The sequence below is a fragment of the Dama dama genome, chromosome 19, assembly GCF_033118175.1.
Source record: "Dama dama isolate Ldn47 chromosome 19, ASM3311817v1, whole genome shotgun sequence".
Lineage (NCBI taxonomy): Eukaryota > Metazoa > Chordata > Mammalia > Artiodactyla > Cervidae > Dama > Dama dama.
In genome coordinates, this window is record NC_083699.1 from 73,791,679 (window position 1) to 73,916,286 (window position 124,608).

The 124,608-nt window shown below is 48.2% G+C and overlaps 3 protein-coding genes across 4 annotated transcripts in view; 1 reads left to right on the forward strand and 2 right to left on the reverse strand.

The window, feature by feature from the left end:
* PWP2 (PWP2 small subunit processome component) overlaps positions 1-13,145 on the reverse strand; it is a 13,689-nt gene extending 544 nt beyond the window's left edge. Inside the window, exons 1-21 of the mRNA XM_061167473.1 lie at positions 13,085-13,145; positions 11,703-11,815; positions 10,679-10,773; positions 10,317-10,416; positions 9,543-9,686; positions 8,523-8,658; positions 8,128-8,348; positions 7,782-7,925; positions 6,555-6,625; positions 6,093-6,229; positions 5,623-5,771; positions 5,329-5,476; positions 4,902-5,052; positions 4,132-4,312; positions 3,088-3,235; positions 2,451-2,559; positions 1,914-1,979; positions 1,218-1,436; positions 920-1,070; positions 703-777; positions 1-553 (exon numbers count right to left, since the gene is read on the reverse strand). The exon at positions 1-553 is cut by the window's left edge and continues 544 nt beyond it. Of these exons, the coding sequence (XP_061023456.1) occupies positions 376-553; positions 703-777; positions 920-1,070; positions 1,218-1,436; positions 1,914-1,979; positions 2,451-2,559; positions 3,088-3,235; positions 4,132-4,312; positions 4,902-5,052; positions 5,329-5,476; positions 5,623-5,771; positions 6,093-6,229; positions 6,555-6,625; positions 7,782-7,925; positions 8,128-8,348; positions 8,523-8,658; positions 9,543-9,686; positions 10,317-10,416; positions 10,679-10,773; positions 11,703-11,815; positions 13,085-13,102 (2,754 nt within the window). The 5' untranslated portion in view covers positions 13,103-13,145 and the 3' untranslated portion in view covers positions 1-375. The remainder of the gene's footprint in view (positions 554-702; positions 778-919; positions 1,071-1,217; positions 1,437-1,913; positions 1,980-2,450; positions 2,560-3,087; positions 3,236-4,131; positions 4,313-4,901; positions 5,053-5,328; positions 5,477-5,622; positions 5,772-6,092; positions 6,230-6,554; positions 6,626-7,781; positions 7,926-8,127; positions 8,349-8,522; positions 8,659-9,542; positions 9,687-10,316; positions 10,417-10,678; positions 10,774-11,702; positions 11,816-13,084) is intronic.
* A 1,269-nt stretch (positions 13,146-14,414) lies between these two features.
* On the reverse strand, positions 14,415-98,669 carry TRAPPC10 (trafficking protein particle complex subunit 10). Of its 2 annotated transcripts, none has more exons than XM_061167476.1 (23): positions 98,522-98,669; positions 71,429-71,510; positions 67,558-67,693; positions 58,749-58,945; positions 56,301-56,496; positions 54,396-54,507; positions 51,707-51,954; positions 44,860-45,006; positions 44,176-44,290; positions 43,270-43,346; positions 42,432-42,523; positions 40,293-40,433; positions 39,876-39,988; positions 36,811-37,325; positions 35,862-36,003; positions 34,004-34,162; positions 32,957-33,186; positions 25,484-25,584; positions 23,883-24,009; positions 22,711-22,881; positions 20,366-20,543; positions 17,925-18,119; positions 14,415-17,613 (listed from the first exon to the last, which is right to left on the reverse strand). In XM_061167476.1, exons 1-23 carry the CDS (start codon positions 98,586-98,588, stop codon positions 17,375-17,377), a joined length of 3,780 nt encoding a protein of 1,259 aa, XP_061023459.1. In that variant the 5' UTR covers positions 98,589-98,669; the 3' UTR covers positions 14,415-17,374. The 2 variants fall into 2 exon arrangements, with proteins under 2 accessions (XP_061023459.1, XP_061023460.1); XM_061167477.1 differs by lacking the exon at positions 98,522-98,669 and adding an exon at positions 98,019-98,037.
* Positions 77,537-85,312, forward strand: LOC133073662 (endogenous retrovirus group K member 6 Env polyprotein-like). The gene is made up of 2 exons (XM_061167474.1): positions 77,537-78,152; positions 83,361-85,312. Exon 2 carries the CDS (start codon positions 83,362-83,364, stop codon positions 85,198-85,200), a length of 1,839 nt encoding a protein of 612 aa, XP_061023457.1. The 5' UTR covers positions 77,537-78,152; position 83,361; the 3' UTR covers positions 85,201-85,312.
* Positions 98,670-124,608: the final 25,939 nt, after the last annotated feature.

A 124,608-nucleotide genomic window follows, 5' to 3' on the forward strand; every position in this document is an offset into this window, starting at 1 on the left:
AAACACTTCAAATTCCGAGATCAGCCTTAATACCTAGCCTTAATACCTATGTTTTAGAAATACATGTCTTTTTCATCCCTAAAATTATCAAAACTTTATATTAAAAATATAAAAATCCTCATACAAAGTTTGCATCTACACACGTTGGCCCATTAGCCTCTTTGCAAGGTGTTTGAATGGCAGATGCTCCTGGGCCCTGAGTGCTGAGCCATGCCTGCCGGGAACCTATCAGCTAGAGCGCTGACCCCAAGGTGGTGTTTGGTGCCTGCCGAGGAGTGAGCCCCAGTGCTGGGGCTCCGGCTCTCCGGGCAGCTGCCCCCTGCGGTGGCGGTCCCTCCTTGCCCAGCGTCTTAACCAGAGCCGTGGGGTGTGGCCCTAGGCCAGCGGCCCGTCCGCCTGCCCAGGCCCTCCCCCAAGCAGGTGCAGACTGTCATCGTCGTCCTCAGATGCGTCTGCCTCCTCCTCGCTGCCTGGCAGCTCTAAGGGCCGCTTCAGGCCCCGCTGCTTCGAGACGGCCAGCGCGTACTGCAGGTTGTAGCGGTTCCAGTCACAGCTGTGAGGACACATGGGACTCAGATGTCAGTGAGACCAATACGGGGGCCCTTTGTGCCCAGGTCTGACAACATGGGGAGCAGCCCTGGCTGGACCAGCCATTGACAGTGAAAGCCCCTCTGCCCCCACCCCCCGGGAGACATCACATACAGTTTGGAGACATCGTCCAAGTGGCGCTGGATGCTCTTCTGAAGGAACTGGACCGCCGGCAGCAGCGTCCCCACTCTGGAAAGAGAAGATCCTCAGTGCGGGCCGCTGCCCAAGGCCCCTGGGACCCGCTCCACGCTGTCCCCCGGTAAAGGCTGCCACCCCCACCCCAACCAGCGGACCCAGTGACCAGACTCCACGGTGAGCAGGCAGGGTGTACCTGGACTTCAGCTTCTGTCCGTGCACCATGAGCAGTTTCTGAGCCCATATGAGGTAGAATTCTAGATGGCGAGACACTTCAAAGGACGAAGCTAAAAATTCCAGCACCTTCTCCACGTACAAGTCAGGCAGGGAGGAGCTTATGATCTCGACTGTGAAGGAAGGACAGCCGTACTCAGACTGCAAAGACCCCGTCAGGAGAGACGCTCTCACAGCTCGTGGCCTCTGCACATGTAGAACCGGCCAGCACGTGTGAACGCAGCCCCCCGCCCCACCCTGCTCCTCCAGCCCAGGCTCACTCTCGTCCCAGGGCACCGCCTCCAGGGTCTCCTGCAGCAGCTTCCTCTCGTTGAGCCGGAAGGCCAGGAGGATGGCCCTGGTGAAGTCCCGCTGGCGCAGTGCCGCCCGGATCCGCGCAGGGGTGACGCTGGTGTCCAGCTCGAACGGGTCGAAGAGCATCTGGGCATCCAAGGAGTAAATGAGGAGCCCCTCAGTGGTAGTGGCCGCCCAGCAGCGCCCTGGAACAATAAGCAGACTTGAGAAAGGCTTCCTGAACATTTATTTCCACTTTCCCCCTTTTTTTGAAGAACAGGTCCTGAACACATCTGGGACCCCAAATGCAAGTGTGGAGGGAGCCTGGGGATGCTGGACCCTCAGGAAGGGGTGCCTGGGCCTCTGTTATGGCCTCTGCGAACCCCAGCCACTGAGACCCTGTCCTGTACCGCCCCCGCCGGACACTCCAGGGGTTGGGGCGGGCAGGAGGCGAGGCCCGAGAGGGATACCACCTTGGGGGGTAGGGGAGCCGCCTGCCTCCGTGCCCCCACGCCAGGCACGTCTGCAGCCACAGCTGCCCTCCAGCAAGGACACAGATGACATCTGACCTCAGGGGGACTGCGGTGCCCAGAGCCAGCCCCGGGAGCAGGGTGACAGGCCCAGAAGCCCTTCGGGACCAAGCCCACCTCTCCCACCCTGAGGACCCGAAGCCCAGGGCTCACCGGTGGGGGAGAAGCGGAGTGAAGTCACCCTGATCTCAGGTTTGAAGTGCCGGGAGCTCATGTCACCTGGGAACAGAGATCCCCCTACTGACAGTGCTGCACACACCTCACCACCCCCCACAAAGGGAGGCCCACGCTGAGAGCCTCAGGTACTGCTTCATGGGTTGCCGGCAGCCTCCACAGGCAAGCCCTCAGTGTGGACACTCCCGTGGGCTCGGACCCAGCCTAGAGCAGCCCCCCTGCTCCTAGGGAAAGCCCTGGCCAGCCCAGGGCTGCCAGGCAGGTGGTTTCAGGCCCCGCACTCCTGACACAAGGCTTCCCCTCTGGCCACCTGGGGGCAGGCACTAGGAGCAAGGCACAGGGCTGGGCACCAGCCAGACGTCCAGCTGCTCACAGGGGCCACCCAGGCCAGGCTCCTGGACGTCAATCGCTAAAGTCTCGACAAGAGAGCAACACGGCTGTCAGCCAGGAAAGCGGCCGGGGAGAGGACAGCCCGCCGTGGCTTGACCGTGGGACACGAGAGAACCCCCTGCTCACCTTTCTTCACGCCCGGCAGTGGGATGGCGACCCCGCCCTCCTCCGCAGCGTCTTGGTCAATGAGTGCCAGGTTGCCGAACTCTGTCATTTTCCTTCGGTTCAAAAATTCCTGAAGGGTGAAACCCAGACGTCCCACTGTGGGAGGTGGGGAGCGGGCACTCATGTGCCCCACCTCCCCCTGCGCCACCAACACGGGGCCCAGTCCTGCCTGGAACCCACACGGGACACAGGGAGCCCGAGACAAGACAGCCTGGGGCCCACAGTCAGGCCTGTGGAAGGCGGGTTCTCGTAACTCAGTGGCTGAACAGAGAGTGCACATGAGCCTGCAAGGGAGATGCACATGGGGAGCCTCTGCCACCACCGGCCTCGGCGTGTCCTGGGGACATGATGAGGACACCCCAGCCCCGACACCTTGGAGGGGTGGGCTGCGGCCGCACGGAGAAGCCCCTCACCTGGCACAAGGGCCAGGACGCGTGAACCCAGGCAAGCACACCTTTCTGGAGGGTCCCCAGGTTGCCTGTGGGGCCAGGGTGTGAGGAGACCTCCAGGTGAAGCCGGACATCTCTGGGGACCACGGAGCCGGAGGATCCCACCCGGGGATCCCTGGGGCCCTGCAGCACCCCTGGAGCTCACTCACCTCCATGGCGTCCAGAGATAGGTTGCAGGAAATCTCGAACTTCTTCCTGAGAATCTGCTCCCTGACGTGATAGATGCACACGAACTTGGACATCCCTCCCGCCAAGATGCTCTGGCCGTCCGCGGAGTAGCACAGAGTGGTGAAGGCCCTGGGCAGAGGGCGTGCAGGCTTAGTCACTACCCAGAGGGCAAATGGCCCCCACCCCCTCCAGGGCTCCTGCCCAAACCCTGCGGCCCCATCACCCGGCTCCCTGTGGGCAGCATGACCCCTGGAGGATGTCAAGGACCACAGGGCTGCATCAGGGCGCTTCCACCTGAAGTCAGCACGGAGACGGGTCAGTCCGCCCACCACCCCCATAGCAACTATGTACAGGACCAGAGCTCAGGCCTGCGCTGCCCTGGCTGGCTCCCAGGACTTGAGACGGCAACCTGGGGTTTGGCCAAGGATTCTCAGATATGACACAAAGAGCTCAAGTGACCAAAAAAAAAAAAAACCAAGTGGGCCTTCGTCACAATTAAAATCGTTTATGCTTCACATTAACGTTCAGGAGAGAAAGTGGAGAGAAGCCACAAGGGGAGGAGGTATCTGCAGATCGTGTATTTGATGAGGCCTTGTATCTCAAGTCTGCAAACAGCCCACACACGGATGGCCCGTCAGCCGACAAGCAGATGCCCAGAAAGACCAGTGCGCAGGGGACGCCAAGCCCCAGGCATGGCTACACCGCCCCGCCCCAGCCCCCGCCCACCCCTCAGCGCAGCTGTGACTGTAAAACAGAGTGAAGAGCACTGCTCATGATGTGGGGAAACCGGAATCCCCTGCCCTGGGTGGGTGTAAACAGTGCAGGCTCTTTGAAAAATGGCCTGCAAGGCAGTAGACTGCCAGGGATGCACCCCTGAACCTGATAACAGGACCCACAAACACTCATCCTCAGGGTGTGAGGACATGGACACCAGTCAACCCACATGGACCCCAGGACAACCCACTCCCTCTGGGGTCCCAGCCAGGGAGCCCCCAGGCTCTGGGACACACCCGCCGGGCACTCACTTCCCCTTGGCTGAGTGCTTGGCGGTGATCTTGTCCAGCTCCTTCCTGCCTGTCTTGAGGTCGTGCCTGCCCTCGATGGAGCCCGTCTGCACTGCGTTCTCAGGGTCCCAGAAGGTGATCTGTGAGTTCAGTGTGGCCACAGCCAGCTCGGCACCGTCAGGGCGAAAGGTCACGGCCAGAGCTAAGAAGAGACGTGCAATCAGGGCCGGGGAAAACCCTGGGCTCCAGCCCTTGGGCCACTCTGCCCTGCGCTTAGCCTGGCACCCTGAGGGTCTGGGGGCCGCAGGACCCACATAAGCATGACCGAGCCGGGCAGCCTGGTGACGGAGTCCGGGCAGGAGGCGCCACGTGGAGGCCATGGGCAGGCTAGAAACAGACTAGCTGGAGGCAGGCTCAGTACAGGGGCCCCGGGAAGATGCAGGGCCCAACGGCTAACAGCCTGAATGAGAGCCGTGTGGGGTAGCAGGAAGCCTAGACCACCGCAGACTGAGGGCCCCGGGGCCGACGACTGGGTTCTGTGAAGGCTGGGCATGGGCAGGCGGTGGGGTCAGGCCTCGCTCCCGGGAATGGGAGGGAAGCCTGCTGCAGCAGGGCCCTCGCTAGCTCGCTCACTCTGCTGGGGCGCCTGACGCCAAGCCACACGACTGGGCTGCCAACCCCAACAGCCCATGAAACTCTGGGGCCACCAGTCCTGACAGCCCATGCGCTCGGGACCCTGGGTTTATCCAAGCACGTGACTGAGAATGGGCCTTCCCCCAGGTGCCACTCACCGTCAGAGGTGAGGGCCAGAGTCTCTGTGGTCCTCCAGCTGTCCGCCATGTCCCACAGACGCACCGTCCTGTCCCAGGAGGCGCTGGCCAGGACTGACTTCGTGGGGTTAAAACACAGTCCGCTGATGGGCCCCTCGTGGCCGGACAAAACCTGTGGCCCATCAGAAGAGAGCTCTGAGGACCTGAGACCCTCCGGGGCCCTCCACCCTGGCGCCGGACCCGCCTCCTGGATGCTGGTGTGCAGAGGCCGCGGCCCCTGGGCTGGGGGTGAGGGAACCCCACCTTGGAAGGGCCAGGGAGTGGAGCTTGCCAGGAAATGCATGTAAACGGTGCCACCCGTGCCGGGCGTGACCCTGTCCCCCACCTGTCTCGCGTCAGCAAGGCCCCCTCCCCACACCCTGGCCCCTCCCAGACTTGGGGCCCTTACATCAAGGAGCCGGCCCGTCTGCATAGACCAGATGAAGACCTCGAAAGAGTCCTGTGCCCCAGCAGAGACGATCTCCCCGCTCGAGTCCACAGCCACGCAGGAGAACTGGGTGGGGCGCGGGGATGTGAAGGTGCGGAAGTTCCGGTACCTGTGGGAGGACGGCCCAGTTGGGGCAGTTCCGGGGCTGCAGGCCCTCACCCGTGTCTTCCTGACAAGCTCCGACCCCTTGACCTTGCTCTCACAGCCCAGAGCTCAGGGGGAGCCTACAGAGCCAAGGTCCCCATAGGAAGTCACCTGTGAAGATCGAAGGCGCGCACAGTCCCGTCCATGGAGGAGGTCACGATGACGTAGCCGGTGGTGGTGAAGGTCACGCCGGTGACTCCACTTGAGTGTTCCGTGAAAGTGACAAAGCAGAAGCCGCTGAGGGTGTTCCACACCTTGACCTGTGCAGGGAGGCCACGGCTCAGGACAGCCCACGTGGGTGCCCCGGTGAGTGAGGACTAGGGGATGCAGGGGGGCCTCCCGCGTCAGAGCAGCTGCTGGCAGCACAGACCCAAGCGTGTACAGAAAATCAAGTCAGGAAGGGAAACAGACGCTGTAAGGCTCTTCATTCTGACCCCAGAGAGCCTGTGAATGGCTTCTCAGGAGCGCAGGTGGGGCCCTGCTATCGGGGCCAGGCCATCAGTGCGGCACCCCCTCAGCCAATCAGCAGAAGAGAGACAGGAAGGGGACCCCCCCACCCAGACGGGATGCAGCCAGCGCACCTTGCCATCGTCCCCGCCGGTCACAATGTACTGCCCATCAGGGGAGTAGGCCAGGGACACCATGCTGTTGAAGTGACCCTGCTGCTTGAGCACGTAGGACTCGCTCTGCCACTCCCACACCAGCAGCTGGCCCAAGCCTGTGGGGCACACAGGACTGCTCGTGACCCCCGTTTCCCATCTGGGCCTGGACACGGGGACCCAGAGCGGACCCAGAGCCAGCCTCCCACATCGCCTCCAGAGGCCGGGGCCACAGGCTAAGAGTTCCAGGCGGCAACGGGACTCAGGACTCAGAGAAGCCTTTGTTCTCAAGGTTTCATCGGCTGCTTCTTCACAGTGAGCCAGCAGCCTGCCAGCCTGGCCCCGGAGCCTCAGGAGCGGGGTGGGGCAGGGCAGGAGAGGCAGCTCCTGCCTCTCCCGGGGAGGAGGAGCTCCACTTGGGACCTCACACACCCAGGCACCAACCTGAGCACCCGAAGGCGATCCAGTCCCCAGAGCTGTTGATGGCGACAGACGCAACCCTCTGATCTGAGATGCTGGGGAGACACACAGGACCCGGTCAGCACAGCGAGGCCTCCGCCCCACCCCAGGGTGGCTGCTCGAGCCAGGACGGGGCCAGGTCTCCTGGCTGGCGGCACCCACCTCTTCCCCAGCCGGGTACTGTGTTTATTTCACTCAGAACAGAAAACCCAGAGCTTCTGCACCCCATGTTCAAACACTCAGAGCTTTGTGGCTTCGTGAAACCAACACTAAGGTTTCCTCCCCATTCCAAAGATACAGGAGGGAAAATGAAAACAAGATAAGAACATGACCCGCACACACCACCCCGTGACTCAGGGTGGGAGCGGCACGTCTGAGATGGAGGGTGGCAGAGCACCCCAAACCCCTCCAACCCAGGATGGAGTGGGGGATGGGTGTCCTGGGAAGCCAACTATGCAGCTGGTCAGGCCTCCCAGTCCTTCCACAGCCCTCGGTCCTGGCAGGCATGGTGTGGCTTCCACCCATCCTGCCCGCCTGGCAGATGGAGAGCACATGTGTACACACGACCACACACACAAGTATATGACTACACACACAGGTACACGACTGTACACACATGTGTACACAACAGCACACACAGGTACACGACCGCACACACAGGTACACGATCGCATACACACACAGGTAGACGACCGCGCACACACGTGTACACAACTGCACACACACACACACAGGTACATGACCACACACACACAGGTTGACCACACACACAGGTACACAATCGCATATACACACAGGTACACAACCGCACACACACAGGTACACAACCGCACACACACGTGTACACAACTGCACACACACACACACAGGTACATGACCGCATACACAGGTACACAATTGCATATATACACAGGTCCACGACTGCACACACGCAGGTACACAACCACCCACACAGAGGTACACAACCACACAAACACAGGTAGATGACCGCACACACATGTGTACACAACTGCATGCACACACAGGTACACGACCGCACACACACGTGTACACAACTGCATGCACACACAGGTACACAACTGCACACACGCAGGTACACGACCGCACACACGCAGGTACACGACCACCCACACAGAAGTACACAACCACACACAGGTACACGACTGCACACACACGTGTACACAACTGCGCACACACAGCAGAGGCGCTGACCTCAGCGAGTGGATGAGGTTGAACTCTGGGAGCTCATGAAGGTGGAAGATTCCAGAAGCAAAACCAGTGACCAAGAGGTGGACCTTCTTGTGATATGTAGCAGCCGTCAGATTGTTAAAATCTCCTTCTTTGTTGAAAAAGTACCTAAACAGATAGGGACACAAGAACTGTGGGAGAAAGACCAGAGAGCCCGGCTGGTCCCACACACTCACCCCAGCCTCCACCCCGGACCCCCAGGGCAGGCGGAGACCCCAGCTCCCCAGGGCAGGCGGAGGACAGCAGGTTGGTGCTGCCCTGCAGTGCCCCCGGTCCTCACCCCCCGCCCCGGTGCGGGACGGGCACCTACTTGGCCAGCCGTGAGTACTTCACTTTCCCCTGCTGCTCCTCCGCGGCCGGTGTGGCCTTCCCACGGATGGTGGTCTCCCTCTCTGCCTCCTCCTCCTCCTCCTCCTCCTCCCTCTGCAGCAGGTCTGCCTTCCAGCCTGTGGGGGCCTTCAGCCTCAGGTCTTCAGGAAGGGTGTCGCACTGCCACACGCACAGGGCGCCATCCTGGCTGAGCGTGTACAGCTGCAGAGGAAGACGTGTGAGCCCGGGTGGGTTCCCCAGCCCCCAGCCCACACCGGCCCAGGCCACGGGGACAAGAACGTGGCCCCGTGCTGCTGAAGCTCGTCTGACTGCCATGGCCCCCCACGTCCCAGGGGAGGGCCCAGCGCCCCGCTCGAGGCTGCAATGGGGACGTACGTCCAGGCTGCTGGCCTCGAAGAAGCAGGCCACGATGGCATCCTTGTGTCCCCCCAGCGCGTAGTAGATGAGGTTGTCCCAGCGCTCGGCCCCAAACACCCATGTGGACATGTCTCTGCTCCCGACTGCAAAGCACCTGGGGGACAGGGGGTCACAGCTCGGCCTGGGTTCACAGGTGTCCACCTTCCACAGTGTCCCCGGGGCACAGGGGTGACGCCTGAGGTTGGCTCGGGTCTGCATCCCCCCTGGGTGGAGGCTGGGTCCACCCATGCTTCTCCCAGGGCCAGGAGCCTCACTGCACCTGTGTCGCTGCCCCTCATTGCAAAAGTCTCTCATAGGGATGGCCCAGGGGAGCCCAAGGACCAACCACTGAGCCCAGCGGAGGGCTGCCTGAGGGACCCTGTGCCTCCCATCTCCCTGACCCCAATCGGAACCAACTGTGCTCGTGGCAGGAGGAGAGCCAGAAGTGGGCCCACGCCATGCAGAAGGGCATGACCTCTTGGCTGTGACAGCCCACAGCCCCCCAGCGTCTCCCACAGACACAGTGTTAGCCTGGGGCTGTGTTTCTGCACTGAAGCCCAGAGAACATGGGAATAGTTGGCCTGGCCTACAAAGTGGCAGCCACCTCCAGCCATGCCCTCCGTTCCCTCCCCCCCACTGGACACAGGGCAGCAGACACAGCCCCTGGGACACCTTTGGGGACAGCTTGGGGAGGGCACTGCCCGGGCAGCCGACTGGGAGATGCTGCCAGCACTCCCGCCGCCCACGGCTGCTCTGGAAGCTGCGCATGCTGGCTCAGGTGGCCCTCACTCTGGGCCATGCTTCGCTCTGCTCTCCAGTGACCAGGGCCAGGCAGACCTGACTCAGACTCAAGAGCCAGGCCTGCGTCCAACCCACCCGTGAGGCTTGTAAGAGGCCATGTGAAAGAGAGCCGGGGACGTGACAAGTCACCCCACATGATGAGACACTGTTCACAGGTGCCCCCTCCAGCCCCTCCTATGTCCAGCACCCCTGCCTCACCGGGAATCGTCTGTCCAGTCAATGCACGTGGTCTCGTCATAAGGCCCAAAGTAGGTTTTGTCCAGGACAAATGCGTTGAATTCCCGCTTCCTCCCAGGCGCATGGTACATCTGAGCAAGGTTGCCTTTCGTGATGACGAATTTCCTGCCGTGGAAACGGGTGTCGTCAACATCCGACACCAGGGCAGGTCCTGAGCCCAGTTCAGAGCTCCGGAGACGGCATGTCTCCTGCCGCGAGGCCAGCTTCCCACGGGAGGCAAACCTGGGGCCCTAACCCTCACCCTGCCTCTCACCGGCCCTGAGTCCCCTCTCCTCTGGGTGGACACTCGGAGAAGAAGTGGACAGACTCTAGGTCACACCACACTTCTGCCCTGGAGCAGACGCCCCTTCAGGCCCTCCCACCAGCCTGGGAGGTGGTCGCCAAGGTCAGGACAAACTCGGACGGCCCCGGCCCAGGACGCCCTCTACTGGGTTTCAGGGTGTGGACACGGAGCCGGGGCTCACAGCTGACCACTGGAGCACCTCCTGCCCAACATGGCCAGGTTGGCCCAGGTGTGAGCAGCCTGAGATCGAGCCCCCTTTCCTGCAGTCCAAGAACAGGCCAGGTCTGGCCACATCATCCTCATGGTGGACGTCAGGGCAAGGGGCCAGTGCCACCCAACATCATGGCTCCTTCATGGCTCAGGGGCCGTCTGCGGCTGGGATGGTGGGCAATCCGAGCCCACCACATGAGTAATGCAGCTCCACGGCTCCCACCCCGCCCGCAGACGCGTACCTGCCATCGGGGGAGAAGGAGACGCTGTGCACGGCACCCTTGAAGTGGAAGTGGTGCAGCACAGACCGGCACACCAGGCTGACCAGCAGCGCATTGCCCCCTGAGGGAAGGGAGAGCAGAGTGAGGCTCCGCACATGGCACGCACGCACCAGGCCTTGAAGGCAGGCCCTGGGCCCTGCGGTGTGGGCAGCACACCGCCAGGGAGGATGCCCCACACGCCTAACCCGAGGCCCACCCAGGCCCAGACACAGAAGCCGCTGAGGCAGTGGAGGGACTATGTGGGCCTCAACCCCCAAGGGTCTCAGTGGTGGCCTCTAGTCATCTGGACACCCCCACACCTGCCCCCCAGTCAAGGCAGTTACCTTCATCAACAATGATGGCCAGGCGGCCGTCCGGGGACAGCCCCACACACTTGATGTTGTAGCGAGTGGCCAGGGGCAGGGTGTTGGACTTGTTGCTAGGAGACAAAAACCAGAGCTGAGCCGCTATGCTCGTGACATCGGGCGAGGGACAGGAGGCGGGGGCAGGCCAGCCTGGACCAGCAGCCCTCACCCCTGCACAAAACACATAAAAACCTTAAAAATGGGTTTTGAGCATGTCAGTTCTGCTTCTAGGGCCTCATCCCAAAATGACTGTATGCAAATATACAGTCAGGAAACTGGAAACGACCAAGCTGCCCAATAAGAGGGTAAGCCCAGGGACAGCACACCCAGTAAGGCCTTCTGCAGGAATGTAAAAATGTGGTCATGGAAAACTAAGTAAAGATAAATAACCACTGGATCACACTCTAATTCTGTCCTTTATCGTATCACTTTCCAGTTCTTCTTCAGCAGCCATGAGGCCTCGACCTTGGAGTGCCCCTGCCCCATGTCACTTAAACAGCTGACACCAGCAATGACCTGCGAGGAACTGGCCCTGCACTTTAGGAAACAACTCACAAGCAAGTACTATGGCCCCATTTTATAGATGCAAAAACTGAGGCATGCAGAGATCCAGGCAGCCTCTGCAACAGGAGGGTCTCACCCCGGCCACACACGTCTGAGAAGACAGGAACAGAGTCACGTGCGTGCTCAGTGGAGACAGAGTGAACCTGAGCGTGCTGGCCAGGCAGCAGTCCAGGGCTGGTCCCATGCCCAGGCATCCTCTACCAGATATTTCAGCCAAGTGATGCAACCTCAATACACAGGGTCCAGCAGAGAGGTTAGAAGGGAGGAACCAGGACCCCTACAGCCAGTCCCACTGCTGAACCATCGGCACTACGTGAATCTGCAGGCCCCTCTTGGGCTGTCTCAAGTAAAAGGTGTGCTTTAGACAGGTGAGGAAAACACTGTTTTTACCTGCAAACCACAAGGATCACTATTGCTAAGATCATTTTAGCATACTTACTTTTTCAAGTCGAACACAGTAACTCTGTTTCCCACAGGGCTGATAACTGAATTCCCATCACAGGTAAAATTTAAGTTTCCACACCGATAGACTGTCCCCAGCAAATTTGAAAACTGAAAAGAAAACAAAACTGTCTTTATTATGTAAAGAAAATACAACTCTTGGAAACGACAAAGCGAGGCTTCTGGTCAAGGAGATGGTGCAGACTCTCCAGGCTCCCTCATTATTCCCGGGGTCCCTCGAGCCACCCCCCTCCTCCCAGGACAGTTCCTGGGCACCTCTCAATCCAGCCCTGAGCAGGAGAGAATACATAAGCCCAGTCCCCAGGGTCTCCGAGCTTCTGCTGGGGTGGACAAAGGGCAGGGTCCGCGCAGGGATGCCTCCAGATAGGAGGTGTCTGCTGGAGGGCGGGGAGGACAGGACCCGTGCTGCAGGAAGAGAACTGCGGACGGAACAGACGGAACAGCCTTCTGACTGCATGTGGGGTTCAAGGCTTCCTGACAGCTGGCAGAAAGCTTCCTAGCCTGCTGGCAGCCCATCCGTTCAATCATTCATTCAACCATCAACCACCTGCAGGACCCACGACCTGTGTGTGGACCACTGAGACAGGAGGACTCTCCAAGGAGCATCTGGAGCTGCAGGCGGGCAGGGCCCTGGGAACCCCAGGAGGCTACGGGGACTGGAGAGCTGGGGATGGAAGCCACCCCGAGAGGAGCTGGATGGGGGAGGTTGGGGTCACAGTGGGGGAGCATTCTAAGCAGGAAGACCAGATGGGGTAGGGGCAGCGTATGTGTGAGGTGGACCTGAGGAAGCTCCCGCCGAGGCTAGGGCCAAGCCAAGCCTGGGACGTGAGGAGCTGGGACCTGACAGAGAGAGAAAGGCTGGAAACGACAAACCTGCGGAGGAACAGCCTTCAGGGCAGTGGCAGCAGCGGGCAGGGCCACGCAAACGCTCACGGCTCCAAACACACAGGTGGCCCGCTGTGCCAAGGGGCCCGAGACGCGGGGAAGATACAGAAGCGCGTCCGGTGAGCTCGGCACCCGGCTCCCGCCCTCTGCCCCCGCGTCCTCCCCACGGCGCGAGCTGCGGAGCCTAGGAACCAGGACTTCCGTCCGGGCTGGCTTCCGCTGCCCCGCTCGGATCTCGGCGTGACCCTCCCTCAGCGCTCCGCTCTTTTCGTCTGCGCGCGCCGCTCCGTCCCAGTCCGGGGCTGGGCGGCCCCAGGCCGGGCCTCTCTCAGGCTGCCGGGTAAGGAGCAGGTCGGTGGTGCCTGACCCAGTCAACCCAGGCCCAGCTCCCTGGCCCTGAGGGAGCAGTCTCGAGGAGCGACTCTATCCGGACCCCGAGTTAAGAACCCCTCACCACCCCTGGCCCGCGCTCACCCTGTATGCGAACTTCATCCCGGCAGCCACACGTGTGTTGCTTGCAGTCTCTGCGCCCCACCCCTCGGCCCGCAGCAAGCACTTCCGGGATGGGAGCGCGGTCACACGCCACAGCGCCCCCTCAAGGCCTGGAGGAGCGGCGCCGCCCGAGCTTGGGTCCCAGCCAGCCGGCCCCGCCCCTAGAGTGGCTTCCTGGCTGCAGGTCCAGCCCCGGAGGTGAAGCCCCACCCACCGACCCCGCCCCCAAGCGCGGGTTCTTTGCAGCCAGCACGGTCCCAAGGCGGCTCCGCACCCCGCAGGTCAGGCTCAGGTCCTCTTGGGCTTGGGGTGGGTTGCCCGGCTGCTTTGACAAATCATTCCAGCACCATAGAGGGCGAGATCCGATCCGATCGTCCGATCCTACGCTTATTTATTTAAAAGCTCTAAGTCATTAAGTAGGGGCCAAAACAGCAAGACTAAGGAAACGGAAAACCTTTTCCGAAGAAAAGAAATCGTATTAGTGAAGCCTCCAAATATGACAGAGGCAGTTACCTTGTCAGACTGTTGTTAAGGGGCCAAGTCGTGTCCAAATGCGACTCAATGGACTGTAGCCCACTAGGCTCCTCTGTCCTCCACCATCTCCCAGAAATAGCTCAAATTCATGTCCACTTAGTTGGTGATGCTATCTAACCGTCTCTTCCTCCGCCACGCCTTCTCCTCCTGCCCTCAACCTTTCCCAGCATCAGGGTCTTTTCCATGAGTCAGCTCTTCGCAAAAGGAGGCCAAAACACTGGAGCTTCAGCTTCAGCATCAGTCCTTCCAATGAATATTCAGGGTTGTTTTCCTTTAGGATTGACTGCATTGATGTCCTTGCAGTCTAAGAAGTCAAACTGTAGGATGGCAAATATGTCTACAAAAAACCTCAAAAACTCTCTAGACCCAGATGTCTTACTTCTAGTGTGCTATTGGGCAGTAAGGGGCTTCCCTGGTGGCTCAGCAGTAAAGACTCTACCTGCCACTGCAGGAGACACAGCTTCCATCCCTGAGTCGGGAAGATCTCCTAGAGGAGGAAATGGTAACCTACCCCAGTATTCCTGCCTGAAAAATCCCATGGACAGAGGCGACTGTCAGGTTATCCAGTCCATGGGGTCGCAAGAGTCAGAAACGACCTAGCAACCAAACAACAATTGGGCAGTAAGTTGTGAGAAAGGGCCCCTAATGCTACCCCCAAAATAATTAATGTTTAGTAGTCAGGAACAAGGATTAGGGAAAGAAGACAAGAATATTCTCTTTTTTTAACACACTCAATTTTCACACGCCACAGGATAAGAATGAAGTCCAAAACAGCAGGTTTCTTCTTAAAATGTGTATTTTCAGAATTATAATGCTTACATTTTAAACAGTCTTAATACAATGGCTTTAGTCTAACAATATATTACAGAATAATGTGAAAAATGACTCTCATAGTAAACTATGAAAATGGAGTTAATACCTGCAGTATCAAAGTCACCAACTTGTCACCTTTTCCAGCCGCTGAACGCCAGCAAACCATCTTGACCACACTCTCAGGTCTTACAGCCTGGTGCACAGGGTGAATACATTTAGAGAAAGGGGCATTTTCATGAAAAATCAAATTTTAAAATCAAATAGGATTTATTTTAAAGATTACAGTTGACAATAAAACATTTAGATCAGGTTAGTTTGTTGTTTTATAAAAAGTAGTACAAGTTTTCATTTCATATACACACCTGGAGTGTTTAACTTCATTTTGTAACTCAGTTTTATTTTAAACACTACAGAATTGACTAGAAGCCTGTGTGTCTTTTCTCTGCCAACTCTGGGATACCCAGCCCCATCACCTAAGACCAGTATGGGAACCCAGCCCACGAGAGGCTGAGCTGATGATGGAGTTGCAGGTAGAAATCATTTTCAGATTAAATACAAGAATTTCCACATTAAAACAAGAGTTATAATTTTTCCAGTCATAGGAGACCCTATGAAATTCACCAAAATTATAACTTATTTTCTTTTCCACTTGCTAATATTTACATCTTCCACAGATATCTGTAAAATGGCTGCATACTGTTTCTTAGGATGCATATTCGATACCTGGCTTTACATTTTTACCTACAAAACAGCTTGTCTCAAACACATAAACCTTATTTTAAACACAACAAAAATTCAGTTACAGCCTTTTAGACTAAAAAAAAAGTTTTAGGTGACATTCTTCATTTATGTTAAAAAAATAACAACAGAGGTACCCATGTAACTTAGACTGCAAAAGATCTTCTGGGTAATCAATGAGGAAAAATATAAACCTGTGATAAATTTCATGTCATTCAATTTTCAGACATAAGAAACCACCATGAATATTTTGTACTTCCACTTCATTTTTTCCCTTCTGAATATGTATGTAATTAGAGAATTTCACAGTGGAATCAGAACCTAGCACAAAAGTCAACTGGGTATCGGGAAGCACAGACCCACATCCCCCTCCGGAAGGTCACTCATGGAGGAGGGTGCCGTCCTGGACTCTTGAGGCTCACCATGCAGCTGGGTGAGAAGCTTTTCCGACACAATAAAATCTCAAAGATCTCTTCATTCACTGGGCTTGGCAGATCTGTAGGGCAATCATCGATTTTTACAATAAAACAAACTCATGTTAGAAACTGTAAACTACCATTAGATTCTGAACTTCTAATTTGCTTAGTTTATTAGCTTTAAACTGCACATACGGAAGGTAAATTTCTGAAAAATTTAATTAAATGTACAGGTATTTATCTTCTTTGTACATTTCTCCAGTTTCTATAAATGAAAACCAGGGGAGCAAGGATCACCACCTTCATTTGTTAAACAAGCCGGAAGACCATATACTAAAGAGACTGTGATGCTCTGCTCTCTGTTCATTTTGCCCTGTGCCTTCTAGCCCCCAGGCCACCAGGAGGTGACAGCCAGGGACAGTGGTGGCTGCAGAAGCCTCCTTTTTCTCTAAGGCTCACACCTTTGAGGTTATTCATGAGGTCCCACCCTCTGCTGGACCGACTACACTCACTTGCATTAATCTGGTCAGGTTCAATTCCAAGCACACTTTCCCAATGAATTAAGAGTTCTCTATTTCATATGTACAAAAATACATCGCTTTGGAGAGCTGGAAAAGGTTTAATACATACAACACTTATTTACAAGCTGTGACTTTCACACCAATAAAAACAAACACACATTTATTTTGTCCTTGATTTTTGGTGCAACTTATACATAAACATCAGTTAGTATGTATTTTTAAAAATAATAAATCAACCATATGTACAATTAAATGTACAACCTAAAGCAAATTAACCCATTTGTATGGTATGACTGCCATGTAGTAGGCAGCAGAGAGGAATAGTCCAAGACTCTTGCCCTCATACAACCAGACTAGAAACACGCTGAGAAGACCCCTCTAATCATCATTTAAATGGAACCTCTTAATTTCTGAGACTTAAGGTGCAAAAGAAAAATACTGATTATACAGTAACAATTACATGTAAAGACTTGAAAGGTGAGAGAAAAACACAACATATTAACCCCCACATATAAAATGATAATTAAAATAAATATATATTTAATTCCAAGTGCCTATGATACCTAATCCACATGGGGGGAAAGGGTTCCAGAAACGTTTATTCCTAAATTATTTCAGTGCCGAGTTGTTTCTTATGCCCTGGTCTAGTCTTTAAGTACCTTTAAAATGGCTCCAGCTGTCAGATGCTCCAGGCCCTCCCAGTCTGACGTCCCAAGGCACAGAAGGGGTTTTATTCCCTCCTCACCCCCAACCCCCCTGCCTAGAAAGGGAGTTATTCTAGGAAAGCACAACCAGATAATCTGGGGTAAAGGGCTGTGCTTTCCCCCTGAGGAGACATACAAGCCCACCTGGTCCAAAAACTGAGCAGCCAGAAAGGCATACGTGTCACTGACAAGCCCACAGGGCCTGTGTGTGTCCATCTGAAAGACACCTGGGCTTCAGGTGAGGAACTGGCAGATGACAGGCTGCTCAGGCGAGTGGGCTCTACAAAGCTCTTCAGGGAGCAGGGAGGAGGAGGGAGGGGGCAGGGCTCTGGGCAAACCTGGAGGACAACACGGGGCAGGGGTGAGAAAGTCAACGGCCTCTGACACCCCGGGTGACAGGAAACCACCAGCTGAGCACGGGACTTCTCTGACACTCCCACGGCCAGGCAGAGTCACACAAGGCAGGTAGAGCAAGAAGGCCACCATCGAGTCAGGGTCCTTCCGGCGCACACACACCCGGCCCGGGGACTGTGTGAGCCCTGTGCGTCATGTGACGCTGACTTCGAGAACGTGGTCGTCTTTGCTGGGGATGACCAGGACCTGCGTGCCCGCGCTCGAGTTGAAGGCCTGGCCGGGGGGCAGTGCTCGGAGCCGAGGCATGGGCAGGCCTTTGTGCTCGCTGCTGGCAGCCGAGTGCACACTGCCCCTGCTCTTGACACTGCCGCTGTCCAGCTGGTCGTCCACGTGCTTGTCCACCGACAGGCTGTCATTTTCTATCCAGCTATCTGCAAAACGAACAGTAAGTGAGACAGAGGCTGCTCTGCAGTGGCCTCTCCCCACCCTGGGGAGCTACCCGCCTCCCAAGCTGCCCTTCAAGGCACCAGGATGTCAAAAGCCGCCATGCCTTTGGTGAGATCCCAGTACACAGGTCCCAGGTGGATCACCCTCAGGAGCAGGGGCCCAGGACGAGTGACCCTGACCAAGTATTTGGCATTAGAGCACCCGGGTTCCGAGTGTGGGGCTGTTGAACAGCATGGAGCTGCCACACATCCTGCACCGAGGGCGTGTTGCATCCGTTACCAAACAGGGTCCCTACCCGCATCCAGCTGTGAGGACTGTGCAGAGTGGTGGGGGAGGTACTTGAATAGCCTGACGTCGGGGAGCGGCAGGTAGCCCGCAAAGAGCGGCATCACCTCCATGTGGACACGGTGCGTGGCCTGAGCCGTCACGGGCATGGAGATGACTCCAGAGCTCTTCCCGCACACTGCCCAGTTGCTGCTGTTGTCTACAACTGAAACAAAGAGGGAAAGCAGCGTGTTTATCCGGAAAGGGCCTCCAGGGTTCACACCAAAGGAAGAGGCAGCCAGTCCACGCTCCAGAGTGAAGTCCAGAAGTGGGGGTCTGTCCCATAGCTTGGTGCCCTGGAACTGCATCTCAAAGAACACCTCTGAGAAAGGAAGGTACAGGCTGGCTACACGGGGGAAGATGGCTTCTTTCTCCTCACATTTGCGAGTGAGCAGTTAATGCTGCCTTGAAACCCCCTTGAAAATGCAGTGTAACCTCCCACCAGCACCGTAGAGGCGGCATCAGGAGTGAGGATGGGGTTGGGCGCTGGCTCCTCCGTCACACACAGTACTGACCAGCGCATCTGATCCCAGCGCTGCCGCTCACACCAGCCCCCAATGGCTGGGGAAGAAAAGGTACATGTGAAGCACGGAGCTCCTCTTCGGGAACCACGGGGAGGCTGCACACACAGCAGGCGCTGCTAGGGTCACTGTGAGACCGCGACTGTGATGTAACTCAGTGCGAGTCAAACGCTAGATGAGCAGTCACCCACGGGCACGTAGGGCAGGATCCTCATCAGCTCAGCAAAGGCCGACGAGGAAGGAGGGGCAGCAGGGCGAGCTTCCTGCAGCTGAGGCTGTGGGAGCTTTGAGGACGTGCAGAGGCCAAAGCGGCATCCGGGAGGGACACACTGGAGCAGGGGCTCTCGGAGCTGGTCCTCAGGGCACCCATGAGGGCACGTGTCCTGTCCTCACTGTGCTGGCATGCCCTCTGGCGGGAAACCCACAGGCCTGAGTGTTAGCCGGGGCCCTACTGGCGCTCGGAGCAGAGGCCCCGTGTTCTTCACCACTACAAACTCAAGGGGAAAAAACTGCTGCTTCCAGTAAGGATGTTCTTCACGGAACAGTCAAAATCTAATTCATTCAACCATTTCGTACATGTCTTTTTTTTAAACATTAATTCTGAGATGATCACACACTCATAAGAAGCTGCAAAACAGTAGTGAGAGGTCCATGCACCCACCACCCCGCCTCCTGTGCCAGGGGACAGAGGCCCAGGCCCAGCACAGGTCACCGGGCACTCGGCTGGCAGCCCTCGGCAGCGAGCTCCTCAGTCTCAGGCATTTGGCAGAGGCCTTCTTAAAAATCAACAGCACAAGCCTGGTGCGTGGAAGAGGCTGCCTGTGGTACAGTTCGAAATTGACCGAAACTCAGCATCCTGGGAAACGTGCATTTGCCACTGTGAGCGTGGGAGTGTCCCAACTCAGAGTGCCGTGATGAGCCCAGAACCAGCGTGAACGCGCGACTGTCAACAGCAAGAAGGGCCGACGTGCAGTGGATCCGCACAACTCAGCAATCATGTTTCACAAATGCCCGAGGTGTGAGGAGAGGAACAATGCCCGGCTGATAGCCTTTCCACGTGCAGGACGGGGGAAAGCACCAGGTGAGCTGCTCACACGTCTCAGAGTCCAGCCGCAGCTGGCCTGTGAGAAACCGGCCCGTGGCAAGCATCAGCGGAAGGTCAGAGGAGTGGCCCAGTCCTCTGAAGGCTGTAACAAGAGTCCTCCCTTACCAACTACGAATCTACTCGGGACAGGAGGCTCCCATGACCTCCACCAGACTGAACGCAGTACATGGGAAAAACTCAGGCACCTTCCGGGAGGCAGACACTGAAGAGATGTGAAGACAGCAAAACATCGTTCTTCTTGCCGCGTTTATTGTTTTGGAAAAAAGTTCTCAGGAGTACTATCATGTAATGGCTCTCCTAATATCTTAAAGAAAGTAAATGAAGACTTGCCTCCCTAACCATTTTTAGAGCATAAAGGGCCTGACACCAAAACCTGAGAATCCTACAGCAGCAGCCCAGGCCACCAAGGAGGAGGGCTGTAGAGGGGCGTCTGGGAGGCGGGGAGGAGTAAAAGGGGTGAAAGGAGGCTGGAGGGAGAGGGCGGGAGATGAGCACAGGACGCCCGGCCTGCTGAGCGAGGGGGCCCTGCCTCACGGGCAGAGGACAGGGCAGCTCCAGGCACCGCTGCTCGCTCAGCCCCGAGCCCACAGCTGCTCCAACACCTCTCAGAGGAACAGCTCTGCAGGAACCAGGTTCCACACCCTGGGAGCCCAGGGCCACATTGTACACTGGGACATTCAAACTTGCCCTTTCAATTCTAGAATGTCTCCCTTCAGATGAGGAGCACTGCACGTTGTGAACGACAGGGCTGAACACAAGTCAAGGGAAAGAAGCCTCCGGACCCACCTTCATACATCAGCTTTGTTGAAAAATACTCGTCAGATTCCGTCAGGGCTTCATCCTTATCCACCTCTAGGAGGTCCGAAAGCCGCGTAATGGACACGTCCAGGGAGCAGAGTGAGCCCGTCCTACAGTGCTCCGTGCCCGGAGGCGGGGATATCTCCGCTCTCACGTTGTACAAGGTCTAGCCCAGAAAGGAAAGAGGGCAAAGGAGACAGTCAACAATCTGAATGACGGCTCTCTGAGGCTGTCACGGTGCTGCCTGCAGACTTGAAATTTAGAGAAGCAGCTGTGCATTCGCTCCCTCTGATTGACTGAGTCCCTGTGGAGACCTGTCCTCAGGAAGTCCTACCCCAAGAGCCTTAAAATCTTCCTAATGTGAACATGGTCAAGCCTCTCAGGAGGAGGGAGGCTGGCCCGGTGACTCCGCACAGGCCTGTCACCAGGTCCCGGGCCAGCGTGGTGCTTCATGAGCCTCCTCTCCCCACCAAAACACACTGACGTATCTGCCGGGGCTACTGTAAAGCAGGTTCCAGACCTGCCACGTCACCCTCGACACTTCAGATGTGTCACTAGAAGACACAACGCCATTACCACAACCAGCAAAATGAACAGAGTTCCTTGGAACTACCCCATATTAAGTCCATCCTGAACCTTCTCCACGATGTTCCCTTCTCTGTGCCCTTCCTACCTGACAGTCACACCTGCTCACACTTGCCCACCACCCAGGACAAAGGCCCCAAACCTGCAGAGGGTACGAGAGCCTGCCCTCCACGTGCTGGCAGCCCCACTGCCACAGGAGAGAACGGCCACACCAGCGGGGCGGAGGGAAGAGGCCCTGCCTGGGAAGCCCGTGGCTGGAGCCCAGCCGTAACCAAGGAAGGGGTCCTGACACACTCTCCAAAATGAACGAGCACTGGAAACATCATGTCATGTGAAAACAGTCAGTCTCGAGAAGATCACATTGAATGTGACTGTCCTTGCACAGGCGAGGCTCAGGCACCCTGCTCTAGAGAGGGGTAGCTCAGGGCTGAGAAGAGGAGGAAGGGGGCGTGTGAATGGGCAGAGACTTTCTTCTCGGAAGAATGAATACGATCCGTGGTGCTGGTGGCCCAGCTCTTTCAAGATACTAACTTCAGTGACGTGAACACCCCAAATGGTCAACTTCATGGTGAAAGTGAAAGTGCTAGTCACTCAGTCAGGTCTGACTCTTTGTGACTTCACGGACTGTAGCCTGCCAGGCTTCTCCATCCACGGTATGGCCCAGGCAAGAACACTAGAGTGGGTTGCCATTTCCTTCTCCAGAGGGTCTTCCTGACCCAGGGATCAAACCCAGGTCTCCCACATTGCAGGCAGACTGTTTACCATCTGTACCACCAGGGAACTTCATGGTACAGAAATGAAACTTTAAAAAAAAAAATAATTCTGTATTTCTGATTCTCAGAATACCAGTTTTGAAGACAGCAATCCACCAGGTATTTTTCTCTGGCTTTTTTACTAAGCTTGTACAGTTCTAAGGGAAAATTTTTCCTATGCTCAATTTGAAAAGGAAGCAAAAAAGGCAAAAAAGTACCGGTGGAATCTGCTAATGAGTTCCTCATCACTGGCAGTAAGCAAACCACATTAAGTTTCTGCAGACTCTTCACCATGTGAATAATCTAACGTTCAACAGCTATCACATCAAAGGGGCATCTGCTAGTCCAACAAAATGATGAACTACGCTAGTGGCTATGTTTAATTCTAAGGCCAATACGGAACACTCAAGAAAACAGGTGGGTTTAGATAGTCTTTTGGTCAGAAGGAGGTATTAAAAAAACTGCTAATATCAAGAGCTATGCGCACAAACACCTTCTCAAATAAAGTGCTGCTTGACAATCTCCGTCCTTAAGAGAAGAAAACACCACAAAGTTGGGTGTGTAACCACATTCTGGTTACCTAACGCGAAACCCAATCATCTCACTAAACAAACATCACACCACGGCCCTGACTCACCTAACTCCAGGCTGCTTTTAGCGCCACACCTAACATGCAGGTTAAAGAAAACCTGCTTTCTTTTAAAAAACTAAGGGAGACAGCAGGGAGGAGAGGCCGGAGTCCTTTCTCTGGGGATGGTCACGCTCAGCGGGGGCCGCGCAGGAGGGCCCCAGGGGCAGACACGCTGCCTGAGAGGATCAGGGCCCTAACACAGCTGGCCGCTGCCCCCATGCCCCGAGTGCAGGCTCTTTTCCATGACAGGTTGCTTCATTATATTGGAAGATTTTGTCTGTCTGATTTTTAGAAGGTAAAGAATATGACATCACCTTCCATGTTTCCACCCCAGAACCCCACCAAAAAAATTAGGCAATACGTACAAAAAAATTTTCCACTTGAAATTCGTAGGTATAGGGCTTTAAGGAGATAGACAGCTGTTCTTCGGAAGCTGGGGAGAATCCGATGGAGAAGCGGCAGTGCAGAGACGGGGGAGGCTCCTGTGTCCACTTCAGCTCCCAGACAAAGAACACGGCCTGCCTGCTGTGGATGCACTGCAAGAGAGTCGGCCGTCACCATGCGCATGCACACGCAGGTACACACACTCCGCAGATGCTCAGGGCAAGCGTGTGTGTGCCCCCACCAGGCCAGGGAGAGGGAGTTGGGAGGCTGTCCCCAGGCCCGCTTCCTGACACACCTGGTGTGCTGCCGCAGCCCTGCCTCCCAGCACCTCCCGAGGCCCTGCCCGCAGACTGTCCAGCACTGGTCAAAGGGTTTGATTTCTTATGATTCCATAAGCTTGACAGCACAGGGGTAAAGAATATTTCTTGGTACACAGTATCCCATACGTTTCCAAAGTGGGAAACATCATCAAACAATTACAGGGACACCTTTACACCATGACAATCGCTATGATCTAAACTAAGTGAAGTGGGGAAAAGAACTGGCACCACCTCTGGCATCAAGTCCACATCTATAAGTGTGGACAGACTCAGGAAGCACTCAAGTGGGCCAAATGTGGGGAAAAGCCCTTTGAAAATGCTAGACATCAGATAAGAAAACCTTAAGAAAACCTTTGATCTTCTAAACACTCAGCGCTGACTGTCTAAAAACATACACAACAAATGAACAGAAAGGCGGGGCCAGGATTCAGCCAAGCAGCATGAACACGAACATGACTCCTTTACGAAGCTACCCTGACACCCAAGAGCCCATCACTGGGCAAGGCAGCCTGTAACTGTGGGCAGGATGCAGCAGCCACTGCTGCTGGGGTGATGGCGTCCACGCATCACCATGAGACTCAAGGAAGAGCTCAGAGTAAATCTGTGCGTGGAGTCTGGCAAGCGGAAGATTTAATTTTTCTAAAAACACAGTCTGTTTCCTACTCTGTGCGCTGTGCCCCTTGGCCCACAGAGAACCCTGAGCGTGCATGTCAGGGTGCTCCTCCTGGGCGTGCGCGTCCCACTACCACCTGCGTGGCTCTTCTCTGCACATGGTCAGCTCCATCAACGCCAGCACACTCTTATTCTCACTCTGCATTCTGCTGAGAGCTTACCTGTTCAGATTCCGTGTTTAGCAGTATTAGTCGCAGGTCAGTACTATCATGGGTGTCTACAAGACGACTATCTGACAGTTGAAAGTCAAGTTCTGACAAATTCTGGACACATACTTGAACGTATTTCCTAAAGAAGAAAGAAAGATCCTGATGTTTGAGAACTTTATTTTTTTTTCCTTTATTTATTTTAATCGGAGGCTGATTACTTTACAATATTGTAGTGGTTTTGCCATACACTGACATGAATCAGCCTGAGAACTTTATTAAATGCACTTTACCTGTGTTAAGAAGACACTGGGGCACTTTCCTGGTGGTCCAGTGGTTAAGACTCCACCTTCTAATGCTGGGGGCGGGGGAGGGCGGGGGGAGGGGAAGGCTACGATCCCACATGCCTTATGCCAAGAAACCAAAGCATAAAACAGAAGCATAACTGTAACAAACTCAACTAGGTAAGTAGAGTTAACTTGAATTTCTGTTACATGTAAGAGAAATATTGAAAAATCAGTCTCAAACGCCAACAACTCAGATTCTCTGTAGAGTCATTGGTGTTTTTAACCATTAATATCTACAGAATTGTTGAATCATTAATAGCTGTAGAACTGTTGGTGTTTTTTTGTTTGTTTTTCCCTAATTAATTTTTGGCTGCACTGGGTCTTCAGTGCTTTGTTCAGGCTTTCTCGAGTTGTGGAGAGCAGGGGCCACTCTCTCCAGCTGCGCTGCACGGGCTTCTCTTGTCGCAGAGCACGGGCTTTAGGGCACGTGCGCTCAGCAGTTGTGGTTCCCCGGCTCCAGAGCACGGGCTCAGTGCTAGTGGTGCACAGGCTGAGCTGCTTCATGGCATGTGGGTTCTTCCCAGACCACGATGAAGCCTGTGTCCCCTACACTGGCACCACCTGAAAAGTCCACTGCTGGTGTTTCCAAGCACCAGACGCTGCGTCTCCCGATGCTCAGACAAACGAAGTGCGGGACGACACCTGCAGACTTCCTTGTTCAGACACTGAATCTGAACCTGGTCAAGCCTCCAAAGCAGCACCTCTTAACCAGGGGCAATGTCTGGAGACATCTGTGGTTCTCACACTGGGGGTGGGGAGGGTGAGGAGTGCCCCTGGCAAAAACTGGGGGAGCCAGGGGTGCTGCCAAACACCCACCACGTGGGGTTACCTAAGGGAGCATGAGAAGAGCTGAAGTTGAAAACCCCACCTTTGAGGTAAGAGACGGCAGCTGACAGGGAACTAGTTACACAAACCCATGATGATGTGATCAGTGGAATCCAGGATGGCAGCTGACCCAGGTCTGTCGATGGGCCAGTGTCTTGAAAACAGGGAAGGAGGGATAAAAAGGGATCTCAGAAACAGAGGGGACTTGGTCGGTCTGGATCCCACATCCTACAAACCAGCTGTGCAAACTCATTCCTGAGACAGCTGGGGAAACCTGAATAGGGCCTGGGCACTTAGGATCCAGGGAATGACTGTGAATCTGACAGGTGGACCGCAGCATTATGGCTGTGATAAAACATGGTCAGTGTCACCAAAGTCAAGCTCTGAGCAACAGGGCCTGCGTGTGGGGGAGACTGGGAAAGGAGCAGGGCCGCGGTCCTTTACCGTGTCCCGGCTGACAGCAGGGAGTGCGTGGTCCTGAAGGGCACGCTGAACGTGAGTGCGATGACGGTGGAGTAGATGGACCATGGGCAATCGATGGACACCTGAGGAGAAACAGGGAACAGGTCTTCAGACCACCTGTCACAGGGACAGCCACTGCCACCCCTAGCCATCCAGATCTGTGGTGGCTGCCAATTTCCTACACATTTAATGTGCTTACCATTACTTATTCAGAAAGAGAAACCCCACTGAACATACCACAAAGGAAGGAGAGAAAAGTGAGTCACCGGCAGTTTCAATGGCTTCCAAGCAGACACCGCAACTGAAAGTGCAGATACCATCCCCCCAAACATACACACACTATTCTCACATACACGTGGCCACAACACTAAATGCGTTAACATGCAGGAGGTTATGACAAAGTGCTTTTAGTCACACATGTGCAGATGATGCTAATCAATCATTAACTATTATAAAATTAAACGAATTGTCCGAACTCTTAATCCACTTGACACTGACCACATAACTGAAAACCAATCAATCTGAGGACATTGTGGAGACCAAGCTACTAACGTTCTTAAGGGCAGAAACCAGGTCTCAAACTTCTATTTATTTCCCTCATGGAACAAATGCACATACTGAGTAAAGAGCGTGCACATACTGATACATATGTCTCGTCTCTGCTTCCTGAACTCTGTATCAGGTAAGGAGGGAAGAAATTCCAAGGACTGAAAATTAAAACATTACTCTTCAGGTGCTGCCTTGTCTGATATTTGATGCCATAATCCTTTTGAAATGACTGCATTTATTAGCCTTTTATCTTACTGCTTTTGTGTATATCCTTCTTTTTGCACAAGTAACAAAAAACAAAAACAAGTAACAAAAAAAATTCACCCCTTTTTCTCAATCCCTTCTCCATACCTCATGCAGCCACCAACCTATTCTCCATCTATGAGCTTGTCTTTATTTTTATTTTCCAGATTCCACATATAAGTTAGATCATGTAGTGTATGTCTTTCTCTGACTTATTTCACTCAGCAGAATGCCCTAGATCCATCCTCCACCCATGCTGTCACAAATGGTGAGACTTCATTCTTCTTTATGGCTGAATAATATTCCTGTGTGTGTATGTTCATCTTTAATTCATTCATTGGTGGGCACTTTAGTTGGCTTCCATATCTTGGCTACTATTAGCAATGCTGCAATGAATATGGGGGTGTAGATATCTTTTTGAGTTAGTGTTTCTGTTGTCTTCAGAAAAATACCAAGGAGTAGAATTGCGAGACTGTATGGCAGATCAATTTTGAATTTTTTGAGGAATTTCCACAGTTTTCTACAGTGGTTGTACCACTTTACATCCCCCACCAATAATACAGGAGGGGTACCTTTCCGCCAACACTTGCTATCTGTTGTCTTCCTGAGAACAGCCCTTCCGACAGGTGTAAGACGTGATCTCATTGTGGCTTTGATTAAACTTTCCTGATGATCAGAGATGTTGAGCATTTCTTTCATGAATTTGTTGGCCTTCTGTATGTCTTCTTTGGAAAAATGTCTGTTCAGATCTTCTGCCCATTTTAAAATTGGGATTGTTGGTTTTTTTTTTTTTGCTATTAAGTTGTATGAGTTCTTTATATACAGACACATCACATACGTGATCTAGGAATACTGTCCTCCACTCAGCAGGCTGCCTTTTCACCTCACTGACAGTTACTTTGCTGGGTAGAGGCGTCTTAAGTTTGATGGAGCCCCATTTGTTTAGTTTTGCTTTTACTGCTTTTGGTGTCAGATTGAAAAAATCATCACTGAGGCCTATGTCAAGAACCTACTACCTGTGCTTTCTTCCAGGAGTTTTATTGTTTCAGGCCTTACTTTCAAGTCTTTAATTCATTCTGAGTTCATTTTTGTGTACAGTGTAAACTCCAGTTTCATTCCTTTGCATGTGGCTCTCCAGTTTTACCAACATCTTTTACTGAATGTCCTTTCTCCAACATATATTCTTGTATCCTGTATTATAAATTAATTGACCATATATGCAAAGATTTATTAAAAGGCTCTCTATTCTGTTCCACTGATCTATGTGTCTATTTTCATGCCAGTATCATAAACACTGTTTGAATTACTATACCTTGGTAATGTAATTTGAAATCAGAGAGCATGTTATTCCCAGCTTTGTACCTCTTTCTCAAGACTGCTTTTGCTATTTGGGGACTTTTGTGGTTCTGCACAAACTTTAGGATTATTTCTTCTATTTCTGTGAAAAAATTGCCATTGGAATTTTGAGAAAGGCTGCACTGAATCTGTATATCGTCTTGGGTAGTATGGACACTTAAACAGTAGTAATTTTTCTAACACATAAGCATGCAATATCTTTATATTTATTTGTGTCTTCTTCCATTTCTTTCATTAATGTCTTTTCAGTTTCAATACACAAGTCTCTTACCTTCTTTGTCAAATTTATTCCTAGGTGTTTTCTTCTTTGATGCAACTGAAAACAGGATTTTCTTAATGTCTCTGACAGCTCTTTATTAGTGTAAAGAAATGCAACAGATTTCTGCACATTGATTTTGTATCCTGCAACTTCATGAAATTTGTTTACTAGTTCTAATAGTTTTTTGTTGCAATCTTTAGATTTTTCTATATATAAAAAGGGGCTTCCTGGTAGCTCAGCTGGTAAAGAATGTACCCGCAATGCAGGAGACCTGGGTTTGATCCCTGGGTTGGGATGATTCTCTGGAGGAGGGCATGGCAACCCACTTCAGTATTCTTGCCTGGAGAATCCCCATGGACAGAGAAGCCTGGCAGGCTAAAATCTATGGTGTCACAAAGAGTTGGACACGACTGAGACTAAGCAAACAATAGTTTTTTGTTGGAATCTTTAGATTTTTCAATATATATAATATCATGTCATCTTCAAATAGAGAGTTTTATTTCTTCCTTTCCAACAGGGATGACTTTTATTTTTCTTGCCTAATTGCTCTAATTTCCAATACTATATTAAGTAAAAGTGGCAAGTGTCCCTGTCTTTTTCCTAATCTCAGAAGAAGAGCTTTCAGCTTTTCACCATTGAGTACAATATTGGCTGTAGGCCCATCATATACGGCCTTTATTATGTTGAGGTACATTCCCTTTGTTCTGACTTTGTTGATAATTTTTTATCATAAATGGATGTTGAATTTTGATACGCCTCTTCTGTATCTATCAACAAGATCACATAATCCCATTTGATCATGGTGCATAACATATTGTTGAATTCAACATATTGTTGAATTTGGTTTGCTAGTATTTGGTGCAGGATTTTTGTACCTATGTTTGTCAGAGATATTGGTCTGTAACTTTCTTTTCTTGTGGTGTCCTTATCTGGTTTTGGTATCTGGGTAATGCTGGCCTCATAAAATGAGTTTGGAAGAGTTCCCTCCTCTTCTATTTCTGGGAAGAGGTTGAGAGGACTGGTACTTGAATGTTTAGTAGAATCACCAGTGAAGACATCTGGTCTTGGGAGTTTTGTTGGGGGTTTTCTGATTTCTGATTCAATTTCCTTATTAGTAATCAGTCCATTCAGATTTTCTATTTCATCATGATTCAGTCTTGGTAGGTTGTATGACCCAACAGATGTTGGCAATTTGATCTCTGGTTCCTCTGCCTTTTCTAAATCCAGTTTGAACATCTGGAAGTTCTTAGTTCACATACTGTTGAACCCTGGCTTGGAGAATTTTGAGCATTACTTTGGTAGTGTGTGAGATGGGTGCAACTGTGCAGTAGTTTGAATATTCTTTGGCACTGTCTTCCTTTGGAATTGGGAAGAAAACTGACCTTTTCCAGCCCTGTGGCCACTGCTGAGTTTTCCAAATTTGCTGGCATATTGAGTGCAGCACTTTCACACCATCATCTTTTAGGATTTGAAATAGCTCAACAGGAATTCCATCACCTCCACTAGCTTTGTTCATAGTGATGCTTCCTAAGATCCACTTGACTTTGTGTTCCAGGATGTCTGGCTCTAGGTGAGTGATCACACCATCTGAGTGGTTATCTGGGTCATGAAGATCTTTTTTGTACAGTCCTGTGTATTCTTGCCACCTCTTCTTAATATCTTCTGCTTCTGTTACATCCATACCGTTTCTGTCCTTTCTTGTGCCCATCTTGGCATGAAATGTTCCCTTAGTATCTCTAATTTTCTTGAAGAGATCTCTGGTCTTTCCCATTCTATTGTTTTCCTCTATTTCTTTGCACTGATCATGAAGAAGGCCATCTTATCTCTCCTTGCTATTCTTTGGAACTCTGCATTCATAGTAGTCTCTTACAACACTGTATTTCTGTGAGGTCAGTTGTAACATCTCTTTCCTTTCTGATTTTGAGTTCTCTCTTTTGTTCTTGGCGAGTCTGGCTAAAGGTTGGTCAATGTTATCTTGTCAAAGAACAAGCTCTTAGTTTCACTGATCTTTTCTATTGTCTTTTTGGTTTCTATTTCATTTGTTTCTCCTCTGATCATTTGTAATTTCCTTCCTTCTATTAAATCTGGGCGTTGCTCTTCTTTTTCTAGTTCCCTGAGGTCTAAAGTTGTTTGAGACTTTATTTCGTGAGGAAAGCATGTATTGCTATGACTCTCCCTCTCAGAACTGTTTACAATGCATCCCAGAAATTCAGATATGTTACGTTTCCATGTGCATTTGTCTCAAGGTAGGTCTTTATTTCTCTTTTGGTTTCTTCTCTGACCCACTGGCTATTCAATAGCACATTGTTTAATCTCTAGATATGTGTGCATTTTGCAGTTGTCTTCATGTAATTAATTTCCAGTTTTATACCACCGTGGCTAGAAAATATGCTTGATATGATTTCCATCCAATTAAGTTTACTGACTTGTGTTGCAGCCCAACATATACTCTATCTTGCAAAATACTTCATGTGTAATTCAGAAAAATGTATATTTTGTTGTTTCTTGATGGTATATTCTGTAAATGTCTGTTAAATCCATCTAGTCTAACATGCTTAAGGCCAATGTGTCCTTATTCATTTTCTGTCTGAGGGATCTATCCATTTACATAAGTGGAGCATTAAAGCCCCCCTACTGTTACTATATTGCTATTTCTTTGTTTAAATATGTTAATATTTACTTTATATTTTAGGTGCTCCAGTGTTGGGTGCCTAAGTACTTACAAATGGTACCTTCTGAATGGACTGACCCCTTTACCGTCACCTAACTCCCGGCCTTGTCTCTTACTAACAGTCCTAAAGTCCCCTTTGTCTGATACGAGTGTAGCTGCTCCTTCTCACTGGCACGGAGCAGCTCTTTCCATCCCTTCACTCTCAGCTTGTGTGTCCTTACAGCTAAACTGAGTCTCCTGTAGGCAACTTAAAGATGGGCCTTTTTTTTTTTAATATTTATTTTTATTTATTTATTGTTTACTTGGCTGTGTGGTCTCCGCTGTGGTTACGTGGGGTTTTACTTGCAGCACAGGAATTCTTAGCTGTGGCACATGGGCTCCAGCTCCCTGACCAGGGATCAAGCCCTGGCCCCTGTGTTTGGAGCGCAGAGTCCTCGCCACTGGACCACCAGCGAAGCCCCAGATCTTGGTTTTTAGTTCATACCGCTACTGTGTCTTCTAAGTGGAGAACTTAGCCCATTTATATTTAAAGTAATCACTGATAGGTGTATGCTCATTGTCATGTTGTTAATTCTTTTCTAGCTGTTTTTAGAGTTCATCCTTGTTCCTATCTTCTTCTCTTGCTCACTTCCTTTGTGGTTTGATGCCTTTCTTTAGTGGTACGTTTATACTCCTTTATCTCTTGTATACTTACTATAGGATTTTGCTTTGTGATTATGAGGCTTATATATAACAAATTATATTTATAATAGTCTCTTTTAAGTTGATTAACAACTGAAGTTTGATCTCATTCTAAAACTCAACATTTTAACTCCCTCGTCCAATGTTTGCTTTTGAGATAATTACATTTTACATCTTTTTATCTTGTGTATCCATCCCTCTTAACTAATAATTGTAATCATAGCTATTTTCACTTTTTAAAAAACCCTTCACACTAGCTTTATAAGTGACTAATCCATTACCTTTATCAAATCCATTACCTTTCCATTGTGTTTCTGTTACTATAATTAACAGTATCTTTTCATCTTAAAGAAATCTCTTTAACATTTCTTACACGGCCAGTTTAGTGGTGATAAACTCCTTTAATTTTTACTTGTCTGGAAAACTCTTATCTTTCCTTCAATTCTGAATAACAACTTTGCCACATATTCTTGGTTCGAAGTTTTTTTTTTTCCCCAGCATTTTAATATATTGTGCCACTCCCTTCTGACATCTAGTTTGCTGCTGAACCCCTCTAGTGTATTTTTCAGTTCATCTATTGTACCCTTCAGCTCTGAGACTTTTATTTGGTACTTTTTTATGCCTTCTCTCTCTTTATTAAAGTTCTTGCTATTTTCATCCATTTTCCTCCCAGTTTAATGAGCATTTATGACCATTACTTTGAATTCTTTATCAGATGAATTACTTATCTCTGTTTCATTAAGGTTTTTGCTGAGGTCTTACCTTGCTCTTTCATTTTGGAACATACTCCTCTGCTCCGCTGTTTTGCCTGACTTTGTGTCAGTTTCTACCCAGTGGATGAAGCAGGCACCTCTCCCAGTCTTGACAGAGAGGCCTCATGTAGGAGATAAACGTTCCACTTTGCCCCAGCTCTTGGTTGTCTCTGTACTTGCCCAAGCAGCCTATTATATTTTCAATGGCTCCACAAGCTGAGGATGTGCCAAGACCTGTCACTGTCCCAAAAGGGAGGATCTCAGCAACTACCTTCAGGCTGTTTGGAAGCTAGACCCTCAGGCAGCAGCTTTTAAAAGTATGACAGAAAGACAGTCCCGTGGGACCACAAGTACACACTTCAACCCTTGGGTTGTTCAAAAGCCCTCAGAACAGATATCTGTGTTATGAGACATGGACAAAATCAGAGTAAGCATGATGCTAGTGCAGGTTCTGTGAGCTGAGGGACTGTGGACTTAGGACTAAAGCTATGAATCTCTCAAATAACTATCAATAAATACCCATACCAAAGGATAAAATGATAGCACGTCTTCCTTGCTAAGTACGATGTGATGTTTCAGGGAACAAAAAGTGAAGCACGCCAAGACACAGAACGCCATCTAGCCTAATCACCAGGACAAACGGACCACAGAGGCAAACCTACTGCCTTCTAAACAAAACCTGCATCTCTTAGAGTAAACTGTCCTTCCTCGAGATGGGACAGAAAAGTTAACAGCCTGTTTGCCTCTGTCTTTGCAAGATGTACCCCTCATCTAAGGAGGGGTGATTCACAGATATAAACGCTAAACCCAACCAGAACCTGTGGTGTTAGGAACTGGGAAATCTGCCCCCTCAACAGAAGTCATTTCGAATGTGCTGTCTTCAAATCAAGGAGGACAGGCAGAAGTTGTCCCCCATAGGCTGCACAGCTCCAGCCCCTCCTTACTTTGTGGTCTGTGGTAGCCATGCAGTAGCCAGTCTTCTGTGAGTCCTTATGCTTCCCGTGGGGCTCTGTCACCCCCAGCAGGGTGCTCTCCCCTCCTGCTGCTGGAGCCGAAGGTAAAGAGAGAACTTCCAGTTCAAATTCAATCAGGTGGTACGTGGGTGCAGCCGGCAAACTGATGCTGGTGACCTTGTCGGATGACTGAACCCGGAGCAGCGCATCGGAAACCTTTTCTAGGAAAAAGAAAAAGTCACCTTTAACACAGTGCCTACGTTTCCTTGCTCCTTTCTCCTCTCGTAGATGACAGCACTGTAGTGAAGTTCCAGCCCAGCTCCTGCTGCGCGTACACACTTGCAAGGGTGTAACCAGGAAGGATTACAGAGGGAGGGAGACAGGAAAATCAGGAACAAAATCCCCTGAGACGAACAGCACTGCATGAAAGCTGTCTGGTCGAGCTGGGCTCAGAGAACTGTCACTGTGCTCAGTCTGAAGACAGAAAAGAGACACTTCCACACAGCCCACCTGAGATGGCCTGTGTCCCAGTGTGAGGTGGCCCCACCCCATCCCACCACCAGACCAACCCCCACTCAGGAAGAGTGCTGAATCCTTCCGTCTCCAACCTCAAGGCTGGGCACTGCGGGAGATGGGATTTTTTTAGGGCTTCCAACCAGTGCCTTCAAAGATTGATTTGTTTTTGCTTTTTGCAGAGGAAAATTGAGGGGTGTGGAAGGAGACTGGAGGCCACCAAGGCATCGCCAGGGAGCACAAGCCAGGCGGTAATGCTGCATCACAGACTGTAGCAAGGTCCACACTGCCTCGCCACAGGGCACTGCACAGTTCTATGTGGGGGGGATACATCTATCCTCTCAAATGTCACGCCACGTCTAGGGGCAGGGTTACTGTCCACCTACAGGTGGAACACTGCTAGGAGAGAGCTGCAAGGAGACAGGTCCTTGGATGCCACCTGAGGATGCACGGATGACAGTGCCTTAGAGCCTGATGGTGTGCAACAAGGCCAAAGGCCCGCCTTCACCTGTGAGCTCCCCTTACCTCTTGTGTTAGAATAGATCACGGCTCTGTTCTCCTCAGGACACAGGATAAGCATAGCGTCTATGTTGCTGAGCTGGAGGCTGTCCCCATTTTTTACTGTATAATGGCCAGTAGTGACAGTGAACTTGACCTTCTGAGGAATGCCAGCCAAAAGGCTATCTAAAGGGAAAAAGACGGCAATTAGCATTGCTATCAACCAAGATGACCAATGGAAGGCCTACTGTAAGTTAGACCAGTGTGTTTTTTCTACTAGAAAAGATCTGCTCATTCTAAATACTCCATCCATTCACTCACCGTCCATCCATCCACCCTCACTTTTCATCTCAATTACACAGACTGCAGAGCTGAGGGGCCCCCACCTGGAATAAGAGAATCTGTGAGCGTGGGGGAACCTCATCACCACCTCAGTTCAGAAAGCTAGGGGTCATGGTGGCAACCATGTCTATGAGGGTCTCAAAATGTACCTGCTTGTCAGTTACTAAGAGAGAATCAGATAATAACCACACTAAAGAAAAAAACTAATGAAATCGCATGTGCTGCTGCTATTCAGATTTTCCTCTGGCTTTTTCAGGTCAGGCCTCTTCCAGATCTTTGGTTCAGCAGCAGCTTGGCAGAAGATACAGCTACATTTTCTCCTGGATGGAAATGGAGGGGAGGGAATGGGCTGAGGTTTCTGAGAATCGGCTCCAGGGAAGGCCGAAGGAAGAAGCAAGAGACAAGACACAAGGAGGAGGAACAGCTGACAAGAAACAGGGAGGGGGAGGTAAGAGGTGGTAAGGGAGTGAGGGCCCAAAGGAGGGTGGAGGCGCAAGCCAGCGCCTCCCAGCCACACGGCCCAGCCTTTCTCACAAATGGTTCTCTGATGAACAGTCATCTGTGAGACTCTGTGCTCCACATCTGAGGGCCTTTCCAGGAAGTCAAGGGAGTAGTTTAAAAGCATAAAAATGGGGAGTTTGGAGAGATTAAACAGCATAAAGCTTTCCTTGATTTTTTTCCACAAATGGAAGAAATGAGCAAATAAATACACTGCTCCCAGCCATTAACTGAGACACTTAATCATTAGTGTTTTACTGAAGTGCCATGTCGTCTTCAATAATTCGTTTATACCAAGTCCTCATAGTTTGAGAACTTAACAAAAAGGACAGCAGCACTGAATTCTCAAATGCCATGCTAGGGGTCAAGGTTAATCAACACTTTCAATGGAAAAGACTTTTGATCACAGCATAGGTCATAACTAAATCTAGCATTTAGCTTTGGAATTCTAAGCAGGAAACTGTAATATTTACTGATTAAATTCTCTGCAGCAGACATCAGCTGATTTAGCCAACTTTTCTCTTATTTTTTGTATTTTATGATACAGAATGTTTAGTAAACATGAAAGTAGCAATTACAGAGAAGCAAATATTCAGATGAACAAAACAGCCACAGTTCCCAGGCAAAATCTCCATGATGCTCCCCACAGTGTCACCTGGAGAGGACATGGTCGCAGAGGACCGGAATGTGATGCAGGAGAAAACCTCCTCTTATGTGACTCCCTTCAGTAAAGGAGCAAAGCCCACCCCAGACACCTGCACAGCGCCCCGCCCACCCTGGCCCTCAGACCCCTGCACGGGGTCCTGAGCCCCGCCCACCCGGCCCTCAGACACCTGCACAGCGCCCCGCCCACCCTGGCCCTCAGACACCTGCACAGCGCCCCACCCACCCCGGGCCTCAGACACCTGCACAGCGCCCCGCCCACCCCATCCTCAGACACCTGCACAGCGCCCCGCCCACCCCATCCTCAGACACCTGCACAGCGCCCCGCCCACCCCGGCCCTCAGACACCTGCACAGCGCCCCGCCCACCCCGGCCCCCTTACCGGCCAGTGGCTCCACAAGCAGCTGTGGCTCCTGTGAGTACACATCGTACTGCACCAGCGGGTAGATGTGAGGAAGCACAAACCACACAGGGCCCAGCGAGGCGCACAACTGCCGCAGCGTGTACGTTCCCGGCTCCCTGGCCTATGGGCGAGACACGCGTTGGCACCATCGTCCCCACCTGTGACAACGAGCTTCTCAAGGGAAGGCTGAGCCATAGCCTCCGAAGGGACTGCTGTTCTCACCCTTTATCCTGCTGCTCTGTGCTAACACGTCTACATTCGGGCTCTTCAAAAGATCCCTCAGAATCTCTTAGTGAGGTCTGGGTGAGTAACTGATGCTTAAGTTTGACTTGACGCTTCTAACAGTGCTTTCTCAATTTAACTTTATCTGTGGCATTCTCTTCTGGAAAAGGTATTCAATGGAGACAGGGAGCGTGAAATTTAAGACCTGCTCCAGGACTAGACTGAAAACACACATGGCGAATAGTGGTACGTTCCACCAACCTAGCCTCTGTGCAGGCTCAGAGGAACTAACAGAACACGCTGCACTGGGGGGTGGGGGGGAAGATCCGGATCGAGTGGGCTGCTCTGACATCCATCTGAGCAGCCACAAAAGGAAAAGAAAGTTTCACGTGAAAGTGCTGACTCTTTGAAACATCCTCTTTTTAACAAATGAGGATGCATTTTAACACAAAGCGAAAAAATCTAAAACCAGTGAGAATGCAAATAATTATCTACATTAAGAACTTTATGCACAACTTACTGACTGCCTTACAACTATGCAAGTATAGAAGATTTTTTTCAAAACACCAGTCTATTTTTCTGTAAGGATAAACCAGAGCCAGGCTAATGGAGCAGAGGCTACCACCGGACACTCAGCTTCTCCAGACGGTGCCTGCAAGCACCACCGTTCTGACCGTCCCAAAGCCAGCTGCTGCTCAGCACATACCTGCGTCCTGAACACGATGGTATTGGGCCCCGGCTGCAGGGTCACGCCGGCACACCTCAGCACATGGGCCCCGTCCTCTAGAGCCAGGCCCGAGGACGCCTCCAGGGACGTGCCGCTCTCCTGCCTCCGCAGGAGCATGTGGACGTTCTTGCATATGATCCCTGTGGTGTTCAGGGAGTTGTCGGAAGGACTCCTCTCAAACATCTCGTAGAGCTCCAGCGCGGGGAGGCTACTCTGGGATGTGGGAAAGGGTGAGGCCTCCGCCGGGAAGCTGACAACTCCATTGGCCATCTTGTGCTTGGTGAGCCACTCGGCGGTCTTCCGGTAATTGTTCTTCTCGATGCTGAAGTGGACGTGGATGGCGATCTGCTCCACGGGGATGGGCACGGGCATCTGACTGCACACGGTTACCTCCACAGACAGGACGCCACCCACGTGGACCACGGCGTTGGCAGGGGTGAAGCGGAGATCGCACAGCTGTGCGAAGGAGTGCATAGGGAGGGCGACCCTGTGACCTGTGGACGCACAGTACACGTTTCACTCCCCAGTCACACTGTCAGAGGCTCAGAGACGGCAGGACACAGTCACTGTCACGCCGGCCAGAAGCAGTGACGTGTGACAGAGACAGTTTGGACCCTCCCGACCCCACACCAGCTTCACACACCAAAACGAGTTACTCTGTCAAAAGAAGAACAGGAACACACGCCCGGATACCTCCTGGAAATCATAAAACCTGAAGAAACTTAAGGTCTCTAACTCCCACTTTGGCAAACCCAAGAAAAATACAGGTCAACTAACTCCTCAATTTCAAAATGAGATTTGTAAAGTCCAAGTCCTAGAGCTGTTTCAGAAAGTCCACCACCCTCCCACCCACACAAAAAGTTCTCTAGTGAAGACGCCTGAGTTCCCCCTACATCTGGAAATAAGTAAGCCCTGGTGTGTGCCACTCTGGGAGCTAAGTCAAGGATGTGGCGAATCGGGATGGCAGGGAGTCCCAGCCCTCGGGCACCAAAGGGGCAAATCCACTGCACCCTCCACCAGCACTGTGTCGAGAGAACCCACCAGGCCGCTGGACTGACCAGGAGGTGTTTATAAACACCCAGTAACCGAAGGCTGTGCTGAGCGCGATGGTATAAAATCACAAGAAAGCAGGGACGGGCACAGGAGAGTTTCTTCACGGAGAGGCCACGGAACGGGGGAAAGGTGGAAGTCCATGGTCTCACACACAGCAGACACAGCACACAGCCCTGTGATGCCAGTTTGGGCACTCTGAAGAACCTAATGCACAGGCCAATGCCACGCTGGCCCTGAGAGCCCCTCCAGATGGCTGCGTGTGAGGGGCGCACCCAGCAGTCACGGACCACGTCGATCGGAGGCCAAGACCTCTGGGCACACTGACTTCCCAGCAGTCAGCAACGGCTGTGGCCAGCATGTGACCCCCCCAGCTCTCCGGCTGAAGCCCTACCCCACAGAGCGATGGTGACTGGAAGTGGCTCCCCGGGGGAAGTTAATTAGGGTTGGGTGAGGTCAGGGACCGTCAGGCCCTTACAGAAGGATGCACCAGAGAGCCCTGTCTGTCTCTGAATCTATCCATCTCTCTCCTGGCTCGTCTCCCCTCCTGCACCCCTGGTCATGAAAGGAGAAGTCAGGAGGAGAGGAGGCCTCACCAGGAACCAGCCCTGAGGGCGTGTGGCCCTCAGCGGTCAGCCTCCAGAAGGCACTCACTCAGTCTGTGGCATTCTGTCATGGCCGCCGAGCTGATGGAGACAGTGACTGTTTAACATAAACCCTCCTCCTGATGAACTGAACGTGAGAAGCTGAATGTCACCATGAACCTAATCTCACCACACAGCGACGTGTATCAAGTATATTCGCTAAAACACTCAGAAGCAAAGTCTGTCAGATCTACACGCCCACAGGAAACACATTTCAGAAGGTCAGATGGTCTATGAGACACCTGGCTCGGTGACTTCCAAGAGTCAGTGTCTCACAACCCACAACTGCTGAGGGGATGAGTGCGGTCCCTCCAACCAACGGAGTGTTATTCAGCCACTGAAGGGAATGAGACACTGACACACACTACAACACAGGCAGATCCTGAAAATGTGCTGTGTGAAATAAGCTGGTCACAAAAAACCACACACTGTATGATTCCATTTACGTGAAATACCCGTACCATGTATCCTCAAAGACAGAAGGCAGGCTAGTGACTCCCAGGAACCTGGCGGGGTGGGGGTGTGAGAAGGTTGGGAGGAAATGAGTATGGGGCGGGCTGCTTTTGAGGGGTAAAAGTGTTCTAAACTTTACGGTGGTGACGGACGCACATACCTGTGACTAGACTAAAAACCACTAGGTTACACACTGCAAATGGGGGATGACATGATATGTGAATTCTATCTCAGTAAAACTGTGATATTTTAAAAGGTCGGTGTCTGGAAAAAAAAGATGGGAAGATGGTCAAGGAGAATTGAGATGTAACAATCAAATGCAATATGTGATCCCTGATTGGACTACTATAGGCCAGTGACTTCTAATATAAAATAATTGTAAAAACCCTGTTTGAGACAATGAGGTAGACCTGAAGAGGGCTAAGTCGGAAGCCCGAGCCAGAACACTGGCCTTCTGTGGGCAGGGAGTTTAGGGGACCACTCTTGTTTTCAGAAGATGCTACACTGTCCCAAAGTGGAGTGGTCCTTGTGGTCTGGAGAGGCTCTGAAGTTCAGCAAAAAGAAAAAAGTAGGAAGATATAGACACACGGGTGCTACACAAAATGCTAGCAACTTCGGAATCTAGGTGGTCAGTATACATCACCTGGTATATACAGTGTTATTCTTATTGCTTTTCTAGGGCATCTGACATTTTTCATAATAAAGTTTTTTAAATCTTTATTGAATCTGTCACAGCATTGCTTCTGTTTTAAGGTTTGGGTTTTCTGGCCCAGGGCCACATGAGATCTTATTTCCCATATCAAGACCGAACCTCAAGCCCCTGCACTAGCAGGTGAAGTCTTAACCACTGGCCCACCAGGGATGTTCCTGTAACAAAGTTTCAGAAATGAGCCTCACCTGGGCTGTCCCTCTGCTGGCTGGCGAAGCTGAGGATCTCTCTGCAGAAGTACTCCCGCTCATCCGTGGTCAGGTGCTGGTCACTGGCCAGGAGGCTGCTGGTCTGAAGGTAGCTGAGTGTAGAGTCAAGGGGCCGAAGAGGACCACGTGGGGGGGGCGGCGGGGCGCCACACACATAGCCCCAGTCCCAGGGGGTGCAGATGGCTGGTGCGCCCCTTCCTCCAGGGTCCTAGGGACTCACGCAGAAGTCAGGCAGGCAGACACCTGACTAGCTTCTACCCAACAGGGGCACATGTCAAGGCAGGCTTCCCTCTCCTAATTTCCAGGCACCTATGGACATGCGACTGTGGGCACTGCTGCTATACAAACAGACAGCAATTTTCCTATTTCACAAATGTACTCGACTTAAAAGGATACTTCTCAATCTGTCCAAGGCGTTTTTGACATTCGGCGAGCTGCTTCCTTGTGTGTGTGATTGGCAGTGCCCAGCCCTCAGCCAGGTAATTTTTCAAGGCTCCCTGAAGATACATCTCTGCCTTCTGAGGAGACTTCTTCCTCCTTGCAAATCAACAAACAGAAGCTTTCATAATGGGTCACGATAATCAACAAACTCAGACCTTTCATGGCTTGCTCCCCACCCTTGGTGATCTCGGCGACACCATGACACTGGTGCCATCCAGAGTCCTCCTCTGACCACTGCCCCCCGCCCAGCCCCCGAGGTGAGAAAGAACACACAATCAGGAACACATAACCGGACCCAAGAAACGTGCCAGGCTGGTAACCCCACACACGCTGTTTGTCCAGCATCCTACACTAGCTGAAGGGCCTTCAGAGTTCAGTCTCTGGATAAGAGTGTGAGGGCATCACTTATGACTTCAAGCTGCTGCAAGGCCGCCAAGTGTGAAGGAAGGGGAAGGATCTGCCCCCACTGGCACAGAAGCAGGTATGGAGGAAGCTAAAAACCTGGGCTTGGACCCACCCTGGCTCCTGAAGACACACCAAAACAGAGTGGTTTCCATGGACCAACCAATGGGAGCTTGGGCCAACTCCAAAACTCAGGCCAATGCACTGAGCAGGTTTCAAAGATTTACAGAGAACTATGAAGGATTTAAATAGCAACACATATCACATAAAAGAAAATCTTCCCAGGCCCAATTTAAACCTTCAAGATATTCAGAACAAACCAAAGTTTAAAATACGATTAACGAAGCTTGCCCAAGCTTCACTGACAACACGGATGCCCTGGCCTTTCCCAGAGGGCTTGGGACTGCTGATCTTGCAGGATAAAGGCCAACAATGAACAAGCATCTGCTCTCCTGGCATCTTGAGAGAACATCTTAGTCCTCAGGACCTTACTCTGAAACAGTGAGAGTTCCCAAATTCTCAATTTCAAGCCTATCAAATTACATGTGCCAGTTTTTCCAGACTTTTCTGGTCCTCTCTCATCCTGTCATTTAAAGGGGCCAGAACTTTCCACACTTCTTCAGTTAGTATCTCCAGCCAATGATTTATACACTGTAGTGCAGGATGGGAGACCATTGCCACCCAGCCCCCAGAGACGCAGGCCGAAGGTCACCCGGCTGGCTAGTCCATGGTGACACCAGAACCAGGACCCAAGTCTCCCGTTAGCAGGCCAGCGTCACCCCACCGCAGTGCCAGCCTCAGGGGGCTGAGCTCATAGCATCTGAGGGCATGGCTTCCCTATTTCACTAACCAATAATAACTCAGTCCTCAGTACACCAGATGGAGATTCAAGAGACCCCACCTCGGCTCTGTGACTGCTGGCTGCTCCAACCACACCTAAAACATCAGGATGTTCACTTAGATGATCTACTAATCCCTTCCCTGCCTACTCAACCAGTTACAATAAATTATTCTTTCCTGTTTCATCTAATAAAATTACAAACTGTATATATCCAGATACCACTTCAAACACATATTTCTTTTGAGGGAACAACCATCTTTTCCCTCATAACTTGTATCTTTTCCAGTGCTTTGAATTAGCAGCTGCATTGCCAGCCAGGGTTCTTCTCTTTGACAGGCTATTTACCAAATACATATGAAATACACCACATTTTGAGTCTTTTCTCTGGAATCCAACTCGGAAGCTGGAGCCAGATGAGAAACGTTCACCGTTTCTGTACACTCCGGCTCTCAGGCACTCACAGCTCAGCCCTCTCTCCTGGAGGTGATACATGCACGTACTCCACGTCACTGACCTCGAAGGGACACTTACGAGCACCCAGAGAAAATGATGTAGAACACACACCATATACTGCATAAAACAGGGCACACATTATCTACATATGTGTAACATTTATGTAAAAGTTCACTAAGTTGATTAAAGAAACACAAAGATCAGTAACAAATACTATGGTTAATAAACTAAACTCTGGTATTCAGAAGGAATCTTCTAAAAAAATGATGATGGTTGGTTAACAATTTACATTTTCATTCTACCAAGTTAGGTACACTTCATATTAACTCCTACATAACAAACCTCTTACTACACACAGGAGATGTCTGAAATTCAGAGAAAAGTTCAAAATCAATTACATGTAAAACTCTGCCAGATCCTTTCCAACAAGCTTAGCAGATCGAATCCTCCCGATACTCGTGAACATTTCGATGGTGGCATGAGACAAGTCCTGTGGAAAAGCAAAGACCAAGTAATTCTGTACTTCAAATTTAATGCTACACAGACCCGACATTCATTTACCCAAAGCTGAAGCAAAAGACTTCCTTATTAATATAACAATTTTTTACTCAGGATCTTTCTGTGTTATTTGAGTTTTTACAAAACAGTGATTTATACAAAGTCATCAACTTGTATATAAACTATAAGGAAAGAAACATGAACTCAGCAGGGATAGAATAATTTTTTTCGGTGTATTTTCCACATGCAGGTAACATTTTTAGTGTTTTTTCACTCTCTGAGTAACAGAGACAACTGTCAGATGCTCTTCAATTAACTGTGCCTTGGGAACACAGGTGGTCCACTGAACTTCTACTGCACTGCTTTCTAAGACTGCCCAAGTTTAAGTCCTTTAAAATCAGGTACAATAAGCCCTGTTCAGGTTCAAACTGTTCCTCTGTATACAGAAAATCATTCACTAGCCTTTCTTACAATTTCTGCTCCACTGAAGGAGCAATCCCATGGGGAAAAGAACGATAAATATCCAAGGATGCTTTTACACCTAGTTATGGCACTGTGGATACCGACGCACCAACTACTTCAGGTGCATCCACAACTCCCTAGGACTGAGGGAACTTAGCCCAGCAAGGAGGTCCCAGACACCAGCTCACTCCCAATCCCAAATGCTACAAATGCAGCAAAATCTCACAGAGACAGGCTTTCTGCCACCAGTGGACAGGCAACACTTGAAATACTTACTAAGTAGTGCTTTTCAAAAGCTTCTACTGATGATAATGCTTCTTTGAGTTTCTTATAAGGACTCTGAGCTGTGTTGGCTTAAACAGAAAGAAATAAGAGTCCTTTTTCATCTTCATTACATCCAGTCATGACTTTATGTTCAGCCACAAATGTCACAGGTACAGGACTTTGTCTGATGCTTGTGGAAACTACCAACACACCCATGTCAGCTGAAACCACACTACTACTCACATTCTTGTCCAGTTAACATACTCATGATATGATCTAAACACTTTGTGCAATGCTTTTATCTTTAACTGAGGCTAGAAGTCTTTAAGCATGTATTACAAATCCTACAATAAACTGAATTACTTTCAGAATGCTGTGAAGTGCTCTCAGGTTGAAACAGAGCAACACATACATCACACACTTTCCCTGATGAACTGATCCGAGCCAGCAGGAGTCCTCTCAGGTCACTAGGTGTGATTTAGTCAGCAATAGCCCTGCTAACTCACACTTATCATTATGCTGACAGAATCAGTAATGCTCCTTTCAAAGTGCTCTATCACCTAGAAGCAATTTACTCAATAAAAGGACGTATCTGGCCATATTATCAGAAAAATAAATCACCTGTAACTGGGGGAGATTGGTGCATTTAAACTTCATGAGGGCTGTACAAAGTCCTGACCAGCTCAATGTAAGCCTGCCAGAAACTCAGACACAGTTTTAAGAACCCTTATACTTTCTTAAACTATTTCTGACATCTCTTTATGTGATTAAAGGGTAAAATATCCCATGTCTTAATCTGGTCAGCTGATAATGAGTGTAATTTCCCAAATGGTGAGTAGTTATATTGTCAGAATCTGAATTATACATGCCAAGCACAGCCCACGTTCTCGGTGATTTGGGGAACATTTCAAAAAGTACCTGTCTCAGGCCGCTCGGCTCCCAAACCTGCCAAAAGATCCACAGTCCTGTTGAGGTCCTCTGAGTCAGGTCCCTTTTCTGACACAAGTCCACACAGATAGCCCAGGGACTTCAGCTGTTGAGATAGACCCCCAAATTTCAATTAATCTGCTATAAGAACCAGTAGAGAATTTACAAATTTAAAGTTAACATCCATCTAAATGCAAAAAATTTAGCTTTCCTACCCAAAAGATTCTTGTCTGGATATAAAAATACATCTTGCTATGATCCTTTCAAACTCAAACCTTCTACGTGATCATCCTGGGAGTGCCTCTGACTCTGGTCACTCACAAGCCAGCAAGGTCTCCCACTCTGTCTGCACTGCCACCAGGCTTTCCTGCTGCCCACACAGGACCACTGTCCTCACCTGATTTCTGCACAGGCTTCACGCTCACCCTGCTTTGTCTCCAGCACCCTCATTCCTGGGGCAGAAGTCCATCTTTAGTACGAGCGCAGCAAGTGTCTGACGTCCACTGGAGTCAGAGACACTGGCAGGGACCCACCGCGTCCATGTTGCTACCGGACGCTCCTCAGGCGCCAGAGCCCCCCAAGGAGGGACCGCGTGTGCAGCACTTCCCCAACAGCGAACTCCATCCCGCCCCGGGGGCACAGCCCAGACAGGCTCCCTCCGCACTCGGCAGCTACCTTCTCCGTGGCGTAGCTCCACAAGCCCACGGTGTGGGCAATGTTCGAGTCTATCTGTGCCCGGTCACAGCACCCTTCTATCCTCTGCAGCACCTCCAGGCAGCTCAGGAACACCCAGCAGTCCAGGGCACCGGGCGGCACGGAGACCTGTGGGGCACAGGCGCAGGCGGTGAGGAGGGCACTTGGGGAAGCCCCTCCCGGCAGCCACCCAGACTCTGCACAACCACAGGGAAGAGAAAGGGGCGTAACAACAAGGGCAGCAGCTCAGCTACAGGAGGAAGGGCCACCTGTGCCCAGAGGCACTCAGTGGCTCACACTCCCGATGAGACGGAGGGCCTTGGCAGGGGTGTGATCTCAGCAGTGTACTCAAAAGCTTATTAAAGATGCCTACAAGAAGGCCGACTGTCAGCACTTACTCAAGGTTTGGAAACTGGTCACCTCTCAGTTTAAAGAGCACACATTCTGAAGGTGGGAAGCTAAGACCTCAGATGACCACTGGAACACATTTCAGATCAGGTATCAACATAGCAATCTAAGTATTAAGTAGATATTTGATGGTATTTGGGAACTGCTATTGATTTTTTAGGTGCAATTATGTTTGTAAAAATGGACTCCTGTTGCTTGGGGATATAATAAACACTATACTGTCAGATATTCAGAAGTATCTACTGTATGTGATCGGTTCCACGGTGGACTTTCGTCTACACTTCAGGGTCTCTGAAAGAGGAATGTCTCACAATTGACAGCACATCCACGCCCACAGCTGGCAGCGCAGACTGCCTTTTCGGGGGCACTGACGTCATGGGCCGTCTCACAGCTGGGGCCCCAGCTCCAGTGAGACCCGCCAGCTGGTCCTAGTCACAACGGGGACTAAGAAGTGACCCCACATCAGTTGACAGGGGAGGAGCTGCACAAGCTGACGAGACCAAGTCCTGTAAGAAAGACTTCTTCAACACACCCTGAGCACAAACAGAAGGACCTGGCACCAACCGGAAAGACCCAGAGAATGCCATTAAACGCTCCCATACATGCTAAATTGCCCAGTCTTTGAAAAATGAGACAAACTACTTAGGTCCTTTAAATGAAAAATCAGTACAGAAAATAATGACATGATCAGAAGCAACTTTCATAAGGTGATAAAGTGGTATGACTCTCTTGTCCAGACAAAGGACCAACCTCAAAGGGATGCGGAGAGCTGGCTGGTGGGATGCAGCTCAGGGACCCTGTCCAGAGCACATGCCTCCCCCCAGTCGAACTGTGGCACTCCACAGGGGGCAAGGCTGAGAGGTACCAATAGCCCACAGAGGTCTCACCTGAAAGCCACATATCTTTAGACAGTGGAAGGCTGAGTTTTTCTGACTGCCACCCACCCCATTGCCCCACGTCAATCACACCTGACAAAGAGCAAGCCTGCCTCCCACAAGGGACAAACCTTAGGCAAGCTCAAGGCTCTGCCAGTCCACCTGGAACCCAGCGGCACTCTCGGCATCTGGACACCTCACGCACCCTAACGAGAAAGACACAGAGAGCCTTTCCATAGACTTCGGGGCCCTCTGGGTAAACTCCTTTGTGAACAACAGATTTTTTAAAACTAATTTCTTCATAAACATTCTTTAGCTTTTCTTCAAGCCTCTCCTTTTCTGATATCAGTATTATTGGTCATGGCAAGAGCTGTCTGACCATTTTCCAAGTATAAAATTAAAGACATTCTTTTGTTTTTTCTAAACCTATGTTTTAAAACAATGCAAATGCTGAAAACCCCAGTGTCCTATATGGACCACAACGGGGCCATGCCCGCCACACACCTCCCAACACGCCACTGGTGCCTCCTCGTGAACTCGTGCACACAAAATCAACATGCAGGCATGTCTTGTGTCTGACTCCTCCAGCCAGACTCTGCATTCATAGCCTCATCCACTCCAAGTTCGTTGATTTCTGCCGCCACACCCCCGTCTGCTGTCCGCACAGATGGCAGTGACCGCTTCCCTCGTACAGGATGGACATTTGGGTTATTTCCAGAGTCTGGCAGTTACAGTAAGGCCACCACGAGTGTCCCTGCACTGCGTCCTGGACAGAGCGGGGACAAATCACTGGCTCAGGGGCAGCACAGGTTTGGCTCCAGCAGAGGCTGCCAAACAGCTTTCCTAAGATGGGTGCCCATTCCTACTCTCCCTTGTCAAGGAAAGAACTCCAGGTGCTCCCTGTTCTCATCAACACTTATCAAGGCCTTCCACTTTAGCCACTTGGGGTGGGGGGTGGGGGGAGGTGGGGGAGGTAGATTTCACTGTTATTTTAGTTTGCATTTCTCTATAATGAATGAGGCTGAGCACCTTTTCATCTGCTTACTAGCCAACTGCCTATTTTCTATTGATTTTTCAGTCTCTGAAGCTGATTTGTAGGGGTTCTTCCCATACTCTGGGTAAGAGTCCTTCTTGACTATACAGCCTATGGACCTTTGTCCCCTCCTGGCTGCCCTGTCACCCCCCTCCGTGGTGCTGATTGATGACGAGAGGCCCTGATTTCCAGGCTGCCCGTTTTCCACACTCTTCCCTCCTGGCCAAAGCCTTTCTGTCCAGTTTAAGAAACATTTGCTAATCTCAAGGTCATAAAGATATTCTCCCATATTATCTTCCAGAAGATAATTTTTTCTTTCATAAAATAATAATTATTTGTGGATGGTATAAGATTCAGTTGACTCAGACCCATTTATTCACTGAGTCCATTTATATTCCATTTATTCAAAGTTTACCCCAGCGCCTTTGCTCCGACCTCACGTTTCTCCCCAGGTCTCAGCCGAGTCTCCAACTCTTCTCCACGTCTCCCTCTAATCAGGAGTCTCTCTCTGCCCTCACCTCTCACAGCACCTCAGCTTTCAACCCAAGGGTGGCTCCCCACTAGCTGTAGAATAAAAGTCAACTCTCAAGGTGATGTACACTTTCAAACCTGGCTTCCAAGAACTCTGGAGCCTCACCTCCATGCCCTGCCTCAGCCCTAAGTTCTACCAAGACTAAGCTCCTCGAGAGTTCTTTCTCAACAGTGAGTTCTCTGCCTGAAACTCACTCTCTCTGCCCGCCACCCAAGCCATGTCCACCTGATCGGTCCTGACTCAGCTCACGGGGTGAGGAGGGGTGATGTTGGTCTGTCGTGCTCGCTGCTAAAAACACAGCTCCTAGAGTGCTTGGTTCGCACAAAACAGGTGTTCAATGAGTAACTGCTAAATGGATGAAACTTTAAAATCCAGCTTACACAAGACCCCCGGACACATCAGGCAGTGTCCATGAACCCATGCAAGCTGCCCCTCTCTCTTCGATATCACCCCCACCCACCCACCCCACCCGGAAATAGCTTGCTCTGATGGCCCGGCAGCTCTGGGCTCTGACAGCCCACTCACACAGCTGGCTCTGTGCACAAACTGTGGGTTTCTTGAGGTCAAGCAGGACTCATTTCTTCATCTGTGGGTCCTCTCTCCCCTCACCACTGTGTGTAGTCAGCTGCTTTCTGAATGGTGCTGGGAAGTTCCTTCTCTAACCCTCTTTCCCTCTTCCTGAGGCTCACTGGCTCTTATCGATATCAACACCTTCCCTGGGTGTCTCCTGCTCCATCCACTCCCACTCCTCTCACAGTTCAGGTCCTCCCTCAGGGCTCAAGGTCACATGATGAGCAAGTACTCGATGACCCTGAGGGTCGCTCCTCAGTAAAGCTTCTGCTCTGTCCTCCGTGGGGCCTGAACCCAGGAATGCCAATGCCAGCTGGCAGGCCTGGATGGTGGGCCTTCTCCACCCTGGTTAGCCTGCAGCTTCTCCCACACACAGCCCTGCTCACATACCAGCAAGGCGTGGGCATCTCACACACAGCGCTGGCCAGTCTCTAGGTCCTGAAGAGTCCTGATCCTCTTGGCCAGCCCTGTCTGTGAACATAATCAGAACCTATGCTGATAAAAGACAAGCCGATACTGAGAAAAACGCATTAACACAGAAATCCTTTGGGTAGTCATTGTAACAAACATAAAACGACATTCTAGAAGATATCTTCCTTAAATAGTTCTCACTTACCAATCTGGTAAAGATGAAAATATATACACATATTACTTTTTTTCTTACCAAAGATGCAGGAGAAGAGTATTACTAGTGTAACTAAAAATGGGATGATCTTACTAGAAGGCAATATGATGATGTACACTGAAAGTGTTAAAGACAAGTGCAGCCTTGAACTAGCCATCCTACGTGTGAATGCACTGAGTAAGGGTGACGGACAAGGATATACACTCCTGCAACGGCAGACACTGCTGAACAATCCCAAAGTCCAAACAGTCCTTCTACACACAGAAAGGCAACAGACCAAAAAGAGAATCTCTTACTTTAGAAAAAGCAATGACGCTTTCTTCTGCAGCTCTGTCTGTGTTTTCCAAATTTACGCAGGGAATACACTAGACTTTTGGTAAACGGGTGGGGGTGGTTTAAATGTTGTAGACAACAAAGAGATGTTCTTTGTTGATGGAGTCATCTGAGCTCCCACAGACCTGATGCAACTTTAGGGCTATTACTCCTGACTCCAGCAGCGGTGTGGGCAGGTACCCTTTCCACGTTCACACATTGCCAAGCCGGGAGCTGGCCCCTGGCCTCAGCAAGCACCGCTGGGAGTGATGACCCCAGGCCGCAGCACGGAGGTGGCATGTGGCCACCTCAGTGTCTCCTACTCTCAGAGAAGGAAGATACTATAAATCAACTGATGCACCAACAAGGAAGTCACCAGGACCTGCTTTACAAACCATAAAGAGCAAACACAGGCGTTTTCTGCAAAAGAAACATCACAATAAGAAATGTACAAAGTGGTTGCAATACATATGCTTTTGGCTTAAAAAGGATAAATGACCAAACCTAACCCAGCACCACATACTGGCCCAACCTGCAAGCTGCCTGAGGACTGGCTCTGCAGCTGCGGCTCTGCCCAGCTCTGTTTGGGGGAACCCAAGGCTCTACACTGGCCTCTGGCCATGGACATGACTGTCAACAACAATCACCAGAAAGAAAGCTAGCAGACACAGGAAATGAGTTCTAGTTTTGAGAGTGGAATCAAATATGCAGAAAAAAATAAATAATTTTGATTGTCTCCATAAAAATTTAAAGAAATTCTAAGAATAAACTTATCCGCTTTATTGCCAACCGCAAAACTACCTTAAGTTATAAGGACCACCCCCAACTCCCAACAACCTAGAGAGAGAATCTCAGATGAGAAAGTAGAAAGAGGAGTTCTCTGCTTGACGCCCCACATGCCCTCTCCAGTGAGAACACCATCACTGAGGCCTAAACCGCCCTCCTGGGTGACCCCAATTTGAAAGTGCAAAGGCTGAACTGCCTGGGCTCTTAATACACTCCCATGTTTTCCCGTGATCCACTAACAAGAGAAAATCTCTCAGTTAGTAAATCTCTAGGCCCCATGAACACAGGCGGCCCTGTCCCATTAATGAAGCAATCCCCTCAGCCCCAGAGTCTGTACAGTTAGAGTGGAATAGCCAAAGAAGATTATCTCAACCCACTCGGTGACAGGTGGCCACAAGAACATCACCTCAAGGTGGAAAGTGTTCTTTTTACTCATGTGCTTGATTAGATGTGCAAAGAAGAAAAATAATTTGATAAAAAGTTCTAAATTCTCAAGTTTGTGGCTCCCATTAATGAAGCAATCCCCTCAGCCCCAGAGTCTGTACAGTTAGAGTGGAATAGCCAAAGAAGATTATCTCAACCCACTCGGTGACAGGTGGCCACAAGAACATCACCTCAAGGTGGAAAGTGTTCTTTTTACTCATGTGCTTGATTAGATGTGCAAAGAAGAAAAATAATTTGATAAAAAGTTCTAAATTCTCAAGTTTGTGGCTCAGCTAGGCTAGGCATCTCTTCTTTAGAAATTAGCAAAATAATCTTATTGAGTCTGTTATTTAGTTTTTTAGGGAACATAAAACAGAAATGACTATGATATGGAAACTACCCTTACCACCAGTGCCCTGGGTCTTCATTAACTGTGCCCCCAGAGCCCTGGTGTGGAGCCCAACAGAGAGGACTGCAGCCTGCCGGGAGGATCTGAGTCTGTGACAAGTTAATTATGTTACCTGTAAGTCACCTAACCACTTCCACACCCACTTTCCTCCTTTATAAAATGGAATTAGACCACCCACTCAGTTCTTAACCGGGGAGTAGGGGTGGGTACCTAAGAATCCTCTGAAAGTGTATGTAACATTTGGAGTGTGTATATGTGCATTTTTCCATGTAAAGAGGTCACTAAAACAAAAAAGGTGAGAACCCCCAGAACGGACAGTCATTAGAGCTCCCGTACCTCACTACAATGTTTACAACACTACAGGCAGGAAGAGAGTCCAGAGCCCTGGGAGATATTAATCTAGAAAAACAAGTGTTTGACTACAAACCAACACCTTCAAGCTAACTGTGTTCTTTCATACACGCATGCACACATGTGTTTGTACCGTACCTCCATTAAACTGTGTGCTACTGATTAACGTGCACAGCTTGCTGTGTGTCACTCACATTGTTACCAGCATGCTCATGTGCAAATTCATGTATCTGAAAAGACAGCTCTGAAAGAAAACAAACACTACCTGCGAAACCTGATTCTGGGTGTCCCCCAGGTGAGTGATGTTGATCAATAAGGCCCAGCTCCCACAGAACAAGCCAGGGTTACCTTAAAACTTATATTGAGACACTGATCTGGGAGGCTCGCTGTGGGCCACTGTGCACTGCACTGTGCTGAGGGCAGAAGGTGCACTTTCTAGCAGTCACTCAATCGGTTGCTAGGCCGACAGTCGGGATGCGGGTGACAGGGAAAGGAGACGACTCACTTCCAGGAGCTTCAGCTCCTGCACACAGCTGTGCAGCAGAGCTAGGGCGCGCTGAGCCACCTCCCACGGCCTCTGCAGGAAGAGGAGCAGGGTGCACTGGCGAGAGAACAGGTAACTGCGCAGATCTAACAGGGTGGCTTCTTGCCTCTGTATCAATTCGCGCTTCTCCATATCTATGGGCTTTCGGAGGATCAATCCATTCCAGCTCTTCACCGGCTGGCAGAAAAAAGTCAGCCAGTTCGCACCATCTAGACAAACACACATCGTGAAAGGCGCTGACTGCAGATTCCTTTACCTCACTGCGCGGGACCGTGAGCCCTAGGGGACCGACGGGCGGCCCGAAGCACCAGCCCCCCCTCGAGGCTGTGGGGGACCCGACAAGGGACATAGGACAGGGTGGTGACTACAAGGACACCCACTCGGCACCTGGCATCGGGGGACAGGACAGAGGCTGCAAGTCACAACGCTGTTCCAGGCCCCGAAGGTCGTGAACAAGCCAGGATGTGATCGGGCCGCCGGGCTGAGGGTCGGGGACACCTCAGGCTCCACAATCAGTCACCCGGGAGGAGGCATGAGGCCCAGGCGGGAACGTGCTAAGGGGTTCCTCCCTACCGTGTGCGGGGGAGCAGCCTGGCCACGGGACAGTCTTCATCTTATTTCATCTCCACACTCTTCCTGACGTATTTAAGCCTCCTGCCTGTCTGCCACTCAACCCTGTCAACACCTGAGTCCAGCTCCCAGAGGAAGGGCCCGCAGCACGAGGAAGACATAGTAGTGGGAAGCAGAGGGGACATCCTCTAACTGTCAAAGATTTCCAACAAGGCTCCCCAATTCTAATAGCTCAAAGACTCAAATACGGTTTTAAATTAAACACAAGAGTCTACAATAACAGGGCCGTTCAATCCAATGGAAAAAAACTTTTTAATCTACCTTCCTCTCGCACAGCCACCTCCCTGGACGTCCACATCTACACTGGCACGGTGGCATTGCTTCATGGCTGCAGGGCCAGCAACGGCAACAGCGTCCCTCACTAACTGAGCTGAGAGTCAGCGGCTCACTGCCCATACAGTGAGGTGTCCCCCCAGCTGTCAGGCCTTTCCTCAGCAGATCCCCCCGCTGGGGCCCCATCCCTAGCACTCTCCCGGCTCCCCCCACGTTTGGTCAGGCCTCTCTCGGAGAGCCTCCTAGGCCCCCCTCTGACAGTAACCAGCCCTACTGCCACCCTCCCCCACTCCTGCATCTTCTGCCCAGCCTGCACTTGCTACCCTCGTTACCTAACTCTAAGTGACATACTTGTTTTTCCATATGTCTCCCTTTCATGTAAACTCCATCAAAGAAGGAAGTCTGTTGTGTTCCCTACTGTGTTTAGAACAGGGCCTGCACAGAGAGGGGTCTCAGGAAGTATGTGTCTGAATGAACAAAAATGAACCCCCTTATCACTATCACTTCACTGTAAAAGCTGGTCCAGGCTTACTTTTGGATTTTAAATTGCCCCAGGTTTATTTTAAAACTGAGAGAACAAAGAAACTGGGTGAAATATAATGTAAGAAACATTTAAGCTATTTGAGACACATACATATATATATATATATATATATACACACACATATATATATGTATAATATGGGCATGTAAGATATAAGAAATGTAATTTTATTCCCTTTAAGTTTTCAAAATCTAATTAGTAAATTGCTTTAGTTATATGTTTCTGTCTGTGTCTCAGCAAAGTAAGAGATCCAAAGCTGAACTGCAAGAAAACTGATTGAAGTGGGCCTCAGTGGGTGACGCCGCATCACTCTGAGAACCAGGGCGGGGCCCACAGGCCAGGGGGAGGCCCCTGCACCTCACTCCCTACAGGTCTCCTAGCAGACACGACAATGGCTCCTGGGAATCACGCCTTTCTTCAGACACTGTGACAAAGGTTCCCAAAAGAACCCCCGATAAAGACATCTATTATAGCACTGCTTGTGGGAGCAAGAGAGAAACAACCCAGATGTCCAGCGCCAGGGTGGCTGAATCAAGTCTCAGGAATCCACACTGCGAAGCACTCTGGAGCTACTGGCAGAAACAGCTTAGCGCCTCATCTGTCAGTCTAAAGAGATGCCTGCGATGGACTGCTAGTAAGAACAAGCTACAGACAAACGTCATGATAATGTGACGCCATTTCTACCAAAATAAATACCAAGCAAAGAACAGTGAGCACAATTACAAACTTTTTTCTTTGTACATGGGTCACTGTGCTAATTTCATATTTTTAGAAAACTTTAAGACATCGTTAAAAAGATGAACACCGTTTACAATGGTGTCATGTAAGACTCACTGTAGTGAACACGCAAATATTACACAGACAACCTCTTAACCGAAGAAAAAGGTCCCCACACTATGTTAACAAGGAGGCACAGAATCAGGAGCATCCCTAGACAGCTCAAGCTGTAGAAATGACACTTTATATCTGAAAACAACTCCTTCAACACTTTCATTCCTCAAGATTCTTCCACAAGTGTGACTAACACCTAACTCTCAATTCATTCCCTATAGCAACCATGGGAATATATCCTGCATAATCTGTTTTTTAAAAAACACATAAGATGATTCAATCATTAGGTGAATAACAGCAGCTTCCATACTAGTTAAAAGTGGGGAAAGCTATGGTGAGAAAAGAACTTATTTCTAAAACTTCACTACTCACCCCCAGCACCAAAGTTGACAACATACTGAGAAAACAAGGCGTCCAGTTCATCGTACTGCACCAGGGCATCTTCAAATTGCTGCAGCATCTCAAAGACAAAGGCAAGCTCCTCCTAGTCACCAGAAAAACGTTTATAAAAGAAAACACAAAATCATAAATCAATGTTTTGAAACAAGAAGCCACGAAAGATCACAACAGAGAAAAGCAAGTAGCATTGTGAATAAGTTTATGCTAAGAAAAAGAAAATCAAGTTAATGACCGTGCACAGACAGAAGCAGGAAAAGGCCAGCATGACTTCTGGAGTCTCTGTGACCTGCCAGGCCTGACGGCTCAGGCTCTCGTCCTTGGTACTTCCTTGCCTCCCCACACACACGCTCTTTAATTAGAATTCTGCTCTGTGGAACAGCGGAATCGTCTCCTTCATTTACTTATTAAACCAACGACTTATTTATATCTATGGAGACACAAGGATACTAATTCTATCCCACAGAGTGAATCTCTGGCCTGTCATTATTCACTTTGCTGCACACACTGCTCCTGCTTTGGGTGTCAGGAGGCCCCTGGAGGTGGTGTGTGTGCTCCTTTGACAGACCTCCACCTTTTTCTTGAGCACCTCCTTCCTTTCTGCTTCTACAAAATGTTGCTATTTTCCCTACATTAGCCCTGGAACCAATCACGTCCACAAGGAGCCCTGGCAACTTTTATTGGAGAATGCAGTTTAGAAACCAAGATCTTAGCACTTAGTCTGCTCACTGCTACTGAGGTGTCATTTTTTTCCAGACCCCATCAGAGGAGACAGTAAAGCAATATTTACATGCACACGTATTAACCCTCACCTACACATACATCAGTATTTCTGAATCTATCTATCCAGCCATCCAGTTATCCAACCACGAGTTCACTGATTCTAAACCAATACCACTGTGTTCATTTGGACTCTTCTCTTTCCTTGTCACTACTCTTAGGAAATAAGTTTAATAAGATTGAAGGGTAAAGAGACAGGGTAATCTGAAAGTTCTGTCATAGTCGGTCATACAGGGAATTATGAACACGCTCAAATTCCCTGATGTTACCCAAATCATCCAAATATCACCACGACAGAAGCATCAAAATAAGAGACAAGCTTTAAAATTTCTAATTAAAGTCTTTTATTTATTCAAGGTGCATTATTTCTTCAGTAATTAATATATAAGTGATATTTAAATATGAATATTATAAAATATGAAAATCATGCTTTTTCAGGCAAAACATGGTGAACAAAGAACAAGGACCCTAAGAGCATCACTCTTATCCCTCTGCAGTGCAAGAAGGGTCTCCTCCCCCAAGCTCCTGTGTTTCACATCACTTTGTTCACTTAACACACTCTTCCTCTTAAAAAACAAGAGAACTGACTATAGACCACAATCTTTGGAAACCTAAACACTTTTGTAAGCCAGAGTAAAGAAACCAGATTAAGACAATCTTTCATTGGAACCCAAAGTTATAAAACTATGGAGGAAACATACTTGGGACTCAAGTAATTTAACCACAGTGCCAGGCAGGCAGTAGACATCTTATCATCAGGGTCATCACCAGTGCTGGGCTCCACGGCCTAAGCCAGGTCCATGGTAGACATCCAGGAGGCCCAAAACACTAACAAAACCAGAACTGCTCTGAGGATAAGGTCATTTCATAAAAGGCTAGATGCCAAGCTCTGAAGCAGTGAGGCAGCTGACACAGAAATTACTCAGGAGACTCTCCAATCCTCCTTAATAAGCCAAGAGAATGAAGCTGGCCACTACACTGTCCTTTGGTCTTATAAGCTATGTCCATATGAATGACCCTAAGAGAGCTGCCTTATTCACAAGAATGAAGAGGGAGGGAAAGAGAAGGAAACAGTCTCACTCTATGTAATCACTCAGGTACCTGCACCATGAAATATTCACAGAAGCTCCAGCCTGGCTCGGTCCTCTTCTCCCTCAAGGTTCTCATGTCATCCTCAAACTTGCCTAGGTTTTTTGTAAAAGACATAAGAAGTAATGTCCTGAGTTTGGTCAGGAAGGCATTCCAGGATTCCTGAGTTCGGGAGGAGTCCTTCAAGGGATCGGAGAGCACGACACACCTGTGAAGACATGAACAGACTATGCAAAAAATGCTCCAGGCACAGAACCACTGCCCAACAGCGACCAGTGCTTGGGATGCAAACTGGCTTCCTCCCTCCTCTTCCTTTCTTCCTTCTGTAACTGGTGAAAAACATCAGGCAGGTGATGAGACATCAGATGAAGAAATGGTTTCATCGTGAGCTGGTCTAAGGCCATGTGAGCAGTCAGTGCTGTTACAAGAGGGGTGCTGTGGGATGGATGGGGGGGTTATGATGAGTCATAAGACTCAGACCCTATCTACAGGGTGCACTGGAAAATAAGGTGACTGCACCTCAGTTCCCAAACCCCAGGTGCCCTGCCCACTCAAAAGCCTCTTTGGGTTCCCTGTGACTGACAGACTAAAATGCAGATGTTTAACATGGTACCTGCGGATCGTGACAACATGGACTAGCCCGGTTGTCCAGCTCTGATTCCAATTCTCTCTAGTTCAAGCCCACTCAGCTTCTTAGGCACTCCTGCTTTTCTACCCAACACCTTCCTACTTACCCCACACAACCCTGCTCAGCTGACACATCCTCACTGACCCTCTCCCCAGCCCCTGCCCCAGTTGCTCCAAGCTCAGCCCCACTGACTCCATGACCAGTGTAGTCAGTGCACCCTGGAAACACTTTTCACTGTTAGTCTGTCTCTCCCACCAGACTGTGAGCTCAAGAGTAGCATTAATAAACAATAAATAAAGGCTTAGAAGGATGGGCTTAACTTATGGGACTTCTCTGGTGGCTCTTACAGTAAAGAATCCGCCTGCAATGCTAGAGACTCAGGTTCGCTCCCTGGGTCAGGAAGATCCCCTGGAGAAGGAAATGGCAGCCCGTTCCAGTATTCTTGCCTGGAGAATCCCAGGGACAGAGGAGCCTGGTGGGCTACAGACCACAGGGTTGCAAAGACTCAGAGAGGACGGAGTGACTGAACAACAACAAAGGTATGATACAATTTCACTACAAAAAAACTTTGTATCCACAGTGTACAAATCTCACAGGCAGAAAGTTACAAGTGTTTCCAGTGGATCTGGAAAAGATAACCTGGTCATCCAACAGGCTGGAAAAGGTAACTTACTTTATCCTTGAAAACAATATAATCTAGAGAGATGAGTAAATTTGAACTCAGAAACAACTTCTAAATATTGATGCTATGAATTTGAACATTCCTCCTCTAGAAATATTTGAGGAGAAATGGCAAATGAACAGATTTTAAGTTCCATTTCCTTTGGGTCCCATCATACCCCCTGGAGGAAGGACTGAGGATTATCGACCACAGGACAAATGGTGAAACAGCCATAGTCTAGACAGCCCACCAGATGAGTAATAAGTACCAAGAGGGAAATTTTAAAACTGGTAACTGGCCTTAATTCAGTCACCCTACTCCCCTTACTCTACCCCATTAGATACTGTTTCTTCCCCTGAAAGATAAAGGGATCCAGGCAGCTCACTCCTAAGCCCCCTGCCCCATGGGAGTAACGTGTATTTGTTCACTGTATGAGCTGCTAGGGTCTACTGGCTCAGTAGTTTCTCATTAAGGCATTCTTAAGGACTGCAATCATCCACGTTTATTTCTGAGCAGATGCAGACTTCTCTACTACAGGGGTGGATGAAAAAAGAAACCTACACAAACAGCAACCACGGAAACAATATTTTCCCTCAGTGAGCTGGTGCTTATCAACCAGACAATACATCCTTTACACTCTCCATCTCTCGTTAAGACCTTCAACGTTTACTATTTCCAGATCTTCTCCTCATTAATAAAAACAACAAACAAAGCTTCGGAAATCCCCATCAAGTGTTGTTAACTCAGAAAAGGAGAACCCAGAGCAGCTGATGAAGTCTGGGCTGGTGCGGGCCGACCTGAGCAGAGTGGCGTCCACAGAGCAGGCGTGGAGTGCCACAGGCATGGAGCGCCATAGGCGTGGCAAGGAGCTCCTGGCAGGGGCCTCCCTGTCACCGGGACGCTGCTGCAAAGACAACTCGTGACCCTGAGTCAGCAATACTCACCAGTAGCCTGGAAATGCAAAAAAACTTTTACCCAGTTTTTCTTTTAGGGAATCGATTAAGGAGACAATTAAGGAGGGGCCTGGTCTCCTCTGCTGCATCCACCACATGCTCAAGCGTCAGGCACAGGGCAGGCACTCACAGAGCAAATACTTATGATCACCTGGAAGCCAGTAAACTATCTCACCTAAACGTCAGCCCAATGAGGTTAACAGCAAACACACACGTACCTGTCACTCTGTTTATTACAGAAATCATTTCTTATTTTGTCCACAATGGAAGTTCGGGGAAGTATGTTGGTTTTGTTTTTTTTCTTGGCATCATTTTCAACCACCACAATTAACCAGTCCACGGAGCTATATGCTTTCAGAACATTCTGCCACTTGGTGAGGTCATCCTTTACAGTAGCTTTATAAACTTCAGTATCCTGAAAATAAATGAGTCACCGTGAATGCAGATTTATCAACACTCTGTAGTTTATAGAGCAAAGGAGCCTGATAACAGAGACAGCAGCATGCTTTCCTGCTCTGGGGCGGGGATGCTCCATGGAAAGTCCGTGGCCGGTCCCAGCTGCGGGCGCTCAGGGCAGGCTCCCACCACGTCCTGGTGCGCGGCGTCCCTGAGACCAGGGACACCGAGGAGGTCCTCCAACGCTCTGAGAGAGAGTTGGAAAGGCAGAGGGCCAAGCATACTGCCCACTGAGACACACTCTGCTAAGGAGGCTGGGATTTTAAAACCCAGGTCTGCAGGGCTAGGGCCCTGGGCCCAAACACGGCAGGGTCCCCTCCGGTCATGGCCCTGCCATCACAGGAAAGGGGAGCGGCTGGTCCCGCTGCAGGCCCACTGCCATCTGGGGGCAGGGGCCTCGCCGTGGTTTCCTCCACAGCCCCATGGCACTCCAGGAGCCCCCAGAACCACTCCAACCTCAAGGCCACTCGCAGGCCATGTCAGAGACAAGGCAGCTTTAGAGGTGACCCAGACAAAGAGGACAACCCAGGGCTTTTGGAAGTTTTTCTCATTCACATGGCCTCAACAGGGGAGCCAACATGAGCCTGGAAATCAAAGCTGCTCCTGACTTGGGGTCCGAACACCAGCCTGCTGGAGACAGTAGTCCTTCTGCCCCGGACATCAACAAGCCCAGCCTCTCTCTCCTCCAGAGAGAAGCAGGGAGACACAAATTCTCCTTGCTTTGTAACTCTGTTTACAACGGACCTTATGCTCCATGAATCCACTCAGCAGATGAAGAGCAAAAATCGAAACCAAGATGCGTAACTCATTTCAATATCAGGTATTTAAAAATCTTTGGAAACTATAATTAATGTCTACTGTCTAAATATATTCTTTCCCTCTTTGAAGAGAAGGATTCCTTATTATCCTGCCCATATTTTCTCCAGATTTCTTTAGTCTCTCTTGAATAATACTCGTGTGACTGATCTATGAATGAGTTAAATCTCAAATTCTGTATCAAGTCCCTCCCTTTCATTTAATCAGTAAGTGAAGAGTTCCAAAAGGCAGTACTTAAAAATGTTAAAAACTGCTATGCCCTCAGTTTAACTCTGAAACAACTACAATCTGAAAAAGAACTTTTGGTTAAAAGGAAAACCATCCCGCAAAATTCTGATTTCTGTGAATTAATATCCAACAGTAACACACTCACATACTGCTTATTTTCCACACAATGGCAGTGCTTAGGACCAGAAGTTTTACAGGGCTGGTGTCCTGTCAGAACCCAGATACCTGACACCTGAAAAGTGAAACCGGAAGGACAGGGGGCGGCAGCCCTGGACCCAGCAGTTTCAAAATCAAAGCACAGACGCAGATCCCAGGGCCCACTGGACAGGGAGAGGTGAGGCAGCATGACAAGCTCCAAGGAGGTCTTCCCAGGCACCCTTCTCCACAACCCACAGCAAGGTGGGGGCAGTCACACCCCAAGGGGACACCAGCCCCTCTCCTGGGGACGCTGTGGGTGGCAGCCTGCAGGGACTCTCAGAAGAGGCATCGCTGAGCAGCAGGCAGGACAGAGTCCCCCAGAGTCCTAGAGGAATCAGGACAGAGCCCAGCCCACGGCTCACGATGGTGAGCAAACTACGAACATTCCAAGAGAGGCTCAGTGACTTTGCAGAAGAGGAACCCAAGCTGAACCTGTGGGGCTAAGGGTCTCTCAGGAAACCACAGTGAAGAGAGGAAAACCCCATCATGGGGGAGGGAAGGGTGACAAGGGGCCCCGGCAGGGAGCAGAACCAGAGCCAAGCCCAATGAGGAGGGCATCCAATGCAGACGTTGGAGGACGGGGAGCTGGCTCGAGGGTCCAAGGCCAAGACAGACTCTGTGTGGGATCATGGATCACGTACCGTGGGGAGGGGTGACCAGGACAGAGCACGAGCCCCAGACCCGGGGCAGGGAGGACGGCAGTGATAGGAGGAGGCTCCCAGACAGCAACGGTTCGAAGAAGCAAACACGTGGAGGACAGTGAGTGCCTGGCTTCTCCGAGCTGGAGAAAGTCACACACACAGAAAGGGGAGGAATGAGAACCGACCCTGTGCACTGGAACTGGGTTGTGTGTGTGCCCATGTTCGCATGCATGGGCACAGAGAGTTACATGTGGAGGTAAACACCTATGTGAACACACGTGTGGGGGGCACATATGCATATACACACATATATCCTCCAATCTAGTGCTGGGCTTAGTCGCTCAGTCCTGTCCTACCCTTTGCGACCTCATGGACTGCAGCCCACCAGGTTCCAATCTAGACAGCATATTAAAAATCAGAGACATCACTTTGTCAACAAAGGTCCGTATGGTGAAAGCTATGGTTTTTCCAGTAGCCATGTATGGATGTGGGTGTTGGATCATAAAGAAAGCTGAGTGCCAAAGAATTGATGCTTTCGAATTATGGTGCTGGAGAAGAATCTCGAGAATCCTTTGCACTACAAGGAGATCAAATCAGTCAATCCTAATGGAAAGCAACCTTGAATACTCATTGTAAGGACTGATGCTGAAGCTAAAGCCCCAATACTTTGGCCACCTGATGTGAAGAACCAACTCATTGGAAAAGACCCTGATGCTGGGAAAGACTGAAAGCAGGAGGAGAAAGGGGTGACAGGGGATGAGATGGTTGGATGGCATCACTGACTCAATGGACATGAGTTTGAGCAAACTCCAGGAGATAGTGAAGGACAGGGAAGCCTGGTGTGGCTAGAGTTCATGGGGTCGCAAAGAGTCGTACACAACTTGGCAACTGAACAACAACAACAAAAAGGATCAAATTTAAAAGTAACTTAAATAAAGCACAAGAAAATTTCTGGGATTATATAAAATAACAGCACCGAACAAGATAAAATTCACAATGTCTAGCATCCAAGAAAAAACTGCCAGGCAGGTAAAGAAATAAGAATATAAGATCTATAAAAAGCAGAAAAATCACTCAAAAGAAATAGACTCAGTAAATACAGATAACAGAATTAATAGACAAGGCCATTAAAATAGCTATTGCTGCCGTATTTCATATGTTCATGAAGGCAGAGAAAGACTGATGCTAAGCAAAGACAGGAAAGATATTTTAAAAGAAGGAAAAGACCCCTGAGGAACTCAAAGAGATGAAAACCACAATGTCTAAACTGAAAAATACACTGGGTAGGACTAAGAGCAGATGAGACACTGTAGAAGAAACAATCAATTAACGTGAAGGCACAGGAAGAGAAATTATCCAAATGAAACACACAGAGAAAAAGACTGATGAAATGTCTACAATTCAAGGACTTAGGAGATGTCAAGTGACCTCACACAGAGGTTACTGGAGTCCCCGAAGGAGAGAAGGGGAACAGAAAAAATATTTGAAGAAATAATGACCAAAAATGTTCCCAATTTGATCAAAATCATAAATCGCGGAAGGAAAAAAGCAAAAACAAAAACCCAAAATCCAAGCACAAGAAATGAAGCTCCGCCATGGCATATCATAATCAAACTGCTTAAAATCACTGATAAAGAAAAAGAATCATCAATGTATGTCAAAAACCACTACAATATTGTAAAGTAATTAGCCTCCAATGAATAAAACTAAATGGAAAAAAAAAAAGAATCTTAAAACAACAAAGGAGGACTTCTCTGGTGGTCCAGTGGTTAAGAATCCACCTGCCAATGCAGGGAACACTAGTTCCATCCCTGATAACAGAAGATCCCACATGCCATGGGACAACTGGGCCTATGAACCACAACTACTAAGGCTGCACTCTAGAGCCCATGAGCCACAACTACTGAACCTAAGAGCCTCAGAGCCTGTGTTCCATGAGAGAAGCCACCACAATAAGAAACCCATGTGCCACAACTAGAGAGCAGCTCTCACTTGCCACAACTAGAGAAAGCCCAAAGGCAGCAACCAAGACCCAGTGCGGGCATTAATTAATTAATCAATTTGGGAAAAAAAAAAAAAAACACCAAAGGAAAGACATTTTATGTACAAAATAACAGTAAAAAAATCAAAGATTTTTCATGGGTAACAATGAAAACCAAAAGACAGTGAAGCAACATCTTCTAGGTGCTGAAAGTGGGGGAGGGTGCGGCAGGGAGAACCTTCAAACAAAAACTCTCTATCAGGGAAATATTTTCCAAAAATAAAGGCAAAATAAATAGCTCCTCAAATATTTAACAGCTGAGAAGAACTCATCACCAATGGACCTGCACTATACAGAAGTTGAAAGAAGTCCTTCAGGCAGAAAGAAATTAACACCAACTGAAAACCTGGATCCACACAAGGAAGGGGCTGCCCCAAGCAAATACGAAAGACACACCTTCCCAGGTTTATTTTCTTTAAAACATGCTTGATGGTTTACAGCAAAAATAACAACAATGTACTGTGCGGTCTAGCACACACTTAAGACTGAATGTACGCCACAGTAACACGAGGCAGGGGAATGAAAGGCAGTGCTGTGATATTCGTATACTGTCTCAAGCAGCACAACAGACTTGAAGGAAGGAGGTGTAACTTACAGTGGGGACTATAAACCCTAAAGCAACCACTAAAATAACACAACGGAATTTTACTTGTAAATCTAAAATCCTAAACATTGTCAACTTGCTCCAGAAAATTTTCTTAATAAAAGAAAAAGTGAAAGTGAAGTCACTCAGTCATGTCTGACTCTTTGGGACCCTACAGACTTGTAGCCCACCAGGCTCCTCTGACCATGGGATTTTCCAGGCAAGAATACTGGAGAGGGTTGCCATTTCCTTCTCCAGGGGATGTTCCCAACCCAGGGATTGAACTCAAGTCTCCCACATTGTGGGCAGACTCTACCATCTGAGCCACCAGGGAATCCCATGGTGGGATTCTCCACCCACGGAAATTTTCCTAATAGATGATAACCAAAACTAAAACAGAAAAAAAAAAAAAAAACCTCCACAGGATTCCTACTAGGAAATATAAGTTTAAGGAGGAAAAAAAATCATCTATAATGTCCACTTGATGCAAAGAGCCAAATCATTGGAAAAGACCCTGATGCTGGGAAAGACTGAAGGCAAGAAGAAAAGGGGACGAGAGAGGATGAGATGGTTGGATGGCATCACCGACTCAATGGACATGAGTTTGAGCAAACTCTGGGTGAGAGTGAAGGACAGAAAAAGCCTGGTGTGCTATAGTCCATGGGGTCGCAAGGAGTCGGACATGACTGAGTGACTGAGCAACAACATGATGTCCACAAACACTAAATACATCTTGCAGTAAAAATGTAAGGCTTTCATGAAAAACATTACAACACATTACAAAAGAACACAAAAAAGCCATAAAGAATGGTTCCCAGAGGAGAAGATGCATCATCATTAAAATTCTTCTCAGATGAATGTATTAACAATTTCAAGGCAAACCCAATCAAAACACCTCCAATCTTCTGTTTTTTTTCTTTTCAAACAGTTATCTGTGACTTTGTAACAAACCACTACAGAACAGAGTGGCCCAGAAGACTGACTATTCCCAAGTCTACAGCTCATCTGCTCCACCTGGTGTCAGCTGTGGCCCTGGGATATATTTAAATTCTCATCTTTAAAGACCTATATCACTAAAAATTTAAGAATGAAGATAAATGTACTTCCAACTCAAAACAACTAGGAAAAGAACAAAGTAAACTATAAGAAAACAAAAAGGAGGAGACAGTAAAAAAATGAAAGCAGAAATTAATGAGATAGAAAATGTACTAACAGTATATCAGACTAACAAATGAAAATCCTGGTTCTGGAGGAGGGGGGAAAAAAATCAAACTAGCTAATTTCATCAAGAAAGAAAAAAAAAAAACACCAATATACAAAATAAGAAATAACAATTGAGAAATAACTATTGACACACAGCACATTTTAAGTCGAAAAAAGACTGCTTCATACACCTCAATGGAAAGAGATTTTAAAATTTAACTGAAATGTAAAATTTGTAAGAAAAACACAGTTTATCAAAGTAGACAAATGGTTAAAACAGACCAACTTTCATAGAAGGGATGCAGAACAGGATCAAGAAACTATCCCATGAGAATGCCAGGCCCAGATGATTTCTCAGGAGAATTCCGTCAAGTTATTTTTATGAATCAAGCATAACACTGATAGCTAAACCTTATAAACACAATACACAAAAAAGTTAAAGACCAACCACTTGTGAATGCAGATGCAAAAAATCCTAAATAAGATGAACAGACACCAATGTCACATTAACAAAATAATACTCTGACCAAGTGGAATATACCAAGAATACAAGTATGGATCAAAAAATACCCATTACCAGTAACGTAATTCAACATATTAGTAGATCTAAGTAAGAAAAATCATATGATTATCTCCACCAGGTATGACAAAGCCTTTAACAGAGTTCTACAGTGTATTCCTAATTAAAAAAACTCTCAAGAAAACAGGAACAGATAGAAGTTCCTTCACACACTGATTCAAATTCACCTGATTCCCACAGCCAGCACCCTACTTACTGGGAGGTACCAATCACAGGCATTACCAATCAGGAAAAAGGAAAGGATACCCACGGTCTCTACCACTAACAATGTCCTAGACCAGGAAAGTAATCTGAGACATAAGAACTGAAAAGGAAGCAGCAAGACTCTCTGCAGGTGGCATCACAGGATGACTGGAAAACCCTAGACTTTGGGGCCTGGAGACACTGGTTTTGAGAATCAATGACAAAACAAACTCAAACAATAAAAAAAAAATTCAGCAAGGTTAACATGGAAAAAAAAAACCCAACAGTCTCCATATACACAAAAAGTCACCAACTGGAAGATACAATGTGAGAAAAAAATCCCACTGACAATAGCAACAAAAAAGGTAAAATATTTAGAAAAGGAATTTAATACCAAGGTTCACATGAAAAAATAAACATGCCAGAGCAACTAGGCAAACACTGAAAAGAATGACCCTGAGAGTGACCAGCCCAACCAGGTCTGAACGTGGGCTATCAGGCCAGAGAAAGCACGCACTGCACACAAGCTCTGAACTCGTCTCAGCCAGCCTTGTTTCAGGCTGTCGCGTGGGTATAGCAACTCTGACACTATTCTATGCATACTGTAGCCCTGAGCAGGTAAGTGAATGTGCCCCTGTTGTCAGGGCCAAGGTGGATAAACACACAGAACAGGTTAAGGCAAGACAGCGCCCTGGGGTAAGGCTAAAATCAGAGGCATCAGTATCAAGTCATGATTTCTAAGACTTGTACTTTCAGAGCCCTGTGGAGTCAACTGGCGCAGCAGCAGGGCCACTCCCACCATGCCAGGGGGACCAAGGCCCTGAGAAAAAACGGCCGATTCCAACACAGGGGTTGGGACAAGAACCAGAATATTCTGTTGTGTCGAAAGTTAGAAAGAGCTCAGAAGGCCGCAGGAGCCAGTTTGAAGTGACTCTCACTGGCCAAACCTGAGACAACTTGAACATCAAAATAAGGATAATAAACTATAAAGCACTAAAAGAGAAACACACACAGGTTTCTGATAACTTGGGAAGAGGTGTGTGCAGGCTGTGGTGATGTCTGGGTCAGGAAGATTCAGCCTGGTGCTAAATCCAATCTGGATGTTGGAGGATTCCCGTCACTGTGCAGTAGGAGTGCCTCCCTGCACACACACTGCACCCATCACATGGCTTGTGCTGACCTCTGTGTTCCCCAGGAGTTCAGAGCACTGCTACGTGCCAGGCAGAGGTTGCCTATGTGCCTGGTCCAATAAAACCCCAGGCGTCGCATCTCTAACAAGCCCCCCTGGTGGACAACACCTCACATAAGCTAGCCTAAGGGAAAGGCTACAAAATCAGCAAAGTCAAAAGTACACGGGGTGAAGGGAGCCCAGGATGAAGGAAGCCCAGGTGTGAGCGTCCAGCCCTTTCTCATTAGAACTACAAAAACTACTCTGCATCCTCAGATCCAGGTTAAAACGTCACAATCTGTAATGATTCATGTATTCTGTACACTGCTAAATGCTTATTTTATTAGAGTTGAAACAGATAGAACAAATGACCCACAGAATTTTCTATTCGTTCGTGAAAGGATTCAGGTTCATGAGAACAGAACTGCCAAGTACCAGTAAAGGCCAGGGTGCCCACAGCAGGAGTGTCCGCTCTCTCAATGGGCATCACAGAGCACCTCCTGCACCAGACTCAGGTGGTGAGTTAGGAGACAGTTCCCTGCCTACAGGGAGCCTGCCAACCAGTACCAGAGACAGACAAGGACTCTCAAGGAGAATAACAACCATGTGGTGAGTACAGGGTGTTAGGAAAACAAAGCTGAAAGGAAATATTAGAAATAGCTAGTGCCCACCAGGACACAGTGAGATGGCTCATAAGAACCGGAAACATAGGAAGTAATTTGGAGACTGTATTTGGTGATTACGATGAGTATACTGCACTGGGCCAGAGCAGAAATGAGCCATGGCAAAGTCCTACACTTGGGTGAAGAATGGAGAAAAGAGAATACAAGAAAATTAAAACAGTAAATTTCAAAAAGTATAGCTGTCTCAGCAAAACCCAGACCTGTGAATTCTCGACCCATTATAACCTCCCCCTGAATGAATACTCACACAGCACTCCGTCCAGTAAATGTGCAGGAAGGGGAAGGTCAGCAGAGCTTTGTTCCCTTCTTTGGGCAGCAGCTCCTCTTTGAACTGAACAAAGTTAGACTCCAGGTGAATCATCTTTGGAGCCCGGCCATAGGACCTATCAACAATTGTGAACAAGCCACTGAGAAACATGAGAAAGTTCAGCAGAAGGAAAAGGAAAAAAAAGACAACAATCAAATCATATCTATGCATTCAGAAGTGCATAGGTGATATTAACCCTGAATTTTAATTATTATATGTTCCATTTGAAAAGATGCTATAAATTATTTTAAACAGTTAATGTGTCAAAGCTCTTCATAACTCCATTTGCAACAATACAAACTTCTGAGAAAAATAAATGTCAGTGTACAGTCACCATAAAAGAAGCAAAGAGTTTCCCAAATGTCAAAAGTGCAGATTGAAACTACCAAAGCTTTAAACTGCTCTAATATTTTTGCAACAGACTGCATTATCCAAAAAAGAGAACTGTCTGGTGAAAAAGAACAGGTTTCTGTTTGCACAGCATAAACAGCGGTAACCACCATCCTCCAATTTTTTTTTAAAGGACATCTCAAGGAAATTTTTTAAAATAATTTTTTAAATTTATTTTTGACTGCGCTGGTTCTTTGCTGCTCTTTGTGGGCTTTCTCCAGTTGCGGCAAGTGGGGCTACTCTTCGTTGCAGTGCTTGGGCTTTTCTTGTTGCAGAGCACGGGCTCCAGGCATGCAGGCTTCCGCAGTTGCAATGCGTGGGATCAGTAGTTGCTGGGCTCTAGGGCACAGGCTCAGCAGCTATGGCTCACGGGCTTAGTTGCTCCGTGGCACGTAGGATCTTCCTGGAACAGGGATCAAACCTACATTGGAAGGCAGATTCTTACCCACTGCACCACCAGGGAAGTCCCATCCTCCAATTTTCCTCAATCCAAGAACAAAGATCCCACAAGCTACACGCATCTAATCAATGGCTATCACAGAGTATGGACACTGTTTTATTATACTTCTAAAAATAAATTAGGCTACATACATCTCTTTTCCATACCTCTGTTTTCCACCTCTAGTGAGTTGTCTCTTTTAAATATCTACAGATGGATTTTATTCCTTGTGTCTAACCTAAGGAATCTCCATGATGAATAAACTGAAAACAACTATACTGAATGTTATTATGCTTTAACTTGTGGATTTTCTATTTCACGCTAGTTTTTTTCTGTCCTTGGTGAGATTAACCAAGTTTTCTTTTTCCATCCTTTTTCTCTATTAGCTTGAAAGTTTAATCTTCTATTTCTTTTCTGTTGTTATCTACATTTTAATTTTTAATATGCATAAACTTAAATTTCCCTTTCAAAAAGTACAGTAAGTGTCTACCTCGCCTTGAACAGGACAAAGATACTACACTGTTTTCTTTCTGCTTTCTTCCACATTCTGAAATTTTGGATTTTTAATTTTTAAAAGCACTGACACCATAATATAGTGAAATATTTGCTATGATTTGCTTTCAGGCAGCTGCTCCCTTCACCCTGTGAATTCAGGGTTCATGTTCCTGACACATGTGTTTTCCTTGAGACACCTTCCTTAATTACTTCAGAGACAGTAGGACAGTTTCTGCTCATACACCTCTGAAGATGTTCCTGGTGACGGCATGTTTCCAGCTATCTCCACGCTGCGGCGGCAGCGAGTATAAGAGGGGAGCAGGGCTCTGGACAGCACCGTGTGGTGGTGTGCGGACACCCGGGCCCAGCGGTACCCTGTCTCTCCAAGGCCAGGGGGCAGCTGAGACAGTCTTCCTGCTGTGTGAGTAACACACAACTCTTGAGTCAAGGTGGGGCTTCTTAGAACTCAACTCTCAGTCTCCTTAGAACTCAAGTCAAGGTGGGGCTTCCCTTGTGGCTCAGCTGGTAAAGAATCGGCCTGCAATGCGGGAGACCTGGGTTTGACCCCTGGGTTGGGAAGATCCCCTGGAGGAGGGAAAGGTTCCTCACTCCAGTATTCTGGCCTGGAGAATTCCATGGACTGTATGGGGTAGCAAAGAGTTGGACACGACTGAGAGTCAAGGTACAGCCCTCAAGTCAAAGTACTCCTCTTAAATGCTCTATCTTAAGCTGCATTTTAAATGCTGTAAGAGACTGCAGACTCGGTTTTTCTTTTCTCCCTATTTCCTGATGTTGCTTTTTGTTTGCTTGGTTTTGTTTTCATTCTGCTTGACATCCAGCAGCCCCTGAAATCTCCGAACTCACTTCTGGGAAAACCTGGACACCAGTGCTTCAAGCAGGGCCTGTTCCTCTACCCACTCCACAGTCACTTCTGAAATACCTACTACACGGACATGGAAACCTATGGACTCAGCCTTCATGGCTCAGCTTTCCTCTCAGACCTCCATCTCTGGCTCTCAGCTCAACTCCGGAGTTCCCAAGTGCAATCTCCCAACTCATCACTCTGTTCTTCAGCTACACAGAAGTTCAGCGCATGAAGTCAAGTTTCTGCTTCAATCTTGTTTCCCAAGATCTAATCAATTACATTTTTGCCAAAGTGAAATATACACACTTTAACATGTCAAACAATACCAAAGAGCCACACATACACACACACCCCTCTGCACCCCGTCTTGCCCTTGCCTCCCAAGGTCCTGGGCCCCGTCACCTGTCAGGGACCGCCTGCTTCTCAGGGTGTCCCCTCTGCAGACACACTCTCCCTCCCACTCCTCTGCCCGTCCTTCTGCTCCCAGAAAGATACCCATGTCTGCGCTGCTGCCACCTGCGCCTTCTCTGTCCTTAAACATTGAGGCCTTTCTAGTACTCTCCTCTCATTTAGCTTTCAAGGAGGTGAAGAAAAGAATATGCATACTAAATCTATACAGGGTCTCTATTCCATTTTTTTCTCATAACCCCATTTCTCATTTCTTTTATCTTTCTGAATGTTTGAATAATGTATACTTGTTTGAAATCCTTTCCAATCACTCCATTTCTTCAGATATTATTAAATTCTTACATTTGCTGAATTGTTTTCTCTCATTCACAACACTGGGCCTCCTCAATAGTTGAATAATTGTTCTGTAAGAGAATTCTCCCAGTTCTGTACATTCTTTATATTACATCTTGGTAAATAAATACATTCCTTGTAACACTAAGCAGGCACAAAGATTAGACTAGATTCAACAGAGAGCCTGGTACAGTCATCCAGAATGTTAATTCTTCACGTTAGGAGGGTAAAAACTGGTGGTCAGAAAGGAATAATGTAGCAAGAATCAGAATTACATGAGCATGAATAACAACAGAAAATTTTTCATTCATCTTGGTTAAAATCAGATTGCCAGTATTAACAGGTATTAACAATTAATAAACAGTATTAACAATCCAAACATTTTCTATAAATAATATCTAATCTTACCAGAAGTTAGTTTTTCAGTAAAATAATTCAAAGTCAATTATTTCCTCAGAACAAGTCATTAGAGGAACAATTACTAACAACAGGGCCAATGGGAAGACTGATCTGATTGCACTCCTAATTTTAAAGACCATCCTTCTGTCCACTTTCTCATCTTTAAGAGAAGGGCCCAGGCACTCAGGGTGACAAAGTCCTGGTTAAGACGCAGAGGCACCAGCTCTACTGAGGAATATGGAAGCACATCTCCTTAACAAAATGCCACCAGGAGTCAGAAGTCACCTCTATACAAGGGGCCTGCGACTCCGAAGACGTGCCCCATTTCTATCATCCTAGGTCTTGTTCAGAAAACAACACGTTCCTTAAAAAAAGGCCCACAGATTATGGGCCCTTCTTCTCAGTCTCCTTAGAACTCAGGCTCTCACTTTTACTGCTTCACTCACTCAAACGCCTACAAAACAACGAGGGAGATGCCATACCTTCTCCATTCCATCGGTTCTCTTGGAAGCTGTTGGGAAAGCGTCGGGTAAATGGAGGTAAATAAATTCTGATCTCCAGCACCTACAACAGGAAGAAACATGGCACTGTTAGGTAAATATAGGGAAAATGGGCTCTAAAATGTATTAATTGGTATTTTTAGACAATTTAATAATTTAGCAAAATGACATCACAAAACAGGATGATTTGTATCTTTAAAGAAGTGGTCTCTAGAAAAGCCAGCACTTGATCTAACTTTGCCCCCAGGTGGCCTCCCTGAGGAGATAAATTCTCCCCAAGAGTAAGAGGAGGAGGAAGAAGAGGAAAGTGGAGCCACCTGCCTGGGTCTGACAGCTAAGGAGGGCAGAGCTGGACCAACCCTGCCTAGTTTTGCACCTGTGTCGGCTCCTATAGCCACCTCTTCAACTTGGATGAAAGAGCCATGACACTCCAGGCAGAAAAGGAAGCCAGGACAAGTGGATGTGAGTTTCTTCACCAAATTCCAGCAGGAGCCGAGATACACAGATACTCTCTGTGTACACGGTACCCAGGACCCCACACACACCTGCTCTCACTCATCCTCACGGGAAGTCCTGGAGGCAGATCCGACTGCACACCAAGGACAGAGGAGCTGCAAGGGCCCCGCGCTCAGAGTACACAGCTTGCTGGTGGCAGAGACCAGTGAGGAACTCAGGAGTCTCTGACTTCACAGCTCAGCTGTTAACTCAGCTATTTCATCCCAGCCTTAACAGAACTGAAAAATCCACTTAGCTCTCCTAAAATGAGAGTATAGCCACATCCTACTTCAGCCTAGGAAGAACCTTTCAATACCAATGGCTGTCTTACACTCAGGATCCTCTACCGTTAAGCAAAACCTTTTTCCAAACTGCATTTATATTGATCTTAAAGAAATCATTGGAAAGCGATGTGGGCCACTGACATACTTATTTTGCTACCACAAACCAAAAAAAAAACAAAACAAAACAAACAAAACGGAACCTTTCCCAAACCGCATAACGATGTCAAGTCACTACAGAGAGGAGTGATGTTTCTGGGCAACTGAGCTGATCCTCAGAGAGGCAGTGGGGCACGGGGACTGGACACAGATGCTGGAAGGTTGACCACCTGGGTCCATCTGAGCTCCACCACCTACTAGCTGAATACGCTTGGGAAGACCATGAATCCTTTCTGTGTCTCAGGGACCATATGTGAAATAGGAAAATAAGAATAGCTCCCAACAGGGTTATTTTGAGACTGAGTCAACACAATAACCTTGAACAAGGCCCAGCACAGAGTAAATCGTTAATAAGGGTTACTATTAATAATTTATTGTTGCCATAAAAACAGCTTTTAGGTTTTAACTCATCAGTTTTCACTGCATTCATGTATTTGGTAATTGTCTTAGAAATCATTAAAGTAAGAAAACCTTTAGTTAGCTTCTAATTTCTTATCTTTGAGTGCCAACTCCTGCTGCCTCTTGAAAAGGTTCTAGAATTAACATATTAAAAAAAATGACTACTCTCTGCTAAAAAGAAATTAGGGCAACCACAGGGAAGCTTTCTCCTCTTTCACTTGGTTTTTTATATATATGCTCCTTGCAATAAAGTCTCACATAAAGGTACAAGTAACCTCTGCAACAGGGTAAACAAATGAAGTGCCTCCTACACACCCCCTTCTCAAGTGTCTCCCACAGGAAATCCTGTTATACAATATAAAACTTGTCCAACTGAAGGCTGTAAAGTAACAATTTTTCTTACATTCAATCATAAAATAAATCTTTAATCTGTGTCCTAAATTTAATTTTAAAAGATTACAGGTCAATTAACACATCTGTCAAGGGCAGAGACATCATCTGATAACTGGACACTGAACATGTGACCATTTGATCTCAGCCCCTGTTAAGGAGCTGAAGTGTGTCCCAGCAAAATTCATACATTGAAACCCTAACCCCTCAGCACCTCTGTTATGTGACTGTATCTGAAAGAGGTGATTAGGTAAAAACAAGGGCTTTTGAATGGGCCCTGATTAAATCCCTTTAGAAAGAAAGTGAAGTCGTTCAGTTGTGTCTGACTCTTTGCAACCCCATGGAATGTAGCCTACCAGGCTCCTCCATCCATGAAATTTTCCAAGCAAGAGTACTAGAGTGGGTTGTCATTTCCTTCTCCAGGGGATCTTCCCCACCCAGGGATCGAACCCGGGTCTCCCGCATTGCAGCCAGACACTTTACCATCTGAGCCACCAGGGAAGTTGATTAAATCCCTTAGGCATCCTTATAAGAGAAAATGTGTACACATGGTCACCAGGGCGGGAAAGACCACTTAGGATGCAGCAAGAAGACATGGCCACTGACAAGCCACCAAGGGAGGTCTCACAGCCAGCCCTGCTGACACCTTGACCTTGGACCTCCAGCCTCCAGGACAGTGAGGAAATAAAGTTCTGCTGTTTCAGCTCCCCACCCCCATCCCCAGCCTGGAGTATTTTGTTACCCTGAGCACCCTGAGCAAACTGACATAGTACCCTACTTTTCATTCCCACCCACTGAAACCCTATGTTGACTTAACATGAAGAAAAGCCACCATGATTTTCTCAGAACACATGGCTATTATTAATGATAATACTCTCAAGTTTTTATACTGAGTATTATGGAAAACAGAGGGAGGTATCTTTGAAAATGGGCTAGAAAGAGCCATAAAAGACAGACAGGAAAGAGCTTATATGTAAAACCTCAGAAGAATAAAATCTCCATTCACTTGGTAGGTAATTAAATTAACAATATGTATTAATACTTTGTAGTACCCCAAAATAGCTCAACCAGTTAGTAGAAAAGCCACTGGAGTGCTGAGGTGTGAACTGTAAGAGCAACTTCATTTTGATCCCATGGGCTGCACAGGGGCATGAGAAAAACAGGGAATCAGCTGTTAGAATACAGCTACTAGAAGCAAAAATGAGGCTTAAGATGATGTGTTGAGAGAACTTTGTTCAGAAAACTGTGTTTATTTTTCTTACTCAAGAGGGCTACTGAGATTCACTCAGACTTCCCTGGTGGTCCAGCAGTTAAGAATCCGCTTCCAATTCAGGGGACGCAGGTGTGATCCCTGGTTATGGAACTATGATGCCGCACACACGCTGCAAAGCAACTAAGCCCCATGTTCCACAACAAGAGATGTTTGAGAAAAAGGCAGGTGGAGCCCTGGGTTCCTGACTACCTATGACTCTCTTCTTACGTCTGCCATTTGTGATCAGACTCTGGTCCACGCACTCAGTTATCTGAGGCAGACCTTCACTATTTTCTGCATTAGGACTGCATTCTCTGAGATTTTTAGAAGCATATATTTATGCATTAATCACATAATTTTAAAATTTTTATGTTAAAAGCAGGTAAGAACTAATTAAACATGGCCAGGGCGGGGGGGGGGGGGGGGGGGGCTAAAAAAGATGATTTCAGTGACTTAGGTATATATGGGTCACATTTCAATAAACTCAGCTGAACATTTTCTTAAAATTTTAAAAATAGAAGGACTTGGGAACTCAATTATAAAATAGTTAACTTTTACCAACATTGAGAAAACACTAACACATGTCCAACAGAATATAAATAAATATAGATAAAGATGTGTCATTTAGATTTTCACATGCTAGCAAGGTAATGCTCAAAATCCTTCAAGCTAGGCTTCAACAGTACCAGATGTACAAGCTGGATTTAGAAAAGGCAGAGGAACCAGAGATCAAATTGCCAACATCCACTGGATCACAGAAAAAGCAAAGGAAAAAGAAAAAGAAGAAGCAAGGGAATCCAAAAAAATATCTACTTCTGCTTCACTGACTAAGCTAAAGCCTTTGATTGTGTGGATCACAACAAACTGGAAAATTCTTAAAGAGACAGGAATACCAAATAGGAGACTTACCTGTCTCCTGAGAAACCTATATACAGGACAAGAAGCAACAAGTAGAACCAGACATGGAACAATGAACTGGTTCAAAACTGGGAAAGGAGTACATCAAGGCTGTATACTGTCACTCTGCTTATTTAACTTATATGCAGAGTACATCATGCGAAATGCCAGTCTGGATGAAGTCTGGAATCAAAACTGGGAAAGGAGTACATCAGGGAGAAATATCAACAACCTCAGATATGTGGATGATACCACCACAATGGCAGAAAGTGAAGAACTAAAGAGCCTCTTGATGACGGTGAAAGAGGAGAGTGAAAATACTGGCTTAAAACTCAACATTCAAAAAACTAAGATTATGGCATCCGGTTCCATCACTTCCTGGCAAATAGATGGGGAAAAAGTGAAAAGAGTGGCAGCTTTTCTTTCTTGGGCTCCAGAATCAGTGTGGACAGTGACTGCAGCCATGAAACCAGAAGACACTGCTCCCTGGAAAAAAAGTGAAAGTGAAAGTCGCTCAGTGGTGTCTGACTCTTTGTGACCCCAGGGACTATATAGTCCATGGAACTCTCCAGGCCAGAATACTGGAGTGGGTAAGCCTTTCCCTTCTCCAGGGGATCTTCCCAACCCAGGGATTGAACCCAGGTCTCCCGCATTGCATGCAGATTCTTAACCAGCTGAGCCACAATGGAAGCCCAAGAATACTAAGTGAATACTGGAAGAAAAGCTATGACAAACCTAGACAGTGTATTAAAAAGCAGAGATATCACTTTGCCGACAAAGGTCTGTATAGTCAAAGCTTTGGTCTTTCCAATAGTCATGTAGAGATGTGGGAGTTGAACCATAAAGAAGGCTGAGTGCTGAAGAATTAATGCTTTCGAATTGTGATGCCAGAGAAGACTCCTGAGAGTCCCCTGGACTCTCATGGACTGCAAGAAGATCAAACCAGTCACTCCTAAAGGAAATCAATCCTGAATTGTTGGAAGGACTGATGCCGAAGCTGAAGCTCCAATACTTTGGCCACCTGATGCAAACAGCCAACTCACTGGAAAAGACCCTGATGCTGGGAAATATTGAGGGCAGGAGGAAAAGGAGGGCAGAGGATGAGATGGTTGGATGGCATCATTGACTCAATGGACAGGAGTCCACTGAGCAAGCTCTGGGATATGGTGAAGGACAGGCAAGCCTGGTGTCCCTGGGGTCGCCAAGAGTCATAAACAACCTAGCAAATGAACAATAAAAAGAGACGGTAAGAAATTGGCTATTTTTGAAACAACTCTAATTTTCAAAGAAGTCAATTATAACTAAAAATAGAAACCTGTAGGCCAGACAGTCTTTTAGACCCAACACACCATCACTAAGATCAGAGTCTAAGCCGAGTAACATGTCCAGACCAAGCCCAGGAGTGTGCGGCAGACCCACCCAGCCGCACTCAGGGCCACTCACAGCTGAGGTCTGTCACACAGCATTGGCTTCACCCCTTACCAACGTAAACAGCAATGGAAACTTTCACTTTCAATCATTTTTCTGCACAAAACTTTTATTTTAGGATCCACTAGAACTGCAGTGTCACAAGGTTATTTATTTATTTATTTTCATTTATTTTTCACAAGGTTATTTAGTGTCAAAGCATTTTTAAATCCTGATGTTCAGTTAACAGTCAACTGCGACCAGAACAAAATCAGTCTTATGTTGATACTTTAAGAGCAGAGCTGAGTCCAGGGTCCTGTTCTGTGTGAAAGTGCCTCCAGCAGAGGAAAGGCACATGAAGCTCAACCCTGCTGGAATCAACATCCAACCAAACAATGTGAACTGGCTCCGTCTGGGGTGGAGGTTAGAAAGAGATCCTCATCTGCATCTCAGGAACACTGGGTGTCTACACTAGGCTAATATAAAGGCATCTATTCTCTTAATTGAGAAAAAAATATTTGTATCTCTGTTCAAAAAGCTATATGTTTGTTGTTGCTAATGTAGCTGCAATATTTATGGTTATTTAAATGCAGTATTTGGGTATATGTAATATTTATGCAATCATTTTTTTTTTAATTTAAGATCTGATGATGACATAAGATTGCATTTAGCACTAAACCATCTACAGAAAGGGTAGCATAAATTAACAAATGTGATGCGAGTGCTCCAAAGTTACCAATCATGCCTCGGGGGGAACAAAAGGTTAAACAGAAAAGTCACCTATTTGTTGGGAAGGACATAGGGCTTTCATACTTATAGCATCAGACACTGCGGGGAGCGGCTTGAAAAAGCTGACTCTGGGAGCTGCCTTGATTGATCATCAAGGGTCTGTTCGCAGACATAGCTCTCTGTCCCGCCACCCTGCGGAGAGCGGCTTGAAAAAGCTGACTCTGGGAGCTGCCTTGATTGATCATCAAGGGTCTGTTCGCAGACATAGCTCTCTGTCCCGCCACCCCTCTGAAATTTACTATCCAAGTTAACTCCTAACAGACCATTAGTGAGCCTTGAATGTACACAAGGTGCAGATAGATGGCTTTGCACGACTGCCCTTAAGATAAGTAGGATGCCTTTGGCGCCATGAGAGAGCTCTGGTTATTGTTATCTTAAAGATGATGTACATGGGGAAGAATTTTCTTTGTGATGCCTCTCTTCTTGGTTTAGTATATATGTAACCCTGAGAAATAAAGAATCATCGTTGACTGCAGCGATCCTCTCGACCCCATCTGTTCTGTCTCCTTTATTTCTTAGCCTAAAGGAACGCGTAGTGTTGCTCGCTGAAATCTTCCGGCTGGCCCGGCAAGTGGCGCCCAACAGCGTGGAGCTCAACGAAAGTTCCTTGCGGCCGCTGCCCGTTGAAACTATTAAGGTAAGTAAGAGTGTGTGTATTTGTATATTGAGGGGCAGGAAGGAATATTGTCGAGAGTATAAACCATGGGACAAGATAATAGTCGTCAGTTGTTTGTGCATATGTTACAGATAATGTTGAAGGATCGGGGAATGCAGGTTACTAAAACAAAATTGCAGACTTTTCTTAGTTTTGTTGAGGAAGTATGTCCCTGGTTTCCACAGGAAGGGACTATGAGTTTAGAGATATGGAAAAAGATAGGGAAACAGATTCAAACATATTATACTCTCCACGGACCTAATAAGGTTCCTGTGGAAACATTTTCATTATGGTCTTTAATAAGAGACTGCCTTGATTTTGAACATGAGGAAGGGAGTAAATTAAAACACATGCTCCCACCCAAAGAACCAATTTATGCTACTCCTAAAGTTTATGCTACTCCTGAAGGGAAAGGACCCACAACCTTTGAATTAGAATATGCAAAACCTTTGAAGGAAAATGAGGGAACGCTGACTTCAGAGGATGAGGAAAGTTTAGAAGAACAGGCAGCTGCTTATCATAAGGATGATCATCGGGAATTACTTGTAACTGACAATTCGAATGCGCAGGCAGCAGCTGCTCCTCCGACAGAGGGTCTGGAGGCACTCATGCAGAAATTATTAATAACAATAAAGGAAGAAATAAAAAGGGAAGGTAGGGATGAAGGCGCTAGTGCAATCTCTACTGCGCCTCCTGCTTATGCACCCTCAACTATTGCTGGATTAGATCCTCCACCTATTTCCAAACCTGAAAATTTGTTGAATATAACTCGTGAATCACAGAGTTTGTCCCCCTTGCAAAAGGCTATGCAACAAGCCCAAAGAGCTGGAGAAACTGTTCAGGGATTCTCTGCTACTTTCCCGGTATTCGAACATGAAAACCAAAGGTATTATGAAGCTTTACCTTTCAAACAACTAAAGGAATTAAAAATTGCCTGTGCTCAATATGGACCTACGGCTCCTTTTACCCAGACCATGATAGAGAGTCTAGGAGGTCAAAATTTGCCACCTAGTGATTGGAAACAAATTGCAAGAGCTTGCTTATCAGGAGGGGACTATTTATTATGGAAATCAGAATTTACAGAACAATGTGGCCATATAGCTGAACTAAACCAGCGACAAGGGATCAATACTACATATGAAATGTTGGTAGGGGAAGGGGCCTACCAAAATACCAATGCTCAATTGAACTATTTGCCTGGAGCATATGCTCAAATTTCTAATGCTGCCCGGCAGGCTTGGAAAAAGCTCCCTTGCTCTAGTAATAAGACTGAGGATCTTTCAAAAATTCGTCAGGGGCCTGATGAACCATATCAAGATTTTGTGGCTCGTCTTCTTGAAGCAGTAGGTAAGATTATAGCTGATGAGCAGGCTGGAATAGTGCTTACTAAACAATTAGCCTATGAAAATGCAAATTCTGCCTGTCAGGCTGCACTTAGACCGTACAGAAAAAAGGGAGGTCTATCAGATTACATTCGTATATGTGCTGATATCGGACCTTCCTATATGCAGGGTATTACCCTGGCTGCAGCTTTACAAGGGAAAAGCATAAAAGAAGTATTATATCAACAGCAAATGAAAAATAAACGAGGATTACCTAGTAGAGGAAATGCTGGCTGTTTTGTTTGTGGCCAGCCTGGACATCGTGCTGCCTTTTGCCCCCAACGAGCCAATTCAGGGAATAATAAAACTCCTAATTTATGCCCTAGGTGTAAAAAAGGAAGACATTGGGCAAAAGATTGTAAATCTAAAATTGATGTCCAGGGCAACCCACTTCCCTCGCAGTCGGGAAACTAGATGAGGGGCCAGCCCCTGGCCCCGAAACAATGTTATGGGGCAATGCAGGGAAATCAGATGGTAGAAGGAGAGTTACAGACTTGTTCAGAGCCACCTCAGGGAGTGCAGGCTTGGACCTCTGTTCCTCCTCCTACACAGTACTGACTCCCGAAATGGGAATGCAGGCTCTGCCCACTGGGGTATACGGCCCTTTGCCTGATGGAACCGTGGGACTTTTACTCGGACGCAGTAGCTCTACCATAAAAGGGCTGCTCATAGCTCCTGGAGTAATTGATGCTGATTATACAGGAGAAATCAAAATTATGGCCCATTCTCCACAATGCATTACCACCATAGCTAGCGGACAGCGTATAGCTCAATTAATATTGGTCCCTGCGGTGCAAACAGGAAAAGCATTGGCTTCCAGGAGAGGGGAAGGTGCCTTTGGATCCTCTGACGCCTACTGGGTCCAGGCAATAACTAATAATCGTCCTGAGTTCACGTTAAGAATAAATGGAAAGTTCTTTACAGGCATTCTGGACACAGGAGCTGATGTTTCTGTTATTGCTGAGAGACACTGGCCCCGAGAATGGCCTAAACAGATAGCTATATCAACATTGCAAGGAATTGGTCAAACTAATAACCCTGAACAAAGTACAGAGCTGTTACATTGGACTGACCATGAGGGTCACGAAGGAGACATTAGACCTTATGTCCTCCCAAACCTCCCTGTAAATTTGTGGGGACGAGATGTTATGACTCATATGGGAGTATATTTATACAGCCCCAGTGATCAGGTTAGCAATCAGCTTTTAGATCAAGGGCTTCTTCCCACCTCGGGACTTGGAAGAAATAATCAGGGAACTGTTGCGCCTGTTCAGACAAAAAGGTTACCAAAAAGAAGTGGACTTGGGTATTTTTAGAAGGGACCTCTGATCCTCCTGTAATTCACGCAGATGCTATTACTTGGAAGTCTGGGGAGCCTATGTGGGTTGATCAGTGGCCCCTTTCCAAAGAGAAAATTGACGCTGCCCAACAACTGGTGCAGGAACAGTTGGAACTGGGACATATTGAACAGTCTAATTCACCTTGGAATTCACCCATTTTCGTTATTAAGAAAAAATCTGGGAAATGGAGGCTTTTACAGGATCTGCGAAAGGTTAATGAAACTATGGAAGTCATGGGAGCATTACAACCAGGATTGCCTTCTCCCATGGCTATTCCTAGAAATGCCCACATAATAATCTTAGATTTAAAAGACTGCTTTTATACTATTCCTCTAGCACCTCAAGATTGCCCTCGATTTGCTTTTAGTGTTCCATCTGTTAACTTTTCCCAACCAATGCTCAGGTATCATTGGAAAGTTTTGCCACAGGGTATGGCCAATAGCCCCACCTTGTGCCAGAAGTTTGTTGCAGCAGCATTGCAGGAAACTCGGACAAAATACTCCGATGCTTATATTCTGCATTACATGGATGATATACTGCTAGCACATATTGATAAAGAGTATTTATTAGCAGTTTATGCCTTCATGGAACCTGCCTTAAAAGCAGTAGGGCTAATAATATCCAAAGAAAAGGTGCAAACCTTTCCTCCTTATTCCTATCTTGGCTTTCGTTTAGAAAGAGAAACATTTGGAGTTCAGCCCATTGCATTACGAAGGGATAATCTGAAAACACTTAATGATTTTCAAAAGTTGCTCGGGGACATTAATTGGATTAGACCCTACCTACATCTTGCTACATACGAATTGAAGCCTCTTTTTGATATCTTAAAGGGGGATAAGAATCCTACCTCCCCACGCAGCCTCACAGAAGCTGGAGAGCGAGCTCTTCAGAAAGTAGAAACTGCCTTATCACAGCAGCACTCCAGTTACTGTGACTATGAAAGGCCTTGGGGACTTTATATTCTTGCCTCAGAACATTCACCTACCGGTGTGTTGTTTCAAGATAATCCTTTAAGGTGGATTTATCTATCAGTCTCTCCCCTACGGGTATTAAGTCCTTACCATGTTCTTGTAGCCAAAGTAATAGCAAAAGGAAGACAGGAATCTGTGACTTATTTGGGAAGAGATCCCCACTTTATTTGTATTCCTTTTTCAACTGAACAGCAACTATGGCTCTCTCAATTTTCTGATGATTGGGCAATTGCGCTTGCACAGTATGCAGGGGAGATTAAACAACATTACCCTGCTAATAAATTGTTACAATTTGCACAGCTGCATCAGTTTATTTTTCCAAAAGTCGTACAGCAATGCCCTTTGAGAAAGGGGACAACTGTCTTTACTGATGGATCTTCCAATGGCATAGCCAGTTTGGTAATCGAAAATGAATCTTATTATTGTCAAACCTCATATTCATCAGCTCAGGAAGTAGAGCTTTTTGCAGTACTCCAGGCTCTGCAACGTGTTCCTCAAAGTTTTAATTTATACTCTGACAGTCATTATGTTGTCAGAGCTCTCTCAGTCATTGAAACAGTACCCCTCATTGGAGCTGCTAAGGCCTCTATTCAAACCTTGTTTTTGAAAATTCAGAAACTCATTCGAGCCCGAACTCATCCTTGCTTTTTTGGGCACATACGTGCTCACACTGCCCTTCCTGGGCCTTTAGCGGCTGGGAATGCTCTGGCTGATGAAGTCACCCGTACGGTATGTTATTCTTCCTTAACCCTTACCTCTGCAGCACAGGCCTCTCATGCAATACACCATCAGAATAGCAATTCATTACGGCTGCAATTTGGAATTTCTCGGGAAGCCGCTCGTCAAATTGTAAAAGCTTGTCCTACTTGTCCACAGTTTTTTGTGCTCCCAACATATGGAGTCAATCCTCGGGGTTTACTCCCCAATGATTTGTGGCAAATGGATGTTACACATATTTCTGATTTTGGAAAATTGAAATATGTGCATGTTACTATTGATACTTTCTCTGGTTTTATCATGGCCACACTTCAATCTGGAGAGGCTAGCAAGCATTGTATTCAGCATTGCTTACGGAGTTTTTCTGCTATGGGCCTACCTAAATGCATCAAAACAGACAATGGCCCTGGATATGTTGGCCGCAATTTTCAAACCTTTTGTGCCCAGCTGCGCATTGTACACAAGACTGGAATCCCATATAACCCACAGGGCCAAGGAATTGTTGAGCGGGCACATCAAACCCTTCAGCACCAACTGAAAAAATTAAAAAGGGGGAGTTTGTATGCTATTACGCCTAACAATCTTCTTAGTCATGCTTTGTTTGTTTTAAATTTTCTGAGCCTCGATAAAAATGGAAAATCAGCAGCTCAACGTTTTTGGCACTATGATAATAAAAAGGCACGGCCATTAGTCAGATGGAAAGACCCGCTGGAAGGCAGATGGCATGGGCCGGATCCAGTTCTAATATGGGGGAGAGGTCATGTTTGTGTTTTCCCGCAGAATGCTGAAGCGCCGCGCTGGCTCCCGGAAAGGTTGGTACGCACGGCAGAGGAGTTCACTGGTGGAGCGAATGAGACAGCTCACAATCCAGGAGACGGTCCTGCTGCCGACAGCTCAGCAGATACAGGCACTGTTACAGATGGCATGTGAGAATGCTTCCAACCCTTCCCCTGCCTCTCCTACTAGTATATTAATTTCATTATTACTTCTTTTAAACCAGATAAGTTCCATGGAAGCCAGTATCTTCTGGGCGTATGTTCCTGATCCCCCTCTTTTACAGCCTGTTGGATGGGAAATGAGTTCTGTTCCTGTGTATGTGAATGACACAATACTTTTGGGGGGGTTTTCTGATAAGCATATTTTTCCACAGAATGCCAGTATTTCTTATTCGGGATCCTCTTCACAATTACCAATGTGCTTTTTCCGAAATCATAATGTTTCAGGATGTCTTACTGTTACAGATGCAGAATACTTTGGTTATGATTATGACCATGACCACCGTAATTGGATAGTGGATATTCCTAGCATTACGAAATCTACAGGAGATGCACGACGAGTCAATGGAACCGGACCTAAAGACATTCCATTTTGTGGCCTGGGGGTAAAAGGACGATATATAGCTGTGCCATGGAAACTTTGTAGAGATGAGACTGCTACTGTATATTCTATTACTAATGACACACATTCACTTTGGGACTGGTCGCCAGACTCCAACAGGAACCCCGGAAAGGAAGGCGGCAGACAACTTGCAGCTAGAATTTGGAATCTTGGTGGCACCACGGTGTATCAGACTGAGATATGGAAGCTGTTGGCTGCTTTCAGAACAGATGGGTCCCTTTTACGGACTGGAGGAAAGACCAAAGGAGTACTATCCTGGAGAGCGTATTGGTGGAATGAGACTTGGAGATATCCTCGGGCCTGCGTACCCTATCCCTTTATGATCCTTGTTGGCTCTGTGACTCTTTCAAAAAATGCTGGCCTATATCATGTTCATTGTTTTAATTGTACCCTGACTAATTGTATAAGAGGTATGGAAAATAATTCTGGGGCTCTGATAGTTAAACAACCACCCTTTGTCATGATGCCTGTAAATCTTACTGAGCCCTGGTATGAAGAGTCAGGGCTTGAGCTGTGGAATAAAGTGCGTACAGCCCTTGCTAGGCCACGAAGGGGGATAGGATTAATAATTCTAGGAGTAGTAACGCTTATAACTTTAATTGCTTCTGCTACTACTGCTTCTGTATCCTTAGCTCAATCTGTACATACTGCTAATATTGTAGATGATTTAGCAAAGAACACTTCAAAAGCTTTAGGAATTCAGGAAGATATAGATAGAAAACTAGAAGATAGGCTAAATGCCCTCTATGATACCGTGAGATTTTTGGGAGAAGAAATATTAGGCTTAAAACTGAGGGCAAAAATCAGGTGTCATGCTAACTATCGTTGGATTTGTGTAACTCCAAAAATTTATAATAATACTGAGACCCCTTGGAATAAGATAAAATTACATTTAGATGGTATTTGGCATAATGAAAACATTTCCTTAGATCTATTACAACTTCATCAGGAAATTCTTGATATAGAAAATGCTCCTCGGGCTAGTATGGATTTGGCAGAAAATGCTGAAGAGTTTGTTAAAAGTTTGTTTTCCAATTTTCCTTCAATAACCTCACTTTGGCATCTTTTTTCAGGGGTCGTGGCCATGCTTCTGGTATTAGCGCTTTTTGTGTGCATTACTCCTTGTATCATAAAGAAATTTGTCAAAGAGTTGTGGGACATCAAGGCTGTCCTACACAGTAATTATTTACGCCAAAAGAATCAGGCGTGCCATTTTATTTAATAAAAGAGGGGGAGCTGCGGGGAGCGGCTTGAAAAAGCTGACTCTGGGAGCTGCCTTGATTGATCATCAAGGGTCTGTTCGCAGACATAGCTCTCTGTCCCGCCACCCTGCGGAGAGCGGCTTGAAAAAGCTGACTCTGGGAGCTGCCTTGATTGATCATCAAGGGTCTGTTCGCAGACATAGCTCTCTGTCCCGCCACCCCTCTGAAATTTACTATCCAAGTTAACTCCTAACAGACCATTAGTGAGCCTTGAATGTACACAAGGTGCAGATAGATGGCTTTGCACGACTGCCCTTAAGATAAGTAGGATGCCTTTGGCGCCATGAGAGAGCTCTGGTTATTGTTATCTTAAAGATGATGTACATGGGGAAGAATTTTCTTTGTGATGCCTCTCTTCTTGGTTTAGTATATATGTAACCCTGAGAAATAAAGAATCATCGTTGACTGCAGCGATCCTCTCGACCCCATCTGTTCTGTCTCCTTTATTTCTTAGCCTAAAGGAACGCGTAGTGTTGCTCGCTGAAATCTTCCGGCTGGCCCGGCAAGACACGTGTCAAGGGCATTCAGAAACTGACAGAATCGTCCTGCTCCCCTGGGGCCTGTGAACATGTTACATTACACGGCAAGGAAGAATCAAGGTTGCAGGTGGATTAAAGCTGCTAGTCAGCTGACCTTAAAATAAAGAGATGATCCTGGCTTATCCAGACAGGCCCACTGTGCTCCCCCAAGGGTCCTTACATGGCGAAGAGCCACAACCAGAGAGATGGTGTCATGAGAAAGACCGAACTGGGGCCCAGAGAGCCAAGGGAGCGGGCGCCTCCAGATGCCGGAAAGGGGATTCTCCCCTGGAGCCCTCAGAAGGACCAGCCCTGCCCACATCTCAGTCCAGAGAGAACCACGTCAGACTGCTGACTTCCAGGACTCAGAGAAAATACCTCTGTGTTACTTTTAGACACAAAGTCTACGTAATTTGTTACAGCATTCACAAGCAACTGACACAACCATGAGAAGTGAAGTCATGGGACTGATTTAAAACAAAGAAAAGCATTTGATTTGCCAACCCCCTCCCCCAATCTATGTACTACTCCCAATCTGATGATCCGGGAGGACTTGCTCTAAGCACTAGAGGGTTTGGCCCCAGATGAGAACTAGCAGACAGAAGTCAGAGGAGGGACCATCCGTTTACTGCGCAGTTGCTCATGTGCTGTAAGCTCAAGCTCAGTCACCCTGAGTCCTCCCAGCAGCCCGAGGGCCACCCCACACAGGGAAGCCCAGGCACCCACGGCTCCCCGCCCAGGTGAGTCAAGCCGCTCCTCAGAGTAAAGCTGCCCACTCTGGACTCAGCATTCTGCACTGCTGCTCCAAGATGCTTCTTTCTCTCACTTTATTGTTTCTTGGGCTTCCCGGGTGGTTCACTGGTAAAGAACCTGGCTGCAATGCAGGAGATGTGGGTTTGATCCCTGGGTTGGTAGGATCCCCTGGAGAAGGAAATGGCAACCCACTCCAGTGTTCTTAAATCACATCTCGGCCCATCCTGCCATCTCAGCGCTAGCTTTCATGACAGGTCTGGTCCACCAGCTTCCCCAGCCTGCTGGTGACAGACACCTGCTCGCTCTCCCGGGTGCTGCCTCACGCCCGCACCCAGTTACGCAATTAGTACCACCCTGCCGGCAGGCGTGACCAAAGGGACAAAGTACAATGTGTGAGGGTTCATCGGGTTCCATGATGTGGGAGTTTGCAGAAAAGAAACTACAACCAATACACAGAGGCCACTCAAGAGACAGAAAGTCCCCAAGTCTCCCTTTTTTAAGAAGAAGGACAAGATAGTAATGGCCTTCTCTAGCACTCAGAGACCACATTAGACCCAGAACTCAGGAATTTAACAGAAAAAGAAAGACTGGATAAGTGCATCTATATATAAAAAGACCGAAGAGTCGGCTTTGAAGGTTTATGTATGTTTAATAAAATACAGGGAATATAGTCAAGCTACAGCTGTTTGAATCACAGCATTTGCAATTCAGGAGGACATCTTGCTCGCCTTAGGCACACCTGGACGGGAGGCCTCTCCCAAACCGCTCCTTCCCTGGATTTCCCTCTCACCTCCTTAAAAGTCCGTTCAAAGATCACTCACTTTCTCGATGGGGTCTATTATTTTCAAAAGGAGCACCGTTTTGAAGGGGGATTTGAACTAGCAAAACTGTGTTTACCAGAGCCCCAGCAATCCTCACAGTGATAGACCCCAACAGATACATGGGGAAAATACATTTGATTGCAAGACTGTGTCAAAGAGCAAAATATGAAACCATTCAAATTCCACTGATGGATGACCAGAATAAACCATGGCACACCGACGTAACAGGGCTCTGAGGATTGTAAACAAGAGAGGGCACCACCTCTATACTCCGTCCTCCCAGAAATGTTGAGGGGAAGGCAATGTGGGGAAGGTGTGTGTGGTCTGCCATCTCTTATCTTAGAAAGGGAAATACTGATACAACAGGTATGACTCTTTCCTACGAAAGGAGACGCTTCAGGCCAGGGAGGGACAGGGCAGAGAGGACAGGGCTACACACTGGATTGTTACACTGCTGGTGGAGGTCACAGGGCTATCAGAGGCTGTGTGAGGCAGACCGAGGAGGGCCCTGGACCCACAGCACCAGGATCACCTGGGCATCTGTGAGAGGTCCTCATGCCCGGGCCCCACCCCATCCTGCTCCATCAGAAACTCTGGCCCCCACGAGCACTCCACGGGATTCTGATCCAGTCTGAGGACCTTGTTCTATCATCCCCAAGCATGCCTGAAAACTGGAAGAAAAAATACATGAGAGAGAGAGAGCAGGGAGAAAGCACACACAGAGGACAGAGCAGTTAAATAAAGCCTTGAAGTCCTGAATTTGAATTGAAAAGATCAGAGTGACTTTAGAGCCCAGCTCTTCCCCTATAAAGGCCCAGCAGCAACTACCAAATACCATCTCCCACCAGAAGGAATCCGGGCTCCCTGAACGGCTGACTCCAGGGCCAGGGCAGGAAATGCACAAAGTGAGTCTGGAACATCATGTTACACCAGAGAGCAAAGAAACTAAAGATTCCTACAACAAGGATTCCTACACCTCAGAAGCCAGCTGGCAAACGGGACACAAGGCACCCCCCCCCCCACCCCCAGACTCTTCAACAAGCGATAAGGAACCACAGAGGGGGAAAGGGAAACTAAGATTTCAAGAGGGAATTAAAACACTAATCTAAAAACCTACTGCCACTAAATAATTTAAAGCATTTTTTTAAAAAAGACATTTCAGACACACTGGAAATGTAAACACTCAATATTTGATACTAAGGAATTGTATTTTTAGACGTGATAAAGGTTTTGCAGTTGTATTTTTTAAAGCCCTTATCTTTCAGTGATACAGTCTGTCTTAGCTCAGGCTGCATGACAGAACGCCCCAGATGGAGTGGCTTAAACAATACATACAACTGTTTTCCTCCTTGTTCTGGAGGCTGAAACCAAGGTGCCTCCTTGTGGCTCCCCAGTGAGGGCTCCCCTTGCTAACTAGCTCTCCCAGCCTCTCCTCCTCTTCTTACGAGGCCGATGACCCCACCATGAGGTACCCACCCTTGTGACCCAAGCCAATCCTAATTATCTCCCAGAAGGTCCCATCTGCAAATACGACCACATTACTGGTTTGGGCTTCAATGTAGGAATTTGGGTGGGGCATACAAATATTCAGTCCACAACACATACACTTACTGATAAATGTTCGATGCCTGAGATTTGCTTCAAAATAACAACAGGATTGGAAGGAATGGCCGGGGGTATAAAGAAGCAAGAGTGACCACTTAGTTGTTGAAACTGAGTGATAGGCTTGGAGGGGTTCTTCATACCATTTTTTTTTTAATACAAGTTTGCAAGTTTCTATAATAAAACGTTTGAGATGTTAACAATTCCCCCATTTCTCTTACCCTTTTCTCTTTCTCCTTTCTTCCTAACATGCATCACCTATTACATGATATGATTTACCCTGTATGCACACAATCTACATTCTTGCTGGAACATAAGCTCTAAGATGGCCAGGAACAAATGCTAAGGACATGCGCTGATGTTGAATCCAGGGCCCAATTCTTCACTAAACAACGCAGGGCCCCCAAAGGCCAGGATACCGTACAGCAGATGGAATGATGGCACTGGCTGTCAAGTTCTCAGAAGATGAATTTAATTTTAGAATCAGTAAGATTACACTAAAAACTGCCAGTATGGCTACCCTACTCAGTTCTTCGACTGCTAAACTAAAAAAAGTGATGTTTCTATTCTACTGAGCTCCATGGCAAAGGATTTCTCTCGGGGATAACTTGAGGCACAACCCCCTTTCTGTGTGGGCAGACGGTGTCTGACTCCCGGACCACTTGGCAAGGTTGCGGAGGACGAGGAGTCGGCCACCTTGGGCCTGGTCCTCACTGCGTCACCAAATACTGGGGGGCCTTGGTCAGGTACAGAAACTGGCCCTCAGGCCGTCAGCCTCAAAATGCCCTACCTGCTGGCCCTTCCCGCTGTTCACCTCAGTGCTTAAGAAACTTTTAAGCTGACCTAGCCAGACTAAGAGTGCCTACAAATGGTGAGCTGTGAATGCAGTAAAAATCGTTACCACAGGCGTTACTGTTAGTTCTAAGACTCTATCTAAAATCGCAGCTCTGAAACGCATGCAACTACTTCTAAACACTAAACAGATCTGTTGAAAAAAGGAAAAAGTTCCAAACACATGACATGACACTCCCTGGTGAAAGCAAGGTATAAGCCTGTTGTCGGTTTCTTCATAATTTCTCTGTTCACTGTTTTTAAAAAATAATTTTATTTATTGATGCAGTCATTATTTTATTTCTGGCTGTGCTGGGTCTTCGCTGTTGCACAGGTTTTTCTCCAACTGCAGAGAGTAGGCTTCTCATCGTGGGGGCTTCTCTTGTTGCGGAGCACAGGCTCCAGGGTGCGCGGGCTTCAGCAGTAGAGACACGTGGGCTCAGCAGGCGCAGCTCGTGGGCTCCACAGCACAGGCTCAGAAGTTGTGGCCCATGGGCTCAGCTGCTTCACGGTATACGGGATCTTCCTGGACTAGGGATTGAACCCATGTCTCCTGCATTGGCAAGCAGATTCTTAACCACTGAGCCAACAGGGAAGCCCTCCCTGCTCACTTCTTTACAAAATCTGGCAAACAAGGGCCTAACACAACATTGAGGAATGAAACATCATGTAACACAAGTGCAGAAAGCCAAATAAAAGCATTTATTTTCTTGGGGAGAAAAAAAGGAGAGAGAGGTTGCATAACAGATTAATATTTTCTTAAGAGATCATCCCACCTTGAGTCAACATCTCAAGCCCAAAATTCCAGATACCATGGACTTGCTCAAGGGTCAGGAGCACAGTAAGGACATGCCTCTAAACAGAGGAAGTGCTATAAAACCAAAGACACATGATGGATGCTGCCAACGTGCACCTGGATGCCAGTGCAGATGCCATAATCAAGGAGCTGACCAGGAGCCCTAAAAGATTTGTCCACATTCTGAGCCCCTGCCCCAGGACCTGGGAATGAACCTATTTGGAAAAGGGGTCTTTATAGATATGATTAAGTTCAAGCTCTCAAATAAGATCATTCCGTATCATATACAGATGGGCCCTACACCCAATGACAAGAGGTCACTTGTCAGATCAGATAAGAGGCAGAAGGGAAAACACAGGGACAGAGAAGGCCATGTGAAGACAAGGCAGAGACTGGAGTGATATGCCTACAAGTCAAGGAACAGCAAGGATTTCTGGGTGCTGGAAAGAGGCGAGAAAGGACCAGCTCCACTCCCAAGGCCTCTGGAAGAAGCACAGCCTTGCTGATACTTTTTTCTAGTCTCCAGAACTGTGAAAAAATAAATTTCAATTGTTTTAAGCCACTCAGTTTCTGATAATTTGTTACAGCTATCCTAGAAAACTAACACATGTGGCGTAAAATACAAAAATCAAATGCACATCTTCCCTAGTGCTCTACCAACTCATCTTTTAGATATATTTTTGGCCATACGACTTATACGTTGAAATAAACACAGATGAACAGGCAATTCTCAACAGGTACAAGCATGAAGAACCACATAAAAAGAACCTCACTAATCATTAGGTGTGTAACGCCAAAACAACTATGATGGAAGATGGCCTTGGGCTGGTCAAAGAGTTCTTAGATACGATATTGAAAGTAGAAGAGGAAAAAAATGGGTAACTAGACTTAACATTTAAAATGTTTGCACTTCTAAAGACAGATTAACTAAAAGACAATCAAAGAATAGCAGAAAATATCTGCAAATCACGTATCTGATAAAGGAGGTATTCCGGTCCACACACTGGAATACTAGACAGCAAGAAAAGGAGGAGCAAACTGTAGTTGGTGCAACACGAACGAAACTCAGCAACACTGCAGAGTGAGAGAAGCCAGATAGAAGACTGCATGTTACATGACTCACTTCTGTGCAATGTGTAGAAAACGCCAATCTATAGAGACAGAAAGCAGATCAGTGGTGCCTACGCCTAGGGGCAGAGATTAACTGCTAACAAGTTCTTGGGGTGATGGAAATGTTCTAGAACTGAACTATGGTGACGGCTGCACAACTGTGAACATTTACTAATGAGAAGTGTACACGTACAACGGATATTAATTTTATAGTATGTAGACTAGAGCTCAATAAAGCTGCTCAGAAAAAGAAAAATCAAAAAACTATAACCTGTCCATTAGACTGGCAAAAATTAAAAAGATATCTCCGACCCAACGGGGCAGAGTATAACTCGGAGGGCAGCTTTCTCACAGGGCGATTCGGGCTCTCCCCTTCTGACCCAACAATTATACTTCTAGATTCTATTCTTCATAATGAAAATGTATTCCTGCTTTATTTATATACTTTTAAAGTTAAAGTTTCATTTCTAAAAGTTACAGCTGTATCTTTTTCAAAGGCTTCACCCAAATGCCAGGTTGACAGTCCCTCAATCTTAAATGCTCCAGAGCAGAAGCTGAATCACAGACCTGAGAAAGCTTCGGTTTGTTCATACATTTCTCCGGACTTGAAGTAAAGAAACCATATCTGAACACAACTCAGAAGGACTATTTCAAAGATGATGGGCCACGGAACTTTTCTTCTACTGGATTAACACATATTTCCTCGATTCAAAAACTCCAAAGAGAAAATGTTCCAGTACCAAAAATCAAAAAACCACCTAAGTGCATAGTAGTTTACCTAAAAACAAGTCTGAACGGTCAGGACTCAAATTCTCCAAACATTTTTCTACAAACTTATCTGATCCTGACAAAGACATGTATTTAAAAGAAAATAACTACACCATTAAAAGCTCCTACCTTACGTATAACACAGCTTCCCCTTTAGAGTAATGTTTACTCACTTATTAATTTCCTCTACAAATATTTACTGAGCACAAACTATGTGCCCAGCACCATCCAGGTGCCACAAATACAGCAGTGAACATAGCAGATAAAGTTCTGAACCTCACATTCTATTCCAGAGCAGCCTGGGTTGTGGTGAGAGAGAAATAACCATGGGGGGAAAAAAATTTGTCAGGGGTGCTGAGCCAGAAGACTGAGCAAAGTCCAAGAGATGCCAAACCCTCACAGGCCCGGAAGGTGGCACATGAGCAGCCTCGGTGTGGGAGGGAAACACCCAGGGGGTCAGGAGAGCGACACGACAGAGGCTGCTGGGCCGTGTGGTGTGTAAGGCCCGACCAGGAGGCCAGCTGGGGTGGAGATGGGGGACGTGGACAGAGGGTCTCAGAGCCCACAGGAAGCCCTGAGAATACCATGCTGAGAAGGTGGGCAGCCCCTGGAGAGGCGGAAGCCAAGGAATTATGTGCCGACTTCTCTCTTGGAGGGACTGCCCCCAACCCCAGAGAGAATCAGCTTCAAGGGTAAGGCCAGAAACTAGTCCGCCATCTGGAAGGCTGCGGGGGTCCCAGGGAGAGATGATGGGGACCGGGATTTGGGGGAGCAGAAGTGAAGGCAGAGAAAAGGGGCCGAATTCTAGATCAATTTCAAAGATAAAATGGTATTTGCTGGTATACAATGTTGGTTGTGAGAGAAAAAGAGAAGTAAGAATGACTCCAAGGTCGTCAATTTTAAATTTATATTCTTAAAGAGCAAAATACTGCGAATACACTTAAAAGTCACATTAAGCGCAGTCCCCCAGGGATGACCTGATTGAAAGTGGGGACAGAAGGGAGCAAAGACAGAAGGGAAGGTGAGGTGAAGGGAGGAGAGAAAGCCAAGGAGGCTCTCTGGGCAATCCCCAGCAGGGAGGGGTGACAGGGAGGCTCTATGGGGGCCCATGTTGGTCATCCAGACCCCCCAGGCCAGAGCAGAGGGAGGGGGGATCAGCAGGGAGCCCTGGGAGGCAAGGCACCAGCACTCCGTCAACTGGCAAAAATCTGGTTTGAGACAAGAAATTCTCAGGTAAGTCACTTGCCTTTTCCATAAAAGGTGACCAAGGCCCTTCCGACCTCTTGTGTGGACCAGCCAGTTGGCTGTCAGCTCCCTTCCAGGCCAAGACTGGCTGCTGCCTGGTGTGTGCCATGCTTATTTCAAAGAGCTTAAAAAAAAACTCAGACCCTTGAGTCTTATTTGCGTAAACCAAACTTCACTGCAAACTCTTCAGGAACACATCTTAGAAATCAAGCCCATGAGCTGAAGTTCAAATGGAAAAGGAAGTTTTTCACATCTAAATGATCGGTTCAGATCCACTCTAGAGTTAGGCTAACATACTAGTAACATGGGTTCCCAAACTTACCCAGGGACCCCAGGGTACCGCAGCAAACCCACAGCAGCCCAAAGGATGTCCCAAATCTACAAGGGGAACAGTAATACCAAGCCATCCCAGGCCCCAAGAGAGTCAGTTTCAATACTACATTGGCTGTATTTCTTTCAGTGACATCACTATCATCACAAAACAGGGCAGCTGTTGTGATGAAAGGCAAGTACCACTCCACCCCCACCCCAAGGAAAGCAAGCCACTGCGTCCAATCTGATCCTCTGGTCAGAGAAGTTGTGTAGTGCCCAACAGGTGCAACCATCCCAATAGTATGCTACTCTGGTTATCTAAGAAAGAAATAAAAAATTTTCTTCCAATTTATGTGTATTTTTTTTTCAAATAACTTCTGTTAAGACATAATACTTAATAAAATTACTTGAATTTACTTAATAAATGGAATTATTAAATACTCTTTTGAGTCTAAAAGTGCCATAAAAAAATTGCTGAAGACACTAAAGCCACCGTGGAGAGAGAAAACTGAAGAATCTCTGCTGGGAAGCTAACATTTTTTGCACATTCATCATTCTTCTGAGTGCTTTACACATACTCATTCAAGCCCCTATCAACTCTCTGCGACTGGCACCGCCCCTGACCCTGGGTCACAGGTGAGGAAGTCATTACACAGTAAACCGTGCCTGCTTTTACCTGCGCACAGATGGCAGCACCTTCTAAAGCCAGGGAACACAGGCAGTAATTCCTCAGTCCCGACCTCCAACCGTGGCCCAAGGAACTGAGGTCTCCTAAGGAAACACGATCCCCCCTCTTCTCAACTTAAGAATGCACTGTGGACCAACACCTGCCTATCAGTTTAAAAAGAGGACATTTTAAGTTACTTTTCCAACAATGAAACAAAGTGGTTAAATCACAAGCACCACAGTTTCATGCTTGGTAGAAAATCACAACCTGCGAATTTAAAAACTTTAACCCACAGGGAGAGAAAAACAAACTCCAGCCAGGTACAAAGTGTTACAGATCTGCTCATTTCTTCTATCTTTTCCCCCACTATGAAAATTCATAATGTCAGATCCAGAACTCTAAATATAGAGACTGAGAAAAATTTAAGCTGCAACATCCAGTGCAACTGGGTGAGGACAGATCATCGTTTGGGTGAAGCCTGCTATTTTTCAGACACTACACAATCTCGTGTTGATGCTTTCCAACTGCAGGGCTGGAGAAGACTCCTGGGAGTCCCTTGGACCACAAGGAGAACCAACCAGTCAATCCTAACAGAAATCAACCCTGAATATTCATTGAAAGGACTGATGCTGAAGCTCCAGTATTTTGGCCACCTTTTTCAAAGAGTGGGCTCATTGGAAAAGAAGGGGGGTGGCAGAGGATAAGATGGTTAGATAGCATCACTGACTCAATGGACATGAATCTGAACAAACTCCAGGAGATAGTGGAGGACAGAGGAGCCTGGCGTACCACAGTCCATGGAGTCACAGAGTCGGACACAACTGTTCAGTTAGCAACTGAACAACAATTCTGGGTAGGATACCAACAAATCAGTGGAATTACCATAGCTTTGCCCGCTAAACCAGACAGCTGGAAATGAAACCTCTTTCCTAACGTATCCTCAGATCAGAAACCCCAGTCTTTATTCCAAAGCAGAGAACTGATCCAGTGGCTGAAAGAAAAAAATCGAAGCTCCAACTTAAATTTAGACTGAATGGATCTGCTGAATTAGTTTCAGTTTCACGGTGCATCTTTCATGATTAGTAAATTATACTATAGGTGTTCAAATTGCTACGGTCAGATGAGTCATCAACCAATGTCATCACACCAGCAGCACCACTGAGTGCTTGGAGACAACCCCGGGCATTTCAGACACATCTCCCAACAACTGAGAAGCTTCTCCAACCCTGGAAGTCTAAGCAGATCCTCCACTAAGGTGGTCACTCTGCACCAGAGGTAGTTGGGCAGTGGCACTGGAAAATTTTAATTATGAACTGAAAGTCATTAAAATTTCTAGGTAGCTTCAGAATATTATTAAAATAATTTAACAAGGTTTTCAAGTAATGATGTATCCTGTTTCCCCTAATCTCTGGGGACTTTCCCGTCTTCTCACAGTTGCAAATAAACAGTTCTTAAATTTATCTGAACCTGTAACATTCTACATTCTTCTCAGAAAGGCTGATACACAATTCATTCAAAGTAAAATGTTCTAAATTCTATGAAAAAAAACCTGAAAACAAATTATCAACTCTGCTGTCATTTTTACAATGAACAAACACAGACTTCCTGAGGGTGCAATGGCTGGAAAAAGTATTAAACAAATTTTTGAAAATTAAAATGCTGCTAGGGGGCTATGTACACAACAGCCAAGCCTTCAGATGGACTTTTTAAAGCAGTTTTTCTACTACCTTTATCTACACTGCTTAGACTAGGGGCTCCCATCAAACATGTGCCGCAGAAGGAATGGAACAAAACGAAGAAAGTATGACACAAAACCAGGACAGCAAGTGCTTACTGGAGCTCCAGTCCAGACACACCAAAATGCAATTTCAAGTGTGAATATGAACTCAGCTCTTCTAAAAGTTAAAAAATCTTTAAATTTAAAAGGATCTGTTTTATCTTTCAAGCTAACTTTCTCTGAAAGTTTACGGAAGCCGCTTTCTTCCCTGAGGCGCCAATGAATGAATGGTTGTGCCTCTGAAAACAGAGATACCATCAGTACAGACAACAGCTTTAAACACCGGAAAAACCTCCACCAGTGTAGCTTTTACAATAAATCTGTAGGAAAAGAAACTTTCTCAGAGTTGTCTGTCATGTACGTGAAATGAAACTAAATATGTCACACGTATCTCTAACACCATGATGATAACAATCTCCCCACTGAGTCAAGGCTGAACCAACAGAGCTTTAGGAAGCTTCTCTTCAGGTATGTATTTACACAATGCCTACAGAAACACTGCTAGGAAAATGGAAGCTAAAGGCCATAAGATATAATGAGATGTCTGGATGCCTCCACAAGTAATATTGATCCAGCACTCAGAGCATGGAGGACACTTGGGGAGAAGTCTCCAGGATCTGGGAGACACTGAACCCAAACACGAGCACCAACCCAAGTTTGGCTCCTCTTCCCTCAGGATACAGAAAGCACCTGGGGATTAACTGAAGGGCCTCCAGATAACCACGGCATCCACCTACTCTCTCAGACTGAAGGTGCCGTCCTGAGTAAGACTTTCAGTTGGTAAGTGTCCTGGTGAAAAGAGAAAACTTGGCTGAATTATGCAAGTGTCTAAATTCAGATGTGACACAGTCCATTTTCCTAAGAAAGTTTATCAGCTAAACATAAAGTAACAAAATTCGACTTTAAATATACAGTTTCTCAGAGATATGACAAGAGGAAACACACAAAAAGAGTATCCATTAATCAGAAAAAAAAAAAAGTGAAAAAGGAGAGAGAAACTTTAAATTTCTTTTTTTAGAATATGTGCTGCGGAGCGAGCACAACTTTAACTTTCAAAAGGATCTTCTACCTACAGAACCATCAACTATGGCCTAAGTGCCTGCCCCCGGATGTTGCTATAGAAAGAGTGCTTCCTTTCAAGTACAGAAGACCATCTGAAAAAAATTAACTGACGACAAAAGCACTGTCAAAAGTCAAAACTTCTAATAGTCTGAATCTCTCTGCAAGTCAGCAAAACGTCAGCCAACATTTCAACACTTTCCATAAACTCAGTGCTTTTGAAAGTATTGAATTCTGAAGTCATAACTGTAAATATTAGAGGGCATTTTGTAACAGAAAAACAGTTTCTTTGCGGGTGCGTAAATGTGGCACCAAAAAAAAAAAAAAAAACCCGACAGCCAAAACATCGAGACACCAGTCTCCGTCCAGAGCGCGGAAAGCTCGCCGAACCTTTACACGCCATCTGTGAAATGGGTCTCTGCTCTGTGCCCGCGTCGCGGGCGGGGAAGAGTCCTGGCCCGCGGTCCTAACCAGGCAGGGCCGGCTGTGCACGGCTCTGCCGGGCACCCTGAGTCTCACCACTTAACACGTTCCTGAAGTGCACACCCCGTCTCCTAACACCACAGCCGCACGCAAACTTCGTCCACGCTCGCGACCGAGCGCCGGGAGACCTGCTGCGGGGTCGGAAGGAACAGTGTGCCGGGAGGAGACCGTCTCCGCAGGGAAGGACGGGCCGCGAGGGGCAAGCTGCCGACTCTGTGGCCGGACGGGGCTCACGGCGAGGGCCCCTCGGGGCGCACCTCGGTCCGGGCCGCCCCGCGTCCCCGGCGCTATCAACTGCAGCCGGACAACCGGGAGGGCGTCCCCGGGGAGGTCAGAGGTCGCCTCCAGGAGAGCTAGGAGGTCGGTCCCGGGGAGGTCGGAGGTCGCCCGCGGAGTCAAAGCCCCGCCGCAGCCGCCGCCCCGGCCACACCTCTATTCCAGGAAGTGGCCGGGCCGGAGCGCGGGGGCCCAGGAGCCGGCGACCTGGGCCGTGCTACCCGCCGCGGCCGCCGCCCCCTCCCGCGCCGCCGGGCACTCACAGGTGACGATGGGCTTGTTCTCCATGGTGTAGATCACCGGAGGCAGCGGCTCCTCAGGGGCGTCCATGGGCGTCCGGCGTCACCGGCCCGGCCCCTCGCGCCCCATGGGCAGCCGGAGGCCGCGCCGGGCCAGCCCAAGCCTGAGCGGCGCCGCAACCCCCACAGCGACGCCCGCCCGGCAGCGCTAAGCAGCTCCAGAGCCGGCCGCCCGCCGCCGCCGCCCGCCGGCCGGCCGCATCCACTTCCGGTGCCGGCGCGCGGCGGGTACCGCTTCCGGGGCGCGCGCTTTAAAGGGGAGGCATTTCCGCCGCGCGGGCTCATTCCTCCGACGGAACGGTTGTTTGGGCTGCGCGAGCATTGGTGGAGCTGTCCTCTGCGCTTTGGGGGCCGAAGCACCCGTGAACCTGCCGTGGGCAGCTGTGCGTCCCGCCTGGGCCCCTACCGTAGTGGCTGGACGACCGAAAGCCGCCATCCCAAGCCGGGGCCCTCTGGCAGGCTGAGTTGACCTGGAGAGGGCAGCCCAAACTCGCGGTGGGGCGCCCAGGAACATCGCCCCCGCCCTGCCCCCACGCCGTGTACCCTACGCCGAGGACGGACTCGGGGGTCGCTGACAGCCGCGTGCGGACGTGGAAACCTCCTGGGGTCACTTACACATGGACCCGGGAGTCACCAAGAACAGCAGGTGGACATGGGCATGTCAGTTTCTCACCGGTGTGGGACTGTCGCCCATAACCTAGCATTGTTATCTTTACCAAAGATCTGATGCCTGGGGGGATGAGTTAAGACACCGGGTTAATTCCCACCACTGAGCAAATGGTAGTTACCCCTTGCAAAACTCTTGGTTCTGTGTTTCTTGTTATTCTGCTTTTATGAAGTAATATTGCTGCCGTGAAGTAGAACAACATGATACACCTTCCCAGTACAACCTGAACCCTCCAGCACCTCCTCAAGGTTCCCCTGGGAGGTCGACCCCCACAAATCCTCTCCTTCTGGTTGGAAGCAACCATCTCTGAATTTCCACAACTCTGGTTTCCTGTCTCCATGGCACTGAAAAGTTCTTGGAGCAGGGGTTGCCTTTTACTTTTGTCCCCAACCCACTCCGCTCTCCATACCCACCAGGGCCTTCCGTGGCTTGTGCACCTTTGGGGGATGCACAAAATAAAACTTTACTTTAACTGCATGTACGTTTCTTAGGAAAGTAGGTTTGGGGTACCTTTTACAAAAGCAGCAAATGTATGTGGAACAGTTTGAGTGTGAACACAGTTGCTAAACGTGTGTTCATAGTGTGTGCTCTGTGGCTGGGTGAGCAGGCAGGAGGCAGAATCCAGGACAGCTGGAACCTGTGAGGCAGAGCACCAATCTCAGGATGGGGAATGAGAAGTCTGTTGGGGGGTCCCCTGTTCGTGCCCCATGCCAGCTGGCCTCAGCACTTGCTGGGTGAGATTCCAAGAGACCTACCAAGAAGAGAGTGAGAGGAGGGCAGAAGTCCACAAACTTGATGATAAGTGTTGACTTACAGATTGAGAAACTCAGGACTTAAGTAGAATACCTGCAAATAAAGTTGATAAGGACAGAATGAAGAGACAAAATAGGTGATTAAATAGTTAATCCCACTAGTAGATTGTAAGTAAAAAGAATATGGTTGACCCCTGTAAGTTAATGATTGCTGGAGAAAGCAGGTTTGCTTAACCACAAAACCAAGCAGGATTGCTTAAGAACAAAATCTTGCAACAGAAACACGAGACACACCCCCAAACAACAAAACAATGGTGACATGAGACCCACATCCTACCCAGTGAGCTGAGTGAGTTAGTAGCCCCCGAAACATGTTCTTTGGCCCCTAGGACAAGTTTTTTACACAATGCCCACAAAACAATAAAACAACAGTAGAAAATGGGGCCTGCACCCTGCCCAATGGTGTCAACAAGACAGTGACCCCAAACCAAGCTCTGTGCACACAGAAAACATTTATGGGAAGGTGACTTCAAAATGGAAGACCCTGATTGTACTGAGACCTGAAAATATTTTTCCAAAGTGCTGTGACAGTCCTGGCCTGACCATCTAGGGAGGGACAGGTAAACTCCCCTGCTCCACCCGGGGAGGAACTGATGACAGAAACACGGCGTCTCCTGAGAATGACAGAGTTCTCCTCTCCTCCCCACTCTTCCTTTAATTAGAAACCTATGTCCGCTAAGTTATCAGGGCATGGCATTTCTCGTCTGCCTGCTTGTAAGCCTCACAATGTCCTAGTCTAATAAATCACTTCTCATCTACCACTTTGCTCTCACTATATTCTCTGCAGAGACATAAAGGACTGTGGTACCGGAGCTCTTTAGAACCCCCCTGAAATGACACCAAGTGGTCTCAAAATCATACCTAGGCACACTACAGTTAAACTGATGAAAACCATAAAGAAAAAAGTCTTGAAAGCATCCAGCCAAGAAAGACAAGTTACTTTCGGGGGGAAAAATGATAAGAATTTCCATTGACTTTTCACCACACAAAAAACCACTATATAAACCCTTAAAGTGCTGAATTTTAAAAACTCAGCCAAAAACTACATGTCCAGCAAAAAAAAAAAAAAAACCTCTAAAAAGAACAGATAAAACTATTTCCTGATAAAGTTGAGAGGATCTGTGGCCGGCAGGTAGAGACTACAAGAAATGCTTTAGGATATTATTTGGGGGTGGGGGGGAGTTTGGAGTTCCCACTTCAGGATGCTCTTGAGGGTGAAAAAAAAAATAATATATCAATAATACATTGGAAACTTGGATGTATGGGAAGGAAAGGATAGCCCTGGAAATAATAAATGGACAAACATAAATTATGCTTTTTTTCTTCTTCCCATAGGTTCCTTAACAGACAACTGACTGTTTAAAGCATGCTTAATAACTTTGTGTGATGGTTTTAAAGTGTATATAGAAGTAAATGAGGGACTTCCCTCATGGTCCAGTGGCTAAGACTCTGTGCTCCCAGTGCAAGGGGGCATGGGTTCGATCCCTGGTCAGGAAGCTAGATCCCACATGCCACAACTAAAATCTGGCACAGCCAAATAAATAAATACTTAAAAAAAGTAAATGATATGACAATGACAATACAAAGGATGGGGTGGATAAAGGACATCACACGTCTGTGAGTGTGTTACATTGTGAAGTGAGAAATTTCAGGTGTGAGGTGATAAGTGGGAGATGAGAAATGTGTATATGAAGAGGTTGTGTGTGTGTGTGTGCCCTGTCTTGCGTGACTCTTTACACCCCCCTGGACTATAGCCCACCAGGCTCCCCTGTCCATGGGATTTCCCAGGCAAGAATACTCGAGTGGATTGCCATTTCCTTCTCCAGAGGAAGTAAAATGGAATAATATAAAATATTTGTCCAATCCAAAAGGAGGCAGGAAAGGAACAGCAGCAGAAGAAAAATCAGAGGAGACCACCTCAGGGAGATCCCTGGTGGTCTAGGGGTTAGGACGCGGTGCTTTCTCTGCTGGGGCCCACATGCAGCCTGGTCAGGGAACTGAGATCAGGCAAGTCTTGCAGCATGACCAAAACTTCAAAAAAATGAAAGAGATTCAACACAAACAGCCAATTATCACATGAAAAGATGCTCAACATCCATTAGGTATCAGGGAAATGCAAATTAAAGTGACAACATCTCACTTCACATCTACTCAAATAACAAAAATAAAATGAAACGAATGATACCAAATGTAGACACCAAGGCCAGGTCTCCATGTCTTAATCTATTCTAACAGAGAAGTAAGTGCTGAGACTGAAAAGACAGACACTAAAAATTCTTCCTTCATTGCAATGCTGTATCCTGGCCTCACTGGCCAACCCTTGTTTGGAAGAATTTTCTTTCTGGGCAGAGGGAAGGGGAGGTCAAAGTTCTTCCAAACTCTACCAGGCAACACTCCAGCTCACGGGCAGTAAGTGAGCTATTCTTCCCCTAAGCAGACCTATCAGAGGTTTTATTTTTCACGTGGGAATTTAGAAAACGCTTGAATTTAGCACACATTCTGGTCTGGTGATCCCTTTTAGTACTGGTGAAAATGATGCTATTCCTATTAATTGATGTCCACTGAATGTTTTTGTTTTTTCCCTGGATCCTTTTCTCCTGAGATAGCATTTGCTTTTTCAAAGGTTGCTGGAACTGGAGCCCAAACAGTCTTTCCTGGTAGCCCATTACGCCGTCTCCAGGTTGCAGAGAGCCTGTTCAATTATGTATTGGGATACTGCAGATGCTTCATCTAAAGGGAGGCCTCACAGAGTTTGCTCTGCCCCACCACTCGGGCCCTCACCGCAAAGGGCTGCACCACAACCGAAGGCCAGGCAGCAGGTGCTCACAGCAGGTTTATTCCCAGTAGCTGAAAACTGGAAACCACCCAGGTGCCCTTTGATGGGTGACTAGTCTAACAATGTGTGGTCCATTGGCACCGTGGAAGACTATGCAGCAAAAAGACTAAAATGTTGATATACACAACCACCTGGATGGATCTTGACAGAATTATGCTGAATGAAAGAACTCCAGTCCCCAAAGGTTATACATCATATAATTCCATTTCTGGAACACTCTTGAAATAACAAAATTATAGACATGGAGAACAGTTTAGTGACTGCTGAGGGTTAAGGAGGGGCGTGGGGTAAGAAGGGAGTGGATATGGCTACAGAAGGGCAGCAGGAGGGACCCTGTGGGCCCGCAATGTCCTGCGTCTGGACAGCACTGGTGTGAGCACCCTGCTGTGATGTTGTGCTAGAGTTTTCAAGACACTGCCACTGGCGGAAACTTGGTAAATTTTACCCAGTCCAAGCTTGCACTACATACCACTCGACAAGCCAATAAATTGAAAGACCAGCAGAAAGCCGGCAGACCAAAGACAGGGTGGACTAGCGTCCCAAGGAACCATCTTGCCCAGCTTTATCTTTTTTTTTTTTTTTTTTTTTAATATTTGCTTATTTATTTGACTGTGCCAGGTCTTAGTTGGGGCACTCGGGATCTTTGATTGTAGTTTCAGCATGTAGAATCTAGTTTCCTGACCAGGGATTGAACCCGCCCCGCACCCCACCCGCATTGGAAGCATGAAGTCCTTCCTAGCCACTGGACCACCAGGGAAGTCTCATTGCCCAGGTTTAGATGCTAGTTTCTTCCACAGAGCAAAATGGGGAGGTGGGGAAGAAAAGATTTTTTAAAAAAAAGCCCTAAGCTGCAGCAACTATTTCCTCCTTCCAGCCAGACTGCCAGAGGGGATGTGTTCATTTCTTCTTTCCTGCAGCCTTTTACAGGTGGTCCTGGTCAGGGTGTTTCCTGTGAGCTGAAAAAAAAGGTATTTCAGTTTAACCTCAGGCATGGGAGGCAGGGCTCCTAGAGTTGGGCTATTATGTGTACTTCAAGCTATAGGCAGCATCCCTTTAGTGACTAAATTGTGGCAAAAGCAATAGAACACACAGGTTAAAGTAAAAGAAAGAGATCCAGCACAGAGTCAGATTGGGTTTTCCCTATTATGTAAAGGGTGTGTGGGACCTGTCTACAACAACGTATGAATCAACATGATCTCAAAGTGGATTTTTAATAAACTCACCTGACTCTGAAGCCATAACACACAGAGAACCCAGCCAGTGAACAGTGCCATTTCGTGGCACTCCAGCGCTTCTCACTGCGCTTCCTTGCCTCCTGTGGTGTGCAAGAGCATTGTCGCAGGAGCGCTCTGAGGAGCGAGGCAGGGTGGTCCCGACCTCAGGGCAAGTGTTCCCTTGTACTTAATCCAGCCTTCTGTGAAAGGTAGCCTCAGGGGAGCACATGGTCCACAGAGGGCAATAGAAGTAGAAAAGCTATGACAAACCTAGACAGCAAGATAAAATGCAGAGACATCCCTCTGTCAACAAAGGTCCGTAGAGTCAAAGCTATGGTTTTCCCAGTAGTCATGTACAGATGTGAGAGCTGGATCATAAAGAAGGCCAAGTGTCAAAGAATGGATGCTTTTGAATTATGGTGCTGGAGAAGACTCTTGAGAGTCCCTTGGACAGCAAGGAGGTCAAACCAGGCAATCCTAAAGGAGATCAACTCTGAGTATTCATTGGAAGGACTGATGCTGAAGCCGAAGCTCCAGTACTTTGACCACCTGATGGAAAGAGCTGACTCATTAGAAAAAACCCCTGGCTGATTCATATCAATGTATGACAAAACCCACTGAAATGTTGTGAAGTAATTAGCCTCCAACTAATAAAAAAAAAAAAGAAAAAACCCCTGATGCTGGGAAAGATTGAAGGCAGGAGAAGGAGGGGATGATGGAGGATGAGATGGTTGGATGGCATCATCAATTCAATGGACATGAATTTGAGCAACCTCCGGGAGATGATGAAGGACAGAGGAGCCTGGTGTGCTGCAATCCATGGGTCACAAAGAGTCGGACACAACCTAGCGACTGAACTGAATAGTTATGTGGAGAAATAATCTCCCTCGTGAGTTAGAGAGGAAATGCCATATAAACTTTTTTTTTACTAACTTAATAATTTTAAAAAAAACTTGGGCAGTGGGAAATGAGAGAGGTGAGGGTGTGGGGAAGTGAGCGGCTCAGCACACCTGCATGGTGGTTGCTCTGCTTCAGTGGGTTCCCTGAGATGCCACCTTTTTAAAAAGCAGTTACACCCTTTCATCCGCTGATGCAACAACTCCACTTCTAGATCTCTTTAAAGAAACAGCCTCTCCCAGAACCTTATAGATAAAATTCATGTTGCAGCATCGACAGCCAAAAATTGAAAACAGCAAAAACATCAATGGGTGTTATATAATTTATGTAACAATTACGCTATGTTTATTGATGAACTATTAGGTCACCATCAAAATAGTGTTTAGGAAGGGTTTGTGATAGTCTGGAAAGTCTTAAAATGTTCATTGTTAAAGTGGATTCCTGGATCATAAAACTTTCCCCCTTGCCATGACGGTGATTGCTACTTGCGCTGTTTTCCTCCTCCTTGTTGGAGTGGTACCTTTAATGAAGTATGCTGAAGTCAGAGGAATCCATCACCCCCTAACTGGAAGAATCGTGGAGGTACAGAACTGAGCTAGTTGCGATGAGGCTTGAACAACAGGAAAACTGTTAGACCTGCTTGTCATCTAATCTGAAACCTGGCTATCTTTAGGCCTTTGAATCTTTTCAAAGTCTCTCAAGCATTTTATTTATTATTCTTGTTTTTGGTCATACCACATGGCATACAGGATATTACTTCCCTGGCCAGGGATTGAATCCAGGCCCCATGAAGTGGAAGCACAGAGTCTTAACCACTGGACCACCAGGGAAGTCTCCCCTAAGCGTTTAAAAATGAATCAACGTGAAGGAGTGATATGATCACAACTACATAAAAGTTAAAAAAAAAAAAACTATCTTAAAAGAGAGTGACTCTGGAGAAGGAAATGGCAACCCACTCCAGTATTCTTGCCCATGGACAGAGGAGCCTGGCAGGCTACAGTCTAGGGGGTCACAAAGAGTTGGACACAGGTTAGTGACTAAACAACAGGGCCTTCAAAGCATGAAGGAAACTTCATCTTTTATTTCTCAGAACCAAAATCACAGGATATAGAGACCATTTTTTATGATAAAGGTACAAGGAAGGTACCTGTTGCTTGGGTTGAAGAGTGCAGAAGAGAAGGTGATGGGGCCTCTCATTTCTCGTGAGGTGAGTCCTCCTCCTGGGCCGGGGTCATCTCCACCCTCACAGCCTCCCCAGCACCACCGTTGAGTGATGTAAGGGACCCCACAATACCGCACTCTGTAACTGTCAGTGCCACACTTGAAAGATCCACCATCCTGCACGCCATGACTAAGACCAGGTGCAGCCAAGTAAAAGAAATAAAGAAGCATTTTAAAAGTTGTCAGTTATGGCAATGGAAATACTTCACTCCCAAACAACCATTCATCAATAATAATAATAATTGATAATATAATACGATGGAGGAATAACCTGTTTGAACCAACATTTATCATATATGTTATTTGGCTTTTTTGAGACAATAAACTATTGGAAGAAAAAAAAAAAAGAGATTGGAAGGAAATGCATCAGAATGCCAGGGGTGACTGTCTTGGACTAGCGGTGACTGCCTCCCCCTTGGTCTCAGTAACGTTCACTGTTACTGTCTCAGTGCAGTAGTTTCCGCATTTGTTTGTACAGAAACAGTATCCTCTCTCCGGGCTTTATTCTGCATACTGTGACTTAAATAATTAGCAATAATGAAATCAAACCTGGCGCTGTGGTTGGCATTTCCGGACATTCTGTTCAGCGCTCCTATTTTTAGCTCTGCTGCCTTTTTCCTTGGCTTTCTGACAGCCTGGATTCTTGCTCTCCCCTTTCAAGCTGAAGTTATCCCCCGAGAGGCCTTTCTATGCCCAAACCGCCTGTCCTTCATCTGGGGTCCTGCCAGATGGGTTGGGGGTGGGGCAGGGGCAGAAGTGACCACCCTGCAGGCGGCCCTCATATGTCCTCCATCCACCTGCTCGGGCTGTTTTTCTAGCCCAAGAGACCGCCTTCCCTGGGGGGCAGAAGCTAGGGCAGACCTAGTGCCTCTGATGTCAGCACCTGGCACATCTGATATCCGATTCAGGGGCAGAAGAGAGTGGTATGGGCTGAGCCACCCAGAATGCCGACCTCCAAAGGCCCCAGAGTTCCGTGGGCACAAACGGGAAGGTGGGGTGGTCAGCTAACCCCGATCTTGTATGTCTCTTCCCCCTACCTGTCTGGCCACAGTGGCCTCCGTGGTCCCCAGACTCCAACAGACACGCAAGGTACCCCAGACCCCATGCTGGCAGTTCGCTCTGATCACCCGCTGGGGGCTCCGAAGCAGGCAAGTAGGATGTGGTGGGGCATGGACCCCACTGGGCCATCCCTCAGTGAGTGGTGGGGTCACACCCCAGAGTGTGGGATGCACAGAGGGCCCGCGGAGACCAGTTCAGTGACGGTCACTGTCGCGCTCCTCGTCCTCCCCCACCTCACCCTCCCTCACATCCTTCCTCCCCTGTTTGAGACTGAGAAAAAATCCCATCTGCACCCAAGTCTTGCACACACCTGTCCTAAGACGCGGCCTGATCGGTATCACAAAGGAGGTATGCTGCCCTCAAGACACACCCACGGCCTGGCCCCTAAAAGTCAGTGACTCACTGATTACATAAATGCTATATGTTTAGTATGCTGACCAGGAACTTGGCTAGCTCAGAAAATCACACATAATAAATGCTTTTTTTTTGAACTTTACTTTCCAGGGGGAGGAGGGGGGGTCATACCAAGCGGCAAGTCGGATCTTAGTTCCCCTACCAGGCCCCCTGCAGTGGAAGCGAGGATTCCTAACCACTGGACTGCCAAGGAAGTCCCCGAATGCTTTGTTTTGAACATCAAGAGTGTTTGAGTCAGTCAGTCAGTTCAGTCGCTTAGTCGTGTCCGACTCTTTGTGACCCCATGAACAGCAGCACGCCAGGCCTCCCTGTCCAACACCAACTCCCGGAGTCCACCCAAACCCATGTCCATTGTGTTGGTGATGCCATCCAACCATCTCATCCTCTGTCATCTCCGTCTCCTGCCTTCAATCTTTTCCAGCATCAGGGTCTTTTCAAATGAGTCAGCGCTCCACATCAGGTGGCCAAAGGATTCAAGTTTCAGCTTCAACATCAGTCCCTCCAATGAACACCCAGGACCCGTCTCCTTTAGGATGGACTGGTTGGATCTCCTTGCAGTCCAAGGGACTCTCAAGAGTCTTCTCCAACACTACAGTTCAAAAGCATCAATTCTTCGGCACTCAGCTTTCTTTATAGTCCAACCCTTACATCCATACATGACTACTGGAAAAACCATAGCCTTGACTAGATGGACCTTTGATGGCAAAGTAATGTCTCTGCTTTTTAATATGCTATCTAGGTTGGTCATAACTTTCCTTCCAAGGAGCAGCTGTCTTTTAATTTCATGGCTGCAATCACCATATGCAGTGATTTTGGAGCCCAGAAAAATTAAGTCTGTCAGTGTTTCCACTGTTTCCCCATCTATTAGCCATGAAGTGATGGAACCGGATGCCATGATCTTAGTTTTCTGAATGTTGAGCTTTAAGCCAACTTTTTCTCTCTCCTCTTTCACTTTCTACTTACTAAATAGGAAACCCATTTTCTCCCTGAATCTTTTAATGAAGGTTTGAGGACCATGACCCTGAAGAAGGCTTGACTGCCCCGAGGCCTCGGCCAGCTGTCACTGACTGGCCAGGCCAGGAGCCCCAGACCCAAACTGACAGAAGGCAACCGAACTGGGCCCACCTGGTGCGGGTGGCGAGCTTGCCAGCGTCTCTCTGCCCTGTTCTGGCCGCAGCTGGCACAGAGGCCCCAGGTGAGTAAGGGGCTCACCACTGTCTCTGGCCTGGCCCCCAGGGCTGCTTCTCCAGGCCCAGCGGCCCCTTCTGGCCCCAGGCTCCTTTTCGCCCCTACCCTCCCTTCACAGAGAGTTCTACAGACTCTGGCAGCCTGACAAGATGGCAAGGGTGGGGGCAAGATATGCCATCCTCCCAGAAAACTCAGACCGAGCATGTTTTCTTCGAGGCCACTGTGTGGAGGAAAGGAATGGACGTTGTTTAAGACACAGCCTCGTGCCAGGAGACACAGAGAGAAAGCTGGCCCTTTGGTAAGAGGGGCCTTTACTCTCTGCATCCACAGCAGAACCAGCACTAAAGAAATTACACTCACAGCAGAACAAGATGACCAGAAAGTGGAACTGAGGGAGACGTTGCCGGTGCCATCTCAGGGACGGCACCACTTCTCCACGTGGCCCTGGAACATTCTTAGACATGACAACACGATGAGCCACAGAGAGATTCAATAATTTCCAAACTGTAGGAAAAGACAAGATTTTCTGATCATAGTGCAATAATACCAGAAATTGATGGGCTTCCCAGGTGGCATTAGTGGTAAAGAACCTGCCTGCCAATGCAGGAGACGTTAAGAGACATGAGTCTGATCCCTGGGTTGGGAAGATCCCCTGGAGGAGGAAATGGCTACTCACTCCAGTATTCTTGCCTGGGAAATCCCACGAACAGAGGAGCCTGGCGGGCTACAATCCACGGGGTCACAAAGAGTCAGACACAACTGAAGCACCTTAGCACACACGCACCAGAAATTGATAACAAAATACGGAAACAGAAACCACAGCAACTGCTGCACACCAGCCTTCCTCCAGCAGCTGTCGCTAACTGCTGTAACTTCCCGGAGGGTCCTGGGCCGACGGGCCCCTCTCTCTCCAAATTCTTCATCAGCCGGTTTGCTCAGGACTCACTTCCACAAGTGGAGGTTCAGCCCTGGGCCGCCGGGCTCTTAAAGCTCCCTTGAGACAGCCGTCCTTAGAACACAGGTGCTGGGAGGCCATGCACATTGGAAAGACAGCCAACTGACACCTCAGGGCCTGTCACGGCCTCTGCCATGGATGCTGCCAGGCCAGGCGTGCTCAGGCCCAGCCGCCCTCCAGCCTGGGCTGGCTGCACAGACAACGTACTGGCGCTGACCTCGTCAAGCTGCAGAGCCGGTCAGCACAGCATGGGTATGGGTAAACAACTGACTCTGCTTTAGGCCACTGTTAGCAGGGTCCTGATCCCTTGCAGCTAATGCCACGAGTCACGGACCCTGGAGAGGGACAACTAAGTACTCAGACAAAGTGCTACCCACTGGGCTTGAGTGCAGAGCCTGGCTCACCGGTGCCCCGACATGACATAAGGGCACTCCGGGCCATGCTGGTCACTGCAAAGTCCTGCAAGAGAGGCTGGATGCAGATCAGAGGGGCCTTCAGATCTGAAGGCAGAGACAGCACTTCCTGGGAGGATCCTGCCTCCTGGCCGGGGAGCTGTGGCCCAAATCCATAATCTGGTGCCTTGCTGGGTTGCCAGAACCAGATCCTGCAGCCTGAGCAAGGCTGGGACACGCTGGGAGCCGTGGGGGTGGGGGGACGGGAAACCCACCCATGGGGGTTATTGATGCTCTGGTGCCTTTGCGTGGGAAATGGGCCACATAGCAGCCTCGGCCCTCACAGCCTGAGGTCTGTCCTGGTGCCATGAACATGTGCAGTCTCTGAACCCACTGGGCAGACAAGCATGAGACAAGAGAAGCTGGTGACAAAGCTCGGGGCAGCAGTATTTGTCCCAGAAGGGGTGAATCGGGGTCAAAGGGAAGGTGGGCGGGAGGTGAAGCTGATGCTGGTTCCAGGGCCCCTGGGGCCCTGGGGGAGAGACTCAGGATCAATCTTCCCAATACTGCCCAGGACCTGGCCGGAGCCGAGGTCATGCATTTTTAAGTGGCCATTAGTCTAGGCCACTCTCTAAGTGAGTTGTGTGGCCACAGAGGCTCCAGCCGGATGGCAGAAAGGCCCTGGGGTGGCTGCAGAAGGTGGTGACCCCTCCACCCATGAAAGCCTGCAGGCAGGGTCCTGGCATGCCCACCAAGAGCTGGCTACTGTGCTCATCCTTGCTCTGGCTGTGTCCCCAGATGACCCCTCAATCTTCGCTGGAAAGTCTGAGAGGAGCGCTGGGCCAGTTGAGTCCCCCAGATGAATTCAACTTCAGTCCCTCAACTAACTAGTCTCACTTCCTGTACATTTGTTAATTCTTTTTTTTTTTTCCTCTTTCTTTTTTATGTTTTAAATTATGAAATTATGATAACACATTTATAGGAGACTTGGAAAATACAGAACAAAGTTACATATGGCTCCACTAAATATTGTTACATTTGTTCATTCTTAATTCTGCATTTTTGAAGTAAATGAAACCACCTGTTGCTTAGTCTTGGGGTCCTCAATTCCCCTTGACTGAACCCAGCATTAGTTATGAGATAGTTCCCTGAATTAAATGACCATGGTTCCAGCGCCCTGACCTGTGCCCTCAGCAAGGGTCTGTTTCTGTTCCTGGACCCCGAGTCACTGGTAATCGGCCTGTCCTGAATTGGACCCAGGATCTGTCCATGAGCAGGTGACTGACCCTGGGAGACAAAAGGGCTTGTGTCTGAGGCCGTGGGACTTTCAGGACAGTCTCAGGATCACTGGGATGGCCAGTCACACAAAGGAGGCAAAGCCACAGGCATTCTGGCCACTGACCTGGCCACATGACAAGTTTACTGTGCTGAGAACTAGGCACGGGGTGCGGATGGGACCCTGAGACCCGGGAGGGAAAATCTTACTAGACCAGCCCGCAAACCTTGAACTAACTCCCCCCAGCTCTGGGCCGGCAGAGTAGCCTCCCTCTCACTTACAAGGGGAGCATCCCCCTTTCCCTGGAGACCTACAGGGGCCCCACCTGAGTCAGGTGTCACAGGTGACACCAGTCCCTCATTTCAGAACTGTCAGGAGAGAGCCAGGCCTGAGCCTGGCCTGAGCAAAGGAACGTGGGCTCTGTTCACTTTAGTGCAGGGTCTGGATCCTAAGAGGTCTTCCCAGGTGGTGCTAGTGGTAAAGAACCCGCTTGCCAATGCAGAAGATGTAAGAGATGCAGGTCGGATCCCTGGGTGGGGAAGATCCCCTGGAGGAGGGCATAACAACCCACTCCAGTATTCTTGCCTGGAGAATCCCATGGACAGAGGAGCCTGGGGACTAAGTTCATGGGGTAGGGTTGCATAGAATCAGATATGACTGAAGCGACTTAGCATGCCTGCCTTAGGAAGGCATGGTCTTTGGGGGACTGGATGGTGGGGGGCAGATGGTGGTGCAGAGTGTAGGGCCAGGCAAGGAAGAGAGTGTGAGCATGGGCGCTGAGCCCCAGAACTCAGGATCCCTGTTGCACTGGGCGGGTGTCTGGGTGACCCTGATGAGCTGTTAGGGGTCAGAAGTGGGGTGTGGCCACGGTGACTCCCTGTAACCCATGGAGATGCCGGCACTGCCTGGCCAGGGTGTGGAGGAGGGGTGGGAGGCTCAGGGGGTGGAGACTTGGAGCAGATGCACCTGTGTGGTCAGAGAGTCCTCCCTCTGACCAGTGTCCTAGGAAGGCCAGAAGTCCCCCGCTCTCCACTAAGCAGAGGCCAGACACCAGCGTGGCCACCACCACTGCACAGGCGCTCCGGCGGCCACACTTCATGGCTAGTGTCATGGTCCAGGATGCGGACGCCAAGCTGGGCTCCCCGGGGGTAGCGGGAAGGGCCCCCCTGGGTTGTAGTGTGATGCCAGTCCTTCTGGCTCAGGGAACTAGACCCTGTTCCAGTTTCTGGGTCCTGGCAGGTCCTGAGGACTCAGCACCGACATCGGGTGTGACTGGAACTGCCCCTCCCGAGCTGGGGCTCTCAAACCACTGTCATACGGTTGGGTGGGTGCAACAGCCTCTGTCCTGGGATGGATACGGGACATTTGGGTTCAAGCCCAGGGATGAGGAAGTTACCCAGACTGTGGTCCAGACCTTCCTGTCACCTCTGTCATCCTGACGCCTCCCCCTCAGTCTCCCTTTGGCCACTTGGGGGTGTCCCCTAAGTCCTAAGATGCTACCAGGGGGGCAGCCTAGATCCAATTCGTGAGTGGCTCAGCCTGATATGATAGTGCAAAGGAACATACACGCGGCTGCACCCCAGCCCACACAGGTGGCCCTGAGGGCCCATGAGCAGAGATTACAGAGGTCATGGTGCCCTGCCTTGGGATGGACGGACAGGTGGCTCAAGGGACGGCCACAAGAGGACTTCTGGGCAGCGACGAATGGCCTGGGAGCACCAGATCGGAACCAGAACCAGAAGGTCTGGGGGAAAGGCCTTGGTACACTGCCTTAGGGAACGTGGATGGGCCTAAGGGGGTGGCCCAAAGTGTGTGCATCTTTGTGTCCCACCTACATCCACAGAGAACATCCTCACAGAGGACAACAGGTGGCCAGATGGCCCATGGGAAGGTGTCAGCATCTCATTCACCGGCCACTTTCAAGGCGACTTCCACTCCAGCTCTCCAAGGGTGATGTGGCCGAATGTCCAAACTGCCCGCAGAAGGCTGTGCTGCTGAGTCTGTGACAAGGGTTCCTTTCTCAAGGAGCTCAACCAGCCAGCTGGGGGCAGACTGGTGACAGGAGACCCCCATCCTCCCTGGAGGGGGCAGACTGGTGACAGGAGGCCCCCATCCTCCCTGGAAGGGGCAGACTGGTGACAGGAGACCCCCATCCTCCCTGGAGGGGGCAGACTGGTGACAGGAGACCCCCACCCTCACTGGAGGTGGCAGCGAGTCATCACCACCAGAGATGATGTCGGCTCCAGCCAGGGGCTTGCTCCCTGGACCCCAGGACCTGAGCCCACACTGTTCTCCAAGGGTCCTTGCAGTGCCCAGTCCATGCTCAGGAGACCTCACACATCACAGCCACAGACTGGGGACTCACGTCTTAGCAGAAGAGCTGTGGCCACAGAGACCACCGCTCTGTCACTGGTTCCCCACACTGCTGGGAGCCCAGCCTCAGAAAACCCCTGAGTGGGTCTAAGGCCCAGTGTCCTCAGGGGTGAGGTGTTAGCTCCAGGACACGGTCTATGTATTTAGCCAACAGCAGAATGTACAGTAATCTCCCCTCATAATCAAACTCCCCACGGGGAGGGGTGGAGTTGGCTCCTCTCCCCATTAATTCCAGAAACCACCTGCAAAATGTGTGCTGCTTATGCCTGCAAACTTAGATCCTGTTGGACTAATGGCTCTGGTTTGGGGAAAATGTAGGAGATGCGCCACGGGGGATACACTAAGTTCTGCACAGAAATAAAGCTATGGACCCCTCTGGTCACTCCACACCCCTTATACCAATGTCCTCGTAATCCAAGAAAGGAGATACCTCCCTGGAGAGCTGCTTGGCCCTGACTGTGCTGGGTGAGGAGGAGTATTTCCAGGATTGAAGACTCTTTGGGGCTTAGCCCTTCATGGTTTTGTTCATCCAGGATGTTTCAAGTATTGAAAGAGGATCAAAAGCATGGGGCAGGAACATGATACTATGTGAAAAAGGGGAGGGATATGCTTTTTTAAAAACACAGTGATAAAAATGTAAAATTTAAGATTAAGACTCAGTGGATGGGCACACTTCCCTGGTGGTCCAGTGGTTAAGCATTGGTCTGCCAAAGCAGGGGGCCCCAGTTCAATCTCTGGTCCAGGAAGATCCCACATGCCATGGAGCAAAAAGCTCATGTGCCGTAGTTATTGAAGCCCATGCACTCTAGAGCCTGTGCTCAGCAACAAGAGAAGCCACTGCAATGAGAAGCCCTTGCTCACCACAACCAGAGAAAACCTGCATGCAGCAACGAAGACCCAGTACAACCAAAAGTGAATAAATAAATAATTTTTTAAAAAGACTTAATGGACAGCTTAGAGAACAGATTAGATGTGGCTGCTGAAAGAATGTGCCAACTGGCAGATGGACAGAATTGCCCATAATGCCATGCAGAGAGACACAGAGGTGGGGCACAGGAAAGAGGGTCTGAGACCTGGGGATGGAAAGGCAGGTACAGCACATACCTGGCTGGAGTTATAGAGGGAACCCAAGAAGGAACAGGGCAAAGACAAAATGTGAAGCACAATGATGGTTGAGAAATTTCTAGAACTGATGAAAGACGGTATTCTCAGAGGCAGGGGGCAAATCAGACCTCAAGCCAGATAAAAATAAATTCAAGCTCAGATATTCTAGTGCGTCTACAGACAGCGAAGACAAAGAGGAGGAAGGATTTCTGAACAGGCAGAGAGAAAGGCCGAATTCGCAGCCAGGGATGAGATCTTGTCCACAGACCTCCGAGCAAGAGGAGTGGAAATTGTCTGAAAATACTGAGAGAAAGCAATGATGGCTTGTGACTAGTCACACAGCCAAACTTCATTTCAAAACCAGGACAAGACAAAGACATTTGCAGAAAAGCTAAAGTTGTTTGCCAACAACAGACCCACTCGAGGAAGTTCCCAAAAGTTTATTCTGAGAACAATGAGCCTAGCAGAGGGGTTCTAAGATGGAAGAGGGCTGTCAAGCCCAGAAGTTCAGACATGGGGAATCCAGGCAAATGGGAACTCTCTGTGAAAATAGCAATGGTGACATTGGGGGTTAAAATGAGAAAGAATTGCAGGTTCTGGGAAATATTTGAGGGTGGTCGGGAGTTGGGGGCACAGATGTGAACACTGCCCTAGGCACATGCACTGTAGGAAGGAAAGTGAAAAATGTCCATGATCTCAGGGGTCATTACTTTAAGAAAGAATGTTAATGGAAGCAACTTAAATGTCCATCGACAGGTGAATAGATAAAGAAGATGTGGTACATATAAACAATGGGATATTACTCAGCCATTAAAAAGAATGAAACAGTGCCATTTGTAGCAGCATGGGTGAGCCTAGAGATTATCACACCAAGTAAGTCAGAGGAGAAAGATAAATATCATATGATATCACTAATGTGCATGCTAAGTCGCTTCAGCCATGCCCAGCTCTTTGTGACCTCATGGAGTGTAGCCCATAGGCTACACATAGCTGCTCTGTCCATGTGATTCTCTAGGCAAGAATACTGGAGCAGGTTGCCACTTCCTCCTCCAGGGGAATCTTCCTGATCCAGGGATCAAACATATGTCTCCTATGTCTTCTGAACTGGCAGGTGGATTCTTTACCACTAGTGCCACCTGGGAATATAGGTGAAATCTAAAATATGACATAAGTCGGGGACTTCCCTGGGGGTCCAGTGGTTAAGAATCTGCCTTGCAATGCAGGGGACAGGGATTCAATCCCTGGCTGGGGAGCCAAGATCCCACATGCTGAAGAGCAGCTAAATCTGTGTGATGGAACCGAGGAGCCCCCAACAGAAGATCCAGCATGAAGCAATCCAGATTCCTCGTGCCACATCTAAGACCTGAAGCAGCCAAATCAATGCAATCAATACATATTTAAAATAAAATAAAACACAGCACAAATGGACTTATCTTTGAAACAGAAACAGACTCACATATACAGAGGACAGGCTTGTGGTGGCCAAGGGTGGGGAGTAGGGGAGAGATGGACTGGAGTTTGAAGCCAGTAGATGATACTATTATATAGAGAACAGATAAACAACAAGGTCCTACAGTATAGCACAGGGAACTATTAGGTTGGTACAAAAGTAACTGGAGTTTCAGATCTTGAATTTTAAATCATTATAACTCGGCTCGAACACATCTTTACTAATCAAAATAGGAACCATTCTCAGTTCGTGTATGGCTGAAGCCTAGCTTGAAGGATTTTGGGCATTACCTTGTTAGCATGTGAAATGAGCACAATTCTATGGTAGTTTGAGCAGATGGAAATAAATAAGTATATAGAGGTTTGGTCTGTCTAGTCAAGGATATGGTTTTTCCAGTAGTCATGTGTGGATGTGAGAGTTGGACTATAAAGAAAGCTGAGCACCGAAGAATTGATGCTTTTGAACTGTGGTGTTGGAGAAGACTCTTGAGAGTCCCTTGGACTGCAAGGAGATCCAACCAGTCTATCCTAAAGGAGATCAGTCCTGGGTGTTCATTGAACGGACTGATGTTGAAGTTGAAACTCGAATCCTTTGGCCACCTGATGCGAACAGCTGACTCCCTGATGCTGGGAAAGATTGAGGGCAGGAGGAGAAGAGGACAACAGAGGATGAGATGGTTGGATGGCATCACCGACTCGATGGACATGGGTTTGGGTGGACTCCGGGAGTTGGTGATGGACAGGGAGGCCTGGCGTGCTGCGGTTCACGAGGTCACAAAGAACTGCAGCACACCAGGCTTCCTGTCCCTCACCAACTCCCGGAGCTTGCTGAAACTCATGTCCATCGAGTCGGTGATGCCATTCAACCGCCTCACCCTCTGTCGTCCCCTTCTCCTCCTGCCTTCAATCTTTCCCAGCTTTAGGGTCTTTTCTGATGAGTCGACTCTTCGCATCAGGTGGCCTAAGTATTGGAGCTTCAGCATCAGTCCTTATCTGTTTAGGTTATGGATATTTCTCCCTGCAATCTTGATTCCAGCTTGTGCTTCATCCAGCCTGGCATTTTGCATGATGTACTCTGCACATAAGTTAAACAAGCAGGGTGACAATATACAGCCTTGACGTACTTCTTTCCCAATTTGGAACCAGTCCATTGTTCCATGTCTGGTTCTAACTATTGCTTCTTGACCTGCATGCAGGTTTCTCAGGAGGCAGGTAAGGTGGTCTGGTATTCCCACGTCTGGAAGAATTTTCCAGTTTGTGGTGATCCACACAGTCAAAGGCTTTAGTGTAGTCAATGGAGCAGAAGTAGATGTTTTTCTGGAACTCTCTTGCTTTTTTGATGATCCAGTGGATGTTGGCAATTTGATCTCTGGTTTCTCTGCCTTTTCTAAATCCAGCTTGAACATCAGGAAGTTCTCACTTCATGTACTATTGAAGCCTGGCTTGGAGAATTTTGAGCATTACTTTGCTAGCGTGTGAGATGAGTACAACTCTGCAGTAGTTTGAACATTCTTTGGCATTGCCTTTCTTTGGGATTGGAATGAAAACTGACCTTTTCCAGTACTGTGGCCACTGCTGAGTTTTCCAAATTTGCTGGCATATTGAGTGCAGCACTTTCACAGCATCATCTTTTAGGATTTGAAATAGCTCAGCTGGAATTCCATCACCTCCACCAGCTTTGTTCATAGTGGTGCTTCCTAAGGGCCACTTAACTTTGTATTCCAGGATGTCTGCCTCCAGGTGAGTGATCACACCGTAATGGTTATTTGGGTCAAGAAGATCTTTTTTGTATAGTTCTTCTGTGTATTCTTGCCACCTTTTCTTAATATCTTCTGCTTCCGTTAGGTCCGTTCCATGTCTGTCCTTTATTGTGCCCATCTTTGCATGAAATGTTCTCTTGGTATCTCTAATTTTATTGGAGAGATTGCTAGTCTTTTCTATTCTATTGTTTTCCTCTGTTTCTTTGCATTCATCACTTATTTAGGAAGGCTTTCTTGTCTCTCCTTGCTATTCTCTGGAACTCTGCATTCAGATGGGTATATGTTTCCTTTTCTCCTTTGCCTTTAGCTTCTTTTCTTTTCTCAGCTATTTGTAAGGCCTTCTCAGACAATCATTTTGCCTTTTTGCATTTCTTTTTCTTGGGGATGGTTTTGATCACCACCTCCTATACTATGTTACGAACTTCCATCTAATGGAGAAGGGAATGGCCAATCACTTCAGTATTTTTGCCTTGAGAACCCCATAAACAGAATGAAAAGGCAAAAAGATATGACTTTTCTGGTTAGTGGTAGCTTATTAGTTCCGTGTTCCTTACTAGCACTTCCTGTCATAAAATAACTCATGCAAATAGTTACTATGGTGCCTGCCCAGGTTGGGTGGTTTCAGTCAGTGTGCTTCCCCTAACAATCCCAATCCTTCCATCTCTTCACATCTAGAAAAGCACTAAATCACTTCTTGGTGTCATCAGCTCCTCGTGACTAGCAGAGAACCTTTTGTAAAGTAAGTGCTTGATTGCACTGAACTCTCCCTTCACCAAAATCTTATATACTGACCTTCCCCCCTACCTCTTTATATTGACCTTCCCCACTACCTCTTTGGAGCAGTGTCTCAGAGCTCTCTGAGGTGCTGTCTCCCAGGCTGCAGTCCTCATTTTGCCCCAAGTAAAACTCCACTCTCAAGTCTCATGTTGTACATTTTCTGGATGACAGTTGCTTTGTTGGTGGTGCTCTGTTTTCACTTCAGCTTTTTTTCCTTCGGAGAGTTCATCTTGGGGCTTCCTTTCCAAACAACCCCATCCCTCCCTCACCACCCATCCCCATTGCCTCCAGGCCTCAGAGAGAAGAACCCAGGGGCGAGTGACAGTTCTGATCAAGTGCTGCCTGGAGACTTCCAGTGTTACCACAGGACTCCCCTTGGAAATTCCCCACCCCACCACCATTCGGCCTTGACCTTCCTAAGTTCCTTCCAGCAGCTTCTGTGCAGGTCAGCTTTCCTTTGCTCTCCAGTTCTCATGACCCCTGTTGCAGGAACTCCAGGCCCCTCCAGGCCACACCAGGGAGAGCCAGCATAATGGCCAGGGGATGGGGGCAGGGAGGTTGGCCCTTGTCCCCCAGCTCCTTCTGCAGGGTGCTGAGAACCATCCACTTTCACTGAGGCTGATCTGATTCTGGCAGCTGCTGACAGCTTGGGGCCCTGCCCTGAGACAAAGTTGAAAGTTGAAAGTGTTAGTCACTCAGTCATGTCTGACTCTGCGACCCCATTGACTGTAGCCCGCCAGGCTCCACCATCCATGGGATTTTCCAGGCAAGAATACTGGAGTGGGTTGCCAGTTCCTTCTCCAGAGGCTCTTCCCGACTCAGGGATCTTCCTGACCCCGGGATCAAACCTCTCCCGCATTGCAGGCAGATGCTTTATCATCTGGGCTACCAAGGAAGAGAAACAACCCCACCTTAAAATGCTCAGCTCTGCTGGGAGAAAGTCCTGCCAGTTCCAGCTCCACCTGGTGCTAGACAGGTGACCCCTCAGGGCAGTTTGCTTAGGCAAATCCTCCTCCACCCTTACACGTAAACCTCTCCTGCCCAAAGGACCAGGGAGAAAATGTTCAATGAGCCTCTCCATTCTCCCTACCCTGTACCCAGGGGAGGTCAGGGCCTACCACAGTGAAATGAAATATTTTCCTGCCATATCAGTAAACGAGGATGTCACAGCCATCAGTGAGTTCAGGCCTCCAAATGTGAATTTCTGAGCCCAGAGGGTGCCCAAATGGGAAGACAATGCCTGCGATCCAGCAGCTGTCAGCTGCTGCCACTCCCTTCAGTGAACCGTTTCTGGTGAACCAGAAACGAAGTTGTTGTTCCGTTAAGTTGTGTCTGATTTTTTGCGATCCCGTGAACTGTATCCTGCCAGGCTTCTCTGTCCATGGGTTTCTTCAGCCAAGAATACTGGAGTGGGTTGCCATTTCCTCGTCCAGGGGATCTTCCTGGACCAGGGGTGGAAGCTGGATCTCCTGCATTACAGGCAGACTGTTAAGTCTGAGTCGCCAGGGAAGCAGGAATAAGGAGCTAAGGAAGTAATAAAATCAACAAACAGGATGCTGGTCCCAGATAGATGAGGTATATAAGAAACACATGATTTCAGTAAGCCCAAATGCTTGCAAAGATAGGCTCAATAAGGACAGAAACAGTATGGACCTAACAGAAGCAGAAGATACTAAGAAGAGGTGGCAAGAATACGCAGAAAAACTAAACAAAAAAGATTTTCATGACCCAGATAGTCATGATAGTATGATCACTCACCTAGAGCCAGACATCCTGAAATGCGAAGTCAGGTGGGCCTTAGGAAGCATCACTACGAACAAAGCTAGTGGAAGTGATGGAATTCCAGTTGAGCTATTTCAAATCCTGAAAGATGATGCTGTGAGAGTGCTGCAGCAAGTCAATATGCCAGCAAATTGGGAAAACTCAGCAGTGGCCACAGGACTGGAAAAGGTCAGTTTTCATTCCAATACCAAAGAAACGCAATGTCAAAGAATGCTCAAACTACCACACAATTGCACTCGTCTCACACACGAGTAAAGTAATGCTCAAAATTCTCCAAGCCAGGCTTCAACAGTACATGAACTGTGAACTTCCAGATGTTCAAGCTGGATTGAGAAAAGGCAAAGGAACCAGAGATCTAATTCCCAACATCCATTGGATTATTGAAAAAGCAAGAGAGCTCCAGAAAAACATCTATTTCTGTTTTATTGACTATGCCAAAACCTTTGACTGTGTGGATCACCACAAACTGTAGAAAATTCTTCAAGACATGGGAATACCAGACCACCCGACCTGCCTCTTGAGAAATCTGTACACAGGTCAGGAAGCAAGAGTTAGAACTGGACATGGAACGACAGACTGGTTCAAATTGGGAAAGGAGTACATTAAGGCAGTATATTGTCAACTGCTTATTTAACTTATATATAGAGTACATCATGAGAAATGCCAGGCTGGATGAAACATAAGCTGGAATTAAGACTGCAGGGGGAAATATCAATAACCTCAGATATTCAGATGACACCACCCTTATGGCAGAAAGTGAAGAACTAAAGAGCCTCTTGATGAACGTGAAAGAGGAGAGTGAAAAAGTTGGCTTAAAGCTCAGAAAACTAAGATCATGGCATCCGTTCCCATCACTTCATGACAGATAGATGGGGAAATAGTCGAAACACTGACATACTTTATTTTTGGGGGTTCCTAAATCACTGCAGATATTGACTGCAGCCGTGAAATTAAAAGACACTTGCTCCTTGGAAGAAAAGTTATGACCAATCTAGGCAGCATATTAAAAAGCAGAGACATTACTTTGCCAACAAAGGTCCGTCTAGTCAAAGCTATGGTTTTTTCCAGTAGTCATGTATGGATGTGAGAGTTGGACTATAAAGAAAGCTGAGTGCTGAAGAATTGATGCTTTTGAACTGTGGTACTGGAGAAGACTCTTGAGAGTCCCTTGGACTGCAAGAAGATTCAAGGAAATCAGTCGTGGATATTCATTGGAAGGACTGAGGTTGAAGCTGAAACTCCAATACTTTGGCCACCTGATGCGAAGAACTGACTCATTAGAAAAGCCCCTGATTCTGGGAAAGATTGAAGACAGGAGAAGGGGATGACAGAGGATGAAATGGTTGGATGGCATCACCAATTCAATGCACGAGTTTGAGCAAACTCCAGGAGCTGGTGATAGACAGGGAGGCCTGGTGTGCTGCAGTCCATGGGGTCGCAAAGAGTCAGACACAACTGAGCTACTGAACTGAACTGAGCTGAGATGCTTGCATCTTCCAATACATAGAAAAGCGCTACTAAATTCCTTAACTTGATGTATCTGGTTTTCTTTAACTAAAATAGCCTCTTACGTTCAAATTTCCTGCCTCCCTTTGTTGCAGGCTTCTGTATAACCTGACTCTTTCCTCCGCCTCTTCGGAGCAGTTTCTTGGGACTACTTGATACCTGTCTCCCAGGCTTGAAGCCCTTAACATCCCCATAAATAAAACATAACTCAAGTTTTCTGGCTGTGACTTTTTTAATCGATACCTCTGGGCCCCTCGCTCCAATGTCCACACCACCTCCTGTCCTTGGGGGGCCTTGGCACATCCAGTTAGCTCACCCGGGTGTCCCGGCCCACGGCCAGCACCCCTGCCCTGCGGCCTTCCTTCAGGGCACCCAGCCTTCCAGAGCCCCTGCCTTGGCATGGGGATTAGGGCTTAAGCTTCCCTGGCTCTCCTCCCTCCTACAGCAGGAAAACCCGCCTTTGACTGGTGACCAGCCCTTATTTCCCCTTCCTAACTGGGTGCGCCAGCCTCTGTCTCTCCCTCTGGGAGGGAGCTCGGCAGGTGAGACCAGCGCAAGGTCAGCTCTCTTGCTTCTCGGGGCGCTGGTGGGCATGGGGAGGGGTGGCCAGCTGAGCTCAGCAGGCCTGGGGGACCCGGAAACCGTTTGTTGGCTGAGACCCCAGGTCCACCTTCCAGTTCCCCACCTCCCGTAACTCTGGAGACCTGGCTGTCCCAGCCGAGAGGCATCCGCTCTGCTGGCTGCTGTCCTGTGTTGAGGGATGGCATCCTTCGATCTTCAGACTGCCCACCTGGGTATTCTGGGTGCCCAGTCTGGGCTGAGCGACAAGCAGGAGGAAGGCCCCGTGATGCCTCATGGGTCACTTATATCTACTAGTGGGAGGAATCTTCTGGGGGGTCTCTTGAGGAGATTGTACATGCTGACCTGTTAACACGTGGTTGTCACAACAGACCCAGTGGTCAGGACTCTGAGCTCTGACAGCCGAGGGCCTGGGTTCAATCCAAGCTCGGGGAACTAAGATCTCATAGCCAAGCAGTGCGGGGGAAAAAAAAAAATTCAAAGTGGAAACAGCATTCAGAATAGTAAAATGAGTTTCCCCTCATTGGGGACAGGACACGGGGATAATACAAAGCGCAGCTCAGCTCCAGCGGCCACCCTGGGCTCTGCGGCCCATCTGCCGCGTGGCCTGGCGGGAAGGTTGCACACGTGTGCCTTCACCTCCCACCCGCAGCAGCCCTGCACTTATCAGATGCTGCGGTGTGTGCCGGAAACTGAGCCACCAGGAAGAAACAGTTCTTGCCAGTGCGTAGCTCACAGCTGTCCTGAGTCAGCACAGTGAGCCCTCACCCTTGTGCCGAGGACACCACAGATGTGCCAGGCGGTCCCCAGGAGACAGGCCAGCGAGGCCGAGGAAGGGTGTCTGGACTACGTACCTCCCACACCCGAAGGTGGGGCCTCTCCAACCCCCTGACCTCAGGAACGGCTCCATGCAGGGCACACTCCCCCAAACCTTGAGCCTCACCAGGGCGCACAGCACCCACCGCCCTCTGCACCAAGTCTCTCTCTGAAGAAGGGCAAAAGGCAGGTTGGGCTCCAGCCTCTGTTCTGGTTGGAAGCCACAGCAAAGGGATTGAGCAGGTGGAGGGGCCGACAACTCCTACCTGCCCGGCTGGCTTTGGGCACTGAAGGGCCATCCTGAGACAGTTGCACAGCTCCATGAGGCATCCAGAAGGCAGGGGCCTGAGGTGGCAGCTCCCACCCTGCCATTCATAGGGTTGACAGCACATCCACGGCTGTGGGTTGGCCCAGTGGGTCAGGTTTTCTTACACAGTCTTGGGCAGGAGGGAACGACCGTTTAATCAGAGATGTCACTGAAGTCCTTTACCAGTAAGTGGTAACATTTTAGCACAGTCTGAGGGGCCTGTGATCCAGAGCTTCCTAGTCCTGAGTGGTGACCCAGATCCCAGGGAAGGTGGAGAGCCCTCAGTCCCGAGTGGTGACCCAGACCCCGGGGGGGAGGAACGCCCTCAGTCCCGAGTGGTGACCCAGACCCCGGGGGAGAGGAGAGCCCTCAGTCCCGAGTGGTGACCCAGACCCCGGGGGGGAGGAACGCCCTCAGTCCTGAGTGGTAACCCAGATCCCAGGGAAGGTGGAGAACCCTCAGTCCCGAGTGGTGACCCAGACCCCAGGGGGGAGGAACGCCCTCAGTCCCGAGTGGTGACCCAGACCCCGGGAGGAGGAACGCCCTCAGTCCCGAGTGGTGACCCACACCCCAGGGAAGGTGGAGAACCCTCAGTCCCGAGTGGTGACCCACACCCCGGGAGGAGGAACGCCCTCAGTCCTGAGTGGTAACCCAGATCCCAGGGAAG

Coding starts and splice junctions, on each gene's coding strand:
- LOC133073662 (XM_061167474.1), top strand. CDS start 83,362: ATGCTGAAGCGCCGCGCTGGCTCCCGGAAAGGTTGGTACGCACGGCAG.
- TRAPPC10 (XM_061167476.1), bottom strand. CDS start 98,588: ATGGACGCCCCTGAGGAGCCGCTGCCTCCGGTGATCTACACCATGGAG. Junction 58,946..67,557: donor TTTACTGGACGGAGTGCTGT/GTGAGTATTCAT, acceptor ATTTATTTTCAG/GATACTGAAGTTTATAAAGC. Junction 51,955..54,395: donor TGTCAACTTTGGTGCTGGGG/GTGAGTAGTGAA, acceptor GTGTTTGTCTAG/ATGGTGCGAACTGGCTGACT.